The sequence below is a fragment of the Pituophis catenifer genome, unplaced genomic scaffold (genome assembly GCF_029215685.1).
Source record: "Pituophis catenifer annectens isolate HBS135680 unplaced genomic scaffold, rPitCat1.0.hap2 SCAF_1, whole genome shotgun sequence".
NCBI lineage: Eukaryota > Metazoa > Chordata > Lepidosauria > Squamata > Colubridae > Pituophis > Pituophis catenifer.
This window is the reverse complement of record NW_027256881.1, coordinates 344,282,361-344,403,643: the sequence shown is the minus strand read 5'-3', so window position 1 is coordinate 344,403,643 and position 121,283 is coordinate 344,282,361. Positions and strand designations below refer to the sequence as shown.

Sequence of the window (121,283 nt, the reverse complement as noted above, 5' to 3'; positions counted from 1 at the left end):
ACACATATTAAAACACTTCATTTTTACAGGTTAAAAACAATTAAAACAATAAAAAAGCAGTAAGAAAACCTAAAAGGAAAACAGAAATAACATTTCAAAGTTTAATGTCGAGTTTGGAGATCCAGTCAGTAGCTGGATATAGTATAGAAATATAGTATAGAATAGAATAGTATAGAATAGAATATAGAAATATAATAAATAAATAAATAATATAGCGCATATTGGAGGCGGTGACCCTTTGAGAGCTGTATATGCAACGAAATGTCATTTTAATGTATGCCGATGAGTCTATATTCAAAGTGACAATAAAGTTATTCTAAGTCTGAAAAAAAAATATTCTAAGTCCAAGCAAAAACGTAAATACAAAAATACAAAAAAGAAATTTTTTTGTGCAGAACTGTGACCTTTTACATGACATATACTCTATGCACTTCATTTCATCAAATTCTATTATATCTGAATCTATTTTATTTTTGTTTTCAATCCATTTGTACCATTTCTCCCATGATACATAATACTCCAAGTCTGTCATTCCTTTCAAATCCATTGTTAGTTTGTCCATTTCAGCGCAAAGATTTTTTTGATTATTAAATCATCGGAGGGCATCTTTGCATTCTTCCAGCATTGCGCAAAGGCCAATCTTGCCATGGTTGTTATATGTAGAATCATATGTCTTGTTTTCTTATCATAAGTTTTTTTCATTATCCCCAGAAGGAACAGTTCTGGTGTATATTCCAGTTGAGCTCCGGTTATTTCCTGCAACCAATTTTTTATTTTTTTCCAATATTTTTTTGATTCTGAACACAGCCACCAAGAGTGATAGAAGGTACCCTGCTTCTGTCCACATTTCCAACAATTTGGAGTTAAATTTGGAAATACTTTTATTTATTTATTTTATTTATTTATTAGATTTTTATACCGCCCCCTCTCCCGAAGGACTCGGGGCGGTGCACAGCCAAAGTTAAAAAACATACAATATAAACAATTAAAATACGTTTAAAACAGAATTAAATCTAAAAATGGCTCCCCAATTTAAAATGCCTTACCCATACCCCTATAAAAAGACGAATTTAAAATTTAAAAATTTAAAATTTCCACATTTAAAAAGGGGGAAGATTTAGGCCAGGCCAGCTTGATAAAATAGAAAAGTCTTAAGCGCGCGGCGGAAGGTGCGCAGATCCGGGATCCTACGTATCTCCGGGGGGAGCTCGTTCCAAATCGTAGGTGCCCCCACAGAGAAGGCTCTCCCCCTAGGGGCCGACAGCCGACATTGTTTGGCCGACGGCACCCGGAGGAGCCCCTCTCTATGGGAGCGTACTGGCCGGTGGGAGGCTATTGGTGGTAGCAGGCGGTCCCGTAAATAACCAGGTCCTAAGCCATGGAGCGCTTTAAAGGTGATAACCAGAACCTTGAAGCGCACTCGGAAGACCACCGGGAGCCAGTGCAGCTCGCGCAGGAGAGGTGTCACATGGGAACTCCACGTCGCTCCCATCACCACCCCGCGCGGCCGCACTCTGCGCCAGTTGGAGCCTCCGAGTGCACCTCAAGGGGAGCCCCATGTAGAGAGCGTTGCAGTAATCCAGACGAGAAGTAACGAGGGCATGAGTGACTGTGTGTAGGGAGTCCCGATCTAGATAGGGACGCAACTGGCGGATCAGGCGAACCTGATGAAAAATCCTCCCGGACACGGCCGTCACATGCTCTTCTAACGACAGCCGTGAATCCAGGAGGACACCCAAGTTGCGAGCCCTATCCGTGGGGGCCAATGATTCGCCCCCAATAGTCAGCGATGGTATTAGCTGACTATATCGGGACGTCGGAAACTATTTTGCAATAGTTTCTCCCTTTTGATAGTTCTCAAAGAGAAAATGTAGACATTGTAGAATTTTCTCTCCCTTTCTGATCCCAATACAAGTAGTCCTCGAATTACAACCACAACTGAGCCAAAAATTTACGTTGCAAAGCAAGACAGTTAAGTGGGTTTTTTTGCCCCATTTTATGAATCAGCCGCTTTAATGCCAGTGTCAAAAACTTTCTTTCTAATTTTACCTCTATGGCTCAGCCGCCTGAAACTTGAAAGAGCAAAACAGTGGCGCTGCTGATTGGTCAAACGTCCTCCGCTTTTCTATTGGCCAGCGCAGAGACAAGCGCTCCTGATTGGCTGGAACACGAGGTTTCTAAAATAAAGGCGGAAAGTGGAATAGAAATTCCTTTCATTTCCCGATTAATTGAATGGTCTGCAGTGGATCCTTTATGCATCTATTCAGTGACCAATGAAATTTTATTTTTAGGGCAGGGGTCTCCAAATGTGGCAATTTAATTTTAAAGACTTTGTGGACTTCAACTCCCAGAATTTCTCAGCCAGCCACGTGCCTGAGGAATTCAGGGAGTTGAAGTCCACAAAGTCTTAAAATTGCCACATTTGGTAACTTCTGTGTTAGATTAGAAGGTTGCTATAACAGCTTAAATATCTGTGAATTTCAGTCTATCTATCTATCTATCTATCTATCTATCTATCTATCTATCTATCTATGGCAAGTAATCTAACCATTCGTTTTAAACCAGGGTGTGGATAAACCAGGTTGTTTTTTTTTTAAATATCTTTATTAAATATTTACAGTAAAATTAACACATAATAATGATTGGAAAACAATATAAGAAATGAAATGTAGGAACACATAAACACAAGACTAAAACGAAACAACAAACATGACTAACCGAGAGTTAAGCTCACTCTCCAATTAATATAAGAATAAGAATAATTTTATTTCTATACTGCCCTTCTCCCGAAGGACTCAGGGTGGTGTACAGCCTATTAAAAACACAAGACAACATCAGTTAAAATAATTTAAAATTATTAAATGAATTCGGCTCAATTTAAAACCCCAGGAATTTAAAACCCAAATTAAAATTGTTATGTTGATAGCCCAGCCTGGCGGAACAACAGGGTCTTGAGTGCACAACGAAATACCCAGAGGTCGGAGATCTTACGCACTTCCGGGGGCAGTTCATTCCACAGGGCTGGAATATTAACTAATATCATCCTAACCAAACATTTCAATACAATCAAGTTCTTTTAACTATCTACAAAACAATTGGCCTGTTTTTTTCAAAATTATAAAAAATTATATAGTCTTCCCCTTCACCCAGACCTCTACTTACTCGGAATAAGACCAGACCACATTGACAACAAGGATTGGTATATATTTGTCCATGTCTCAACAGCGGTGACAATGGCATTAGCTCAACTGTGGAAAGATGCAGATACGCCCCCTGACCATCTGATAATAAATAAGATTCTTCTATGTGCTGAGATGTAGAGGTTAACGTATATTTTAAAAGATAAGAAAGACTCAATATATAATAGAAGTTGGGACAGATGCTTTGTCTGGCTTAAAAAAAGGTTAAACCTAGGAGATGGGTGATAAGATCGTCTTATTAGATTAAATAGATACTTAATAGGATAAACCAGGTTTTGAAAGCTCCTATGAAGAGAGTTAGGGTGAGTGGACTCTAGGGAGAAGTAAGTGGAGCTTAGTCTCAGGGCATCCTCCTGTTTAATGTTATCTTTGCAATTTTTGAATTAATATGGCTGAGCACCCACGGAGGAGGCAGGTGATGTCATGAGCTGAGGGTTGTATTTTATGGCCTTGATTTGGTGAAAGTCAAATAAACATCTAGAAGATAAGTCATCAATGAAGTTGCTGCCTTTTCCTGTCAATCAAAATCAGCTTCTTAAGTTGACTGCCACACTGTAGAAGCCATGTAGGCAGTTTATCCATGGATATAATAAAGATAAGGTAACCTTTCATCATCATCATCATCATTCTATCCACTGCAGGATGAAGGCCTCTTCCGCATGTTTCCAAACATACGATCCTGAGTTTTCTTTTGCCAATTGGGCCCACTGTACTTGCTGTCGTCGTCCCTCCATCTTTAGGTATTTTTCGTGGATGCTTTTTTATCATACCTGTTCTGTCCCCAACCACACACACACACACCAACAGACGTTCAAGAGTTAAAGACCAAACCAGCCAGCAAAATCCTTTTCCTTAAGATAACGGAACTTGGCAACAACCTAGTGGCTGCCTGCCAAGAGTTTATTATTTACGAAGAGGAGAGATAACTTCTCCCCACTCCGGGTACATCAAAAGAAACAGCTCAATAATTACGAAGTCAATCAAGTCCAGAGATAATCCAGCAAAGTCTATAGCAAAAGTCCGGCAATGCAGAATGGTGTGGAAGCTTAAAGCTTTGTTCGTCATAAGGTTTGACTGGCCACCACGCTCCCTTTTATATCCTGTGGGGTGTGGTCCAGTGACTCAGCCTAATCTCGGGCACGCCTTTTCTTCTGTTGCGCACGCTTATCTCTGCGACGCTGGCGTGGATCCAGCCAAGACTCATTACCCTCATCACTGTCCATCTGTGGCTGCGTGGACGTGCTTGACCCCGGCCCTATCTCTTGCCCTTCGGCAGACACCGAAGGCATTGCCAGAGAGGAGGGTCCTGGAGAGGGAGGCCTTGCCAACTCCTCTCCTTCACTCTTGGAGTCCTCTCCTGCCGATGACAGGCTCAGGTAACGGAGCCACAATAATACCATTCCATGACTGCCTTAATAGAATAACAGATTAACAGAGTCGGAAGGGACCTTGTAGGTCATCTAGTCCAACCCCTCACCCAAGCAGGAGACCCTACCCCATTTTTGACAGATGGCAGTCCAGTCTCTTTTTGAAAGCTTCCAGGGATGAAGCTCCCACAACTTCCGAAGGCAACTTCTATTCCATGGGTTGATTGTTCTCACTGTCAGAAAATTCCTCCTTATTTCTATGTTGAATCTCTCCTGGATCAGTTTCCATCCATTATTCTTTGTCCGGCCTTCAGGTGCCTTAGTCCACCTGCCATCAGTTCTTCTTGCTATGGGACCAGCCTATTTCCATTTCAATTCTTTTATTCTCTTGATGATATCTAGACTTGTAAAGTGAATCTGGCTTCCCCATTGACTTTGTCAGAAAAGGGGATCACATTTATTTTATTTTTTTATTTGTCAAGTACGTATTAGATAATAAAAAAAATATTAGAATAGTTTGTATTAGATAATATATACTGCTCAAAAAAATAAAGGGAACCCAAGCAGAAGACATCCAAGATCTGAATGAATGAAATAGCCTTATTAAATACTTTGTTCTTTACATACAGTAGTTTATACACTGCTCAAACAACTAAAGGGAACACAAAACTACTGTATGTAACGAACAAGGAGGGCCTTCTCTGTGGGGGCACCTGCTCTCTGGAATCAACTGCCCCCAGAGATACGAAGAATTCAAGACCTCGGTGCCTTCTGCCGTGCCCTGAAGACCTTCCTTTTTCAGCAAGCCAGGCTGGCTTAATGCTTTTTAAATGTTTTAAATATGTTTTGTTATTGTTTTTTTAACTTTGGGGCCAAATTTATACATATCTTTTTAAATTGCTTTTAATGTTTGTATCTATGTTTTTTACTTTGGCTGTACACCGCCCTGAGTCCTTCGGGAGAAAGGCAGTCTATAAATTTGATAATAAATAAATAATAAGGCTATTTCATTCATTCAGATCTCGGATGTCTTCTGCTTGTGTTCCCTTTATTTTTTTGAGCAGTGTATATAAGTATAAGCATGAATTGAATACATAAAATGAATACAATTATAGGGAACATTAGGACAAGGACAGTAGGCACGCTGGTGCTCTTATGCACGCCCCTTACAGACCTCTTAGGAATGGGGTGAGGTCAACAGTAGCCACTGTCCAACTTTTAAATATACCAACTTTTGATCACATGACCAGGGGGATGCTGGAAGGGTCATAAGTTTGAAAAATGGTCATAAGTCGCTTTTTTCCAGTGCCATTCTAACTTTGAACAGTCACTAAGCCAATGGTTGCAAGTCAAGGACTACCTGTATATGAGATCACTCCCAACTGGGCACTCCTCCTAGGGTTGCCAGGTCTGCTTCCAAAAAATAGCGGACAAGCGGGGGGGGGGGGCGGGTTAAGTAGTAAAAAAATATTTTAAAAAATTACAATTAAATTATATATTTTCTTACAAACATTTTAACATGTATTAAAATAATCACTTCAAAACTTTACTTAAAATTCAAAACATCAAATATATTATAATAATATGTAAAATATTAAATTACATTTTACTTTGCTGTCGTGTGTATTTTTTATTTAACTGCGCAGCTTTGATCAATTCTTTGTGTTTCAGTACAACGTTGAGAAATATTAAAAAATATGCAAAGTTCACTTCAAACTGATGGTACAAGCAGTCGGTTACGTTCGTCAGTCCACAAATTTCCCATGACGCTGAAAATTCGTTCAACGTTTGCATTTGATACCGGAATTGATGCACATGTCCTGGAACAGTTTCAGTAAACTCAGAACTGGCTCTTTCTTGAAAAAGTACGTCCACTTATCAAGGGATGAATCGCCCTGCAGATGAACATAAACTTCTTCTAAGGCAGAAATTTCATCGAAGAGAGTGTTGGGGGGAAGTTCTTCTCGCCATGGTGATAATAACCAGATGTTTGTCATTTCTTCTAAAGTTGGAGGATTATTGCGATCAATTAGATTGAAACAATTTAGCGTCTCATATACTGAATCGGTGAAATTATACCACTTTTCTAGGTACGCAATGGCTCTTTGATACACGTTAATGGCTTCTTTCTTGAACTTTTGCATGGCATTCTCAAGCAAATGTTTTTTACGTAAGGCAAATAAAACTTTCATTCCAAAAAACTGCTCATCGTATTTTTTTTTGCAAAGAATCACGCAGCTTACACATGATAATGTGAAGATCACATGCAAGAATTTTCTTGCTTTCCAGCTTCAATAGGGTGTCTTGCATTATTGACATGAAGAAGTGCGTGAAATATAAATACAATTCTGAAATTGTTGGTTCATCGTCCTTTGCGAGTTCATTTTCCTGATCCGAAATAAGGTTCCAGATAACCTTATGGCACTCATCAGATCCAAGAGAAATAAAATACGATTTTAGAGGTATCCAGTTTAAAAGAAGTCTTTCGACCGCTTTAAACAAACTTAACCAACGTGTTGGAACATGGCGCAAAACTTCATGGAATTCTGACTCGGAAAACTTAGGTACCATTTCATCATAAAGCTTTTGAATAAAAAAAAATGTCCACTATTTTGTGAAAAAAAATAGTGAACATAATGTGAAAAAAGCGGACTGTCTGCTCAAATAGTGGACACCTGGCAACCAAGATTGAACTACAGCTCCCATCATCCACGCTCAGGAATGGGCGGGCTTAGCCTTCCCCCATGGAACAGAGGTCTTCAAACTTGGCAGCTTTAAAGACTTGTGGACTTCAACTCCCAGAATAGCTGGCTGGAGAATTCTGGGAGTTGAAGTCCACAAGTCTTAAAGCGGCCAAGTTTGAAGACCTCTGTTCCATGGAAGCTGTAGTGAAACACGTGGCTGGGCGGACTTACCAGTACAAGTACCAAGCCAGCCTCGTGGGTTCAGAGGGCTAGGGGGCGCTGTGGCTCTTTCCTTAATGTTCTCTCCTGGCGCGAAGGGACGGAAATAATATATACGCGAACGCTCTAGCGTTCATTTATCTATGGTGGAAAGCGTGGAACCGGGTCTTCTTTTTTTTTTTTCCCCTCCACCCCCCCTCCCTCCTCCCGCTCTGGCGTTTTTTTAAATGGAATCCCTCCGCCGAGGGGGGGAAATAAGAGCGTGTTCGCGCAGGCGCAGTGAGCGTCGGAAATGAGCCATCGGTCCGTGTGACATCCTGAGGGGCGAGGGGAGCGAGCGGGGCTGAGCTCGGAGCTCCGCGGGAGCCGAGGGGCGTCGTTCGTCTCCCTCCTTCCCTTTTCCGCCCCCCCCCCCGTCCGTTGGTCGGTCTGCTCTGGGACTACTTTGTGTGTCTCTCCGCCCTCCCTCCTTCCCTCCTCCTCCTCCTCCTCGCTCCTGCTCTCCTCCTGCTTTTTTTTCTCCTTCCCTCTCTTCGGTTGCTCCTTCCCGGAGAATAGAAGAAGGAAAAGGGACGACTCCCTCCCTCCCTCCCACCCCTTTGCCCCAAACATCATTTTAAGCCTTTAAACCGGCTCTGGGGCAACTCTGCTTCTCCTTTAGCCTCGTTGAGGACTAGTCTCTTGAACAGCCTCCTCAAAACGCCAACCTGCTTTTGGGGGTGGGGGTGGGGGCAGTGGCTGCTTTTCTCAGCCTCTTAAAACAGCCCTCCGCAGGCGGGACAGACTCTTTTCTGTCTTTGGCAAAGCCCCATTCCTGGTTTCTCTATGAATTGGGTGCTTGTTTTTGGCTTTTAAATTGGGGTTTTTTTGGGGGGGGTGGGCTGCTTTGCCCTTATTGGCCTGGAGCAGGGAGAACTGGGTCCCTGACTCATTGGGGAAGGGGCTGCTTTAGTCTAATCCAGACCCCCAACTTCTTTTTTTGGGATTAGGGGCTCCCCAAGTCTGGAGCATCTTTTCCGGGAGGCCAGGATCTCCCTGACCCCCTTGCCTGGCTGCTGACCCCCTTCATGCTAGAACTGGGACCTTCCTGCCCCCCAATTTTGTAAACCACCCCCTGATCTCACAAAGCTGCTTCTGCTCCCCCCATCGCCTTAAACCCCCCCCATTCCCAAAGTGGGGGTCCTGAGTGGCAGCTTCCTTGAGACGGACTCGGGCAAACGTCCATCATCCTCCTCATCATGTCTGTGGCAGGGTTGAAGAAGCAATTCTACAAAGCCAGCCAGGTGAGAAAACAAAACAGCAATCCGGATTGCCAGATGTGGTGGCTCAGATTGCCAGATGTGGCGGCTCTTCCTTCCTTCCTTCAAAAAATCCCAAAACTCAACTCTTTTATTTCTTCCTCCTCCTGATTGTTGGACCGTGACTTTACTTTTTTTCCAAACTCTGGTTGCAGGGATATATGGGGGGGAAAAAAAATCCGGTCTTGGGATGGGCCGCCGGGATCCAAAGCTCTGTTGTTGTTCGGGGTTTGTTTGTTTTTTGCAAAAAGAAGATAATAGTTTGACGTGCGGGGACAGGAAGGAACAATTTGGGCAGCTGTGGGGTTTTGTGTGTGTGCGTGTGCGGTGGTCTTTTGTGTAGCTTCTGTGGGGGTGGGTGGGTGCAGGAAGGATGTGTGGTGAAAGTTATACTTGGTGTGAAATGTGTCTTGAATTCCTCCCCCCCCCCAAAAAAATTCCTGAGCTGCCTCCGTGCAGCTTTCAAACAGGTTTGTAAATACACCTGTAACCTGTTTCATCCCAGAGAATGTTGGGCGATTTGTGACACTAATAGTTTACCTGGCGGTCGAAAAATTCAAATTTTTCCATGGTTGCTGTGTAAAGATTGCCAAGGAGCTGTTTTGGCAGAGAGAAAGAGGGAGACTGGGGTTTCTTTCGTGAAGCAGCTGAATTATTATTTGGGAACATTTCCATGCACTGGAACAAGCGAAGGGAAAAACAATTACTTTTGTCGAAATGTGTGCCAAAACTAAGTGGTGAACTCTTAAATGGCTCTTTTGAGACAGGTTTTCTAAGAATTGGGGCGGTATTAGGAATAGGCCAAAGTTCCATTGCGATGGATTTATTTGTTTATAATCCCATAACTTTATTTTATAATAATAATAATAACAACTATTATTTTGACAAATAACTCAGCAAATGTCCCTAATTTAGTTTGGACTAAAAAGTCCCAACACACTTTCCTCTTGATATTTTCACCACAACTACAACTCTTTGGAGTGGGGTGGGGTGGGGTGGGCTGAGAGAGAGAGGGATTGGCTCAAACTTACCCAGCTGGTTTTCATTTCTAACTTTGCACTAGAACTCTCCGTCTCCTGGCGATAGGCCCAAAATCACCCAGCCGCCTTTCATATCTAAGGCGGGGTTAGAACTCACAATCTCTTAATGATTGGTCCAAAGTCACCCAACTGGTTTTCAAGCATTTAGTAGGACTAGAACTCCCAGATTCCTGGTGATTGATCAAAAGTTACCCAGCCGGCTTTCGTGCCTAAGACGGGACTAGAACTCCCAGTCTCCTGGTTATTGGCCCAAAGTCACCCAGCCAGTTTTCATGCATAAGGTAGAACTAGAACTCCCAGTCTTCTGGTGATTGACCGAAAATCACCCAGTCAGCTTTCGTGCCTAAGGTGGGACTAGAACTCCCAGTCTCCTGGTTATTGGCCCAAAGTCACCAAGCCAGTTTTCATGCCTAAGGCGGGACTATAACTCCCAATCTCCTGGTGATTGGCCCAAAGTCACCATTCTAGCTGCCCTAAGACAGGACGTAGAATTCATCGTCTCCTGGTGATTGGCACAGTCACCCAGCCATCTTTCATGCTTGAAACAGGACTAGAACTCCCTGTCTCCTGGTGTTTGGCCCAAAATCACCCAGCCACTTTTTATGTCTAAGGCGAAACGTGAACTCACGGTCTCCCACTTTCTAGCCTGGTGCCTTACGCACTAGAGCAAACTCTAGTTCTCATCTGGATCGTAAATGTAGCCCTTCATTATTTTGGGGAAGGATTATGGAGATGAAAACACAAATAGAAAGTCGGTGTGATGTCCGAGGCATCCATCTTTATTGTATTCGTAGCGATCACTTTGAGCTATCCAAAGTTTCTTCTGGCTTGGTAGGAAAAAACTACCAAGAGAGATATGTGTAATTTATTTTCTAGCCAATGAATATTTTGATAGTGGACCTGGCCGATAGCGAGTAGGAAAATGTTGCGTGGCAACCATTTTGTGAGTGCACCCACTACGTGCTCCTCCCCTCCCTCTGACACGAACAGATCCTTTCTTCGCACCCTGCCATTCCTGAGCAGGCTAGAAAAACTCCATTTGCTGCTTTTGGTCTTCCCAAGGATGCAAAGCCTACCATTTTGTCTGAAAAAGGGCCCGTGCAATGCAAACTTGTTTTTAATCGCGTAAGTGCCGAGTGCTGCAAAGGCCTTTGAAGCTTCTCTGCAAGACACCTTAGTAATCCTTTCGTCAGCCCTGCCAGGAAGATTGCTATAATTATTTCTACATTGAAAATTGGGAAAGAGAGAGAGAGAGTGTGAGAAAGAGAAGGAGAGAGAGGGAGAGAAAGACAAGGAGAGGGGGAGAAGGAGAAGGGAGAGAGAGGGGGATAGGAGATGGCGAGGGGGGAGAGAAAGAGAAGGAGAGAAGGAGAAGAGAGAGGGAGAGGAGGGGGGATGGTGAGAGAGAGAGGGAGAGAAAGACGGAGAGGAGATGGTGAGAGAGAGAGAGACGGAGAGAGGGAGAGGAGGAGACGGGAGAGGGAGGGAGGGAGAGGAAAGAGAGGGATAGGATATGGCGAGAGGGGGGAGAGAAATACAGGGAGAGCAGGAGCTGGAGAGAGGAAAAGAAAGACAAGGAGAGCGAGAAAGGGGGGAGAGAGAAGGAGAGAGGAAGAAGGAGAGAGGGAAAGAAAGAGGGAGAGAAGACGGGAGAGGAGGAGATGGAGAGAGAGAGGGAAAGGAGAGAAGAAGAGGGAGAAAAAGAGGAAGGAAGAGAAGGAAAGAAAGACAGGGAGAGAAGGGGAGAGGGAGAGGGAGAGGGAGAAGGAGAGAGCGAGGGAGAGGAAAAAAGACAGGGAGAGGAAGATCCGGAGAGAGAGGAAGAGAAAGACAGAAGGAGAGAGAGAAAGGGGGGAGAGAGGAGAGAGGAAGAAGAGAGGGAGAGAAAGCGGGAGAGGAGGAGATGGAGAGAGAGGGGGAATGATAGAGGGAAAGGAGAGAAGAAGAGGGGGAGAGAAAGAGAGAGGGAGAGGGAAAGAAAGACAGGGAGAGAAGGGGAGAGGGAGAGGGAGAGGGAGAAGGAGAGAGCGAGGGAGAGGAAAAAAGACAGGGAGAGGAGGATCCGGAGAGAGCGGAAGAGAAAGACAGAAGGAGAGAGAGAAAGGGGGGAGAGAGGAGAGAGGAAGAAGAGAGGGAGAGAAAGCGGGAGAGGAGGAGATGGAGAGAGAGGGGGAATGATAGAGGGAAAGGAGAGAAGAAGAGGGGGAGAGAAAGAGAGAGGGAGAGGGAAAGAAAGACAGGGAGAGGTGAGGGGAGAGAGAGAGAGAAAAGGGGGGGGGAGAGAGAGAAGGGGAAAGAGAGAAGAAGAGCGCAAAAGTGATCCAATGGAGGTTTGGGCCTGTGTTTTCAGGATGGCCGGTACAGAAAAGGGCTATTTTGAAAGAAAAAAAAAATCCCAGAAATATTCCCGCCCCTCCTGTTGTTGGTGTTTTGTGCATAGACATGTAGAAGCCTCTCTGCCACCTGCAAATATGACAATTCCACATCGCAATTGCCACAGCCATGAACTTCCGCTTTCCAGAGGAAAAATTAGCCAAGAGGTGAGCCGTCCCACCGGAGATTGCAGATGTGGGACTTACGAACGAGCATTGGGGTGTGTAGTCCTTGTTCCAGACACTCACACTTTTAAACTATTTCTTTCTGCCCTATTCTCCTCAGAAACCTCCCCCCCCTTTTTTTTTTGGCAAGTAAACCGTTTTAGCCATCTTTGCAAATCCATTTCTGCAAATATCTAAACTTCCTCAAAGTGTTGCTCAACTTTTGACAGCTTTTAAGATGGGTGACCTTCAATTCCCAGAATCCTCTAGCCAGCATTCTGGGAGTTGAAGTCCACAGATGCTGAGTGGAGAATTCTGGGAATTGACAAATGCTGGCTGGGCAATTCTGAGAGTTGAAGTCTACACATGCTGAGAGTAGAATTCTGGGAATTGAAGTCCATGAATGTGGGAATTGAAGTCCATAGGTGCTGAGTGGAGAATTCTGGGAATTGAAGTCCATGAATGTGGGAATTGAAGTCCACAGGTGCTGAGTAGAGAATTCTGGGAATTGAAGCCCATGAATTTGGGAATTGAAGTCCACAGGTGCTGAGTGGAGAATTCTGGGAATTGAAGTCCACAAATACTGGCTGGACAATTCTGAGAGTTGAAGTCCATGAATGTGGGACTTGAAGTCCACAGGTGCCAGCTGGGCAATTCTGGGACGTGAAGTCCACCCACCATAAACTTGCCAAGGTTGAAAACTATTGACTGTGGCACAACACTCTTTAAAAAATGAATCATTGGCACAAATGATGCCAAATCTTTGCGAAGGCAGCATAAAATGTTGGATTGGTTGCAGACTAGCCATGGTAGGTTGAGATTCTCTGTAGCTACAGTGGATTTGAACCCAGGGCTCACTGCTGCAAGTCTGCCATACTGCATTCTCTCTGTGGCTCCAGAGGAAGAGTCCTTTACATAGAACACGGTGCTGTAATTTTTTCTGTCGTCTTCTGCCTCCATCCTCTGTCCAAATTATTCCAAAGCGACGGAGAGGAGAGGAGAAGGAAAAGCTTATTCTGCAAGAGGCTGGACCGTGCCAAAAATGCACGCCTTGCATATACAACATGAGTCATTATTCCTAATTCTAGGAATATCACCAAAAAGCCAAAGGGATGTTTTTTCTCAATTCTTTACACAACTGCTTGCAGCAACTGTTGCTGTGCGTGCAGATCTGCCATATTTGCACCCCCAAATAGGGATGTTGAAAAAAGGTCCAGGGACAGGTCTCCTCCTCCTCCTCCTCCTCCTCCTCCTCCTCCTCCTCCTCCTCCTCCTCTCCATAAACCCCACTCCATTCTACCAATGATGATGTTACCAGGAATAGCATAGCATAGCATAGCATAGCATAGCATAGCATAGCATAGCATAGCATAGCATAGCATAGCCCAGAATAAAACAGAATAGAGCCGGAAGGGAACTAAGAGCCTTGGTAGTACAGTGGTCTAAGGCACCCTGTTATTAAGCTGGTTATTAAGACCAGCTGCCTGCAATTACTGCAGGTTCGAATCTCGCCAAGGCTCAAGGTTGACTCAGCCTTCCATCCTTTCCAAGGTAGGTAAATTGAGGACCCAGATTGTGGGGGCAATAAGCTGACTTTGTATAAAATATACAAAAGGATGAAGGCTATTGCTTAACGCATTGTAAGCCGCCCGGAGTCTCCGGAGAAGGGCGGCATATAAATCAAAATTAAAAAAAAAAAAGAGGTCATCTAGTCCAACCCCCTGCTCAAGCAGGAGAACCTATACCATTTCAGGCAAGCGACTGTCTAGTCTCTTCCTAAAAATCTCCAGTGATGGAGCATGAAACGTCTGGCGGAAAAGAACCAAGCTCACAGAGCACCAAGGACCTTACAGACCTTTTCTTCCTCCTCCTCCTCCTCCTCCTCCTCCTCCTCCTCCTCCTCCTCCACAAACCCCTTTCCCTTCCGGCACTGATGATGTTACCTAGTTGGGTCATGAAATGTCAGCAGGAAAAGAACCAAGCTCAGAGAGCACCAAGGACCTCACAGTCTTCCTCCTTCTCCTCCTCCTCCTCTTCCTCATACGGGTAGTCCTCTCAACTTACAACTATTTGTTTAACGACCGATCGAAGTTGCGACAGAACTGAAAAAAAGTGACTTGCAACCGATTCTCGCCCTTTCTTTCTTTCTTTCCTTCTTTCTTTCTTTCCTTCTTTCTTTCTTTCTTTCTTTCTTTCTTTCTTTCTTTCTTTCTTTCTTTCTTTCTTTCTTTCTTTCTTTCTTTCTTTCTTTCGACTTATATGCCGCCCTATCTCCACAGGACTCAGGGCGGCTCAGAACAATAAACAAAGCAAACAGACCGTTAAGAACAAAGTCCACGATAAAATTGACAAAAATCCAATAAAACCCCATTAAGTCCTGTTAAAAAACCCCATCAGTCTAGGGCGGCTAGATGAAATAGCCACGTTTTCTAGCCCACGGCGGAAGGAGCGAAGGTCGGGGGCCACCCGGAACTCCAGAGGGAGTTGATTCCAATGGGTGAGTGCGCCCACAGAGAAAGCTCTCTCCCTGGGGGTCGCCGGCCGACATTGTCTGGCCGACGGCACCCTGAGTAGGCCCTCCCTGTGAGAGTGCACCGGGCGATGGGAAGCTGTTGCTGGCTGCAGATGGTCCGCCAAATATCCCGGGCCTAAGCCATGTACCACTTTACCACTGTTACAGCATCTCCACGCTCAAAATTTAGGCCCTTGGCATGTACCGGCATGTATTTATGACGGTTGCGGCATCCCGGGGGTCATGTGATGGTCTCCTGCTGGTCTCCAACAAGCAAAGTCAATTGGGGGGGAGCCAGATTTATTTAATGACCCCGTGACTCGCTTTACGTCCGCAGTGATAACCCGTGGGGCAAAACGGTCGTAAAAAAACGGGCTTGACTCGCTTAACAAACTGCCTGGCTCAGCGGTGGAAATTCCGGTTCCACTTGCGCTTGTAAGTCGAGGATCTCCTGGATATAAGCGGCTCTGGGCCGAACTAAGTCGGTCAGCCTTTCTTCTGTTGCTGTCTTGTCTCTCTTAAATTCGTTTTCTTCCGCGTCTCTGGGGAAGGAGGCTCCTTCCGGCAGGCGGCTCTGTTTAGCGTCCAGATCGATAGGCTGGCTCTCCCGAGTCTTCAATTATTCAGCGGAGGGAGGGGGGGAAGTTTCCACAGGCGATGACAACAACACACACTTTCAGGTGCCAGAGGGGTGTTGATCTGTGTCTCTATTTGCAGTGGAAACCTCCATCGTTGATTCCTCCATAGTTACTACCTCCATAATAGTGTAGTAACTGTGTTCTAAATCTGCCTTTGTTCCTAGGGGTTGGCACCAAGCTCGGCAGCTAAACTGGTCTCTGGAAGAGTTCAAAAAAGGAGGGGCACCTTACACATTTATTTATTTTTGTTTAGTTATTTGTGTCTTGCCTTTGTTGTTTTTACAAATAACTCAAGGTGCCAGACATATCCAACACAATTTCCTACTCCTGTTTTCCCGGCAATAACAACAAGCCTGTGAGGTGGGTTGGGTTGAGAGAGAGTGGGACTGGCCCAAAGTTACCTAGCTGGCTTTCATGTGTAAGGTGGAACTAGAATTCACCCTCTCCTGGTGATTGGCCCAAAGTCACCCAGCTGGTTTTCCGGTCTAAAGTGGGACTAGAACTCCCAGTCTCTTGACGATTGGCCCAAAGTCACCCAGCTGGCTTTCATGTGTAAGGTGGGACTAGAATTCACCCTCTCCTGGTAATTGGCCCAAAGTCACCCAGCCAACTTTCATGGCTAGGGGAGGACTAGAACTCACCGTCTCCTGGTGATTGGCCCAAAGTCACCCAACCGCTTTCATGCATATTCGGGATTAGAACTCCCAGTCTCCTGGTGATTCACCCAAAGACACCTAACTGGCTTTCGTGCCTAAGGCAGAACTAGAACTCACTGTCCCCTGGTGATTGGCCGAAAGTCACCCTACCACTTTCATGCATATTCGGGACTAGAACTCCCAGTCTCCTGGTGATTCACCCAAAGACACCCAACCGGCTTTTGTGCCTAAGGCAGGACTAGAACTCACTGTCCCCTGGTGATTGGCCGAAAGTCACCCAACCACTTTCATGCATATTCGGGACTAGAACTCCCAGTCTCCTGGTGATTCACCCAAAGTCACCCAACCGGCTTTCGTGCCTAAGGCAGGACTGGAACTCACCCACTCCTGGTGACTGATCCAAAGGCACCTAGCTGTCTTTCATGCATAAGGTGGGACTAGAACTCCCAGTCTCCTAGTGATTGGCCCAAAGTCACCCAACTGACTTTGATGCCTAAGATGGGACTAGAATTCACCATCTCCTGATGATTGGCACAGTCACCCAGCCAGCTTTCATGCTTAAGACAGGACTAGAATTTACTTTCTCCTGGGGAATTGGCAAAAAGTCTACCCAGCTGGCTTTCATTCCTTCGGTGGTACTAGAACTCCCAGTCTCTCTGTTTTCTAGCCTGATGCCTTAACCACGATTAGACCAAATTTGCTCTCTTATACTGGAACTAAATGTCCATGCCAGCTTGCCAGCATTTTAAAGGTTGAAAGACAAATCCTGGGCAATACTTTGAAAATCCAGCACAATTTAAGCCTACATGGCTTTAGAGACCTTTTTTTGTTCCCCCTGGCTTTCCTAAATCTCCCTTTTTCCTTGAAATTGTCTGAAGAGGCTCCCCAGTGTGGATTAATGGATTAATTCCTCGCCCGATTAGCATCGCCTCTCGCTTCCTGCGAATCTGCTCCCCGCTGCGTTGTATCCTGTCCCTGGCTTTTGAATGTGTTTTAAGAAACACGCCACTTAGAAGAGGGATTTAGTTATCTGCTTAACTGCTTTTTATTATCAGCTTTTATTGTGGCTCTAGGAGTTGTTTTTGTCTCTGTGTATGTGTGTGTACTGTCAGGAGACTCCCAGCAAACAGCGACTGAATAAGTTTAATAAATTAGAAACAAGTTTGACCGTTGTGTTTTACAGCGTTTTGGTAAAACGATTGCCGCCGTCCTTTATTTTTTTAAGTATAATTCTTATTCCAAAGTTTTAAGAGCGCTAAGGAGGAACGAATGTTATTCCTGACTTTTTTTAATTGTTTCCCCCTGAATTAGAAAAAAGGAGAAAAAAGATAGAAATAGGCAGAGAAAGAAAACAGAACAAAGCACCAAAAAGAGAGAGAGAATGATATAAGGAGGTAGCTTCCAATAGTCTTCACAGCAGTTATATGTTCAGTTATATTTAATATTATAAACTTATTTTAAACACATTCGTTGTTTAATGACAGCTCTTTTTTTCTCTCTCTATTTCTCTTATTCTCTCATTCTTCCTCATTCTTTCATTCTCTTTCTCATTCTTTCATTCTCTGTCTCTCATTCTTCCTCATTCTTTCATTCTCTTTCTCTCTCATTCTTCCTCATTCTTTTATACTCTTTCTGTCTCTCATTCTCCCTTCTTCATTCTTTCTTATTTTCTCTCTTTCTCCCTCATTCTCTCCCTTTCTCTCATTCTCTTTCGTTCTCTCACTCTCTCTCATTCTCTTTCTTCCATTCTCTTTATCATTCTGTCTCTCTCTCATTCTTTCTCTCTCTCATATTCTTTCTCTCTCCCATTCTCTTTTTTATTCTTTCTCATTCTCTCTCTCATTCTTTCTCCCTCTCTTATTCTCTGACTCTCATTTTACCTCTCATTCTCTTTCTCCCCCCTCTCTTTCTCTTTCTCTTTCTCTCAATCTTTCTCTTTCTCTCAATCTTTCTCATTTCTCTCTGTCATTCTCACTCTCATTCTCTTGTTCTCTCCCTCCCTCCCTTCCTCCCTCCCTCTTTCCTCCTAATTCTTCTATTTTCTTTTTTTTGGGGGGGTGGGGTGGAAAAAATCTTTCTCTTTCTACTCTCCTAATCCTTTTCAGAGCCTAGGAGCCCACACCTCGCCCGATAACAATCTCAATTCAATCTCCAGGGGAGCACCGTCCACATCGAAGGCAGTGCCAGGGCTTCAGATAGAGTTTCCAACCCTCCGCGCGAGACCCCGCGCGCTCCCTTCCTCTGCACACAGGGCTTTCCTCCTATTTTTTTTTTCTTCTTCTTTGAAAACTTTCTGGGGGAGGCAGGGGGGTGCTCTGTCCTTCCTCTTCGGTTGCAGGTTTGTTTGATCACCGTCTGAACCAAGGCAGAAAGGGGAGTGTCCTTGTCTCTTAAAACGATATTCTTGGGCTGGAGCAAAACTTCTCGTCCACGTGGCAAGGGTAAAGTCTGCTGGCCTCTTTGCTGGTTTCTCTTCCTTTGCATACAAAAACTAGATTTTCCTATATGCTTCGATCTACGGGGAGGACTTTTACCCCATGACTGGGTGCAACGTTCCACTTTCTTGCCTTAATTCCTCGGAGTGTGTATCTCTGAATTCTTTCCACACTACCTAATGTGCCTTTGGGTTGTTGTTGGTTTTTTTTTTTTGCACAGCTAATCCTTAGCTCAGAGTTAAAGCCATGGAGACCCAGCTTGGTTTAGAAGCTAAGGCACCAAAACCAGGAGAACGGAGAGTTCTAGTCCCACTTTAGGCATGAAAACCAGCTGGGTGACTTTGGGAGATGGAGAATTCTAGCCCTACTTAGGAATGTAAACTGGCTGGGTGACTTTGTGTCAATCACCCAGAGATGGAGAGTTCTAGTCCCATCTTGGGCATGAAAGCCAGCTGGGTGACTGGGCCAATCACCAGGAGATGGAGAATTCTAGTCCCGCCTTAGGCATGAAAGTCGGCTGGGTGACTTTGGGCCAAGCACCAGGAAACTGTGAGTTCTAGTCCCGCCTTAGGCATGAAATCTGGCTGGGTGACTTTGGGCCAATCACCAGGAGACGGGGAGTTGTAGTCTCACTTTAGGCATGAAAGCCGGCTGGGTGACATTTGTACCAATGACACGGAGATGGTGAGTTCTAGTCCTGCTTAGGAATGTAAGCTGGCTGGGTGACTTTGTGTCAGTCACCTGGAGATGGTGAATTCTAGTCCTGCTTAGGCATGTAAGCCAACTGGGCAACTTTGGGCCAAGCAACAGGAGACAGTGAGTTCTAGTCCCATTTTAGGCATGAAAGCCAGCTGGGTGACTTTTTGCCAATCACCAAGAGAGGGTGAGTTCTAATCCTACCTTAGGTGTGAAAGCCAGCTGGGTGACTTTGGACCAGTCGCTCTCTCTCTCAGCCCAACCCACCTCAAAGAGTTGTTGTTATGAGGAAAATAGGAAGGAGTAGTAGATATGCTTGCCAACTTTGGTTATTTTTAAAAATAATGAAGGCGGGATAAAAATAGAAATAATAATGGTTTAGAACACGGTTGTCCAATCTTTTGGCTTGCCTGGGCCACAATGAGTGAAGTGATGTTGTCTTGGGCCGCCTATAAAATGCAGAATAAAGTTAATGTGTTTAATTAACCAACTTCATATTTTTTTATAACTTGAAGGGCTGCATTACTAGCTGTCCAGGCCTTTGCGTGGCCCATGGGTTAGACATGACCGATTTAGACACTGTATTGTTTGCAGCCCCACCGAGCGGCGGGGTGGCCTAAAGGTGAAAATGCTGGCCTCACGCTCGAGAGGTTGAGAGTTCAATCCCGGGCAGCGAGAAATGTTTCTCTCTCAGGACTCAAAAGAGAAAAATCTCTGCTGTGAACTCTGCATAGGCGTCAGGAAGGGCATCCAGCCGGTAAACGCTCAGCTCCATTCAGTCGCTCCAATTCCACCCCAATCAAAAGGGATTACAGAGTCGTAAAAAGAAAAAAAAAGGGGGGGTTGTAGCCCACCCTCGGGTCAATGCGTTCCCATTGGCCAAGGCCCCTTCTGAACAAGTGTCCTTTTGAGACAGTTCCCAAGGTGCGTTTAGTCGTGGGAAAGGAAGCGGGTCGCTTAAAATCGAAGCCTCGCAGAGCTGAGCCCAGAGGTGGCAAACGAGGGGCGAGTTTTCCATTAGAAGCTTAACAGTGGCTTATGCAGCGACGGTGCGAAGACAAACACGGCGTTGTGCGGCAGGAAAACCAGATGTGCTCTTGTGTTTGTGTCATCAGGAAATCCCAAATGACGGGGGGGGGGCGACGGGGGGAGTTCTCGGCATCAAAACAAAAATTGCATTTCATTTTAATGCCAACCCTGGAAACATTCGGGGCAGCCGTCGGATTGCTGTGGTGCCCTTAAAGGGATGACTTAATCTGGTTTAATCTCCTGAAAATCTGGGAGCTTACGCTTGTCTTAAGTGGGTGGTCTTTTCTGGTTTGACATCAGCTCTTTTCGGGATAGGTGCTAGACTTGCAATTCCTTCCCTGTTAAATTATCTCCCGCACCTTTGATAAATCTACCCAAGTTCATTCTCCTACACGTGGGGCTGAAGGTGACAATCCATCCTGCGGGTTGCCGATTGGAATTTAGCCCTCATTTCTTTGGGAAATTTATAAGCGAGAAGAGACTTCTGTTCGGGTATATAAACGAGCTCCAGAATGGTTGCGTTCCTGCTTTTTTTTTTTTTATTTGATTTATATGCCGTCCTTCTCCGGAGACTCAGGGCGGCCTACAATGCGTTAAGCAATAGCCTTCATACTTTTGTATATTTTATACAAAGTCAGCTTATTGCCCCCACAAACTGGGTCCTCATTTTACCCACCTTAGAAAGGATGGAAGGCTGAGTCAACCTTGAGCCTGGTGAGATTCGAACCTGCAGTAATTGCAGGCAGCTGGTCTTAATAACAGGGTGCTTTAGACCACTGTACTACCAAGGCTTTTTAATATATGCAGGTAGTCCTTGATTTACAACCATTCATTTAGTGACCGTTCCAAGTTACAACGGCCCTGGAAAATTGGACTTGGGTCCGTTTTTCACACTTAACGACCGTTGCCGCGTTCCCCGCAGTCACGGGGTCAAAATTCACACATTTGGCAACTGGCATGTATTTAGGACGGTTGCGTTGTCCCCCGGGATCACGTGATCCTCTTTTGCGACCTCCTGACAAGCCAGGTCAATGGGGGAAGCCAGATTCACTTAACAGCCATGGGACTTCGTAACAATCAGGGGATCCGCTTAACAATAGTGGCTAGGAAGGTCGTAAAATGGGGCAAAAAACCTCACTTCACAACTGTCTCGCAAATTAGCAAGGCAAATTTTGGGCTCCAATGTAGTCGTAAGTTGAGGACTGCCTGTAATGAGCTCCAGAATCCTTATGCTCCTACTTTTTAAACATATTTATATGAATATATATGTATTTTTTTAAAAAAGGTAAAGTTTCCCTGTCAGTTATTGGACTCTAGGTGCTCATCTAGGTTTCTTGGCCGAAGGAGCCAGTGTGGTCCAGAGACAATTGCCGTGGTCATGTGGTCAGCATGGCTATATGCTAAAGGCACACAGACAGCTGTTATCTTCCCATCAAGGTGGTACCTATTAATCTACTCGCATTTACATGCTTTTGAACTGTAGGTGGACAGGAGCTGAAGCAAGGAACGGGAACTCACCCCATTGTGCAAAGCTTGGGTCTCAAACCTCGGCTGTCAGGACAAGCTGAGCATCTTTAACCACTGAGCCATTGCACCTCCTATATCTTTCTTTCTTTCTTTATTTGATATGTATACAATATATAAAATGTATATATAAATATATACATATTATATAGTTTATTTAGATCTATCTGTCTATCTATCTATCTATCTATCTATCTATCTATCTATCTATCTATCTCATCTACAGAGTAGAATAACAGTGTTGGAAGGGAGCTTAGAGGTCTTCTAGTCCAACCCCCTGCTTAGGCAGGAAACCCTACACCACTTCTGACAAATGGTTATCCAACCTCTTCTTTGAAACTTCCAATGTTGGAACATTCACAACTTCCGGTGGCAAGCAGTTCCACTGGTTAATTGTTCTCAGGGTGGATTTGATTTAAATCGAGTTGATTTAAATCACAGTTTAAATCATGATTTAAATCACTAGTAAAAAGGCTTGATTTAAATCAACTCGATTTAAATCATAATATTTAAAGAGCAACTGTCATCTCTGCTACTCCTTTGACCCACTGTTGACTCACCGATAGTCCCAGGGTTGCAGAATATACAGCCTCATGCTACATAACTAAGCTCCATTTCATGCTGAATAAACTAAATCATTTATGTATCTTAAATAGAAAACTATCTTACGATAGATTTTTATCTATCGTAAAATAGTTACGATTTATCGTAACTATTTTACGATAGATTTAAAAAGTTTTTTTATTAAAATAAATTCGATAAAAATCAAAAAAATCTGATTTAAATCAAAAAAATCCGATTTAAATAAAAAAAATCTGATTTTTTTTATTTTTTTTTAAAAATCATTGATTTTTATCCACTCTGATTGTTCTGTCAGGAAATTTCTCCTTAGTTCTAAGTTGCTTCTCTCCTTGATTAGTTTCCACCCATTGCTTCTTGTCCTGCCCTCAGGTGCTTTGGAGAATAGCTTGACTCCCTGTTCTCTGTGGCAACCCCTGAGATATTGGAAGACTGCTATCATGTCTCCCCTAGTCCTTCTTTTCATTAAACTAGACATACCCAATTCCTGCAACCGTTCTTCGTATGTTTTAGCCTCCAGTCCCCTCATCCTCTTTGTTGCTCTTCTCTGCACTCTTTCTAGAGTCTCCACATCTTTTTTACATCGTGGTGATCAAAACTGGATGCAGGATTCCAAGTGTGGCCTTACCAAGGCATTATAAAGCGGTATTTAACACTTCCCATGATCTTATTTCTACCCGTCTTGTTTATGCAGCCTAAGGATTGTGTTGGCTTTTTTGGCTGCTGCCGCACACGGCTGGCTCATATTTTAAACGGTTGTCCACTAGGACTCCGAAATCCCTCTCACACAAACGCACATGTTTTCATTGTCGCATCTTTTGATGCCCGTCATGGCTTCCTGGTTTAATTTTGGTTATTTAGCGAAGAAGGCAAAATTAATACCACGTCAGTTCTGCCTCCCACTTTCCTCTGGATTAGCTTTGATATTATATCATTGCTCTCAACAGTTTGCCATCTGCAGTTCCTCTTTCCTGCAACTCCCAAGTCCTCAGCTATTTTCGTCTTTTGAGTCTGATTCATAACAAAGGCTATCACAACTCACCCCTATAATTTAAATTGCGCCTTAATTGCAGAGATATTATAACCCAAGCTCAACCTCTGTTTCCAACCCTGGTGGTATTATTCGGGGGGGGCGGCGTCTTACAAATGATCTTACAGGATTGTGTGTTGTATTTTTAATCTTGTTTTTAAAGGATTTTAGCTGCCCGGAGTCACGTATCTGAGATGAGCTTCCTATTCAGTTGACTAAATAAATAAATAGATTTTGTATTGGGGGAATTCAGAGTGTTTGAATAGGATTTGAATAGGAAGAGCCTTGGTGGCGCAGCAAACTAAAGTGCTGTTAAGTAGCACCGGCTGCCTGCAATTACTGCAAGTTCGAATCTCACCAGGCTCAAGGTTGACTCATCCTTCCATCCTTCCGAGGTAGGTAAAATGAGGACCCGGTTTGTGGGGGCAATAAGCTGACTTTGTATAAAAAATAGAACACCGCTTGGGGGGCCCCCGAAAGCCCTACTAAGCAGGTATATACAAAAGTATGAAGGCTATTGCTTAACGCATTGTAAGCCGTCCTGAGTCTCCGGAGAAGGGCGGCATATAAATCGAACTAATAAATGAATAAATAAATTTGGGGCATATATTATGACACTGTAGGATTGTAATAACCAAGAAAAAGTTAGTGGATTGTAATAACCAAGAAAAATTCAGGTAGTCCTCGACTTACGACCACAATGGAGCCCCAAAATTGATGTTGCTAAGTGAGAAACTTGTTAAGTGAGTTTTGCCCCATTTTACAACTTTCCTTGTCGCCTTTGTTAACGGAATCGCTGCAGTTGTTAAATTAGTCACACGGTTGTTAAGTGAATCTGGCTTCCCCATTGAGTTGGCTTCTCAGAAGCTCGCAAAAGCAGATCACGTGGCCCCCACGGACACCGCAACCGTCGTAAGTGTGAGTCAGTTGTCAAGCATCCGAATGTCGACCATGTGACCATGGGGATGTTGCAAGGGTCGTAAGTGTCGAAAACTGGCCCTAAGTCTGGTCCGTGGTAACGTCGAGCGGTCACTAAATGAACTGTCGTAAATCGAGGACTTACCCGTAGAGGGACAAATTATTTGGTTTATAACTTAGATCTCGGTACCTTTAGTTCAGAGACGTACAGGTAGTCCTCGACTTACAACAGTTCATTTAGTGACTTTCAAAGTTACAACGGCACTCCAAAAAAGTGACTTAGGATCGTTTTTCACACTTACGACCTTTGTCTGGAATGCTTGAGCAGGGGGTTGGACTAGAAGACCTCCAAGGTCCCTTCCAACACTGTTAACCTGCCCGGTGTTAATCTTGGTGTGAAGATTTATTGCCTTGATCCCTCCTTCCAGCTTGACTTTGGTGCTGTGTGAGCTCCCTGGTTTCTTGCAAATTTCAACAGTGAGGGAGACCCCCCCCACCCTCCAGACCTGGGACCCCAGACCTCAGATCAATCAATCAGAATAGAGTTAGAAAGGAACCTCAGAGATCTGCTAGTCCATCCCCCTACTCAAGCAGGAGACCCTATACCAGAGGTGAAATGTAAAATTTGTTACTACTGGTTCTGTGGGCGTGGCTTGGGGGGTGTAATGTGACTGGGTAGGCGTGGCCAACTTCTTTTTTTTTTTTAAACTTTTCAAAGCATTTTTTCTAATGCTTTGAAAAGCCTCTGCCAATCAGGCAACTCAGCTGGGATCGTCAGAGACTTTTCAAAGCATTTTTTTTACCGCCTCTTCGGCCAAGAGGTTGCAGAAAAAAATGCTTTGAAGAGCCTCTGACGATCCCAGCTGAGCTGCGCGATCATCAGAGGCTTTTTTTTTTTTAACTTTTAAAAGCATTTTTTCGTCGGAAGAGGTGGTAGAAAAATGCTTTTAAAAGTGAAAAAAAAAAAGCCTCTGATGATCGTACGGCTCAGCTGGGCATGCGCGGGGGTGTGTGTGCAGGGATTTTTGCTACCAGTTCTCCGAACCGCCCGCCTCCATCGCTACTGGATCGGGCGATCCGGTCCGTACCAGGAGCATTTCACCCCTGCCTTATACCAATGATGGCTAACCTTTTTGGCACTGAGTCCCCAAATCACGCACGCACAAATGTGTGCGCACATGTGGACACACCCATAATGCAATGAACGCATGACCCCCCCATGTGCCCCACCCCGCGCATGTGTGTGCAATCCCCCCATGTGCACCCCGCCCCCATGCCCAAATGTGCACCCCGCCCCCGCACATATCTGTGCATCTCCCGCATGCGCCCTGCTCCCTGGGCATGCACGGCAGAGACCCGAAAATGAGCTGGCCAGCGGGAGACGCGCACGCATGTGCAGCAGCTTGCGTGCCCGCAGAGAGGACTCTGCGTGCCACAGGTTCGCCATCATGGCCCTATACCAGAGGTGGGCAACTATGGCCCTTTTATGACTTGTGGACTTCAGTTCCCAGAATTCCTGAGCTAACATGGCTGGCTCAGGAATTCTGGGAGTTGAAGTCCACAAGTCATAAAAGGGCCATAGTTGCCCACCCCGGGCCTATACCATTTCAGACAAGTAGCTGTCCAGTCTCTTCTTCAAAACCTCCACTGATGAAGCACCCACAACTCCTGGTGGCAAGCTGTTCCACTGATTAATTGTCCTCCCTGTTAGGAAATTTCTCCTTAATTCCAGGTTTCTTCTCTCCTTGATGAGTTTCCATCCGTTCTTTCTTGTCCTGCCTTCAGTTGCTTTGGAGAATAGCTTGACCCTCCCCTCCTCTTCGTGGAAGATGGCCGTTGGCTTTAGGCTCCGGCCGACAGATGCTTCCCATCCGTCATCCCGTGGCCCTTCCCTGGCCCCCGTGCAGAATCTAATTTGCTAATTTTGCTTCTGCTGCCTGGATTTGATTTGATTTGAAGAGTGGGCCGCCGTTGGAGCAGATGGCTCCCAATTGTTTACTTGCCGTGCTCCTCCTCCTCCTCCTCCTCCTCCTCCTCCTCCTCCTCCTCCTTTCCATGTGAATCTCAGCTTTGCTAGGGGTGGGTGCGTGTACGCGCAAAGAAACGGATGAACGAAACCATCTGTCCTTTCTTATCTGCTGGAAACGTCTGATCACCGGTTTGGAAAACGAGGATGGTTGGAGAAGAGACCTACATTTTGGATTCCCTACCCCCTCCCTTTAACTCCGGAAAATTAAAGGGGGCTGGGTGGGGGGGAGCTACGTTCCCCAGCTTTACAAAGGGTTTGCAGATTTTTGGGGCTCAGACCGTGGAGGAAGCGGTCACCTGCTAGCCATGTCCAGCAGAGTTTTGAGACAGCGAGAAAAGGGGGTAGGTGGGGAGAGAGTCCCCTTCTTTGACTTCCCAGGGTTGGAAACAGAGGTGGTATTCAGCCGGTTCAGGCGAATCGGTAGCGGAAATCTGAAATTGCGGTGGGCCCACCTCTGCTCTATATCATCCTATTTAGGAATGTTTTTGAGGCCCGGCGCATACACGGAAGGCGTGTACCCTAGCAAAGCACATGCATGGAAGGCCGGTCATATGTGTGGAAGGCTGGCACGCGCATGTAATGAGCGTGCGCGCGCAGCGAACCAATAACAACATAATATGAACCCCACTGCTGGTTGGAAAGTTGAGGGGTAGGTGTATAGGTTGTATAATGAATGTGCAACTTTGGGCAGAAGCCCCAATGGAGAGAAATTGGCAGGGCTCCCCCCCCCCTGCCAGATCAGCAGGTGATCCTCGACGTATGACCGCAATCGAACCCAAAATTCCCATGGCTAAACAAGACACTTGTGTTAAGTGAGCTTAGCTCCGTTTGACGACCTTCGTTAAGGGAATCGATGCAGTTGTTAAGCTAGTAATACGGTTGTTAAATGAATCGGGCTTCCTTGTTGATTTTGCTTGTCCCATGACCACTCCCCTCCCCCCCGGGGACACTGTAACCATCATACATGTGAGAACCAGTTGCCGAGCATTTCAATTTTGATCACGTTACCGTGTGTGCAGGCTCGCGACGGACGTTCATGTGAAAAGTGGTTATACGTCCCTTTTTTTCCCGGTGCCATTGTATCTTCGAACGGTCACGAAATGAACGGTGTAAGTCGAGGACTAGCGGTATTTGCAGCAATGCCAGAATGTTGCATTTCGGAAATGTTGCACACTGTAGAGGAAGCAGTGGCAGAGAATCTCGTGTCGGTGTCAAGAGAGGGGTCAGCCCAGAATCCCTACGTAGCCACAAGCGAACTAAACCTAATCTCCCTTGAACTCCATTGACCCGTTTCTAATTCCTAGCGGGAGCCAATGGTGAATTGAGACAAATGTCATCAATAAATCAGTTTAATTGGAGCTTCACATGTGGACCTGAACTTTCGCTCCTGGCAACACTCGTCCAGCCGGTCAGCCTCCGAACCGATTTGTTGGTCTTCTGTTGAATTAAACCAGAGTTTCTTCTGGTTGCCAAGATTGAGGAAAATTGGCCTGGACAAGGTCTATCTCTTTAGAACCCCTTAGGTTTATCTACAATAGCTCAAATTCTTCCTGGACCAGAGGTGTCAAACTGGATTTCTTCGACGGCTGAATCATCATTGTAGTTCTCCGCGGGCCGGGGGCGACGGTGAGAAGGGGTAGGGGGTGGGGAGACAGGATGAATGCATGCAGCCCCCCATGCCCTGTTTTTTTCGCCTGGATGGCTTCCTGCAGCACACTGCCAGCCAAAAATGGGCTGTGAGGGGGCTTTGTGCAGCTCCCCCGCAGCCCATTTTCAGCCTCCACGGCCTCCTGCAGCACTCTGGTGGCGAAAATGGGCTGTGAGGGGCCTCACGCAGCTCCCCCACAGCCCATTTTCAGCCTCCACGGCCTCCTGCAGCACTCTGGTGGCGAAAATGGGCTGTGAGGGGCCTCGCGCAGCTCCCCCACAGCCCATTTTCAGCCTCCACGGCTTCCTGCAGTGCTCTGGTGGCTGAAGGGGGCCATGTGGGCCCCCCCCCCATGCCCCGTTTTGGCCAGCAGAGGCACCACAGGCTGGACCTTTGATATTTCCAGACCGGCTCCATAGGCCAAATTTAAGCACCTGTGGACTGTGTGCCTTGAGTTTGACACCCCTGTCCTAGACACTTCATTTGGTTGCACCTGGTACAGACCATCCTTAACTTTCACTGGTCACTTAGCGAACGTTCAAAGTTACGACAGAGGTACCTTGTGGCTACTTATAACTTGGGTTTGAAGTTCTCATGGTCTCACTCACACACACTTTTCTGTTACTTATGGTGGCATTTACACCCGTATGCAGCGTCCCCTGGTCACATGACCCAGTGAATCTGGCTTCCCGTTGACTTCGCTTGTGAGAAGGTCGCAAAAGGGGATCACGTGACAACCCCCCCGGGACACTACGACCGTCGTTGTAAATATGAGCCAGTTGCCAAGCGTCTTGAATTTTGATTACGTGACCCCCGGGGACGCTGCAACGGTCCTAAGTGTGAAAACGGGTCCCACATCGCTTTTTTTTCAGTGCCGTTGTAACTTCAAATGGTTGTAAGTCGAGGATTGCCTGTGCTTTATTTTGGACTTGTTGACCGAACGTAACCAATGGATCTAGGCACCAGAAAGCTTTCTGAAAGGAAAGGTGGCTGGCTCCCATTTCTGAATTTTAATCTAGCAATAAGGAAAAAAAAAACATTTCATGCACCGTCCCAAATTCCTGAGCAATTGCTTGGTTAAGCAACAATATTTTAAGTTAACAAACCGGTCGGTTAGGCTTTTGGTTCTTGCAAAGCCTTGTTAGAAAACAGGGTACCAAGTCCACGTCGAAGAGTGGATTGCAAAAAACCCCACATCCTTTTATTCAGTTGTAAAGATTAGGGCCAGCCACCTTGCTGTGTGAAATTCCAACTTCATCTCTCTCCTTTAAAGCATGCGCAGCTCTTTTTCCTTTTCCCTCCCTGCCGCCTTTCCTCTATTCACGTTGCCAGAATGAAACTAACAGGCAAAGGGATTGGCAAGAACAGGAAAGCAGATTGCTTTCAATAGGTCCAACGGTGAGGATAACTCACCCGATTTTATTTATTTATTTTATTTATTAGTTCAATTTATATGCTGCCCTTCTCCGGAGACTCAGGGTGGCTTACAATGCGTTAAGCAATAGTCTTCATACTTTTGAATATACCTGCTTAGTAGGGCTTTTGCCCCCCCCAAGCGGTGTTCTTTTTTATACAAAGTCAGTTTATTGCCCCCACAATCTGGGTCCTCATTTTACCTACCTTTGAAAGGATGGAAGTCTGAGTCAACCTTGAGCCTGGTGAGATTCAAACTTACAGTAATTGTAGGCAGCTGGTGCTATTTAACAGCACTTTAGTCTGCTGCGCCACCAAGGCTCTTTTTAACCGTATTTTAAAACGAACTGTTTGTAGGAAGAACAAAATTGGGGCGTTGTGGAAAAGAACAGCTACAAGCGGCTGTTTACAAACACCAGAAACACGAAACGGGTTTTTCTAGCTTTGTGTAACTGCAATCCGCTTGGCAGTTGTGTCTTTGCTGCAATTTTCTTACCCTTCTATATAATATTACAGGAAGTGGAAGCTTTGCATTGCTGGAGTTTGTCATAATCTTTGTTTACATCTTGGTCCAGAATTATCGTGTTTCCCCGAAAATAAGACCAGGATTTAACATTAATTGTTGCTCCAAAAGACGCATTAGGGCTTATTTTCTGGTTAGGTCTTATTTTCTGAGAAATATGGTACTAAATGCATCCGTCTGGTTGACAATCTTAACTGGGGCTTATTTTGGGGGTAGGGCTTATATTATGAGCATACTGAAAATTCATGCTAGGGCTTATTTTCCGCTTGGGTCTTATTTTTGGGAAAATACGGTAATTGTTTTTTGTGGTATCTGGAGGCAGCTGAGATGTTTAAATACTTTCGGAGAAGGTGGCTCCTTTGCTACAAAGATCTCTGATCACATTTTTTTATTTTTATTTTATTTTTGCATGGGCTTTTGCAATTGGTTTACTTTTAAAAAAAAACAGTTACGCAATGGCCCAGATTTCCGTCCCCTTCTTCCTGGAGTCTGTTTGAAGTATTGATGAAAGAGAGGATAGGGAGGGTGGGGGAGAGAGATTTCCTTATCAAATAAACCAGATCTGATTAAAAAAACAACACAGATAAGTAAGATCCCTTGCAAGAGGGGCAATGGATTGTAATGGAGTGAAGCAATTAGAACTTGGATTAAAGTTCTGAGAAAATCAGATTTCAAGGGCCAGTGGTGGGTTTAGATTTGGACTCTGCCCTAATCCCTAACTTAGTTTTGTTTTCATTTAGTGCAGCATTTCTCAATCTCAGAAACTTTGTTTACTTTTTATTTTTTATCTATTGAAAAAATTTATACTGCCGCCTACTTGCCCATGGAGACTCGAAGACGGCTTACAAAGACATAATAGAATAGAATAGAATTCTTTATTGGCCAAGTGTGATTGGACGCACAAGGAATTTGTCCTCGGTACATATGCTCTCAGTGTACATAAAAGAAAAATACATTCACCAAGAATCATAAGATACAACACTTAGTGAGGCCTGGTAGCTCAGCAGACTAAAAGCATTGTGATTAACACCAGCTGTCTGCAATTACTGGAGGTTCGAATCTCGCCAAGGCTCAAGGTTGACTCAGCCTTCCATCCTTTCTAAGGTAGGTGAAATGAGGACCCAGTTTGTGGGGGCAATAAGATGACTTTGTATAAACATACAAAAGGATGAAGGCTATTGCTTAACGCATTGTAAGCCGCCCTGAGTCTCCGGAGAAGGGCGGCATATAAATCAATTTAAAAAAAAAAAAAAAGTGATACCATGTTTCCTCGAAAATAAGACCTGGTCTTATATTTTTTTGAACCCTGAAATAAGCGCTTGGCCTTATTTTTGGGGAGGTCTTATTATTTTGGGGTTCGTGGAGCAAGACAGAGCTCCTCTTGCCGTCTTACCTGATTTCCAACTCTGTCACCCTAACCAGAGGAAATGGCGGGGACTGGCTGTGCATGTGTTTAAATATTTTCGGGGAGGGGTTATTTTCGGGAAAACACGATAATCATAGGATACTCGCTCCCACAGAGAGGGCCTTCTCAGGGTGCCGTCGGCCAGACAATGTCGGCTGGCGACCCCCAGGGGGAGAGCCTTCTCTGTGGTGGCACCAGCCCTCTGGAACAATCTACCCCCAGAGATACGAGTGATCCCCGACCTCCGGACTTTTCGTCGGGCCCTTAAAACCTACCTCTTTCAGTTAGTCAGGCTGTCCTGATTTTATGATGGGTTTTTAAAATTTGAAATTGGTTTTAAATTGAAATGTTTTAAATTATGGGCCAAATTATTTAATTATTTTAAATCTATTTTAACTTTTGTATATAAAGTGTTTTACTTGGCTGTTCACCGCCCTGAGTCCGAAAGGAGAAGGGCGGTATAGAAATTTGAAAAAGAAAATAAATAAATAAATAAGCAATCAAATCATACTAGGAAACTAAATAAAACAATATGAATCGTAAAGAAACAAGCAACAAGGTTATAGTCATAAGTGGGAGGAGATCGGTAATAGGAAGGATGAGAAGGATAATAGTAATACAGTTGTAGTAAATACTGTATTTTTCAGACTATAAGACGCACCTAAATTTAGAAGAGGAAAACAACAAAAAAAGTTTTTGGCCTCCACGTGCCCCTTTTTCAGCCCTTTTTTCAGCCCGTTTTCGAGGCTTTCTTCAGCCCGTTTTTGGGGTGTTTTTCAGCCTGCTTTGGGGACTTTTTTCAACCTGTTTTGGGGACTTTTTTCAGCCCGTTTTGAGGCTTTTTTGGCCCGATTTTGAGGCTTTTTTCAGGTCGATTTCGAGGCTTTTTTCAGCCTGTTTTGGGGACTTTTTTCAGCCCGTTTTTGAGGCTTTTTTCAGCCTGTTTTGGGGACTTTTTTCAGCCCGTTTTCGAGGCTTTTTTCAGCCTGTTTTCGGGGCATTTTTCAGCCCGTTTTGAGGACTTTGTTCAGCCTGTTTTGGGGACTTTTTTCAGCCCGTTTTGAGGCTTTTTTGGCCCATTTTCGAGGCTTTTTTCAGGCCGATTTTGAGGCTTTTTTCAGGCCAATTTCGGGGCATTTTTCAGCCCATTTTGAGGCTTTTTTGGCCCGTTTTTGAGGCTTTTTTCAGCCCGTTTCAGAATCCCCCAGCGCTGGCTGGGGGATTCTGGGAGTTGAAGTCCACCCATCTTCAAGCTTCCAAGGTTGAGAAACACTGCTTTACATGATCTTGATTCTCTCCCTCTGTTGATGCAGCCTAGAACCAGGGTGGATTTGATTTAAATCAAGTTTAAATGATTTAAATGACTAGTAAAAAGGCTTGATTTAAATCAACTCGATTTAAATCATAATTTTTAAAGAGCAACTGTCATCTCTGCTACTCCTTTGACCCACTGTTGACTCACCAATAGTCCCAGTGTTGCAGAATATACAGCCTCCTGCTACATAACTAAGCTCCATTTCATGCTGAATAAACTAAATTATTTATGTATCTTAAATAGAAAACTAGCTTATGATATATTTTTACCCCAAAAGTTTTTTATTAAAATAAATTCAATAAAAATCAAAAAAATCCAATTTAAATAAAAAAAAATCCGATTTAAATAAAAAAAAATCTGAATTTTTTGATTTTTTTTTTTTAAAAAATCATTGATTTTTATCCACCCTGCCTAGAACTGTGTAGCTTGTTAAAGAAACCAGGGTTCTGGAAGCCAGCTTTTCCGTTTGAAATGGGGTGTTGCAGACAGTCTTGAGCACCGGGGGCTGTTGTACGTACAACGGCTCCGTTACAAATCAGATATGGTTTATGGTTTGATGCTACAACTGGCTTGCCAATTCCACTTCCTTGCAGCCGTCGAGAATCGCTCCTGGCTCCTCACCAAGAAAACCCTTGTAAATATTTTCCAAGCCGTAGCTCTCTGACATTTATTAGATCCGAAATGATAGATCGGCGAGGGAAGGTGAGTGATTGAACTCTTTGTCAAAAAAAAGAAATAAAAGAACTAAAAGAAAAGCAGATTCGTTTGAGGCTGGGGAAGCAACGGAAAGCTAAGATCGCCCTGAAAGAAATCCAGTTTGTCAAGGCTGCAAAACTAACGTGGCTGCGGTTGAAAAACGATGCTGATTTAGGGCAGGGGGGTCCCCAAACTCCTTGGGCCGTGGACTGATGCCGGGCCACGGCCTGTTAAAAACTGGGCCATGCAAGCGTCGAGCAAGAGAGCAGGTATGCAGGGGTATCAAACTCGATTTAATTGAGGGCCACGTTAGGGTTGTGTTTGACCTTGGTGTGTGGGCGTGGCCAGGGGGCGTGGCCAGGGGGCGTGGCCAGGTCGACGTCACTCGTGTTGAGGGCACCTGTGGTGGGCCAAGTGCTAAGGCAAGACTTTTCTCAGACCCTCCCTCACTCTCATTATAATCTTCCTTCCTTCCTTCCTTCCGTCCGTCCGTCTTCTCCTTTCTTCTTCCTTCCCCTCTTTCCTTATTTTTCCTTCCTTGTTCTCTTCCCATCTTTGTCTTTCCTCTTTCCCCTTTCCAGTTCCTTCTTGCATGCTCCAGTGCAAAAGGGTTTCTCCATTTCTTCTTTTGTTTTTAGTTTGTTTTGCTAGCCCTCTGCCAGCAAAAATGGAGCTTGGTGTTGTGGCTCCGTTATCTGAGCCTGTGTCATTGGCAGGAGAGGACTCCGAGAGTGAAGGAGAGGAGTTGGCAAGGCCTCCCTCTCCAGGACCCTCCTCTCTGGCAATGCCTTCGGTGTCTGCCGAAGGACAAGAGATAGGGCCGGGGCCAAGCACGTCCACGCAGCCACAGATGGACAGTGATGAGGGTAATGAGTCTTGGCTGGATCCACGCCAGCGTCGCAGAGATAAGCGCATGCAACAGAAGAAAAGGCGTGCCCGAGATTAGGCTGAGTCACTGGACCACACCCCATAGGATATAAAAGGGAGCGTGGTGGCCAGTCAAACCTTGTGACGAACAAAGCTGAAAGCTTCCACGTCATTCTGCATTGCCGGACTTTTTGCTATAGACTTTGCTGGATTATCTCTGGACTTGATTAACTCCGTAATTATTGAGCTGTTTCTTTTGATGTATCAGAAGCGGGGAGAAGTTATCTCTCCTCTTCGTAAGTAATAAACTCTTGGCAGGCAGCCACTAGGTTGTTGCCAAGTTCCGTTATCATAAGGAAAAGGATTTTGCCGGCTGGTTTGGTCTTTAACTCTTGAACATCTGTTGGTGTGTGTGCGTGTGGTTGGGGACAGATCACTTGGGGAGGGGCCACCCGTACCCCATTTTTGGTCACAACAACCTCCTGCAGCCGCCAGCCAGCAAAAACGGAGTTTGGGTGGGCTGCGCGTGGCCCTCCTGAGCTCCATTTTCACCGGCAGAGGGCTGCAGGAGGCCGTTGCAGCCTAAAACGGAGCCTTGGTGGCCACACTGGCAGAAGCACACAGGCTGGTCCTTTGCTGTTTCTAGGGCGGCCCCATGGGCCAGATCTAAACACCCCGTGGGTCGAATCCGGCCCGTGGGCCTTGAGTTTGACACCCCTGATGTTCGGGATCCAGATTGCGTATGAAGTCGTTCCCTCCCTTCAGTCCACGGAAGACCATTTTTCTTCCGAAACCGATTCCTCGTGGTGCCAGAAAGTTTGGGGATCAATGATTTAGTTAATTGGTCCCCAACCTTTCCGGCTTGGTGGTCTAGGGGGAAAGGGGATAGTTCTGTGCAAGTGGCAGATGCGTGCACGAGCTCCGTCACATAAGCGGTGGTGCACACGCGCACACCCTCACACCAATGGAGCTTCGTGCATGAATCGAGTGTCCGTCACAAATGGAGGTTCACGCATGAGTGTGAGCATCGGCTTGACATGGCCCGGTTCCGAACGAGCTACAACCCGGGGTTTGGGGTACCCTTGATTTCGTGTACATAGCTAGGGGATTCTGGGAGTTGAAGTCCACATAACTTGAAATTCGCTCGATTGGGCTCTCGTTATTAGTGACAGTCAATTGTGGGGGCAATAAGCTGACTTTGTATAAATATACAAAAGGATGAAGGCTATTGCTTAACGCATTGTAAGCTGCCCTGAGTCTCCGGAGAAGGGCGGCATATAAATCAAATTAAAAAAAAAAACACCTCCTTAGAAGTTAGTTACTGCAATGTACGAATCCTCTCCTAACCGTTGATTAGGATGTTGATTATTATGTTGATCTGTGGTGGGAATAAATCCAGAGGAATCTGGTAGCCCCCTTCCTCAATTCACAGTTCGCAGCCGAACTCATTTGCGAGTTAACGTCTTTACACTCTCGTTAAATTATTATTAATTTTTGGTCCTCTTAAATGTCCCAAAGGTGTTCTTTTTTTCAAGAGGCAACTGGACTTTCTGGGTTTCCTTTGAAGACGTTTTGCTTCTCATCCAAGAAGCTTCTTCAGATCTGACTGGATGGAGGTGGGGGTGGAATGGAAGGATTTATACTCCTTGCAGACAGCTGGACATTGGCATTCGTTTAGCAAGTCATTAAGGCCACCTGGAGATTTATCTAAATAAATCCTAAAGATTTTGCTAAAAGAATGCCAATGTCTGCAAAGAGTGTAAATCCTTCCATTCCCCCACCATCCGGTCAGAACCGAAGAAGCTTCTTGGATGGAGAAGCGAAACATCTTCAAAGAAAAACCAGCTGCCTCTTGAAAAAGCACCTTTTGGGACAGCCATGACCTGGATGACTGAGAATCTCCATAAACGTTTGTCCACTTAAATGTTTTTGTTTGACTGAAAATGCCTACGGAGCAAGGTTCAAATAGGATAAGAGGCACTTCCTGGGATGAGGCCCCGTTTCCTGTTCTCAGCACTGCGTGCGAAACAAACCATGTCAAGGCCAGAACAGCCTCTTTGGCAGATGACCCCAAACGGGCTCGGCTATGGCAAAATCCACACCACAAAGCAGCAATCAGTTTTGAAACAGTCACGGCGCGTTACAGGAAGTCCTCGACTTAGGACCGTAATTGAGCATGCTGTTGTAAAGCCAGGGTGGATAAAAATCAATGATTTTTTTAAAAAAAAATCAAAAAAATCAGATTTTTTTGATTTAAATCGGATTTTTTTTTTTTAAATACTTTATTGAGTTTTTCAAAACAAAAAAGAAAATATATAATCTATCTCTCCTTTCGGAGGTGCAGTGTTTATACAATATAGTGAAACAAAAATTAAAAAAAAAATACAATATACAATATACCTATGATTCATGTGCCAGGTCAAGATTCTAGGATCATGTTTTCATCTTATTGTTCAGCCAGTGGTACCAAATACCCCATAAATAAAAAATAATAATAATAAAAAAATCCGATTTTATTAAATCGGATTTTTTTTAATTTTTATCGAATTTATTTTAATAAAAAAAACTTTTGGGGTAAAAATCTATCGTAAGATAGTTTTCTATTTAAGATACATAAATAATTGAGTTTATTCAGCATGAAATGGAGCTTAGTTATGTAGCAGGAGGCTGTATGTTCTGCAACCCTGGGACTATCGGCGAGTCAACAGTGGGTCAAAGGAGTAGCAGAGACGACAGTTGCTCTTTAAAAATTATGATTTAAATCGAGCTGATTTAAATCAAGCCTTTTTACTAGGGATTTAAATCATGATTTAAATTGTGATTTAAATCAACTCGATTTAAATCAAATCCACCCTGTGTAAAGCAGCTCATCATGTTCCCGTACTCAATTTTACGACGTTTTTTTTGCAGTGGTTGTTAAGCGAAACCACGGTCATCAAGTGGACTATCTTGCAGCAATGTCAGAAGATTGCATTTCAGAAACGTTGCACACCTGTAAAGGAAGAGTGGGAGAATCTGGGGTCAGAGTCAAGAGAGGGATAAGCCTAGAATCCCTACGTAGTCATAAGCGGACTAAATCCAACCTCCCTTGAATTCCATTGACCCGTCTCTAACTCCTAGCAGGAGCCAATGGTGAATTGAGAAGATTCTCCTTCATTTCATCAATAAATCAGTTTCGTTGAACCTTCACATGTGGACCTGAACTTCACCACGGTCATCAAGTGAACAATGGGATTTTTTTCCCCTCAGAAAATGAAAATGAACACTGGTTTCTGAGGGGAAAAAAAGGTTGTAAATTTTGGCGGGTGACCACATGAAATGCAAACGGATACAAATGCGGGTCGGTTGCCAAGTCCCCAAAATACAGCCGCGTGACTGCAGGAGAGGCAGAAGTCAGAAACTTTGAATAGGAGTCCCATTTTGGGAGTCTGTCGTGACTTCAGTTGCTAAGCGAGCGGTCGTAAGTCGAGGTCTACCTATATAGAAGTGGACTTTTTCTTTTTGCACTCGAGTCAGCCCCCCCCCCGAGACACTTCCGGGTTGAAAGGATTAGCCACAGACATCACCGTTACCCTGGGGACACCCACTTGGGGCGAGGGTCTCCTTTCATATCCTGTTCAGGAGCTGCAGCAAAGGACGGGAGCTCAAACCCGCCCCAGGGCAGCTCTCGGGTCTCGAACGCGAGCTTGGTAACCTCCTGCCGAGCATTCCAACCGTTAGAGAAACAGGCTGAAGATCAGATTTTAAGACCAAATTGTTTCAGCAGGGGAAAGAATCAAATCGACCAATAGACAGTGGGAGACGATATATGTGAAAACGATCTTGGAAGATCACTGATTGCAATCAATATGGATTCACAGCAGGAGGTCTCGCAGAAGGACAAGATCTGTCACCTCATACGTAGGACATAGAATAACAGAGTAGTTAGGGACCTTGGAGATCATCTAGCCTAACCCCCTGCTGAAGCAAGAGACCCTATCCTCTCAGACAAGTGATTGTCCAGTCTCTTCTTGAAAACCTCCAGTGATGGAGGCACCCACAACTTCTGGAGGCAAGCTGTTCCACTGGTTAATTGTCCTCACTGTTAGGAAATTTCTCCTTAGTTCCAGGTTGCTTCTCTCCTTGATTAGTTTCCACCCATTGCTTCTTGTCCTGCCTTCAGGTGTTTTGGAGAATAACTTGACTCCCTCTTCTTTGTGGCAGCCCCTCAAATATTGGAAGACTCCTATCATGTCACCCCTAGTCCTCCTTTTCATTAAACTAGACATATCCAGTTCTTCCAGAGAGCAGGATATGGAATCATGGATTGACGTTACAAGAAAACAGCAGAGTAGAGTAGAGTAGAGTAGAGTAGAGTAGAGTAGAGTAGAGTAGAGTAGAGTAGAGTAGAGTAGAGTAGAATAGAATAGAATAGAATAGAGAATAGAATAGAATAGAATAGAATAGAATAGAATAGAATAGAATAGAATAGAATAGAATAGAATCAGAGCTGGAAGGGATCTTGGAGGTCTTCTAGTCCAACCCCCTGCTTAGGCAGGAAACCCTACATCACTTCAGGTTATCCAATCAGGAAATTCCTACTTAGTTCTATGTTGCTTCTCTCCTTGATTAGTTTCCATCCATTGTTTCTTCTCCTGCCTTCAGGTGTTTTGGAGAATAGGTTGACCCCCTCTTCTTTGTGGCAGCCCCTCAAATATTGGAAGACTGCTATCATGTCTCCCCTAGTCCTTCTTTTCATTAAACTAGACATACCCAGTTCCTGCAACCTATAGTCTAACAGTAGCTTCGCTCCATCAATGGAACCAACTCTCCTTGTGTGGGGTGTGTCCTTCTCTTGCCAAGTAGTAGACCATCCCAATTCTGACTCTCGTTCTACCTTGTTAGATGCGCCTCACCCATCTTGGTGTTTCCACTTGAAGGGAGGTTTTGAAACTCGATTCACCCATTAATTGACCCGGCACCGAAACTTGTGGGGCTGAATTATGTGGGGCTGAATGAAGATGTTCATCAAAGCATCTGTGAGCTAGAGACACCTCCTGTTTCTCCTGGGAAGCCCTTGGAGATCTTTAGATGGAGCTGCCAGTAGGGATAAGAATTTGAGGCCTGATCCCCACAGAAGAAGGAGCTCTGGATTGTGATTATGGGGTCCCCTGAACTGCAGTTACAGTAGTGGCCAAAATTGTGGAAACCTTTTGGCAAAAGTGCATTTGTGAGGTTTGATGGCTAATAACACCACTTTTTTTTTTGGAGTTTCAAGATAATCCTATTCCACTGCTGGAATGGCCTGGGAATTGCCCAGACCTTGTTAACCCAATTGAAAATCTAGGGAGCTGACTAAAGAAACTTGATGGTCAGAAGCGACCCAGCAATAAAACCCAGTTAATAGAAGCCATCATTCAATCTTGGTTTCACATCATAACAGCTGCAGAACTAAAAGACTTGATTCACTCCATGGGAAGACGTTGTAAGGCCGTCATTATGGCTAAAGGTTACCCAAATAAGTAGTAACTGACATGGTGATAATTTTTGTATATCTCGTTCTTTCTATGGTGATAATTTTTGTATATCTCGTTTTTTCTACGTGTTTCACTTTTCTTCTTTACACTGTAACTGCTATTCTAATAGCAAATCCTTCATAAATGTTATTGCATTGCATTCTTTTTTTTTTTATTGAAAAAGTTTTTCAAATACAAATTTCCCCCCCTTTTTTTCCCCCTAACCCCCCTCCCCCTCCCCTCCCCCTGTGGCTTCTCCAAAATAAAACCCAAATTCATAACAGATTATGTAATACTTTACCATCCCTTTGCTCCACCCCCCATACGCTGACCCTTTCTTTCTACTATACATTTCAAAATAACATTCAACTGTAACATTATATAATAACTCCTAATTTAGCATAATAATATTATTATATCCCCCAGTTTAACAATTTCTACTCATAATCTACTCTACTATTGCATTGCATTCTTGATTAAATTATCTTTCCATTGATATATAATTTTATGGTACTACTCCAAAAAAAAAAAAAGTGGTGTTATTAGCTAGTTTTAGAAAATATGCTTTTCCCAAAAGTTTCCACAATTTTGGCCACTACTGTAATTGTGAGGAAGTTGACATTCTTATACAGGTAATCCTCGCGATGACAATTAAACCCCAAATGTCCGTTGCTAAGCAAGACCGTTGTTAAGCGAGCTTTGCCCTATTGCCGCAGTTTATTGACTGACTCACCGCAGTTGTTAAGTTGATAACATGGTTGTTAAGCGAACCTGGCTTCCGCGTTGACTTTGCTTGTCAGAAGGCGGCGAAAAGGAGGTTGCAGGTAGTCCTCGACGTACGACCACAACGGAGCCCAAAATTTCTGTGGCTAACCGAGACAGTTGCGAAGTGAGCTTTTGCCCCGTTTTACGGTCTCTCTTGCCACGGTTGTTCAGCGAATCACCGCAGTTGTAAAGTTAGAAACACGGTTGTTAAGCGAATCTGGCTTCTCCACTGACTCTGCTTGTCAGAAGGTCGCAAAAGGGGATCATGTGACACCCCGCCCCGCCCCCGGGGACACTGCCACCATCATAAATACGAGCCAGTGACTTCACTGGGGATGCTGCAACGGTCGTAAGTGTGAAACACCGCCGTATTTTCAGTGCCTTGTAACTTCAAACGGTCACTAAGCGAACTGTTGTAAGTCGAGGACTGACTACCTGTTTGGAAAAAAGAGAGAAAAACTATTATTAAAGTGGGAAGGCTGTTGTGTTTCGAGATGTCCAACCCTTTAAACAAGCTGAACCAGCTTCGCCCTCCATCACCTTGACCTCTTCAGGTGTTGTAGAGCCTGTTCGCTCTTCCTGCTGGGTGTAGCAACCAGACAAGGGCGCATAGTTGTCTGTTTCGCCATAAAGTTGGAACGGCTTGACACGTTTGGTAAGATTCCTCTGTTCTTCAGCCATCAGACTGGAAGCCAAACATTGCTTTCTCGTCAGCTGTCTCCTTCCAGATCTTGACATAATGCCCAGGCCGGAGGCAGGGAACCATGGGTCCCTTATGACTCGTGGACTTCAGCTCCCAGAATTGAAATGCTTGGCAGCTGCAGCACACAGCTGGCTCATATTTAAGTGATCGTCCATTAGGATTCCAAAATCCCTCTCACAGTTACTACTATTGAGCGAGGTTCCACCTCGCGAGGTGAACCTATGGCACGCGTGCCACAGGTGGCACGCAGACTCATATCAGTGGGCACATGAGCTCAGCTCCGCCAGTTGATTTTTGGGCCTTCTGGGCCACCTGGAAGTAGGGAAACAGGCTGTTTCCTGCCTCCAGAGGGCGTGGGGGCATGGGGAAGGCCTGTTTTTTTTGCTCTCCCCAGGCTCCAGAGCCTCTCTAAAAGCCTGGGGAGGGTGAAAACGGTCTTCCCCACCCCCTAGAGGCCCTCTGGAGGCAGGAAATGGCCCGTTTGCCAACTTCCGGAAGTCGGCAAACAGGCTGTTTCCGGACTCCAGAGGGCCTCCGGGGGGTTGGGGAAGGCCGTTTTTGCCCTCCCCAGGCTCCTAGAGAGGCTCTGGAGCCTGGGGAGATCTCATGCCAAAAGCGTGGGGCGCATAGAATTATGGGTGTGGGCATGCGCAGGCGTGACACACACCCCCCCACGCTTCCCCACGCTTTTGGCACAAGATGGCAAAAAGGTTAGCCATCACCAGGGTGGATTTGATTTAAATCATGATTTCAATCCCTAGTAAAAAGGCTTGATTTAAATCAACTCGATTTAAATCATAATTTTTAAAGAGCAACTGTCATCTCTGCTACTCCTTTGACCCACTGTTGACTCACCGATAGTCCCAGCGTTGCAGAGTATACAGCCTCGTGCTACCTAACTAAGCTCCATTTCATGCTGAATAAACTCAATTATTTATGTATCTTAAATAGAAAACTATCTTACGATAGATTTTTACCCCAAATGTTTTTTATTAAAATAAATTCGATAAAAATAAAAAAAAAATCCGATTTAAATTAAAAAAAAATCTGATTTTTTTAAATTTTTTTAAAAAAATCATTGATTTTTATCCACCCTGGCCATCACTGACCTATACTCTACCTGTGCATTTTGTTTTTCTTGCCTAAAGGTAGAATCTTAATTCTTTCACCGTTGAATTTCATTTTGTTAGCGCCCAAGGTTCAAGTCTGTCAAGATCCTTCTGTATCTTGAGCCTATCTTCGGAGTGTCGGCTATAGAACAACTAGACACAAGAATAGTTTTTTCCCAAACGCCATCACTCTGCTAAACAAATAATTCCCTCAACACTGTCAAACTATTCACTAAGTCTGCACCACTATTAATTTTCTCATCGTTCCCATCACCCATCTCCTCCCACTTACTATTTTTTTTTTCAAAAAAAGTTTTTATTTCTCATAAACGTATTTAAATGTTACAATCTTTTATCCATCATTTTCCATTCATCTTATCTTTTAACTTTCATTTTAAGCTGTTCGGGGCTGCTCTTTTACCATTTACCCTTCTTTATTTTACCACAACTTTTCTTCTTCTCCTCCCCTTCTCTTCCTTCCTCTATCTCTTCCTACTTTCTTCGTTCTTCCTCTCCTTCTCTTTCCTACTTCCCCTTCCCTTCTCCCACTCCTCTCTTCTTCCTCCCTTTCTGACCCCCTCTCTTACTCCTCTTTCCCCTTTCTTTTCTTCCTCTCCTTTTCCCTTTCTTCTATCTCTCCCTCTCCTCTCCTCTTTTCTCCCTTCCCCTCTTTCTACTCCTTTCCCCTCTCTCTTGTTGTTTCCCTTTTCAATTCAATCTAGAATGGTGTTCGAGCAGCCCTGATTTTCTATTTACATCTATTCTCATTTCAATTTCTTATTTGTTTAGTAATTACATCTATTTCATCATTTGTGTACATTTTTATAATAATCTCACTGTTTCCATTTTTACCCTTCCCCTCTTCCCCTTTTTCCCTTTACCTAGGCATCATCTGGGTTTCTATTCTTCTAATTATTATTTTTTCCATCTTTTCCCTATCTATTTTATCTCCGTACCTTTATTTATATTTCTTTTCTAACCAATCGTAAAATTTACCCCATGTCTTGAAATACATCGACTCCTCTTCATCTTTCCTCCCACTTACGACTGTATGACTGTAACCTTGTTGCTGGTATTTATATTGACTGTTTCCTCATGACTATCATTAAGTGTTGTACCTTATGATTCTTGATGAATGTATCTTTTATTTTATGTACACCGAGAGCGTATGCACCAAGACAAATTCCTTGTGTGTCCAATCACACCTGGCCAGTAAAGAATTCTCTTCTCTTCTCTTCTCTTCTCTTCTCTTCTCTTCTCTTCTCTTCTCTTCTCTTCTCTTCACTTCACTTCACTTCACTTCACTTCACTTCACTTCACTTCACTTCTATTCTATTCTATTCTATTCTATTCTATTCTATTCTATTCTATTCTATTCTATTCTATTCTATTTATTCTACTCTACTCTACTCTACTCTACTCTATTTTATTCCTGCTAGCTTGGTGTCGTCTGCAAATTTGATGAGTTCCCCATCTATCCCCTCATCCAAATCATAAATACGAGCCAGTGGTGTGCGGTAGCAGCCAAAAAATCCAGTAACAATCCTAGGTTGTATCAACAGAGGGATTCTTCCAGTATTTGAGGGGCTTCCACGGAGAAGTCGACTTATTCTCCAAAGCATCTGAAGGCAGGACAAGAAACAACGGATGGAAACTCGGTTTAAAAAACTTGCATATATATATTTCTAAATGGCTTTTCAGCAAACTGGCAAACAGGCAGATCTTTTTACTGAGTCTGCAAAACTGCATCCTGAATCTTTCCCAGATTTAAAACTGTCCGGCTTCTTTCCAGCGTCAGGGCCGGGCCAGGGGGAAAAAAAAATTGCTGAAATCAGTAAAATGTGGTTAAGAAACCTCAGGGTGGGGGTTATTTATTTGCTTGAGTTACATCCTGCCTTACGTTCGAGAGCTCTAAGAAGCCTACGCATAATGTTCCCTCCTTTCGTTTCTGGCAATACCGCAACGTCCCTGTGAGGTAGGGTTGAGAGGGACACTGGCAACCGTCGTAAGTAGGAGTCGGTTGCCAAGCGGCCGAATTTTGATCACGTGTCCGTGGGGAGGCTGCAATGGTGCCAAGTGTGAAAAAAGGGTCCTGACCTAGGTCACTTCCCCCCCCCCCCCGTGTGCTGTTGTAACTTCGATTGGTCACTAAATGAACGGTTGTAAGTTGAGGACTCTCTGCAGTGAATCCACAGCCTTGTCCAGCAAGGCTGCGGATGGATGATAGGAAGGAAGGAAGGAAGGAAAGGAGGGTGGAAGGAAGGATGGATGGATGGAAGGAAGGACAGAAGGAGAAAGAAGGATGGTAGGGAAGGAGGGTGGAAGGGAGGGGAGGATGGGAGGAAGGAAGGAAGGAAGGATGGATGGATGGATGGATGGATGGAAGGAGAAGGAAGGAAGGACAGAAGGAGAAGGAAGGATGGTAGGGAAGGAGGGTGGAAGGGAAGGGAAGGGAGAAAGGAAGGAAGGAAGGGAAGGAGGGTGGAAGGTAGGATGGATGGATGGATAGAAGGAAGGCAGGAAGGAAGAAGGAAGGATGGTAGGGAAGGAGGGTGGAAGGGAAGTAAGTAAGAAAGGGGAGGATGGGAGGAAGGAAGGAAGGAAGGAAGGAAAGAATGGATGGATGGGAGGGAGGGAGGGAGGGAGGGAGACAGGAAGTAAGAAAGGAGAGGATAGGAAGGAAGGAAAGGAAAGTATGGGAGGGAGGGAGGCAGGAAGGAAAGGATGGGAAGGAGGAAGGAAGGAAGAAAGAAAGGGGAGGATGGGAAGGAGGAAGGAAGGAAAGGATGGGAGGGCGGGAGGCAAGCAGGAAGGAAGGAAGAGGGGAGGATCGGAGGAAGGAAGGAAAGGAAAGTAAGGAAGGAATGGGATGGAGGGAAGGGGGAAGGGAAGGAAGGAAGGAAGGAAGAAAGAGAAAGAAAAGAAAGAAAGAGACATTGGCTAAAACTGTTTCACTCAAAGCCAGGATCCAAACTCAGAAAGTGCAACTGATCATTACAAAAATCCCTTTTTTTCCCCCCTTTCTTGCGAGCCTATCCAGAAGCCCCTTTTTCTGGATTCTGTCGGTCTCTCTTTAGGATCTCGCTGTAGAACTCAACCTCCAGCAACCTTTCCTGAAACGCTAAGCAGCTACAGATTGCTCACAGTCCCGGATCCCTTGTAGAAAAGACGCAAAGGTTTTTCGAACTGGAAAACACCCCGGAAAAGATTTGCAAATGTCCCAGGTTGCTTGCAAAATAAATCAAATCGTTTGGTTTTGTGCCCGGGCCGCAAAAAGTTCCTTTTGGCTGTCCCAGTGAGGTCATTGCAACACTCGAGGAAATGCTGCGTGAAGCAGGAACCGGCTGTTTGGCCACGACAACATTTTGCAGATTTGCAAAATTCTAGCTCTGATCGGGTTCCTTCTGGGTGCCTTGGGTTTACGCTCCGGCCTTTTAAAAGAAATTGGTTAAGTCTGGTGACGTGGCAGGGAATATTTTCCAGAGCGCTCAGTTCCCAGAAAATGCCTCATTCCTGCTTTTTCCGTGAAAAAAAAAAATATTCTGCTTTTGAGAGAGAGAAGCAGAATATTTTTTTACAGAATTTATCTAGTATATTGGTCAATGGGGAAACCAGGTTTGCCCAACATGGGCGAGACGTGGATCAGCTTATCTGTTGAACGAGTCACGCTTGGCTAAGTTGATGTTGTTGTGTAGACATCGGCTGTGTGTCCACATACACCGCGCCTCGGTCTGTCGACCGCAACTACCTGTTGTGTAGGTACATCTGCTCTTGTTTGACTCAGTTACCGATCTAGGGCGATTGCTTTCCTAAGCCGCGTATGTTGCCTCCAAGGCAGCAAGGAGATCGTGGCTTCTGTTCACAATGGTGGCTTGATTGGAGTTACATTCCCTGTGAAGAGGGCAGGAGGATGGCATCTCTACCTGTTACTGTCTGTCTGTCTGTCTGTCTGTCTGTCTGTCTGTCTGTATCTATCTATCTATCTATCTATCTATCTATCTATCTATTCTCTATCTATCTATCTATCTATCTATCTATCTATCTATCTATCTATCTATCTTCTATCAATCTGCCAGCCATCTTGTGTCAAACATTGCATTTCTACCTTTCTTTCTTTCCTTCCTTCCTTCCTTCCTTTCTCTCTGTCTTTCTCTCCCTCTCTCTCTTTCTCTTTTCCCTCCCTCCTTTCTTGCTCCCTCCTTCCTTCTTTCTTCCCTTCCTCCCTCCTTTTTTTCTCCCTCCTTCCTTCCTTTCCTTCTTTCTTTCTTTTTTTCTTTCCGTCCTCCCTCTTTCTTTCTTTCCTTCCTTCCTTTCTTTCTCTCCCTCTCTCTTTCACTCCTTCATTCCTTCCTTTCCTTCTTTCTCTTTCCTCTCCCTCCCTCCTTTCTTGCTCCCTCCTTCCTCCCTTCCTTTCTTCCCTCCCTCCCTCCTTTCTTTCTTTCTTTCTTTCTTTCTTTCTTTCTTTCTTTCTTTCTTTCTTTCTTTCTTTCTTTCTTTCTTCCCTCCCTCCCTCCCTCCCTCTTTCTCTTTCTTTCTGTCTGTCTATCTGTCTTCTTTCTTTCTTTCTTTCTTTCTTTCTTTCTTTCTTTCTTTCTTTCTTTCTTTCTTTCTTTCTTTCTTTCTTTCTTCTTTATGCCTCTCAGGTTCACCATATGTGAGTTGGGCAGCCATGTAAATCCGTTTAATCAATAATTAAAAAGAGAAGGGTTCAAATCTCCTTCTTGATCATTTTCATTGTATACACACGCCTAAAAAAACAGGTACTCAAAAGTCCTTCCTCCCTCCCTCCCTCCTCTCCCCTCCCTCCATCTTTATTTATTTAGAGATTTATTTGCCACCCATCTCAGGTGAAATGACTCACTTCCTTCCTCCCAACCAGCCTTTCCAAACCAATCCACTGTAAAATGGCAAAAATACAAATAGCCCTCGACTTATGACGGGCTGCTAACTGTTCAAAGTTACAACGACCCTCTCCAAGGCTAGTCACGGCTGGATTCGGTGTTACAATGGCCTGCCGCCCACCCCCACCCCTTTATCCTTCAGTCTCCCGGCCACATTTTTGGATCTCGACAACCGGTCTGCGTGTACAGCCATTTGCATTGGCTTGCAGTCATATGACCTTGATTTATGACCAAACCCCTCCCCCACCAGAAACCAGTATTTACCATAATTCCAATTTCACCCCCCCCACACACACACGGACACACAAATGTCCCTTGAGTTCGCTTAATGACTGTGGCCTTCACTTTATAACCACTGTGCTTGCTTAAGGACTGTTTCAAAACAGGTGGGGAAAATTAGTCACGATCACAGAGCGGGCCCTATAATGGCTGGCTCAGGAATTCTGGGAGTTGTAGTCCACAGGTCGTGAAGGGGCCATCTTTGCCTCCCTGTGCCGTAGAGGTTGTTCCTGCGAAATTTGGAAATGAGGGCATCGGAGTTGTGAGTCACTTGTGGTTCCTCGCCACGAAAGCCACGCCAGTATTTGCACAACCGGATGACCTCAGCTGTTTGGATTTGATCCAAGTTAATCCAAACCTGGATTAGTTCATACCTTAAACTAACCACATCGACTGAGGTTTCATAACACAATAATCAAGATTTAGTTTAACCTTTGTGAATTCAACCTGGACCTTCCCCCCCCTCCCACTCCCCATCTTCAGAAGGGCAGGCAGTCGTTGACCTATGACTCCAATTAAGCCCACAATTTCCTGTTGCTAAGCGAGACAGTTGTTCAGTGAGTTTTGCCTCATTTTATGACCTTGTCGCATTGGTTAAGTGAATCTCCAGTGCAGTTGGCACTGGCACTGGCACTTAGACTTATATACCGCTTCACAGGGCTTTCCAACCCTGTTTACAGAGTCAGCCTCTTGCCCCCAACAATCTGGGTCCTCGTTTTACCGACTACAGAAGGACAGAAGGCTGAGTCAACTTTGAGCCTGGTGAGATTCGAACTGCCAAATTGCAGGCAGCCGGCAGGAAGCAGGTAGCCTGCAGTACTGCACTCTAACCACTGCGCCACCACATAGAGATAGATAGATAGATAGATAGATAGATAGATAGATAGATAGATAGATAGATAGACAGTAGGTAGGTAGGTAGGTAGATATAGATAATAGATGATAGATAGATAAATAATAGGTAGGTAGGTTAGGTAGGTAGGTAGGTAGGTAGGTAGATAGATAGATAGATAGATAGATAGATAGATAGATAGATAGATAGATGATAGCAATAGCACTTATATACCGCTTCATAGTGCTTTTACAGTGCTCTCTAAGCAGTTTACAGAGTCAGCCTCTTGCCCCCAACAATCTGGGTCCTCATTTTACCAACCATGGAACGATGGAAGGCTGAGTCAACCTTGAGCCTGGTGAGATTCGAACTGCCAAATTGCAGGCAGCAGAATTAGCCTGCAGTTCTAACTACTGCACCACCACAGCTCTTGTTTGGGACTAGAACTCACCTTCTCCTGGTGATTGGACCCAGCGGGCTTTCATGCCTAACACGGCACTAGAACTCCCAAACTCCTTGATGATTGGCCCAAAGTCACCCAGCCAGCTTTCATGCCTAAGGCAGGACTAGAACTCCCAGTCTCCTGCTGCTTGGACTAAAGTCACCCAGCCAGGTTTCATGTCTAAGGCGGGACTAGAATTCACCATCTCCTGGTGATTGGCCCAAAGTCACCCAGCTGGCTTTCATGCCTAATGTGGCACTAGAACTCACCATCATAAATGCATGCCAATTTCCAAGTATCTGAATTTTGATCACATGATTTGCTGGGCCTACTGCTATGTTGAAAGTATGAGAACCGATCATCATGTTACTTCTTCCGGTGCCGTTCTAACTTCAAGCGGTCACTAAACGAATGGTCGTAAGTCGAGGACTACCGATAAATTGCCTAGCTCTACAAGTGGCATTAAAAGCTGCTTTAAAAAGGCAGAATGACTCCTTCACTTTTCTTCCTAGAAACCGAGCCCGACGTCATGCTCTTCATTTTCACACGGCCTGTTTTTGATAAGAGACATCGTCTCCTCACCCAGTTTCCTTCTGCATGTGCCATCAAATCACAAACTCATCACTTTTTGAAATTGTCTCTTGTTGACAGGAAGGAGGGAAGGAAATAGAAAGGATGTGAGCTGTGGGGAAGAGATTTGGCCTTTAATCCCTAAAACCTCAGAGCCGAAGGCTCAGCTGTTCTGGCTTGCTGGGAATCCCATCTGAAAATTGCAATTTATTTTCAATTTCAATTGAAATAAATAGCAATAGCACTTACTTATATACCGCTTCACAGTGCTTTCCAGCCCTCTCTAAGAGGTTTACAGAATCAGCTGATTGAACCCCAACAATCTGGGTCCACATTTTAGCCACCTCAGAAGGCTGAGTCAAACTTGAGCCGGTGAGACTCAAACTGCTGGCAGTGGGCAGAATTAGTCTGCAATACTGCATTCCAACTGCATCGTGGCTCTTGAGTGAGACAGAGAGAGATGATAGATAATGTAGATAGGAGAGAGAGACAAAGATTGTAGATAGAAGTAAAAGAGAAATTGTAGATAGATAGATAGATAGATAGATAGATAGATAGATAGATAGATAGATAGATAGATGATAAAGATGGATGGATGGATGGATGGATAGATAGATAGATAGATAGATAGATAGATAGATAGATAGATAGATAGATAGATAGATAGAAGGAAGAGATGGATAGATAGATAGATAGATAGATAGATAGATAGATAGATAGATAGATAGATAGATAGATAGATAGATAGATAGATAAATAGAAGGGATGGATGGATGGATGGATAGATGATAGAAGGGATAGATAGATAGATAGATAGATAGATAGATAGATAGATAGATAGATAGATGGATGATAGAAGGAAGAGATGGATGGATGGATAGATAGATAGATAGATGATAGATAGATGATAGAAGGAAAAGATTGATGGATAGATGATAGAAGAAGAGATAGGTAGGTAGATAAGTAGATAGATGTAAGGTAGGTAGGTAGGTAGGTAGGTAGGTAGGTAGGTAGATAGATAGATAGATAGATAGATAGATAGATAGATAGATAGATAGATGATAGAAGGAAAAGATGGATGGATGGATAGATGATAGAAGAAGAGATAGGTAGGTAGATAAGTAGATAGATGTAAGTAGGTAGGTAGGTAGATAGATAGATAGATAGATAGATGATAGAAGGAAGAGATGGATGGATGGATGGATAGATGTTAGATAGATAGATGATAGAAGGAAAAGATGGATGGATGGATGGATGGATGGATAGATGATAGAAGAAGAGATAGGTAGGTAGGTAGATAGAAGGAAGATAGATAAATAGATGATACATAGGTAGATGGTAGATAGATTGAAGCGAGAGAGAGAGAGATGATGGGAGATAGATAGATAGGAGAGAGAGAGAGAGAGAGAGAGAGAGAAACAGCAGACTTATATACCGCTTCACAGTGCTTAACAGCCCTCTCTAAGCAGTTTACAGAGTCAGCCTATTGACCCCCATCCCCAAAGGATGGAAGGCTGAGTCAACCTTGAGCCTAGTGAGATTCGAACTGCAGGCAGCCGGCAGTCAGCAGAAGTAAAATAAGTAAAATACAATCCCAGTTTGAACTCATGTTGAGTAATACAGGCTCTAACCCTAACCCATAACCTCTGCTTGTCAGAAGGTCGTAAAAGGGGATCCCGTGACCTCCGGAACACTGCAGCCGTCATAAATACGAGTCAGTTGGCCAAGTGTCTGAATTTTGATCATGTGACCAAGGGGTCGTAGGTGTGGGAAAACAGGTCATAAATCAACATACTTCCGTGTCGTTGTGCCTTCGAACGGTCACTAAACGAACGATTGTAAGTCGAGGACTACCTCTCACCATTGTGGGCCTCTCTCAGGTGCTTTTCGCCCAAGAGCTGAGTTTACAGGTAGTTCTCGATTTACAACGCTTCATTTAGTGACCATTCCAAATTACAACATCACTGGAAAAAAATGACCTGGAACCATTTTTCCGACTTACGACCGTTGCAGCCTCCCTGTGGTCACGTGATCGAAATTCAGACAGTTGGCCACCGACTCATATTTATGACGGTTTCACTATCCCCGGGGGCGGGGTTATCACATGATTTCCCCTTTGACAACCTTTGACAAGCAAAAAATTAAGGGGGAAACCAGATTCACTTCAACCATCGTGTTAACTAACTTCAACAACTGCGGTGCAAAAAACCTCACCTACCAAATGTCTCACTTAGTAAGCAGAAATTTTGGGCTCCATTGTCGTCGTACGTCGAGGACTCCCTGCACCGTATATTTGGCCAGGGAGTTGTGGCTTTTATGACCTCTGCATAGAAAACGGTGGACAAACAAACGAAATTTCCCGTTGGCATAGCAAAGGTTACTGTCGCCGCCTCGGTCCAAACCGGCCGCTGAGTTTCGCACACCAAAATCTTAATTCCCCCCAACGAAGTCCTTTTTTTGCAGTTGCTAAGGGTATTAAATAGCCCCTTCACCTTGGCTCGTTGCCAAGAAGCACAACACAAAATGGACCTGTGGAAAAAAAATCCTCCCGGGTTGCTGGGATGTTGCTAGGAAACACGTTTTCTTGAGGGTTTTTTTTTGGTTGGGGGGGTTGGGTTGTTTTTTTTTTGTTTTTTTTTTTTTTTTTGTGGTGGCTGTGTGGGTCTGCGCCATTGTGTGATCTTCTCAACTTTTTCTGATCAACCCCTGGAGAAAAAAAAATCTATTCTTTATACCCTCTCCCCTTTGTGTTGCTGGGTTCTTGTCAGTTGAGGGAGGGAAAAAAATGGGTGCCTTCTTCCAAATTGGAGGAACGAGGGGGGGGGGGGGAAATGGGGCAAAGGGGAGGCATTAACCCACATTCCAAACAAACTTGGTTCATTCCCTCCCTCCCTCCCATCTTCCTGCCTCCTTGCCTTCCTCCTGTCCTTTCCTTCCTTCCTCCCCTTCCTTCCTTCCTTCCCACCCTCCTTCCCTACCATTCATCCTTCTTCCTTCCTTTGTTCCTTCCTTCCCTCCCACCCTCCTTCCCTACCATTCTTCCTTCTTCCTTCTTCCTTCCCTCCCACCCTCCTCTCCCATTCTTCCTTCCTTCTTCCTTCCTTCCTTCCTTCCTTCCCTACCAATCTTCCTTCTTTCTTCCTTCCTTCCTTCCCTCCCACCCTCCCTTCCCTACCATTCTTCCTTCCTTCCTTCCTTCCTTCCCTCCCACCCTCCTTCCCTACCATTCTTCCTTCCTTCCTTCCTTCCTTCCCTCCCACCCTCCTTCCCTACCATTCTTCCTTCCTTCCTTCCTTCCCTCCCACCCTCCTTCCCTACCATTCTTCCTTCCTTCTTCCTTCCTTTGTTCCTTCCCTCCCACCTTCCTTCCCTACCATTCTTCCTTCTTCTTTCTTTCTTCCTTCTTTGTTCCTTCGTTCCTTCCCTCGCACCCTCCTTCCTTACCAATCTTCCTTCTTCCTTCCTTCTTCCTTCCTTCCTTCCCTCCCACCCTCCTTCCCTACCAATCTTCCTTCCTTCTTCCTTCCCTCCCACCCTCCTTCCCTACTAATCTTCCTTCCTTCCTTCCTTCCTTCCTTCCTTCCCTCCCACCCTCCTTCCCTACCGTTCTTTCTTCTTCCTTCCTTCCTTCCTTCCTTTCTTCCTTCCTTCCTTCCTTCCTATCATCCATCCATCCATCTTGTTCTCCTTTTCCACCTGCTGGACAAGGCTGCTGTTTCACTGCAGAGAGTCCTCAACTTACAACCGTTCATTTAGTGACCTTTTGAAGTTACAACAGCACACAGGAAAAAAAGTGACTTAGGATCGTTTTTTTTTACACTTGGGAAAGGGGTGGGGTCTGTCTTGAAATAATCGGGATGAACTCATTGGGTCAGTTGTAAAGTTACAACTTTGCACTATACAGCTAGTCTTCCACGTGCGACCATTCATTTAGCCACCGCTCGAAGTTAAGACAGCACAACCGACTTGTGGCCGGTTTTCACACTTAGCGACCGTTGAAGCATCTCTATGGTCGCGTGATCAAAATTCAGACACTGGCAGGTATTTAAGACCGTTTCACTGTCCTGGGGCCGCGTGATCTTCATTTAAGACAGTGTTTCTCAACCTTGGAAGCTTGAAGATGGGTGGACTTCAACTCCCAGAATCCCCTAGCCAGCGCTGCTGGCTGGGGGATTCTGGGAGTTGAAGTCCACCCATCTTCAAGCTACCAAGATTGAGAAACACTGATTTAAGACCTTCCCAGCTGGCCAATCACCAGGAGACGATGAGTTCTAGTCCCGCCTTAGCCATGAAAAATAGCTGGGAAACTTTGGGCCGATCACCAGGAGACGGTGAGTTCTAGTCCCGCCTTAGCCATGAAAAATAGCTGGGAAACTTTGGGCCGATCACCAGGAGACGGTGAGTTCTAGTCCCGCCTTAGCCATGAAAAATAGCTGGGAAACTTTGGGCCGATCACCAGGAGACGGTGAGTTCTAGTCCCGCCTTAGCCATGAAAAATAGCTGGGAAACTGGGCCGATCACCAGGAGACGGTGAGTTCTAGTCCCGCCTTAGCCATGAAAAATAGCTGGGAAACTTTGGGCCGATCACCAGGAGACGGTGAGTTCTAGTCCCGCCTTAGCCATGAAAAATAGCTGGGAAACTTTGGGCCGATCACCAGGAGACGGTGAGTTCTAGTCCCGCCTTAGCCATGAAAAATAGCTGGGAAACTTTGGGCCGATCACCAGGCGACGGTGAGTTCTAGTCCCGCCTTAGCCATGAAAAATAGCTGGGAAACTTTGGGCCAATCACCAGGAGATGGTGAGTTCTAGTCCTGCCTTAGCCATGAAAGCCAGTTGGGTGACTTTGGGCCAAACACCAGGAGACGGTGAGTTCTAGTCCTGCCTTAGGCATGAAAATCGGCCAATCCCTCTCTGTCAGCCCAACCCACCTTGCAGGATTGTCGTCGGGTGGAAAAGAGAAGGAGTCAAGGCGTTATTAGGTATGTTCGCCCCTTGGAGTCCCTTCTAAAGTAACGAAGGCGGAATAAAAACTTAATAAATAAATAAAGATGGTAGCTTCTGCCGGATGCTATAGCCATTATAACCAAAACACATTTTTGCCCCCTATGAGTAGAATCCGGAGCAAGTATCGGCAGCAAGAGTTTGCTAAAATGATGGGGTGCTAATCTCAACCCTGTTTTTTCCTGCTTTGCTCTCTGAGACGTAAAGAAATGGAGTAAGCGCCCCCACAGCCTCCTTTTCCAGATGTGCTAGTAGTCCAACCCTTGGCCTCTCTCCAAGCGGTAGCTCATTTCCCCGAGATCCTGGATGAAGCGGAATCCTCCCTTCAGCCTGGTCCCTTCTTAGGATCTCCGCTGATCCACGGCCACCTTCTCGGTTTCCTGAGCTCTCAAGAGAACCTGCCAGCCAAGGCTTGTGCGAGCGCAAACGGCCGCAGAGAGCAGCCCGAATCCTCCTTGGCAAAGGCGGCTGGCAGGCCGGCAGAAGTGGCTGGAATGCATGGGGCGGGGGGTGGGGGAGGGGGCTGTAGGCGTTCCCCCTTGACACACTTGGACCCGTCCCCAGCTTGAGGAGCCGGGGAGAATGTGCAAAAAAATGTTTCCAGAAAGGAAAGCCACAAAAGATGAGGGGGAGCTGAGATTTACTTTGGGTTGCATTGCGTTGCAACCAATTGTGTTGCATTACGTTGCAGCCAATTGTGTTGCATTGCGTTGCAACCAATTGTGTTCCACTGTGTTGCATTGCGTTGCAACCAATTGTGTTGCGTTGCATTGCATTGCAGCCAATTGGGTGGCATTGCATTGCAGCCAATTGGGTGGCATTGCGTTGCAACCCCGTTGCGTTGCATTGCAACCAATTGCATTGTGTTGCATTGCAACCAATTGCATTGTGTTGCATTGCAACCAATTGCATTGTGTTGCATTGCAACCAATTACGTTGCGCTGCATTGTGTTGCAGCCAATTGTGTTGCATTGCATTGTGTTGCAGCCAATTGTGTTGCCTTGCAACCAATTGTGTTGCCTTGCAACCAATTGTGTTGCATTGCCTTGCAACCAATTGTGTTGCATTGCCTTGCAACCAATTGTGTTGCATTGTTTTGCAGCCAATTGTGTTGCAACCAATTGCGTTGCATTGCATTGCAACCAATTGTGTTGCATTGCATTGCAACCAATTGCGTTGCATTGCATTGCAACCAATTGTGTGGCGTTGCGTTGCACCCCGTTGCGTTGCGTTGCACCCCATTGCGTTGCATTACGTTGCGACCAATTGTGTTCCATTGGGTTGCAACCAGTTGTTTTGCGCTGCATTGCGTTGCAACCAATTACATTGAAACTAGTTGTGTTGTGTTGCATGGCACGGCACGGCAACTGTAAATACTGCATCCATTTAATTCTCTCTTCCCCCCTCTCCCCCGTTATCATTTACAGTTGAGATCCCAAATTGCTGCGTCTTCTCCTTGAGACGTGGAGGCCCTTGTGGTTAAGCCGGGTGGGAACTGGTGGCGCCTCGGCCTCAATTCATGTCATGTTCACTTCAAGGATCCCACGGCCATGGGTTGCGTAGTCCGGGGGTTCAGAAGCTTTGTCTGTCTCTCCTCTCTCCGGCATCCACTCTCCTCGTGTTTGTGGTTTTGGTTCTTTCCACTCTGCAACTCAAGTCAACATTGTTGCAAGAAGGAAGAAGGAAAGGCAGATTAACAGAGTCGGAAGGGACCTTGTAGGTCATCTAGTCCGACCCCCTACCCAAGCAGGAGACCCTACACCATTTCTGACAGATGGCAGTCCACTCTCTTCTTGAAAGCCTCCAGTGATGAAGCTCCCTCAACTTCCGAAGGCAACTTCTGTTCCATGGGTTGATTGTTCTCACTGTCAGAAAATTCTTCCTTATTTCCAGGTTTAATCTCTCCTGGATCAGTTTCCATCCATGGTTCCTTGTCTGGCCTTCGGGTTATTTGGAAAATAGCTTGACCCCCCTCCTTAATAACAGTAACAGAGTGGGAAGGGACCTTGGAGATCATCTAGTCCAACCCCCTGCTCACATAGGAGACCCGTACTAGGGATCCTCTCTGTGGCAGCCCCTCAAATATTGGAACAGAGCCAAGGAAGTTTATTGAGCGATCTAGAATATTTTGGTCTCTCTTTCTCTCCTCCTTTAGCCTCACCTACAGGCAGCCCTCAACTGACCAAAGTTCATTTAGTGACCGTTTTTAGGGAGGTTTGCCCCCACTTTACGACTTTCCTTGTCACGCTTTCCTTGTTCCGTTGAAGCGTTGCATTCGGTCGGTAAGTGAATCCCGATTCCCCATTGACTTTGCTTGTCCGAAGGTCGCCCAAGGGGGGGATCACGTGACCCCGAGGACCCTACGACCGTCATAAATACGAACCACTTGCCAGGCATCTTGATTTTGCGATCACGGGGACCACGGGGATGCTGCAACGGTCCTAAGTCGCTTTTTTTCCCCCTTCAGGGCCGTCGTAAGTTTGAACGGCCCCGTTGTAAGTCGGGGACTAAGCTGTAGGTGTCTTCATCCGGTTCGCTTCTTTTTCTTATGCTGAGTTATTTAGCTCAAGGCTAAAAAAAAAAAATCCGTGCTGAGCCAGCTGAGCTCAGAGGAGGTTGGCTTTTATTTGCCGTATCCTTCACCCTGCGTGCACAAACGGTTCATTTATTAAACCATCGATACAAACGTCCTTTTGTGATAACGTTGGGGTTGTGTACTGTACAGCGTGTGTTTTAGAGGAGGCACGTGGAGCCAGGCTTCTTGGGTGTGACGGTAAAGCGAGGGAAAAACATTTGATAAATTTGTCAGCTTGATGGTTGAGAGCCAGCCATCTTTGTTGAGAGTCGGTTAGCCTTGCAAGTTTAATAACTTACAATAATTAACTTGTCGAAAGTTGTGGGTCCTCCCAACACTGGAGGTTTTTAATTTATTTATTTATTTATTTATTTATTATTCAAATTTCTATACCGCCCTTCTCCTTTCGGACTCAGGGCGGTGAACAGCCAAATATGTACACAAAAGTTAAAATCGATTAAAAATAATTAAATAAAGTTTGGCCCATAATTTAGAACATTTCAATTAAAATCAATATCAAAATTTTTAAAAACCAACCATAAAATCAGGACAGCCCAGCTAACTGAAAAAAGTAGGTTTTTAAGGGCCCGACGAAAAATCCGGAGGTCTGGGATCACTCGTATCTCTGGGGGTAGATTGTTCCATAGGGTAGGTGCCACCACAGAGAAGGCTCTCCTCCTGGGGGGTCGCCCGCCGGCATTGTCTGGCCGACGGCACCCTGAGGAGGCCCTCTCTGTGGGAGCGAACCGGCCGGTGGGAGGCTATTGGTGGCAGAAGGCGGTCCCGTAAGTACCCTGGCCCTAAGCCATGGAGCACTTTAAAGGTGATCACCAACACCTTGAAGCGCACCCGGAAGACCACTAATGAAGAGATTGGACAACTGCTTGACTGAAACGGTATAGGGCAGGGGTGTGTCAAACTTGCATCGTCACATGACGTATCGCAACTTTTTTCCCCCCCTTCTCTAAACCGGGTGTAGGCAGCGTGTGACGCATCCGGCCCGTCGGCCATGAGTTTGACAGCCCTGGTATGGGGTCTCCTGCTTACGCGTGGGGAGGGGGCTGGACTATAAGACCTCCAAGGTCCCTTCCAAGCTCTATTCTGAACAAAGTCCCTCCCAACTCTGTTATTCTGTTAAAAACATAGAAAATTGACCCGGTGGTCCATCGAGTATCATTTTGAGTTTTTGGTTTGCTTTAGTTTTCTTTTTCTTTATAATTTTTAATTATTTAGTTTTTAAAATTTTCGTCGGGTGGTAGACTTTAGTGTTTAAACTAATCCTTATTACTGCTTATTAGTAGGCCGCCTTATTAATCCCCTTATAACTAAATCCTTCTTTATGGTTCTTTGCCCAGTCAGCCAGATGTTTAGAGTGGATTTGGACTACTCAGTCTTTCCCGAGGACCTGCGATAGGCAGATGTTGTTATTTGATGGTGTTAAAGGTTGCCAGCTATTTTGAGTCAAGCTGCCTTTTGCAATTGACCGAGGGTGAATCTGTCAATGCCGATGATGTTTTAAATGGTGCTGCAGATGTTTTGGGATTGCACCCAAGGGGCCTATCGCTATATTAGTGCTATCTTCGCTTTCTTTTGCCACAGTCGTTCTATTTCTATTTTCAGATTTTTGCATTTTGTGGATTTTTCTTCTTTTCTGCCTCTCAAGGTACTTTCCTATATGTTATCCGGATTATTATTATTATTTTTTGGTCTTTCTTATCGAAAATTGTTAAGTGTGGGATGTTATGTGGCAGGTGCCTCTCAGTTTGGAGTCCCAAAGCATTTGTTATTGTAATTAGAGGTAGTCCTCGACTTACAACGGTTTGTTTAGTGACCGTTCCAATTTACAACAGCACTGGAAAATGTGACTTACGACCGTTTTTCACACTTACGACCATTGCAGCGTCCCCACGGTCACGTGATCAAAATTCGGACGCTTGGCAATTGGTTCATATTTATGACAGTCGCTGTGTCACTAAATCATGTGATCCGCTTTTGCGACCTTCTGATGAGCAGAATCAGTGGGGAATCGAGATTCACTTAACAAGCACAATGATTCATTTGACTTAACAAATTATTGGGTATTTTAAATTCGTCTCAGCCAAATTATTTAATTCGTTTTTATTCTATTTTAAATTTTTGTATTTATGTGTTTTATTCTGTGGCTGTTCACCGCCCTGAGTCCTTCGGGAGTAGGGCAGTATAGAAATCCAATTAAAAAAAAAAAAAAAATGCAATGATTCACTCAACCAGAAAAATGGCAAGGAAAATCGTAAAGCGAGGCAAATGCACTTAACAAATGTTTCACTTAGCAACATAAGTTTTGGGCTCAGTTGTCAGTGCCATTGTAACTTTGAATAGTCGCTAAATGAACTGTTATAAGTCGAGGACTAGCTGTATATGAGAATGAAGATTTACAATTCTGTGTTTTGATTAGGTATTTAGGCTAAAGGATTGGCGTCTTTTTGACTGGGAGATCATTGAAATTTAAATGTATTCCTAACACTAAGAATAAAAGATAAAGAGGAATCGGTGTATTTCAAGACATGGGAAAGACAGCCAAAATAAAAATGGATATGCTGTGTAATGGTCAAAAAACAAAAATGAGTATGCTGTATTTAACAGCCAAAAATAAAATGGTTATGTTGTGTTTAACAGCCAGGAAATAAAAATGATTGGTTTAACAACAAAGATGAAGATAAAGATGTTGGGTTTTATAGCAAAATAAAATGAGGTGGGATAGCCAAATAAGGAGGAGTATGTTGAGATTAATAGTTAAAATGAAATGAATAAGTTAAGTTTAATAACAGAAATAAAGACTATAAATGTTGAGTTCATTAGTAAAAATAAAATGATTATGTTGGAATTAATTACTTTATGAATGTTTATAATTATTGTGATGATTTATATTGTTAAAATATATCTATCTAAGCAAATGAAAGAGAAAAATGGAATTATAATTGATTAGGATTTAAGATTTAAGTAACGGGTTTTTGGGGATAATGGCATAGTTAAATAGATAAAACTGAGGGAAATAACTGAGTAAAATATTAAGTTGTGTTAATTGAAAATTAAGATTTGTTAGTGATTTGTATTAATTTGTGACCGGATCAAAAACTTTGTTTTGGAAAAAATGTGTTTTATGTTTATGTTTTAAAAAAATAATAATAAACTTTAAAAAAAAAGACATGGGAAAGATTCTATGTATGGATAGAAAAGAAATATGAATAAAAGTTGATAGATAAATGATATAGATAATAGAAAGTTAAATGACAAAAAAGACAAAAAAGAAATAGAAACTCAGATGACATCAGAGTAAATAGAAAAAGGGGGATGGGGGGGAAAGAAAGAAGATTATAAACATAAATGTACAACTATGAAATGATAGATTGGATAAAATGGGAAAGAAATTGAAAAGAAAGCATATATTATTAGAAAATTGGAGTTGCTCGGATACCAAATAAGGGAAATATTGCGGAACAAAGGAGAAAGAAAGGAGAGAGGAGGAGAGGGAGAGAGAGGAATGGAAGAAAGGGGAAGGAGAGGAAGAAAGGATAGGGGACAAGAGCAGGAGAGAAGGCGAGAAGGGGAAAAGGGGAGGAGTGGGGGAGAGGAAGGGGAAGTAGGGGAGGAGAGGAGAGGAGGAAGAAAGTAGAAGAGGAGAGGAGGGAGGGAGGGGAAAGAAAGAAGAAGGAGAAGAAGGTTTGTTGGGAAAAGAGAGGGTAGAAGAGCAACCCCAAATGTGCTTAAAATGTCTTATTTTTATGCTTTCGTTAGAAAAAATATGTATATATATGATCAATCATGGATAAGAGAATGTACATTTACAATAGGTGTATAAGAAATAAAAATAAAAAACTTTTTTCAAAAAAAAATAAATTTAAATGTATTATTGCGGTTTGTAACATTTGTCGTAAGCCACCAGGTGCGGTATTGAATTGGGCAGTCTCAAAGTAGCTGTAAAAAATACATACCTCGTAGAGGCCATCTTCATTTAGCAGCCACAATTGGGATCAGTCGTTAAGCGGAGCAGTCACTAAGTGAAACTGCTCTGCACGGTCTTCACTCAGCTGTTGTTTGCTTTGCCAGCCCGCGAAAGTTGCAAATCGGAGGATCGGTCGTAAAGTGTTTTTTTTTTTTTCATCCCTGTCGTAACCGCGAATGGTCAGGCAGTCGCTAAAGGAGGACTAATTGCAATATATAAATGCTCCTCTTTTTTTTTTTAAAAAAAAAAAATAACCTTTGTGTTTTGGTTCACAGCTGGTCAGCGAGAAAGTTGGCGGGGCTGAAGGAACCAAGCTGGATGAGGACTTCAAAGAAATGGAGAAGGTGTGTAAGGATAACCAACTAATAATGCATGGAAGACATGGCGCTGTGTGGTATGGACAAGATCTACATCAGGGGTCTCCAAATTTGGCAACTTTTAAGACTTGTGGACTTCAATTCCCAGAATTCCCTGGTCTTTCTCCTGCCTGGGGAATCCTGGGAGTTGAAGTCCACAAGTTTGAAAGTCCACAAATTTGGAAACTCATGCTCTAAATGCACGTGATCTCTTTGGTACCTTCTAGCACCGTGATAGCGAACCTATGGCATGCGTGCCACAGGTGGCACGCGGAGCCATATTAGTGGGCATGCCAGCTCAGCTCTGGGGCGCATGCGCGTGGCGGCCAGCTGATTTTCGGGCCTTCTGGGCCCCCCAGAAGTAGGGAAACAGGCTGTTTCCTGCCTCTGGAGGGCCGGGGGGGGGAAAGGCCCGTTTTTCTTTCTTACCTGATTCCAAATCCTCTCTGTGTATCTGGGAAGGGCGAAAACAGCCTTTCCCACTCCCTTGGAGGCCCTACGGAGGCTGAAAGGGCCCATTTCCCCACTCCCGGTGGGACAGGAAGTGATGTTTTTTTTGCTGTCCCCAGCCTCCAGAGACTCCTAGAGAGGCTCCTAGAGAGGTTCTGAAGGCTGGGGACAGCAAAAAACATCACTTCCTGTCCCACCGGGAGTGGGGAAATGGGCCCTTTCAGCCTCCGTAGGGCCTCCAAGGGAGTGGGAAAGGCTGTTTTCGCCGTTCCCAGATACACAGAGAGGATCTGGAACCAGGTAAGAAAGAAAAATGGGCCTACCAGGCCATCATGTGCCAGGAGCGGATGGGGGAGGGGGTTGCACACACATGCGCGTGGGCATGTCGCGCGTGACCCTCCCTCGCCCCCCCCCTCTTGGCACGCGATGGCAAAAAGGTTAGCCATCACTGTTCTAGCATAGTGATGGCGAACCTTTTCGGCACTAAGTGCCCAAACAGGAATGCGCGTGCACCAGAGCACCGGAAACCCAAAGACCAGCTGGCCGGCACGCGCATGCCTGGTTTTTGGCCGTTTTTCAGGCCTTTTTCAGGCCGTTTTTACGGCTTTTTTTCTTGAAAACCACTACTCTAAACCAGAAACTTATAAAAAAGAAAACCTGGCATTTATACAGGTGGTCCTCGATTTACGACCACAATTAAGCCCAACATTTCCGTTGCTAAGCGAGATGGGTGGTTAAGTGAGTTTTGCCCCATTTTATGACCTTGCTTGCCACAGTTGTTAAGTGAATCACCGCAGTTGTGAAGTTGATAACCCAGTTGTTGAGTGAATCGCCAAAGTTGTAAAAGTGAGTCACACGGTTGTTAAGTGAATTCGGCTCCCCCATTGACTTTGCTGGTCAGAAGGTCGCAAAAGGGGATCACGTGAGCCCAGGACGTTGTGACCGTCATAAATATGAAACAGTTGCCAAGCGTCTGGATTTTGATCACGTGACCATGGGGAGGCTGCAACGGTCGTAAGTGTAAAAAACGGTCGCGAGTCTCTTTTTTTTTCAGTGCCGTTGTAACTTCAAACAGTCACTAAATGCACAAGTTGTAAGTCGAGGACTACCTGTATATAAATACCCACCCAAGCTTGTAATAGTTTTCAGGAAAAATTAAATCAAATTCCCGTTCTTTGCACATAAAAAGTTAACATATTGAAAATAAGAAATATGAGTAAAATGGAATGGAATAGAATAAAGTAGAATAAAATAGAATATTGGAATGAAGAATAGAACAGAACAGAACAGAATAGAATATTGGAATGAAGAATAGAGTAAAATAGAATAGAATAAAATAGAATATTGGAATATAGAACAGAACAGAACAGAACAAAATAGAATATTGGAATGAAGAATAGAGTAGAACAGAATTAGAATAGAATAGAATAGAAAATATTGGAATGAAGAGTAGAATAGAATAGAATAAAATAGAATATTGGAATGAAGAACAGAACAGAACAGAACAGAACAGAACAGAATAGAATAGAATAGAATAGAATAGAATAGAAAATATTGGAATGAAGAGTAGAGTAGAATAGAATAGAATAAAATAGAATATTGGAATGAAGAACAGAACAGAACAGAACAGAATAGAATAGAATAGAATAGAATAGAAAATATTGGAATGAAGAGTAGAATAGAATAGAATAGAATAAAATAGAATATTGGAATGAAGAATAGAACAGAACAGAATAGAATAGAATAGAAAATATTGGAATGAAGAGTAGAGTAGAATAGAGTAGAATAGAATAGAATATTGGAATGAAGAATAGAACAGAACAGAACAGAACAGAATAGAAAATATTGGAATGAAGAGTAGAGTAGAATAGAATAGAATAGAATAGAATAGAATAGAATAGAATAGAATAGAATAGAATAGAATAGAATAGAATAGAATAGAATATTGGAATATAGAACAGAACAGAACAGAACAGAACAGAATAGAATAGAATAGAATAGAATAGAATATTGGAATGAAGAGTAGAGTAGAATAGAATAGAATAAAATAGAATATTGGAATATAGAATCGAACAGAACAGAACAGAACAGAATAGAATAGAATAGAATATTGGAATGAAGAATAGAATAGAATACAATAGAATACAATGCAATGCAATACAATACAATATGTTAAATTAGGATTGAATCGAATCGAATCGAATTGAATTCTTGATTGGCGAAGTGTGATAGGCCATTTGTCCTCAGTGCATAAGCTCTCAGTGTACAAAAACAATATAAGTGATAAATTGTGATCATAGTCATAAAAATACATTCATCATGAATCATAAGATCCAACACTTTAGTGATAATCATAGGATACTTAAATAAGCAATCAACAACATATAAATCATGCTAGGAAACTAAAGAAAACAATATAAATCATAAAGATAACAACCAACAGAGTTATAGTCATACGTAGAAAAGGAGATAGGCAATAGGGAGGATGATGATGATGATGATGATGATGATGATGATGATGATGATGATAATAATAATAATAATAATAATAATAATACAGTTTCAGTAAATAGTTTGACAATGTTGTGGGAATGAGTTGTTTAGCAGAGTGATGACACTGGGGGGGGGGGAGGGGGGAATTGTCATTGTGTCTAGTTGTTCTGGTGTGCAGTGCCTTATAGTAGGAGTCTCCAACCTTGGCAACTTTTAAGACCCGTGGAGTTGAATTCCTAGCATTGCTGGCTGAGGAATTCTGGGAGTTGAAGTCCACCGGTCTTAAAGTTGCCAAGGTTGGAGATCCTTGCCCTATAGCGTCATTTTGAGATAGATTGTTGTTTAAGTTTGAGATAGATAGAATAAGCAGAATAGGCAGAATAAAAACATCTTTGGCCTGGCAAATATAATACAATTATATCTAATATTGTTCCAATAACGAAGGCATTCCGGAGCCGGGTGTGACCACTAATATAATTATTTGCTCTTCAGATAGGCAACCTGCCTATTTCACCTTCGCAATGCACCTGGCGCCATGCTCAAAAAAACACAACAGGTCCCCAGCCTTCTTATCTTTTCATATTCATATTTCATATTTTTCATATTCATATTTCATAATTGAGTTTGCTGAAGAACCAGAGAATCTCTTTGGAATAACGCCATCATACATGTATTTCTTTCTTTCTTGTTTCTTGTTAGTTTAGAATATAAAATTGCAAAAACACAAAGGAAAATAGCAAGGAAAATAGAGGAGAGAGAAGGAAAAAGGGAAGGAAGGGAAAAGTGTAGAAAAAAAAGGGGGGGGGAAAGAAAAAGCATTGTCTTCCAGCTCCGTTTGGTGCACCAGAATAAGATAATGCCTATATATGTCCAAACTAGACTGTGTTGCTTCTCTGGATCATATAATAGATGTGGGCACATGCATAATTTTGTATTTATTTATTTAGTTGTGTTTATGTACTGTATATTGGAGGTGGCGACCCTTTGAGAGCTGTATGCCACGAAATTTCATTTTTAATGCAGGCCGATTAGTGTACATTCAAAGTGACAGTAAAGTTATTTTAAGTCCTAAATCTAAGGTTACTAAGCAAACTGCTGTAAGCTGAGGACAATCTGAACCTCCAAATGCAGCCCCCTCCCCCTTATTTTCCCCTTTGTCAACTCGTGACTTCTGTTTCTACAGAAAGTGGACCTTACCAGCAAGGCAGTTACGGAAATCTTGGCCAGAACGACGGAATACCTGCAACCGAACCCCGGTAAGAGTTATGCCGTCGTGATCACCTGCCACGTTTGTTCCCTCTGTTGTGATTTTGTTGAGAAAAACCTTCATGGGCCATGTGCCCCATGGAAACTATAAAAACATATCTCACCACCTCTCGAGGGGAAAAATCCTTTCCTTTCCTTTCCTTTCCTTTCCTTTCCTTTCCTTTCCTTTCCTTTCCTTTCCTTTCCTTTCCTTTCCTTTCCTTTCCTTTCCTTTCCTTTCCTTTCCTTTCCTTTCCTTTCCTTTCCTTTCTCCTCTCCTCTCCTCTCCTCTCCTCTCCTCTCCTCTCCTCTCCTCTCCTCTCCTCTCCCCTCCCCTCCCCTCCCCTCCCCTCCCCTCCCCTCCTCTCCCCTCCCCTCCTTCCTTTCCTTTCTTCTCTCCTTCCCTCCTCTCCTCTCCCCTTCCTTTCCCTTTCCTCCCCTCCTTCCCTCCCCTCCTTCCTTTCCTTTCCTTTCCTTTCTTCTCTCCCTCCCCTCCCCTTCTTCCTTTCCTTTCTTCTGTCCTTCCTTCCTCTTCCCTTCCCTTCCCTTTCCTCCCCTCCTTCCCTTCCCTTCCCTCATTTCCTTTTCCTCGCCCTTCCCTTCCTTTCTTCCTTTCCTTTCCTTCCCTCCTTTCTTCTTTTCCTTTCCCTCCCCCTTCCCTTCTTCTTTTCTTTCTTCCTTTCCTTTCCTCTCCTCCTCCTTCTCCTTCCCATCTTTTTCTCTTTCCCCTTTCCTTTCCTTCTATCCTCCCTTCCTTTCCCTCCCTCTCTGCCCATCTGCTCCTTTCCTTGCTTGCTTGCTTCCGTCTTTCCTTCCTCTCCCCTCCCCCTCCCTCCTTTCCCCTCCTTCCCTTCCCTTTCCCTTCCATCTTTCCTCCCCTCCCTCTCCTTCCTTCCTTCTTCTCTTCCTTCCTTTCCACCCTGTCACTCCTTCCTTCCCTCTCTCCCCTCCCTCCCTCGCATCCTCCTTCTCTTTCTTCCATTCTTTTCCTTCCTTCCTTCCTTCCTTCTTTCCTGGATTATGGTCCTAAATCAAGAACTCCCCGTAGTTCATTTGAGCGTAGAGAAAGCTGATCCCTGCTCAGTGGGCTATCCCAGGCATCGGTAATCATGGAAACGGACCCTCTGCAAACAGAGGGGAGTAGGTAGAGGGGTCTTCCCCGGGGGATTTCCCCCTTGCGGTCCAAAAGGCCTGGGCGGATCCAGCCAGCGGGGCAGATGCTTATAACCTGCGGTCACTTCTTGGATCGAAGCCCTGCATTTCTGCAGGCTTTGCAGCCCCATTCGTGAAGTAATTCCCACCAGGGATTCATTACAACTCGGCCACAAGGCTTCAGAAATTTCTCCACCCTCTCCTCTCCTTCCTTTGGAAAGAAAGAAAGAAAGAAAGAAAGAGAGAGAGAGAGAGAGAGAGAGAGAGAGAGAGAGAGAGAGAGAGAGAGAAAGAAAGAAAGAGAAAGAAAGAAAGAAAGAAAGAAAGAAAGAAAGAAAGAAAGAAAGAAAGAAGAATTGGCAAGCTTTACACCCAGCTATTTTCTGCTCCCTACCTTGGAAAGCAGCTTCTCTTTCCAGATGCTGTGATATTTCAGGATAATGATTTTTTTTTTCTCCGCCAGCAAGGCAGTCTGTGATTTCTTTTTGAAATAGGAAGATCAGGCGACTGTGGGGTCATCCTTGGTGCTCTCTGAGCTGGGTCGTTTTCTTGCAGACGTTTCATGACCCAACTAGGTAACATCATCAGTGCCAGAAGGGAGTGGGATTTCTGGAGAGGAGAAGGACTATGGGGTCCTTGGTTTAGTTTAGTTTATTTGATTTGTATACCGCCCTACTCCCGAAGGACTCAGGGCGGTGAACAGCCACAAGATAAAAACACATAAATACAAAATTTAAAAACAGAATAAAACCGAATTAAACAATTTGGCCGAAGACAGATTTAAAAATACCCCAATAAATTAAAACAAATTAAGATTTGTATTTTAAAAGGGAAAAATTAGGCCAGGCCAGCCTGATGGAATAAAAAGGTTTTAAGAACGCGGTGGAAGGTGCGTAGATCCAGGATCCTCCATATTTCCGGAGGGAGCTCATTCCAGATAGTAGGTGCCCCCACAGAGAAGGCTCTCCCCCTGGGGGCTGCCAGTCGACATTGTTTGGCCGACGGCACCAGAGGAGTCCCACTCTATGGGAGCGTACCGGCCGGTGGGAGGCTACTGATGGCAGCAGGCGGTCCCGTAGATAACCAGGTCCTAAATCATGGAGCGCTCTAAAGATGGTAACCAAGACCTTGAAGCGCACACGGAAGACCACCGGGAGCCAGTGCAGCTCGCGCAGGAGAGGTGTTACATGGGAATGCCATGTCGTTCCTATAACCATCCACGCGGCCACACTCTGCGCCAGTTGGAGCCTCCGGGTGCTCCTCAAGGGGAGCCCCATGTAGAGAGCGTTGCAGTAGTCCAGGCGGGAAGTGACGAGTGCCTGAGTGACTGTGCGTAAGGAGTCCCGATCCAGAAAGGGACGCAACTGGCGAATCAGGCGAACCTGATGAAAAATCCTCCCGGTCACGGCCATCAAGTGCTCTTCTAAAGACAGCCGTGAATCCAGGAGGACACCCAAGTTGCGAGCCCTCTCCGTGGGGGCCAATGATTCGCCCCCATTAGTCAGTGATCGCACCAACTGACTATATCGGGACGTCGGAAACCACAGCCACTCGGTCTTGGATGGGTTGAGCCTGAGCCTGTTTCTCCCCATCCAGATCCGCACGGCCTCCAGGCACCGGGACATCACTTCAAGGGCATCGTTGGGGTGGTCCGGGGTGGTGCTCTCTGAGCTTGCTGATTTTCTTCCAGATGTTTCATTACCCATCTGTGCATCATCAGTGCTAGAAGGGAGTAAGGGTTTGCTCTTATTTTTATATACTTGTGGCTCCCTTCTAAGACTGATGACGTTATCGAGTTGGGTCATGAAACATCTGCAAGATAACAAGTTCAGAAAGTACCAAGGACTCCATAGTTCAACCCTGAGCACTGATGATGTTACCTAGTTGGGTAATGAAATAAGAGCCTTGGTGACGCAGCAGACTAAAGCACTGTTAAGTAGCACCAGCTGTTTGCAATTACTGCAAGTTCGAATTTCACCAGGCTCAAGGTTGACTCAGCCTTCCATCCTTTCGAGGTAGGTAAAATGAGGACCCAGTTTGTGGGGGCAATAAGCTGACTTTGTATTAAAAAAAGAAAACCGCTTAGGGGGCCCCCCGAAAGCCCTACTAAGCAGGTATATACAAAAGTATGAAGGCTATTGCTTAACGCATTGTAAGCCGCCCTGAGTCTCCGGAAAAGGGCGGCATATAAATCGAACCAATAAATAAATGTCTGCAAGAGAACCACCAAGCTCAGAGAGCATCAGGGACCCTGCAGTCCTCTCCTCCTGCTCCTCCTCCTCCTCCACCACCACCACCTTCTTCTCCTGCTCCTTCCCCTCTCTACAAATCCCACTCCTTTCTAGCTCTGATGATGTTACTTAATTGGGTCATGAAACGTCTGTATGAAAACAACCAAGCTCAGAGATCACCAAGGACCTCACTGTTTTCTCCTCCTCCTCCTCCTCCCTCCCCTGCAAATTCCACTCCCTTCTAGCACTGATGACGTTACCTACTTGGGTCATGAAACATCTGCAAGTTAGGAGTCAAGCTCAGAGAGAGGGACCCCACAGTTCTCCTCCTCCTCCTCCACTACCACCATCACCTTCTGCTCCTGCTCCTCCACCCATTTCCTGCTTCCTCCCTCTCCCCCTCTGCTCCTCAAGGCCCGCTCCCTTCTAGCACTGATGACGTTAACTAGTATGGTACTGAAACGTCTCTAAGAAAACCACAAAACTCAGAGCGCACCAAGGACTCCTCATGTCAACACTGAGTTCCAGAGGTGGGTTTCAGCAGGTTCTGACCAGTTCTGGAGAACCGGTAGCAGAAATTTTGAGTAGTTCGGAGAACCGGCAAATACCACCTCTGGCTGGCCCCGCCCCCATCTATTCTCTGCCTTGTGAGTCCCAGCTGATTGGGAGGAAATGGGGATTTTGCAGTAACCTTCCCCTGGAGTGGGGTGGGAATGAAGATTTTACAGTATCCTTCCCCTGCCACGCCCATCAAGCCACGCCCACCAAGCCACACCCAGAGAATTGGCAGTAAAAAAATTTTGAAACCCACCACTGCTGAGCTCCAGATATTGTATTTTTGGGGGGCAAGAGCTGCGGAATGGGAATTCAACCATGGCTGTTTCCTCCTTATTCTTTGTTCCAGCATCCCGGGCGAAACTGACCATGCTGAACACGGTTTCCAAGATCCGAGGGCAAGTGAAGAATCCAGGGTACCCACAGTCTGAAGGCCTCCTAGGCGAGTCCATGATGCGATACGGCAAGGAGCTGGGCGACGATTCCAACTTCGGTAAGCATCGGTCTCTCCGCGAAAGGAATACTTGGCAGAAAATTACATCCTGCTTCCAGGTTAAAAAATAGATAGATAGAATGAATAGATAGATAGATAGATAGATAGATAGATAGATAGATAGATAGATAAAATAGATAGATAAAATGGATAGATAAAATAGATAGATAGAATGAATAGAATGAATAGAATGAGCCTGGATAGCTCAACAGACTAAGCACTGTAATTTAACACCAGCTGTCTGCAATTAAAGTAAGATCGAATCTCGCCAGGCTCAAGGTTGACTCAGCCTTCCATCCTTTCTAAGGTAGGTAAATTGAGGACCCAGTTTGTGGGGGCAATAAGCTGACTTTGTATAAATATACAAAAAGTATGAAGGCTATTGCTTAACGCACTCAGGGCGGCTTACGCACTGTAAGCTGCCCTGAGTCTCCAGAGAAGGGCGGCATATAAATCAAATAAAAAATAAATTTTAAAAATAAATTTTAAAAAAATAGATAGATAGATAGATAGATAGATAGATAGATAGATAGATAGATAGAATGAATAGATAGATAGATAGATAGATAGATAGATAGATAGATAGAATGAATAGATAGAATGAATAGATAGAATAGATAGATAGATAGATAGATAGATAGATAGATAGATAGATAGATAGAATAGATAGAATGAATAGATAGAATAGCTTTATTGTCACTTCGAATGTACGCTAATCGGCATACATTAAAGTGAAATTTCATTGCATACAGCTCTCAAAGGGTCACCACCTCCAATATACTGTACATTACATAAATACCCCCAAAATACATAAACCTCCACCGTTGCTATGTCCACACAATACAGTATGTTAGAAGGAACGCAATGTTGTCCAGAGTGGAGTGCCCTTCTCCACTCTGTTCCTTCCTTGCTCCCTTCTCCCTTCCTCCCTTCTCACCTCCCTTTGTTCCTACCTCTTCTTTCTTCCTTCTTTTCTCTGCCTTCACTCTCTTCCTCTCTGCTTCCTCCCTTCTCTCTCTCCTCCCTTTATTTCTTCCTTTCTTCCTTCTTTTTCTTCCATTTATTCCCTTATTCTTTTTTCTTCCTTCGTCTGTTTTTCACTCTCTTCCCCCCTCCCTTCCTTCCTTGCTCCCTTACTCACTTCTCTCTCTCCTTCTTCCTTCCTTCCTTCCTTCTTTCCTTCCTTTCTTCCTTCCCTCCCACCCTTCCCTCCTTCCTCTATTTTCCCTTCCTTCCTTCCATGCTTGAGAAATGCCTTCCAACTGTACTTAAAACTGACTCCTGGTGTCAGTTTAAGATACACACTGTGAATCCTGGCCTGTAACACTTGGATACCTTCTGCAAAATAGCCGAGACATTACAGCCTGTATTGTTGGCTCCCACAGGGCTTGATGGTGCCAGCTGATGTCCTCCAGATGTGGTGGACTTTCAGAAGCGTATCGAATTTTGGAACGATGTGCTAAGGACTACATTCCCAAAAAATAGGCCCAGGATAATCCAGGCTGGGGACGGACAAAAATGGCATTGGATTGAATTTAAAACAATGAATGAAATTTACATTAAATTGTCATTGAACTGCAGTTGGTATGATGATTCCTTAAGTGATTAAAAATTTACAATTTCGTGGCCACTTCAGAGGGCTTCAAAAGTTCCAGCAAAAGGCATATTTCTGGAACTACGATTGTCTGGGTCTGTTTTAAATCATGATTTTTAATTCATTTATAATGAGCAGCTGGAGAACCGGGAGAAGAGAAAACCAGAGTCAGCTGTTGTGCACAAAAAGGAGAAGAGAGGTTATTATATATAGGCCCATTCTTCTTCCCTTGAGTTCTCCTTGTACAGAATTCCATATTTATCTAGGTCTAGCAAACTTGTTCACAGCCTGACTTCCCATCTAGAGAAATTAATAATATGTGGGAAAAAATTAATCAAGGTCAAAGAATCGTAGAATGTAAGGATTTGCAAAGGATTTTTGAGATCATCTAATCCAGTGCTTCTAACAGTATCTCTTCTTTAGACCTTCTCTCATTCCTGATCCTTTTGACCAGGTTCTCTTTTCAGCTCCTTCAATCGCTCCGATAGATCCTTCCTGATCCTTCTGACCAGAGGGATCCAGGATTAATCCTTCCCCGATCCCTGATTATCTGCTTCTCAGCAATGCTCCTCATAGATCGTAGGCCGAGTCAGAAATCTCTGAGGCGTGAACATTGCTCATAAAGATCAGTTGATCCCCTTCTCCTCCCAATTTACAACGGATCTGCTTTTTTCTCCTGATGGATAAAGGCGACGCCCTGCTGGATGCCGGCGAATCTATGAAGCGCCTGGCCGAAGTGAAGGATTCTCTGGACATCGAGGTCAAGCAGAACTTCATCGATCCCCTTCAGAATTTGTGCGACAAGGACTTGAAAGAGATCCAGGTAATCTCCTGAGGGGGGGGGGGGTTTGGGAAGAAGAGAGAGCGTTGGATGGGATCGTGTCCTTGAAGGGATCAAGAGATCTTGTGGGTCCCACCGTGATAGTGCAACCGTAGCCCTTTTAAGACGGGTGGACTTCAACTCCCAGAATACTCCAACCAGCAGTGCTGGCTGGGGTATTCTGGGAGTTGAAGTCCACCCTTCTTAAAAGGGCTACGGTTGACCTACAGGAAGGCCTTAAAAACTGGCTTTGGTTTAAGGGATCCCTGCTGGATGTCGTTCTACCTCTATCCTGAATTTGATGAGTCAGAGGCATTAAATCTAGTTGATTTAATTTTATATTACATTATCATCTTATCTTGATATTGTCACATCAGCACCTAAATATAAATAAATAAGGAGGAAACTACACACATCCCTTGCCTTATGACCACAATGGAGCCCAATATTCCTGTGGCTAAGCGAGACAGTTGTTAAGCCATGAATTAACTTAAGTGTTAAGTTGTTAAGTGAATTGACTTAAAACACAGTTGTTAAGTGAATCGGGACATCCCATTGACTATGCTCGTCAGAAAAGGAGGGGGTCATATTTCCCTGGGACTCTGCAACCCTCATGCGAGTTTCCAAGCGTCCAAATTTTGATCATGCGACCATGCGGAGGCTGCCATGGTCATAAGTATGAAAAACAGTCATCAATTTCTTTTTTTTTTCAGTGTCGTTGTAACTGGTAACTGTCAAGAGTTTGACAATCCCGATAGTTGTGGCGTACAGCAACACCACAAATAATTTGTGTTAAATATATGGCTTCTCCTTTGGCCTTTATTTCATGACACCATTGTTCAATGGAGAGCATTGGCGGTACAGGTGGTCCTTGACTTACAACGGTTCATTTAGTGACCGTTTAAAGTTACGACGGCATTGAAAAAAGGAGACTTATGGCCGTTTTTCACACTGACGACCATTGCTGCATCCCCATGGTCACGCGATCAAAATTAAGACCCTTGGGCGCTGACTCGTATTTATGACGGTGGCAGTGTCACTTGATCCCCTTTTGAGACCTTCTGAGAAGAAAAGTCAAAGGGATATCCTGATTCACTTAACAACCGTGTTTCTAATTTAACAACTCAGGTGATTCACTTAACAGCTGTGGCAAGAATGGGCATAAAATGGAGCAAAATTCACTTAACAAGTGTCTCATTTAGCAAAAATTTTGGCTCAGTTGTGGTTGTAAGTCATGGCCTGCCTGTATTTATACAATATTATGTAAATTATGTCTCACATAATATTATGCAGATGTAATTAATTGGACAAAATGTCCTCATTTGCAGTGTGATTTTATTACACAACCGATCCAGCTCCCTGCAGGCGAATATTCTCCAGTATTACCAGTGCTTGTTAATAACCATTTAATTGGGGGAAAGAATTTGCGTTTGAAAGTAGTTTAACTTGAAAAAGCCGAGCATACCCCATCTCTACTATTTACTATTTTTTTTTTCCTCCTCCTTCCTCCCCCCCAAAAAGCACCACCTGAAAAAGTTAGAAGGGCGACGTTTGGATTTTGACTACAAAAAGAAACGCCAAGGGAAAATTCCGGATGAAGAACTGCGACAAGCTTTGGAAAAGTTTGAGGAGTCGAAGGAAGTGGCGGAGACGAGTATGCACAATCTTCTCGAGACCGACGTAAGTGTGTGCATTGCGGCCAAGAACGGAAAGAATTAGAAGCTTTAGGTTGTCCCATGTCAAAATCCTATACTATAGGCCAGACTTCTGGACTTCAACTTGAACTCCTGATCCCCCATTTTTCTCATCTGGTGTCTTAACCACTAGACCCGTGATGGCGAACCTATGGCACACGTGCCACAGGTGGCACGCGGAGCCATATTAGTGGGCACGCCAGCTCAGCTCTGGGGCGCATGCGCACGCCGGCCAGCTGATTTTCGGGCCTTCTGGGCCCACTAGAAGTAGGGAAACAGGCTGTTTCCTGCCTCTGGAGGGCCTGGGGGTGGGGTGGGGAAGGCCCGTTTTTCTTTCTTACCTGGCTCCAGATCCCCTCTGTGAGGGCGAAAACAGCCTTTCCCACTCCCTTGGAGGTCCTACGGAGGCTGAAAGGGCCCATTTCCCCACTCCCGGTGGGACAGGAAGTGACGTTTTTTCGTGTCCGCAGCCTCCAGAGACTCCTAGAGAGGCTCGTAGAGACTCCTAGAGAGGTTCTGGAGGCTGGGGACAGCAAAAAATGTCACTTCCTGTCCCACCGGGAGTTGGGAAATGGGCCCTTTCAGCCTCCGTAGGGCCTCCAAGGGAGTGGGAAAGGCTGTTTTCGCCATTCCCAGATACACAGAGAGGATTTGGAACCAGGTAAGAAAGAAAAACAGGCCTACCAGGCCATCATGTGCCAGGAGCGGGGGGAGAGGGGGGAGGGGGTTGCACACACATGCGCGTGGGCACGTGCACGCGCGACCCTCGCCCGCCCCCCCCCCCTCCTGGCACGCGATGGCAAAAAGGTTAGCCATCACTGCACTAGACCAAACTGTTTCCCTTAGCAAATTAGTGAATCAGTGGGCTAGGTTCGCACATTAGATTAAGCCCCAAACAAATCACATCCTAGTTTAATTCCAGCCAAGTTCACGATGACAACATGAGTTATAGCACTGGCTTCTAAGGTAATACCTGAGGTAACAAAGAGTCAATCAGAATAGAGGTGGAAGGGACCTTGGAGGTCTTCTGTTCCAACCTCCTACTCAAGCAGAAGACCCTGTACCATTTCAGACAAGTAGCTGTCCAGTCTCTTCTTAAAAATCTCCAGTGTTGGAGCATTCACAACTTCTGGTGGCAAGCTGTTCCACTGATTAATTGTTCTGACTGTCCTTAATTCCAGTTTGCTTCTCTCCTTTTCTTTATTTTTTTATTAAAGAGTTTTACAAAAAATTTTACAAATATTTCCCCCTCCCCCCCTCCCTTCCTTACCCTCCCGCTCCCCACCCCTGAACTTCCCGGAACAAAATACAGGGTATAACAATTAAGAATCATATACTAAGCTAAGCTAGCTATCTATGGACTCCTATCCCCTCCTTCACACTTTAACTCCCCTTTTACTTAACTAAATATGAATACTCTTAATTTTTCTATTCCTTCATAAGCTATTTGATACTTTTTAGTCCGATATTTGTTTTGAATATAATCAATCCATCTTCTCCATTCCGATATATATCTTTCTTGTGAATGGTCTTTCAAATATGCTGAAATTTTTGCCATTTCTGCTAAATTCGCTACTTTTAATGTCCAATCTTCAATAGTAGGCAAATCTTCCTTCTTCCAATATTGCGCCACCAGAAGTCTAGCTGCAGTTATTAAATTCAAAATCAATTTAGTCTCTCTAACAGTACAATCTGTAATTATACCCAACAAAAACAACTGTGGAGTAAACCTTATCTTCTTTTTAAGAATATTTTGAATAATCCACCATATTTTTATCCAAAATGCTTTAACTTTTTTACAAGTCCACCATATATGATAATAGGTGGCATCATCACAATCACATCTCCAACACTTAGATTGCAAATTCGGATACATACAGGCTAGCTTTTTAGGGTCTAAATGCCATCCGTAAAACATTTTATAAAAATTTTCTCTTAAATTTTGCGCTTGCGTAAATTTCACATTTCTAACCCATATTTTTTCCCAAGTTTCCAACATTATTGGTTCCTGAATATTTTATGCCAGTTTGCTTCTCTCCTTGATGTGTTTCCACCCATTCTTTCTTGTCCTGCCTTCAGGTGCTTTGGAGAATAGGTTGACCCCCTCTTCTTTGAGGCAGCCCCCTTAGAATTCCCCAGGCAGCATGGCTGACTGGGGGATTCTGGGAGTTGAAGTCCACAAGTCCTAGAGTTGCCAGGATTGGACACCCCCTGCTCTAGAGTCAGGCCTAAACGAGGGGGAAAAAAGCTCTTAAATTAGGATATTCCTATTCTGGTATCTACAGGGATGTGGTGGCTCAGTGGCTAAGATGCTGAGCTTGTTGATCAAAAGGTCGGCAGTTCAGCGGTTCGAATCCCTAGTGCCGCGTAATGGGGTGAGTTCCCATTACTTGTCCCAGCTTCTGCCAACCTAGCAGTTCGAAAGCAGGTAAAAAATGCAGGTAGAGAAATAGGGACCACCTTTGGTGGGAAGGTAACAGCGTTCCGTGCGCCTTTGGCGTTGAGTCATGCCGGTCACATGACCACAGAGACGTCTTCGGACAGCGCTGGCTCTTCGGCTTTGAAATGGAGATGAGCACCACCCCCTAGAGTCGGGAACGACTAGCACACATGTGCGAGGGGAACCTTTACCTTTACTATTCTGGTATCTGTGAAAATGCTCCTGTCCCAGTGGTGAAATCTAACATTTGTTACTACCGGTTCTGTGGGCGTGGCTTGGTGGTGATGGGGTAATGTGACTGGGTGGGCGTGGCCATTTTTTTTTTTTACTTTTAAAACCATTTTTTCTACAGCCTCTTCCGCGAAGAGGTTGTAAAAAAAATGCTTTCAAAAGGCTCTGACGATCCCAGCTGAGATCGTCAGAGGCTTTTTTTCTTTTAAATGCCTCTGACGATCAGGCAACTCAGCTTGGATCATCAGAGGCATTTAAAAGGAAAAAAACCCTTTCTTTCTTTTAAAAGCCTTTGTCGATCCCAGCTGAGCTGCATGATCATCGGAGGCTTTTTTTTTACTTTTAAAAGCATTTTTTCGGCCGAAGAGGTTGTAGAAAAAATGCTTTTCAAAACTAAAAAAAAAAGCCTCTGATGATTGTGCGGCTCATCTGGGCATGGGGGAGGGGGCAGGGATTTTTGCTACCGGTTCTCCGAACCACCCTCCATCGCTACCGGATCGGGTGATCCGGTCCGAACCGGGAGCATTTCACCCCTGTCCTGTCCCATTTGGAAAGGGTTAAGGATGATGCAGGAAACGTGGAAAGATGATTGTGGCTGGTTCAACAAACCGTGGTTGGAATTGTCCTTTGTCTTTGCTACAGATCGAGCAAGTCAGTCAGCTTTCCGCTCTGGTGGACGCGCAACTCGACTACCACAAACAAGCCGTGCAGATTCTGGACGAGTTAGCGGAGAAGCTGAAACGCAGGTCAGCTGGGGACGAGGGGGGGGGCAGGGCTCTCTCAAAGTTCGTTCCTCGACTTACGACCATTTGCTTAGCAACCGTGGGAAGTTAACCGCGGCGCTGTAAAAGTGTACGACCAGTCCTTGCGCTTGGGGACCGGGATTTCTGTTGCTTAGCAAAGCGGTTGTTAAGCGAAACACACTCAATTTTTACGGCCCCTTTTTGCCACTGTCGTTCGGCAAGTCACTGCAGTTGTGAACTAAATCATGTGGTCGTTAAACGAATCCAGCTTCCCCCCCGTTGGCTTTGCTTGTCGGAAGCCAGCCAGGAAGGCCACAAAAATGGCGATCATGCGATCCCAATTGTTGGAAATACATAGTGGTTGCACTCATTTTGATCACGTGACTGGGGGGATGCTGCGTCCGTTGTACGTGCGAGGACTGAACACTGGCAACCGCCATCCGATACAGATAGTCCTCGACTTACGACCACAATGGAGCCCAACATTCCTGTCGCTAAGTGAGACAGCTGTTAAGTGAGGTTTGCTCCCGTTTTACGACCTTTCTTGCCATCGTCATTAAGGGGATTGGTGCAGTTGTTAAGTTAGTAACAAAGTTGTTAAGTGAATCCGGCTTCCCCATTAATTTTGCTGGTCAGAAGGGGATCACATGACCCCGAGATGTTAACCGTCATAAATATGAGACCGTTGCCAAGTGTGTGAATTCTGATCACGTGGCCTCGGGGATGCTACAATGGTCGTAAGTGGGAAAAACGGTCATAAGTTGCTTTTTTCAGTGCTGTTGTAACTTCTGTCACTGTTGTAAGTTGAGGACTACCTATGGATAACAAGGTCTAACCAGAGGTGGGTTTCAGCAGGTTCTGACCAGTTCTGGCGAACCGGTAGCGGAAATTTTGAGTAGCTCGGAGAACCGGTAGTAAAAATTCTGACTGGTCCTGCCCCCATCTATTCTCTGCCTCCCAAGTCCCAGCTGATCGGGAGGAAATGGAGATTTTGCAGTAACCTTTCCCTGGAGTGGGGTGGGAATGGAGATTTTGCAGTAACTTTCCACTGGAATGGGGTGGGAATGGAGATTTTACAGCATCCTTCCCCTGCCACACCCACAAGCCACGCCCACCAAGCCATGCCACGCCCACCAACCCACATCCACAGAACCAGTAGTAAAAAAATCTCTCTCTGGCTGTCTGTGGGAATGTCCTTGGTTTCCAAAAGAAAGTATTTTGTTTTGGCTACAAAACCCCAGTTATCTCTATTCCCCTCTTCCTACCATCCCTTAAAACCCACTTTTTCCAGCAAGCCGGGCTGGCTTAGGAAGAAATTTTTTTAAAAATTTTTAAATGTTTAATTGGTTTGTGGTTTTTTAAATTTTGGGCCAAATTTATATAGATTTTAGTTGTTTTTAATATTTGTATTTCATGTTTTTAATTTTGGCTGTGCACCGCCCTGAGTCCTCAGGGAGAAGGGCGGTATATAAATTGAAAAATAAAATAAAATAAATAAAATAAATCCCCCGGAGACCATTTAAGCTCACGCCGACTGCTTCAGCGACTCCATCCAGCCACCCCGTTCTCTGCCGTCCCCTTCTTCTTTTGCCCTCCGTCGTTCCCAGCGTTAGGCTCTTCTCCAGGGAGTCCTTCCTTCTCATTAGGTGGCCAAAGTATTTGAGTTTCCTCTTCAGGATCTGGCCTTCTAAAGAGCAGTCAGGGTTGATCTCCTCTACGACTGACCGGTTGGATCGCCTTGCAGTCCAAGGGACTCGCAGGAGTCTTCTCCAGCACCAGAGTTCAAAGGCCTCCATTCTTTGGCGCTCAGCTTTCCTTATGGTCCAACTTTCACAGCCATCCATTGCAACTGGGAAAACCATCGCCTTAACTATACGCACTTTTGTTGGCAGGGTGATGTCTCTGCTTTTTAGGATGCTGTCTAGATTTGCCATGGCTTTCCTCCCCAGGAGTAAGCGTCTTTTAATTCCTTGGCTGCAGTCCCTATCTGCAGTGATCTTGGAGCCCAGGAAAATAAAATCTGTCACTGCCTCCATTTCTTCTCCATCTATTTGCCAGGAATTGAGAGGGCCGGGTGCCATGATCTTATTTTTTTTAATGTTGAGTTTCAAGCTAACTTTTGCATTCTCCTCCTTCACCCTCATCAAAAGGCTCTTTAGTTCCTCTTCGCTTTAGTCCATTAAGAGTGGTATCATCTGCATATCTGAGGTTGTTGATATTTCTCCCGGCATTCTTAATTCCGACTTGACTTATACAAACCCTGTTTCCCTGAAAATAAGACATCCCCTGATAATAAGCCCAATCGGGCTTTTGAGCGCATGCGCTAAAATAAGCCTCCCCCTGAAAATAAGCCCTCCTCGAAAATATTCAAACGCAGAGCTGGAAATCTGGTAAGGCGGCAAGAGGAGCCCCATCTTGCTTTACACGCCCCAAAATAATAAGACCTCCCCGAAAATAAGGCCAAGCGCTTATTTCGGGGTTCAAAAAAATATAAGACAGGATCTTATTTTTGGGGAAACACGGTAGTATCAATAATAATAACAATATTTACTTGTACATAGTGGTATTCTTCCAGCTTCTAATTTCTATCTTTATTGTCTAACCCAGAGGTTTTCAAACTTGGCAGCTTAAGACTTGTGGACTTCAACTTCCAGAATTCTGCCGCCAGCATAGGTATGCTAGCTGGAGAATTCTGGGAGTTGAAGTCCACAAGTCTTAAAGCTGCCTAGTTTGAAGACTTCTGGTCTAACCATTTGTAAAAAAAAAATCCCGTGTTAAAAAGTATTCTGTTATTCCGACTGACAGTCTGTTGTGGGTTTTTTTTCCTCCCGGTTTCCAGAGTACGAGACACTTCTTCACGCCCCAAACGAGAATATAAACCGAAGCCCAGGGAACCCTACGAATTCGGAGAGCCCGCAGATCAGTCCAACGGCGGATTTTCCTGCAACCCAGCGCCCAAAGTCTCCGGTAAGAGCCAGTCGGATACGGACCGAAAGCTCTATGCAGTGACCTGAAATGAATGTTAAAAGAGAGTGGTTTTATCCCAGTTTGCGAATTGCCTTCCAAGCTTAGCGGGAAACCATTTTTTTTATCTATCTATCTATCTATCTATCTATCTATCTATCTATCTATCTATCTATCTATCTATCTATCAAATTTCTATACCGCCCTACTCCCGGAGGACTCAGGGCGGTGAACAGCCGAGGTAAAATACAGATAATACAAACATTAAAAGTCCCTTAAAATTATTAAATATTTTGGCCGAAAATTTTGAATTTTGAATGATTGCAGCTGCTGATCCGGTTTCTTTGAAAGCCTGGGGTTTGAGGAGCCCCCCCTGCACTTCTGGAGGTGTGCCTTGCGCTCAGAAAAACAAACTCTTGTTTACTGCTGCTCCTCCAAGAGCTTCGGGATCATTAGGGGGCTGAATGTAGAAGTTCTGAGCTAGGTCCCCTGAGTCAGTAAAACACACGGGTAGTCCCAAAAACCTGTTTTATTTTAACAGCTGTGAATTCTGTTCATTCAAGATGAGTCCCAAATAGTTGTCAAGAGTCCTTCGGGATAAGGCTGATAATCACCCACCTTTATCTCCCTTGACACGCTGCCAAAGACCTAATTGGCAAAGCCACACGGAGTCCAGAATCAAACAGAGCTTCAGGCTTTAAACTGAACAGAATTAACAACGTTGCTTCCTGCAAAGGCTCACGTGCTTTTTCTCCTCTTTTAAGTCTTACGGGAAGGGCCAATCATCTCCAAGCCTTACTCCCGAGTCGTCCCTTCTGTTTTAACTGTTCTTGCCACCTGGCAGCTCTGCGCATGCGCGCACTGGGGACAGGCTCCCCCTGTTCCTCTGCCTCACTGAGGTCCGACTCTGGAGGCTCCGGAGGCAGCACGTACCTCCCAGATGGCCCTTTCTCTGCCTCCGACGCAGAGCCCTCGTCCGAGCCTTCCCCAGACTCCAGGACTGGCCCATGGTCCTCCCCAGCCTCCTCACTGTCCAACTCTGCTGCTAGCTCCGCAGGCTGCCCACAACAGTAGAGTCAATGTTCAGTTTTAACCACAGGAGCATTTGAGCTAGATTGGTCGTGTGGGAAAGGCACTGGATTAGAAACCAGGAGATGGTGAGTTCTAGCCCCACCCTAGGAATGAAAGCCAGCTGGGTGGCTTTGGGCCAATCACCGGGAGACAGTGAGTTCTAGTCCGGCTTTAGGCATGAAAGCTGGCTGGGTGACTTTGGGCCAATCATTGGGAGATGAGGAATTTAGTCCCGCCTTAGGCATGAAAGCCAGTTGGTTGACTTTGGTCAATCACCAGGAGATGATGAGTTCTAATCCCGCCTTAGGCATGAAAGCCAGCTGAGTGATTTTAGGCCAATCACCAGGGGACTGGAAGTTCTAGTTCTGCCTCAGCCAATTTAGGCATAAAAGCCAATTAGTGACCTTGGGCCAATCACAGGAGACTGTGAGTTCTAGTCCTGCCTTAATCATGAAAGCCAATTTGGTGAGTTTGGGCCAATCACCAGGAGATGGTGAATTCTAGTCCTGCCTTAGGCATGAAAGCCAGCTGGGCGATTGCTGGCCAATGACCAGGAAGTCGTGAATTCTAGTCCCACCTTAAGCATGAGAGCCAACTGGGTGACTTTGGGCCGGCCAGTCTCTCTCAGCCCAATCCGCCTCGCAGGGTTGTTGTGCAATGGAGCATTCAATATGTTCGTTACCTTGGATTACTTTTTAAAGGCAGGATAAACATTAAATGAATAAAACCTCCTGGCCAGGAGGCCTTTTCTTAAAAGACCTAAAGAATCTCTGCCTCTGAACTCCCTTTTTCTTGAGCAAGAGGTAGGACTAGATAGTCTCCAGCTGCCCCTCTAGGTTATCCTCCAATCACTGAAGGAGGGGGGAACAAAGGATCTCACCATCTCAACCCACCCCAAGCAGAATTTATCTTTTTTCCATTTTCAGCAGCCCATTTCACAGCTGAAATATTTTGCCTTTCTTTTGGGCAGGAAAAAAATAATTGTACAGGGAGTCCTTGATTTATGACCGTATCCCCAATCCTTGCCAAAATTTCCCAGGTTACTGGAATCTTCCTGTTTTGGGGGTGGAGGGGAAAGAACGAGGGGCTCCCTAGCCTCGCCCAGCCCAGCCCCCCCTGGACTCCATTGCTGTTGCTGCTTCTTTGTGTCGTCCCGCGGAGCGTTCCTCCCCTCCCCTAGGCAGGTAGTCCTCGACTTACAACCACAAGCCCCCCCACTCCAAAACCTCCATTGCTAAGCAAGACAGTTATAAAGCAACTTCCCTCCCCCCCCATTTTACAACCTTTCTTGACGCCGTCCTTAAGCGAGTAACACGGCGGTTCAGTGAACCCGGCTTCCCCATTGACTTTGCTCGTCACAAGGTCGACCTCCAGGGACCGTCGCCCAGTGTCCCCCCTCCCTCCTTTTGATCAGTCACGTGATCAAAACTGGGGGAGGGGGGAATGCCGCAACGGTTGTAAGTGTGAAAGGCGGTTCCTAAGTGGCTTTTTTTCAGTGCTGTTATCGCTCTGAACAGTCGCTAAACGAACGGTTGTAAGTCGAGGACCACACCTCGTGTGTTTCGAGTTGTCGCCTGCAGAGATCTTTTGTGTCGGAATGGCTGCTTGTGAGCCAGCGAAGTGAGCGAGCATGTCGGTTTTTATTTTATTTTATTTTATTTTATTATTATTCCATGTTTGTTTGTTTGTTTCCTTTTTGCAAGCAGCTTCCTCTTCCTTCCGATCCGAAAAGCCATCCCGGACTCCCAGCAGGATATTTTGTGAGTGCTTCCGCGCCCTCCCCGCTTTCAAACTTCCTGCCTTCCCCTCTTCTTCCCTCCCTTCCCTCTTTCCTGCATGGATGCATGAGAAAACTCCCCCCCCTCGCTTTCCCCTTCCTCTGTCCCGTTCCCTGCTGCATGAAACCGGAGCTGGGGCTTTCTGTGTGCTGTAGTTGTGTGTCCATGGATCTTGGCCAATGCTCGGGGCCTATGAAAGGACTCGGGTTTCTAGTCCTTATGGCCGCAACGGAGGCAGTTCCAAGAGAACCGTAGCAACAGGGTGGAGCAGTTAGGTTCCTCTCTGAACTTGGTTTCTTTTCCTGCGAATGATCCATTACTTAGGAGCATTTTAGGGTGGCCTAGATTATGGGGGAGCTGGGGAATTGTTCCTCTTTGGTTCAGGGGCGTGGCCTGCCAGCGGAATCGAGTTAGGCATTTTTCATTCATTCATTCATTCATTCATCCATTCATCCATTCAAATATATTTCAAATTTCTTCAATTACCCATCATACATTTATTTATTTATTCATACACATACATTCATCCAAGCCTGTTTCAAATTTCTTAAATCACCCATCATTCATTCATTCATTCATTCATTCATTCATTCATTCATTCATTCATACATACATACATACATACCTACCTACATACATACATACATATATACATTCAAGTATGTTTCAAATTTCTTAAATCACTCATCATTTATTTATTCATACATTCATTCATTCATTCATTCATTCAATTATATTTCATACTTCTTAAATCACCATTCATTCATTCATTCATTCATTCATTCATATTTCATACTTCTTAAATCACCCCTCTCTCCCAGATACTGCAAGGTGCTGTATGACTTATGACATATTGGCCAGCACTGATCTTAGATCAGGGGTCCCCAAACTTCGGCAACTTTAAAACTTGTGGACTTCAACTCCCAGAATTCCTCAACCAGCCATGGGAGTTGAATTCTGGGAGTGGAAGTCCACAAGTTGCCAAGTTTAGAGACTCTGTTCTAGACCATGTCTGCCCAAAGGGAGGAGTTGAATGGTGCTGCTTCCATTCGTTGGACTACAAGTCCCAGCATTCTATGCATGTTGATAGACAAAAGGCCCCATGTCTCCACTCTGGTGAGCCAGTCAAGGGAAGTTGACTGGCGCTATTTCCATTTGTTGGACTACAAGTCCCAGCATGCCTTGACCGTTTGAGAGCCAGAGGCCATGTGCCTTCTATACTTTTGAGCCAGTCAAGGGTGGTTGAGTAGTACTATTCTCATTTGCTGGACTACAAGTCCCAGCGTTCCATGTGCTTTGACAGCCACTTTTCCACCCTTGACAGCAAGTCAAGGGCGGTTGAGTGGTGCTGTCCCTGTTCGTTGGACTACAAGTCCCAGCATGCCTTGATCTTTGAGAGCCAAAAGCCATGCGGCTTCCACCCTTTCGAGGCAGTCGACGGTAGTTGAATAGTGCTACTCCCGTTTGTTGGACTACAAGTTCCAGCATCCCATGTTCTTTGACAGTCAAAGGCCACATATCTCCAGTCGAGGGAAGTTGAGTGGATCTCCTTCAGCTCATTGAACTACAAGGCCCAGCATGCCTTGTGCTTGGGGATTCAATGGCCATGTGTCTTCCACCCTTGCCAGGCAGTGGCACCTCTCCCGTTCATTGAACTCCAAATCCCAGCATTCCATGTGCTTTGACGGCTAAAGGCTTCAACCCTTGTGAGCTAGTCCAGTGCTATTCTCATTTCTTGAACTACGATTCCCAGCATTCTGTGCACTTTGAAAGCCAAAGGCCAAACCACCTTCGTGAGCCAGTCAAGGACATTCATTCATTCATTGAACTCCATTATTTCCCTATTGAACTCCAAGTCCCAGCATTCCATGGGCTTTGACAGCTAAAAGGCTTCCACCCTCATGAGCCTGTCCAGTGCAGTTGAATGGGGCTATTCTCAATTTTCGAACTACAATTCCCAGCATTCCCTCCACTTCCACTTCGAAAGCCAAAGGCCCCATGGCTTCCACACTTGTGAGCCAGTCAAGGGCATCCTTCTTGTTCATTCATTGAACTACAAGTCTATTACCCTATTGGACTACAATTCCCAGCATTCCATGCACTTTGAAAGCCCCAAAGACCACATGTCTTTGTGAGCCAGTCCAAGATGGCTGAATGGGGCTATTCTCATTTCTTGAACTACAATTCCCAGCATTCCATGCACCTTTGTCAGCCAATGGCTTGTCACTCGGATGGGGATGTCAATTGAGGCTGGTGGATTGAAGGGCACCTGTCGGCTAATCTCTCCTCCTCTCCTCCCCCCCCCACCCCAGCCTCACACCTGGACCAGCCCTGCTGCAAGGCGCTGTACGACTTCGAGCCGGAGAACGAGGGCGAGCTGGGCTTCAAAGAAGGCGACATCATCACGCTGACCAACCAAATCGACGAGAACTGGTACGAGGGCATGATCCACGGCCAGTCGGGCTTCTTCCCTCTCAACTACGTGGAAGTCCTCGTCCCGCTACCTCAGTGAAACGGCTGGCGGCCTTCTCCGTGGCTCTTCCGTCCTCCTTTCTCCTCCTCCTCCTCCTCCTTCTCCACTTCCTCTTCCTCTTCCTCCCTTCCCAGCTGACCGACGCAACAGCCGGGGATGGAGATGATCCTTCCTTACATTCCAGGGATGAAAGGGTCTATCCGACACTAATTTCCCCTTTCGGGGTTGGGTGGGAAGCTTTTTGGAAAAGGTGCCAAGGGCCGGTCCCGGAGGCTGTAGTCAAGCCGGGCGGCTAAGACCCCACTTTGGGGTGTGGTGAGGTTAGGGTCTAAGAAGCACAAAGAGGCCATAACTGCTTCCGTTGGGTGTAAGGAGCTCTCTTCTCCATGTTGGTTCATCCAGGTCCTCCTTGTGGCTTTCCGAACATCTCCAGGACCAACAAGGTGGCTTGTTTAGAGAATAGAGGTCTATGGGGATTGTGTGGTGTGTGTGTGTATGTGTGTGTGTGCGTGCTTGCTCCAGGCATTGCGTGGAGCAGCAGTCACCGTCTGCCTTTCCACAGATGGGTTCTTCTTCCACCATCAGGGCCCTTCTTCCTTGTCCATGTTCTCCTTGAGCTTCTGCTAAAGCAGGCTGACCACCAATGAATGGCCTTTCCAGATAGGTCTGGCCACCATTCCCAGAAATCCCTAAGCCAGCATCGCCAATCGATTTCCAGGAATTGTCATTCAATATCCAAAGGTTTTAAGTCATGGGTGATTGGTAAGGACTTGGTTCCGAAGTTTTTCAGTGTTTTGATTCTTGGTGGCCCAACGTGGACCATGCCCTTTTGTAGAACGCCAACCTTGACGGTCCTGGGGTGGGAAGATCCACCTTTCAACCACAGGAGCAGAGACTTATGGGATGCCTGTATCCATAATTCGTCCCACAAGATGCAAACTTAACGGCCCACATTTCCTTGGCCCAAGTAGAGGAAGCCATCTTGGGTGCCCTTCAAACCTTTCCGCCATCCGTCGTCATCTTGAAGGCACCGCATTAGATCCTCAGTGAGTGCATCCAGTCTCGGCTTCCTGCCTTTCGAGCTCCTCAGGTTAACTCCGACGAATCTGCCTACACTACAGACAAACCAGGAAGCACTTTTGGGGCCTGTCCCGGCTTCTGCCAAAGAAACTGGGGACTTGTGGGTAACGGAGGGGCTAAACCCCACGGCAAAACTGGCTTGCATCCGTGGCTTGAAGAGAAAGCTGGGGCTGACGGGGGGGGCCTTGAATTAGTGTTTCTCAACAGTGGCCCCTTTAAGAGGGGTGGACTTCAATTCCCAGAATTCCCCAGCCAGCTGGCTGGGGAATTCTGGGAGTTGTAGTCCACCTTTCTTAAAGGGACCACTGTTGAGAAACACTGCCTTAAAAATTCAGGATTGAACTGGGAGAGGATTCCTTTTCTCCCTGGGACCTACATCCTGCCGGATATCTGGGGGGGGGAATATTCCAACTTTTTCGCTTTCCTGGCAATTTAAACGTGGTCTTTTTGCTTTCTCGCTGCAGGCAGCTGGGCTAAATTCCACATACGCTAGTGGTTGGATTTTTTTTTTTCCCTATTTCCCTTCCAGGAGTTGTGTGTGTGTTTGGGGGCGCCGGGGGGGGGGCAGAAATAGAGTGGATTGTAAAACCTGTGCTACCCACCACCCACCCACCAACAACCCAGTGGCTCCCCGCAATTTTTTCTAAGGCACTTATTTTTGCGGGGAGGGAGTGGAAGTCATCCTCCCCGTCCTTTTCATCAATTTTTTGGAAAGGGTTGGTGGGCTCGCAGCTTTGAGGGACATAACATCTTATGGGAAGTGGGGGTGGGGGCTTGTATTTGAATTTCTAATTTACCGATTCGCTCCCCCGCCTCTCTTTCCCCAAAAAGGGCTTTATCCTTTGTCGAAATTTGAACCCAGAGCCCTTGACAGCTTACTAAGGATGGGCCAGTGCTGGCACCAGCTTTGGGAAGGAGGAATTAATGGGAGGCTGTGGGGGGGAGGTTGCAGAGAAAAATCAATAAAATCCGTACTTTATATGGGATAATTCTTCCTGGCTTCCCGATGATTATCAATTCCAGCTATATTTCTTCAGCCTTCACCCCCCTTGACCAGTTATGTGACCTGCCGTACAGTCCTGGACGTGTAAATGGATTTGTTTTGTTTTAAAATTAGCCTCTCCTCCGTACTCAAATGTGTCCAGCAGAGCGAATGGTCTTGTTCAAGGGGTCTCCAAACATGGACATTTTAAAGACTACTGGACTTCAACTCCCAGAAGGACTTCAACTCCCAGAATTCCCCAGCCGGTATGGAGAGCATGGTCCATAAGTGGAACCAGCCTCTACAGTCCTGGGGTGCGAAGATCCATCTTCCAGTCACAGGAGCTGACACTTGTGGGGTGCCTGGACCCATAATTCATCCTACAGCAGGGGTCTCCAACCTTGTCAACTTTAAGACTTGTGGACTTCAACTCCCAGAATTCCTCAGCCAGCAAAGCTGGCTGAGGAATTCTGGGAGTTGAAGTCCACAAGTCTTAAAGTTGACAAGGTTGGAGATCTATCCTACAGGATGCAAACCATAGAGAGGGATCTTTGTAGTCTACCTCCTTGGCCCAAGCCGAGGAAGCCATCTTGTTGTCCTTCAAACCTAACAAACATGGCTGCCTGAGGGATTCTGGGAGTTGAAGTCCACAAGCCTTAAAATGGCCCCATGTTTGGAGAACTCTTGGTCTTGTTTAACCGTTTCCTTAAAAAAAAAAAATTGCTTCTATATTTTTTTATTCCCCCCCCCCCCTCCCGTCTTCACTCGGTATAATCTTCGTACGACTGCCTCCTCACGCTGTTTTATTTTTATTTTTTCTCTCTCTCTTTTTTAAACCAGTCTCGTAAATTCCTCTCCTCCCATTATTCTCTGCCTTCGGTATCTCTCTGCCCATCTTCCACTCCCTATCAGGACCGCTTGAAGAAAGGGGGAAAAAAATAAAACAAAAACTAACATCGAACTGGGAGTGGGGGAAGCATTTTGTAAATATCTAATCCGTTGAACGTCGTGGCTGCGTGCTGGCATCTCTGCCTTCAGATGGAGTGAAAACTGTCCCTTCGTATTTTCTTAGTCTGGACAATTTTATTGGGGGATTGTGGGGGGGGGGGCAAACAAACAAAGAAACAAACGACCCCTTTTCTTGTTTATGCATTTATTTTTGTTCTGGAATTAAAAGAAAATAAAACTTGTATCCTTGAAAATAAAAACGAAAAGTATTAAATGGTTGAAAGCGGCGTTCTGACTTATTTGAGGCCTACAGCGCCTCTCTCTAGTCCTTTTGCCCTAGAAAATCTTCTGGGGGAGACCCCCCCCCTTCTCCATAAATTGCATTCATCAATAACTTATCAATTGTGGGGGCCTTGGGGCCCTCTGAGCTTGGTGGTTTTCTTCAAGATGTTTCATGACCGAACTAGGTAACATCAGTGCTACAAGGGAGTGGAGTTTGCAGAGAAGAGGAGAAGGAGGACTACAACAAGCTATTTGAGCTTGTTTTCTTGCAGACGTTTCACTACCCACCTAGGTAACATCATCAGTGCCAGAGGGGAGTGGGGTTTTCAGAGGAGGAGGAGGACTGTGAGGAACTTGGTGCTGTCTCTGAGCTTGGTGGTTTTCTTGTAGGCATTTCAGTACCCAACTAGGTAACATCATCAGTGCTAGAAGGAGGTGGGGTTTGTTTATATAGGAGTGGCTTGTGCCATTGGTGGAGGTGTTATTTGTTCTGTAGTTGCTTGATTAGGCTGCTGTTTGTTGTTTGCTTGTTCAAGTTGGCAGCGGCAACTCCCTTCTAGCACTGACGACATTACCTAGTAAGGTAATGAAATGTCTTTTTTAAAAAAACTAAGTATAGAGAGCATCAAAGACCCCAAAGTCCTCCTTTCTCCACTCCACAAATCCCTTCTAGCACTGATGCCATTATCTAGTAGGGTAATGAAATGTCTTCAAAAAAAAAAAACTAAGTATAGAGAGCATCAAAGACCCCAAAGTCCTCCTTTCTCCACTCCACGAATCCCTTCTAGCACTGATGATGTTACCTAGTAGGGTAATGAAAGGTCTGCAAAAAAAGCTACCAAGCTCAGAGAGCACCAAGGATCCCAAAGTCCTTCCTCCACTCCACAAATCCCTTCTAGCACTGATGATGTTACCTAGTTGGGTAATGAAAGGTCTGCAAAAAAAAAAAAGCACCAAGGACCCCACACTCCTCCTCCTTCCCCCCCAACACCTCCTCCACAAACCCCACTCCCTTCTAGCACTGATGATGTTATCTAGCTGGGTCATGAAACGTCTGCAAGAAAACGAGCAAGCTCAGAGAGCACCAAGGACCCCACCGTTGAAACCCTGAGATGCAAGTCTTCCGTTGGCCGATCAACTTGACATTTTATATTTCAAGGCAGTATAAATCCAGGTGAGCAAAGACCCTTTTTAGAGCCGAGCTCACTTCCGCAGGTTGACAATTTGTAATCTCCCCAATCTTGGCCACCACCGAAGTTCTCCCATCGTATCGTTAGTGTTTCGGGGTCTACGAAGGGCTTCCTTCCACAATCTCACTTTTGGGAGAAAAAGCTTAAAAGGGGTGGGGGTGGGTGGGGGGAATTCTCCAACCCAGCATCTCTGCTTCTTCCTTCAGTCAAGCCAGATGACAAACTCGGGTACCAATATATTTTGTTTTCTTAAGAATGGGATTTCGAACATATTTTTAATGTTCTTCCATGATCCTAAAAGGATCTTGGTAGCCTCTGTTGCTTCCCCAGCCTGTCCTATTTCAGATTATTATTATTATTTTATTTATTTATTAAATTTATCAGCCATCCATCTTGCCACAGGGTAACTCTTGGGCCATTTGCTCAAAATATATCACATATATTTTCCTGGCCAACACAACATTTGGGCAAGGCGAGCTACATCACTGCTTACGTCGTGGAAAACGTAAGTTCCTAATGGTGCTATGGGCAAACTAAATCTCTTGGGATGCCCGCCCCCCTCTCCAAATTACGTTACTGAAGTTCTCGACTTGCCTATCTGTAAAATGGGCGCACTGACCTACTTGCTAACACATCCGGGGGTTATTTTCTGTCACTTTCCCAGCCAAAGACTGAGCCAAAAACACGGATGATTTCAATCATTAAAAAGGGATCCACGTCGACCCCCGTCCTTTTCCTTTCCCCCGATGCACGTCGGGGCTTGCAAGTTCTGGATTCAAATCCTGCCTCGATCCAGGTTTGTGACCTCTGCCTGAGTCCCGGGACCCCTTCGAAGGGCTGCTTCGTCAGCTGCTGTGTTGGAGGGCAGTGTAGACTTGTTCCAGGATATGTCCGAAACCTTGATCCTTGGGTGTCCTAGACGCCAAGGAGCCCTGAAGAAAAGATAGAAGATAGAAATTATTTGGAATGGAATGGAATGGAATAGGATAGGATAGGATAGGATAGGATAGGATAGGATAGAATAGAATAGAATAGAATAGAATATGGAATGGGATAGGATAGAATATGGAATGGGATAGGATAGGATAGAATAGAATAGAATAGAATAGAATAAGAATAGAATAGAATAGAATAGAATAGAATAGAATAGAATAGAATAGAATATGGAATGGAATAGAATAGAATAGAATAGAATATGGAATGGAATGGAATAGAATAGAATAGAATAGAATAGAATAGAATAGAATAGAATAGAATAGAATAGAATAGAATAGAGAATATGGAATAGAATAGAATAGAAATATAGAATAGAATAGAAAAGAAAAAACATGGAATGGAATAGAATAGAAGGAATGGAATGGAATAGAATAGAAAAAAACATGGAATGGAATGGAATGGAATAGTAGAGTAGAGTAGAATAGAATATTGGAATGAAGAATAGAATAGAAATATGGAATAGAAGAGAATAGATGAGTGGGAAGGGACCTTGGAGGTCTTCTAGTCCAACCCCCCTCAGACAGGAACACCTATACCATTTCAGACAAACGGTTGTCCAATCTCTTCTTAAAACCTCCAGTGTTGGAGCATTCACAACTTCTGGAGGCAAGTCGTTCCACTGATTAATTGTCCTCAATGTCAGGAAATGTCTCCTTAGTTCTAGGTAGCTTCTCTCCTTGATGAGCTTCCGCCCATTGCTATTTGTCCTGCCTTCAGGTGCTTTGGAGAATAGCTTGACCACCTCTTCTTTGTGGCAGCACCTCAGATATTGGAAGACTGCTATAACGTCACCCCTGATCCGTTTCATTAAACTAGACATACCTACTGGAAAAGAGCCTAATGCTGGGAACTATTGAGGGCAAAAGAAGAAGGGGACAACAGAGAACGAGGTGGCTGGATGGAGTCACTGAAGCAGTCGGCGTGAGCTTAAATGGATTCCAGAGGATGGTAGAGGACAGGAAGGCCTGGAGGAACGTCGTCCATGGGGTCGTGATGGGTCAGACACGGGTGAAATCCAGCAGGTTCTGGAGAACCGGTAGCGGAAATTTTGAGTAGTTCGGAGAATCGGCAAATATCACCTCTGGCTTGCCCCAAAGTGGAGTGGGAATGGAGATTTTGCAGTATCCTTCCCCTGCCACACCCACCAAGCCACACCATGCCCACAGAACCGGTAGTAAAAAAATTTGGATTTCACCACTGGTCAGACACAATTTCGCAACTAACAACAACAACAAGACATACTCAGTTCCTGCAACCAATCTTCATATGTTTCAGCCTCCAGTCCCCTTTAGCTGCCATGCCCTTTCGCCAGTTTCACATCCCCGCTGGCCAGAGGTGGGTTTCAGCCGGTTCTGACCAGTTCTGGAGAACCGGTAGCAGAAAGTTTGAGTAGTTTGGAGAGTCCTTGAGGAGCACCCGGAGGCTCCAGCTGGTCCAGAATGCGGCCCGCGCGAGTGGTTATGGAAGCGACGTGGCGCTCCCATGTGACTCCCCTCCTGCGCGAGCTGCACTGGCTCCCGGTGGTCTTCCGGGTGCGCTTCAAGGTTTTGGTTACCACCTTTAGAGCGCTCCATGGCATCGGACCGGGGTATTTACGAGACCGCCTTCTGCTACCAATAGCCTCTCACCGACCAGTACGCTCCCATAGAGAGGGGTTCCTCAGGGTGCCGTCAGCCAAACAGTGTCGACTGGCGGCCCCCAGGGGGAGAGCCTTCTCTGTGGGGGCACCTACCATCTGGAACGAGCTCCCCCCAGAGATACGGAGGATCCCGGACCTGCGCACGTTTCGCCGTGCTCTCAAAACTTTTCTATCTCAGCAGGCTGGGCTGGCCTAACTCTCCTCTTTTAAATTTTTAATTCGTGATTTTATAAATTGGGTGTTTTAATCTGTGTTTCGGCCAAAATATTTAATAATTTTAAGGGATTTTTTAATATTTGTATTATCTGTATTTTATCTTGGCTGTTCACCGCCCTGAGTCCTTCGGGAGTAGGGCGGTATAGAAATTTGATTAATAAATAAATAATAATAATAAATAAACCAGTAGTAAAAATTCTGACTGGCCCCGCCCCCATCTATTCTCTGCCTCCCAAGTCGGGAGGGAATGGAGATTTTACAGTACTCTTCCGCTGGAGCGGGGTGGGAATGGAGATTTTACAGTATCCTTCCCCTGCCACGCCCACCAAGCCACGCCCACAGAACCGGTAGTAAAAAATTATGAAACCCACCACTGCCCCTGGCTTATGGCAACTCAAGGGCAGGCCAGGGATGCTTTGCGACAGTCGTAAGTCGAGGACTCCCTGTATTATTTATCAAATTTATTTGCCGCAGTTCCCTTTATCCAGGTGAGTCTTACCTTGAGTTTATCCAGGTAAGTCTGTTCTTGACTCCATGCATCCTGGAACTTCACCATGTCAGGTGCCCCTTTGTAAAACTCCACCAGCAGCATCTGAAAGCAGATTAGAAAACAATTAATGGATGGCAAAGACACAACGACCTGCCCTCGTTAGCGAGTTTCAGGCAATCCTCAATTTACGACCGTTCTGACTTCCGACGGACCTCCCCGTGGCTACTTATAACCTGGTTCTGAAGTTCTGACAGCCAACACCACCCCAACTGTGGTGATGTGATCGATGTTTGGGCCCGTGGCAACCAGCCCACGTTGAGGAGAAATTTGCCGTGTCTGACAGTCACGTGACTTGCAATTTATGACTTTTTTCTTTCGCTGGAAACCAACATTTACTTCCAATTTCCAATGAAAAAAACACTCATTGGGTAAAAGAGGTTCATTTAGCAACTGCTACAAAAATGGGTGTGAAATCAGGCATGATTTCACGTATAAGGACCGGCATAACTTATGTTGGCTGGGGAATTCTGGGAGTTGAAGTCCACAGCTCTTAAAAATGGCCGAGCTTGAAAGATAATATTCTAGAGTTAAATTCTCCGGGGCTGGTAGTTTTCTTGTGAGACGTCACCACTCCTGAAAAATTCATTTCTGTGACCCCCGCATAAGCTTTTTTACATCAGAATAGTGGTGTGCTTGGGTCACGGGGCCACCAAATGACCCTGTGCAAAAGAATGGAGAGAAAGAAGGATACCATTTCGTGGAGAATGTCGTTCGTTAAAAAACCATCCTGGATGTAGGTAACTTCAACCTCCATGGGGATGCCGTAGTCATAAGGTCTTTGCTGGGGGAGGAAAAGGAAAAAGGGAAGGGAAGAGGAGGGTGGGAGAATGGATGGAAGGAAGAAGAGGAAAGGAAGGAAAAGAAAAAGAAAGGAAGGAAAGAAAAAAAATGTAGGAAGGAGAGAGGAAGGGAAAGAAGGAAGAGGAAGGAAGGAAAGAAAGAAAAAGGAGGGAAGGAAAGGAAGAAAAAAAGAAAGACAAGAAAAGAAAAAAGGAAAGAAAAAGACAAAAATGTAGGAAGGAGAGAGGAAGGGAAGGAAGGAAGAGGAAGGAAGGTAAGAAAAAAAGGAGGGAAGGAAAGGAAGAAAAGGAATAAGAAAGAAAGACAAGAAAAGAAAAAAGGAAGGAAAGAGAAAGAAGAAAGTAATGTAGGAAGGAGAGAGGAAGGGAAGGAAGGAAAGAAAGAAAAAAGGGAAGGAAAAGAAAAAGGAATAAGAAAGACAAGAAAAGAAAAAATGAAGGAAAGAAAGAAAGAAAAAAAAACGTAGGAAGGAGAGAGGAAGGGGAGGGAGGAAGGTAAGAGAAAGAAAAAAAGGGAAGGAAAGGAAGAAAAAGGAATAAGAGACAAGAAAGACAAGAAAAGAAAAAGAAGGAAAAAAAAAGAAAAATGTAGAAAGGAGAGAGGGAGGGAGGAAGGATATTTTGAGTCCTTGTCTTTTTGAATAAAACTTCACTGGTTTTTTGGCATATGCATACAATGGAAATTATCTGGAAGAAGATTTGAGCACTGCTTGTGCACAACCCTTGTCTGCTTTTCTTCATTCATTCATTCATTCATTCATTCATTTATTAAATAGATGTCTATGGCTGCCCAACTCACACACACGGTGAACCTGAGAGGCGTATAGAATTAAAAATAAACAATATAAAATGTCCAGGAATCTCTGCCCTCTTACAGGTAGCCCTCAACTTAAAACCACAATGGGGACCAGAGCTTCACTTATTTGTGCTTGTTAAATGAGTCACACCCTATTTTATGACCATTTTGCCACAATCTTAAGCAAATTCTGGCATCCCGGTCTTCCTTTGAAATGAACTCTAGCAGAAGTGCTGATCACACAATGCCACAAAGTAGATCGACACTAGAATCATAGCCATAGAATCACAGAATCAGTCATAGAATCATAGATTCAGAGCCATAGAATCATAGAGTCTAGAATCATAGATTCATAGAATCCTAGCCATAGAATCACAGAATCAGAGTCTAGAATCATAGAATCATAGCCATAGAATCACAGACTCAGTCATAGAATCATAGATTCAGAGCCATAGAATGATAGTCATAGAATCATAGTTGGATAATAGAATCATATTCATAAAATCATAGTGTGAAGTTTCTGAAAGATGCCCTAATTAATTAAGTTGACACATAGTCATAAAATCACAGAATCAGAGTCTAGAATCATAATCATAGAGACATAGAGACATAGACTCAGCCATAGAATCACAGAATCATAGTTATCGAATCATAGCCATAGAATCACAGAATCCTAGTCAGAGTCATTGAATCATAGCCATAGAATCACAGAATCAGTCATAGAATCATAGAGTTCTAGAATCATAGTCATAGAACCATAGATTCATAAAATCATAGAATCATAGAATCAGAGTCAGAATCACAGAGTCATAGCATCATAGAGTCTAGAATCAGGGTCATAGAACCATAGATTAATAGAATCAGAGTCATAGAATCATAGAGTCACAGATCATAGAGTCTAGAATCAGTCATAGAACCATAGAGTCATAGAATCAGCCATAGAATCACAGAATCATAGTCATCGAATCATAGCCATAGAATCACAGACTCATAGAATCATAGTTCTAGAATCATAGTCATAGAACCATAGATTCATAGAATCATAGAGTCATAGAATCAGGGTCATAGAACCATAGATTAATGGAATCAGAGTCATAGAACCATAGAGTCATAGAATCAGCCATAGAATCACAGAATCATAGTCATCGAATCATAGCCATAGAATCACAGAATCATAGTCAGAGTCATTGAATCATAGCCATAGAATCACAGAATCATAGTCATAGAATCATAGAGTTCTAGAATCATAGTCATAGAACCATAAATTCATAGAATCACAAAATCATAGAGTCATAGAATCAGAGTCATAGAACCATAGATTCATTGACTCAGTGTCATAGAATCATAGAGTCATAGAATCATAGGGCTGGAAGGGACTTGGATGTCTTCTAATCCAACCCCCTGCCCAAGACTGGAGACCTTATCTTATTGCATCCCGGACAAATGGTTTTTCTTTATTTTATTTTTTTTCCCAAGACCTTGAAGCCTTCCCTGCAATTCCCGAACTGCCTACTGCTCTTCTGAGTCAGTTAAACATCCACACACTGTATTTAAAGCAGAAAGAGGCTGAATCAGCTTGTCGATCCTCCCAGTTAAAATCCTTCAAGGCTACCAGCACTGCACACAATCCAGCCAATTCTTAGTGGCTGGCTTGTTCCTACTTACCTCCGGAGGTGGCATAACCCAGAAGGGGGAGATCTTGGACTCTACACCTTGATTGCCATGGTAGTAAGGACCTGGATTAGGGAAGAAAGAAATGCTTGGATGAGCAGGCAGAAGTTTCATGCCTCATTTGGGACAGCAGACACTGCCCTCTTCCTTATTCCCGTGCGTGACAAAAGAAGCCCAGATGGTTCTCGACTTACAACTATTGTCGGAATCTAGGCGTTTGGTACCTGATATGTATTGGGTCATGGGATCCCCCTTTTGAGACTTTCAGACAAGCAAAGAAAATGTCATAAAAGCGTGCCAAACTCACTTGACAACGGTCTCCCTTAGCAACAGAAATTTTGGCCTCAGTTGTGGACATAAGTTGAGGAGTACCTGTGAGTTCAAGTTTTGCTTTAGCCATGAAAGCTAGCTGAATGACTTTGGGCCAATCAGCAGGAGACAGTGAGTTTTAGTCCCGCCTTAGACATGAAAGCCAGCTGGGTGACTTTGGGCCAATCACCAGGAGACTGTGAATTCTAGTCTTCCTTAGGCATGAAAACCAGCTGGGTGACTTTGGGCCAATCACCAGGAGACAGTGAGTTCTAGACCCATCTTAGCCATTAAAGCCAGCTGACTGGGTGATTTTGGGCCAATCACCAGGAGACGGTGAGTTCTAGACCCATCTTAGCCATTAAAGCCAGCTGACTGGGTGATTTTGGGCCAATCACCAGGAGACGGTGAGTTCTAGACCCATCTTAGCCATTAAAGCCAGCTGACTGGGTGATTTTGGGCCAATCACCAGGAGACGGTGAGTTCTAGACCCATCTTAGCCATTAAAGCCAGCTGACTGGGTGATTTTGGGCCAATCACCAGGAGACGGTGAGTTCTAGTCCCACCTTAGACATAAAAGCAGACTGGGTGACTTTGTGCCAATCACCAGGAGACAGTGAGTTCTAGACCCATCTTAGACATAAAAGCCAGCTGAATGGGTGACTTTGGGCCAATCACCAGGAGATTGTGAGTTCTAGACCCATCTTAGACATAAAAGCAGACTGGATGACTTTGTGCCAATCACCAGGAGACGGTGAATTCTAGTCCCGCCTTAGCCATTAAATCCAGCTGGGAGATCTTGGGCCAGTCCTTCTAGCTCAGCCCAGCCCACCTCGCAGGGTTTATTGTGGGTAAACTTGGAGGAACAAGATATATTAGATACGTCTGCAGCCTTAAGCTGTTTCAAAACATAATAAAGGCCAGATACAAATAAATAAATACATTCAGTTTAGCTTCTTCTTATGGGAGACAAATAATACACTCTTTGCTTTGCTTTATAAGCTTCCCCAGGCTTACAATGACCCCAGATCCCCCTGTTTTCTGCCTTCAGAGCTCCCCAAAGCTGGCAGATTTTTTTTAGAGATCCCAACTGCAGCAGGAACAAGGAACAGTGCCAGCCTGGGCAGACACCCCGTTTTGCAACCTACCACAAATGAGCGCCAAGCACGGCTGGAAGCTGTTACTGGTTCCTTGGAGCTTCAGCTGGTAATCCATCTGCATGTCGATGTCTTGCAAGGAGGGCAGGGGGTGGCTAAATGGGTGGCTGTGATACCAGCCCACCAGGGACAAGCCTCGCAGGAAGAGATTTTGGCAGATCTGGAACGAACAAGAGCATTCTGGGTACCCCGTTAATTTTAAATCTTCATTGGACTTTCAGGGTTCAATCAGCTTCTATAAATCGTCTCATTCCATTGGTCTTCAAGCAGTGTTATTATTAAAATAATCTCAAAGATTATTAAATTAAATTAACATTAAATTAAATATTAAATTAAACTAGACTGATCTAAACTAAGAATAGAATAGAATAGAATAGAATAGAATAGAATAGAATAGAATAGAATAGAATAGAATAGAATAGAATAGAATAGAAAATATGGAATGGAATGGAATGGAATAGAATAGAAGAATAGAATAGAATAGAATAGAATAGAATAGAATAGAATGGAATGGAATGGAATGGAATAGAATAGAATAGAATAGAATAGAATAGAATAGAATAGAATAGAATAGAATAGAATAGAATAGAATAGAATAGAAAATATGGAATGGAATGGAATGGAATGGAATGGAATGGAATGGAATGGAATGGAATGGAATAGAATAGAATAGAATAGAATAGAATAGAATAGAATAGAATAGAATAACAGAGTTGGAAGGGACCTTGGAGGTCTTCTAGTCCAACCCCCTGCTTAGGAAGGAAACCGTACACCACTTCAGACAAATGGTTATCCAACATCTTCTTTAAAACTTCCAGTGTTGGAGCATTCACAACTTCTGGAGGCAAGTTGTTCCACTGATTCATGAATAAGTTAAACTAAACCTAATCTAATCTAAACTGAACTGAACTAAATTGAGAACCAGTTTGGTCTAATCTAGTGGCTAAGACTAGAAAGCTGGCGATTGACCGTGAGTTCTAGTCCCGCCTTAGGTACGAAAGCCAGTGAGGTGAATTTGAGCCAAACACCAGGAGACGGTGAGTTCTAGTCCCACCTTAGCTGTGAAAGTTGGCTGGGTGACTTTGGGCCAATCGCTAGGAGGTAATGAGTTCCTGCCTTAAAACATGAAAGCCAGCTGGGTGACTCTGGGCTAATCACCAGGAGATGGTGAGTTCTAGTCCCACTTTATTTATTTATTTATTTATTTATTTATTTATTTATTTATTTATTTATTTATTTATTATATTTCTATATCACCTTTCTCCCGTAGGACTCAACGCGGTGTACAGTCAAGAAAAATATAGATACACAAACATCATAAAATTGCTAATTAAAATTATTATTATAACATAGTTTGGCCCAATTAAATAGAACCTAAAATTAGAAACTTTAGGAAACAAAGTCGGCTGGGTGACTTTGGGCCAATCACCAGGAGACGGTGAGTTCTAGTCCGACCTTAGGCATGAAAGCCAGCTGGGTGACTTTGGGCCAATCACCAGGAGACGGTGAGTTCTAGTCCCGCCTTAGGCATGAAATCTGGCAAGGTGACTTTTGTGCCAATCACCAGGAGACGGTGAGTTCTAGTCTCACCTTAGGCATGAAAGCCAGCTGGGTGACTTTGGGCCAATCACCAGGAGATTGTGAGTTCTAGTCCTGCCTTAGGCATGAAAGCCAGCTGGGTGACTTTGGGCCAATCCCCCTCTCTCAGCCCAACGAGCTCACAGGGATGTTGTAGTGGGGAAAATAGGAAGAGTTAAGTGTATTGGATAAATTCGCCACCTTGAGTCATTTTTAAAAATTATAATAAAGGCAGGTTACAAATATATAAATAAATTTAAATTAGCTTCTGTTTATGGGGGAACAGATAATACAGGATCTCCTTTAGTTTGTAACTTGACTTTGTTTTATAAACCCCTCCAGGCCTAAAATGCCCCTTTATCCTCCTCTTTTCTGCCTCCGAAGCTTCACCCAGCTGCCTATTTCATCTTTCTGGTATTATCCCTTTCAATTAAACTAAACTGTAGCTGCATCCACATCATATGTTTAGCCCAGTTAGTCCATTAACCCATTTTTCTTGACCCATAAAAATAATCCAGACGCCTGAGACCGATTGACTTATTAAACCACAAAATCATTAATCAAGCTTCTACCCTGAATCCATTGTGTTTTAATTGAGCGGATTACTTCTGTTGTGTGAGCACAGCCACAATTCAATAAAATTGAAAAAGTTAATTGACACAGGACTGGCAAAACAAAAAACACAAAAAACCCTCACAACAATCTGACATGAATGAAATGTCCGAGTTTGCAATGTTATCCCCTTTCTGTGACCTTCAAAATCAACGGCAGTTCACTAAATGAACTTACAACAGTTCATTTAGTGACCCTTCAAAGTTATAACGGCGTTGAACAAAGCCACCATTTTTTTAGAATTATATACGTTATTATAGATAAATATGAACGTGAATTGTATAGATAGGTATATGTAGATATAGATACGTATAATTGTATAGGAATAAGGTATAAATTACTATTATTATACTATGTTTAAATAACGTATAAGGTGTAAGGAATATATTATTATATTATCATTAGTATATTATGTATTAGTTTAAAGTGTTGGAAGACGCTTGGGAACCAGTGTGTTGTGACCCCGGCCCCGGAGGCTGATTTATCTTCGCATGCTGATTCGGAGGATGATATGGAGGAGGAGGAAGCTGGCACGAGCTATGTGCCGGAGGGGCCGTCTTCACTGGTGAATCAGCAAGAACTGACAATTGCTGACGTGCCTATGGACCCCAGCCAAATTGAGGAGGAAACAGAGGCCGGTAACGACGAGGGGGAGTCCCTCCTGGATGCAAGAGAGAGACGTAGGAGACATTGTAGAGAACAGCTATTGCCACGTCCTAAGAGGTGTGGTCAGGAGACGTAGGGCCACACCCTACAAAGTATAAAAGGGGTGTGACTGAGCTGGAAAGGCGTGGTGAACAATTTGTTGGCGTTTTGGATGCAGTCGAGTTACAACTGTTAGTTTGGCGTTTTTTGACAAGAGTCTGCATTCCTGCATTAGCCTGCTGGCTGTCTGCCAAGACCTTTGGAACATTGCCCGGTAACTATTGGACTGATATACGCTTTGGAAGAGAACTATTTATTAAAGGGCCAGCTTCAGTCTCTCTAGCCTGCGTTTGTTACTGCCGGGCTATTTGAGCCTCTGCAAGGCCCCTCGTGGGAGGAGACAGAACACAGTGATGTCATATCTATGTCCAACGTTTTTAATTTTGAATCATTTTTTACCAACCATTCGAAGTTACAATGGTACTAAAAAAGTACGACTGATCCTCATACTTACAACTGCTGCAGCGTTTCCCTATTCACATGATCGCAATCTGGCTGCTTAGCTCACATTTAGAATAGAATAGAATAGAATTCATTGTGACTGCAGAATCTCGACATTATACGAACTCTAACTGTGACAGTGGCGGTGTTCAGCGGTTCAGACCGGTTCAGGCAAAACTGGTAGTGGCGACCTGAGGGTGGGGTGGCCCAGTTCTGTCCACCGGCCCCAGCGCTATGCCGTCCTATTTAGCCACGTTTCTAAGCTGCGCACATGTGTGCAAGCTGCGTACGCAAGCCGAGCACATACGCGGAAGGCCGAGCGCATGCGCGGATGGCGCACGCACTCACATTTTTGGTGCGCGGCGAACCGGTAGTAAAATTATGTGGAGCCCACCTCTGAACTATGACTTTCCCAGCCATCTTTCGGCAAGTGGGAAGACCATATATTGTGATCGCATGATGCCTCATTGAACAACCCACGTCACTTTAACAACGAATGTTCAGGACTCCATTGCGGTTGTGAGTCGAGGACTACCTGTACGCTGTTTCGAATGACACTTTACGACAAGGATAACTGGAAACTGCTTGAGCGGTACTTCAAAAACCGGAAGTGATTTTTCCGGGTGAACTTTTTTGAGATCTCCAAGGAGATCCCTTCTCATTTCCGTCCATCGCCTCACCTCTTCTTCCACAATGGCTGCCAATTCGCCGTCTCCAAGTCGCGACCGGCAAGGGAACGCCCGCAGCACTGTCAGCACTGGAACACAACGCAGCATAACACAACGAGGTTATGGTTAAACAAGGATTTTCCCCCCACATCACCACCATTTTGTTAATTTGCAACATTATTTATTTATTTATTTATTGGTTCAATTTATATGTCTTCTCCGGAGACTCAGGGTGGCTTACAATGCGTTAAGCAATAGCCTTCATACTTATGTATATACCTGCTTAGTAGGGCTTTCGGCTCCCCCAAGCGGTGTTCTTTTTTATACAAAGTCATCTTATTGCCCCCACAATCCGGGTCCTCATTTTACCTACCTCGGAGTCAACCTTAAGCCTGGTGAGATTTGAACTCACAGTAATTGCAGGCAGCTGGTAGCTAAGTACTACTTAACAGCACTTTAGTCCGCTGCACCACCAAGGCTATATACATCAATCAGGGTCAAATTTAAGAGATGTATAGAGCAGGGGTTTCCAAACTTGGCAACTTTAAGAATTCTGGGAGTTGAAGTCCACAAGGGAATTCTGGGAGTTGAAGTCCACAAGTCTTCAGCTTACAACCACAATTAGGGCCAGAATTTCCATTGCTGAGCAAGATGGTGGTTCAGTGATTCATAGCTGTTTTATGACTTTTTTTTTGCCATGGTTGCTAAGCGAATCACTGCAGTTGTTAAGTAAATTCAGGAGAACTCTATGTCCCTTCCTAAGCTTATTATAAGTTAATGTTTCTCAACCTACACCACTTTTAAGATGGATGGACTTCAACTCCCAGAATTCCCCATCCAACCATGCTGGCTGAAGAATTCTGGGAGTTGAAGTCCACCCATCTTAAAGTATGTCAGTTGGGAAATTCTAGGAGTTGAATTCCATCTATCTTGAAGCATTCTGGCTGTGGAATTATGGGAGTTGAAGTCCACCCATACTTATCATTGTATGTTCTCCTCATGTTCTTTATAACATGCTATTCTGTGCTGGGATACCAGGAAGAAAATTACCGCTTCATGACTAACTAATATGATTTAGAAATAATTTAAGTAATTCACTGCCTTGCAGATACCAGCCCAAATATAAATAAAATGGCTTTTTATATTGCTGTTAAAACAAGAATCCCATCACTGCTGATGTAACTGCACTGATTGTGTTCCCACACAGTAATTTTATTTATTCCAAGGACAATGGACCAATTGTGGGGTTTATTTTATTTACCAATCAGCCAAAGGCCATAATAAAAACTCATTCATTCATTCATTCTTTTCTTTAAACCACAAATTTAGTTGTGCTTTGTGGCTGGCAGAATACTCCAGCCTTTTCTTATAAATATGAAAAATTGAAACTGTACTGAGTGTGCTAAGTTATATTTATTTCGTGGACAATAGTTCGGTTGTGGGATTTACTCCATTCACTGATTGGCCAAAAATCATTTTTAAAAAAGTTAATTCATTTCTTCTTTCAAGAAATGTCTTTCAACCAGAAATAAAGTTGTATTTTGTGGCTGCCGGAAAAGTTCAGCCTTTCCTTAATCGAGGCCAAAAATTAAATCTGGAAGATTTCTGTGCCAAATAAAATCAAAAGAGTTGGAAACACCTCAAAGGTTTTTTCTACTCCACATTCATGCTGGGTGCAGGAAATGCTCATAATCACTTGAATTATGCTTTTGTAGAGCTTTCTTACCCTGCTTTAGTAATATTTCTTTATCTATCTTTAAATTTGGAGGTCAAGCAATATTCAAAATATAAAAATATGCTTTCTGCTGGTTCCTCCAGTGTGAAATACAGATAGTCCTCGCCTTACGGCCACAACTGAACCCAAACTTTCTGTTGCTAAGCAGGATAAGTGAGTTAAGTGAGTTTTGCCCTGTTTTACAAACTTTCCTGCCACGGTTGTTAAGTGAATCACTGCAGTTGTTAAGTGAGTCACACGGTTGTTAAGTGAATCTGGCTTCCCCACTGACTTTCCTTGTCAGAAGATCACAAAAGGGGGATCGCATGACACCCAGGACATGGTGATCGTCATAAATATGAGTCAGTTGCCAAGAATCTGGTGGCTCAGCGGACTGATAGCATTGTGATTAACACCAGCTGCCTGCAATTACTGTAAGTTCGAATCTCACCAGGCACAAGGTTGACTCAGCCTTCCATCCTTTCTAAGGTAGGTAAATTGAGGACCCAGTTTGTGGGGGCAATAAGCTGACTTTGTATAAATATACAAAAGGATGAAGGTTATTGCTTAACGCATTGTAAGCCGCCCTGAGTCTCCAGAGAAGGGCGGCATATAAATCAATTTTTTTTTTTAAAAAATGTGAATTTGGATCACATGACCATGGGGATGCTTGCAATGTTCGTAAGTGTGAAAAATGGTTCTAAGTGGTTCTAAAATGCTTCACTTTTTTCAGTGCCGTTCTAACTTTGAACGGTCACTAAATGAACTATTTATAAGTCGAGGACTACCTATTTAGAAAGAACCAGTCGTAATTCACTTTTTTTCGGTGCCGTTGTAACTTTGGAAGGTCACTGAACAAATGGTTGTAAGTCCAGGACTACCTGTACAAGATTCGCCAATGGATGACCAGGCTTATGTTTGCCTCCCAAGATTTGGGTGAAAAAACTGAGAGAAAAATGTTCTTTCTTTTGCGCCCAAGCAGATGTATCGCAGTGATGGGATTCAAATAATTTAACAACCGGTTCTCTGCCCTAATGACCGGCTGGGCGGGCGTGGCCATGGTGGGTGTGGCCAGGGGGTGTGACAGACAGCACTCGGCCTCCTGCACCCCCCCCGGGAGCAAAAACGGGCCGCGGGGGGGAATGCCCCCCCCTGTGCTCCGATTTGGGCCTAGTAGGCCCCCCTGCAGCCTCCTGGGAGCGAAAATGGGCCGCAGAGGGGGCGCGCTGCACCCTCCCGCGCCCCATTTTGGGCCTAGGAGGCCTCCCTTCACTTATCTGAGAGCCAAAATAGGGCGCGTGGGAACTCCTGGAAGGGGCGGGGCGTGGAGGGGTGGGGTGGGGCCAGCCAGCAATTTCACTACCGATTCGCCCGAACCGGCTGAATCCCACCCCTGAATGCATGAATTATGAAGGAGTAGAAAAATTATCCCATCAAATTCCCAAACATCCAACCTTTTGAGCTCACCTCAGGATAACCCCGACGGGACTTACATTGGCTGTTGATGTTCCACTGGCCTGCTAAGTAACCCACCACTTCGCTTTTTGTTAAGTGACTGTGGAAATCCTAGAGAGACGGCGACAAAGGAGACGGATGAGCGTGACAAGCAATAGAGGAGAATATTTGTAGCTCAGGGTTGAACTGTGGGGTCCTTGGTAGTCTTTGAGCTGGGTGGTTTTTCTTGGACGCTTCATGACCCAACTAGGTAATATCATCAATGCTAGAAGGGAGTAGGGTATGTAGAGGAGGAGGAGGAGGAGGAGGAGGAGGAGGATAATGACTGTGGGGGTCCTTACAGTTTGGGGAATTCTGGGAGTTGAAGTCCAGCTAACTTAAAGCATACTAGCTGGATAATTCTGGGAGTTGAAGTCCACCCATCTTAAAGCATTGCTGGCTGGGGAATTCTGGGAGTTGAAATCCACCCATCTTAAAGCATTGCTGGCTGGATAATTCTGGGAGTTGAAGTCCACCCATCTTAAAGCATATTAGCTGGATAATTCTGGGAGTTGAAGTCCAACTATCTTAAAGCATTGCTGGCTGGGGAATTCTGGGAGTTGAAGTCCACCCATCTTAAAGCATATTAGCTGGATAATTCTGGGAGTTGAAGTCCAACTATCTTAAAGCATGCTGACTAAGGAATTCTGGGAGTTGATGTCCGGTTAACTTAAAGCATACTAGCTGGATAATTCTGGGAGTTGAAGTTCATCCATCTTAAAGCATGCTGACTGAGGAATTCTGGGAGTTGAAGTCCACCCATCTTAAAGCATACTAGCTGGATAATTCTGGGAGTTGAAGTTCATCCATCTTAAAGCATGCTGACTGAGGAATTCTGGGAGTTGAAGTCCACCCATCTTAAAGCATATTAGCTGGATAATTCTGGGAGTTGAAGTCCAACTATCTTAAAGCATGCTGACTAAGGAATTCTGGGAGTTGATGTCCAGTTAACTTAAAGCATACTAGCTGGATAATTCTGGGAGTTGAAGTCCACCCATCTTAAAGCATTGCTGGTTGGATAATTCTGGGAGTTGAAGTCCACCCATCTTAAAGCATTGCTGGCTGGATAATTCTGGGAGTTGAAGTCCACCCATCTTAAAGCATATTAGCTGGATAATTCTGGGAGTTGAAGTCCAACTATCTTAAAGCATGCTGACTAAGGAATTCTGGGAGTTGATGTCCAGTTAACTTAAAGCAGTGTTTCCCAAACTTGGCTATTTTAAGATGCATGGACTTCAATTCCCAGAATTCCCCAACCAGTATGCCTGGTTGAGGAATTCTGGGAGTTGAAGTCCATACATCTTCAAAGGGTCAAGTTTGGGAAACACTGACTTAAAGCATACTGGCTGGATAATTCTGGGAGTTGAAGTCCACCCATCTTAAAGCATTGCTGGCTGGGGAATTCTGGGAGTTGAACTCCACCCATCTTAAAGCATGCTGACTGAGGAATTCTGGGTGTTGACATCACAGATCTTGAAGCCTGCTGGTTAGGGAATTCTGGGAATGGAGGAGATTGATCTACATGTATACAAGGGGATGTGAACCCTCTCAGCAATGGCCCCCTGACAACCCTAATTGCCATTTGTCTCAGTATTCCCCTATATAGATGGTCCTTGACTTACAACCACAACTGAGCCCAAAATGTCTGTTGCTAAGCTAAGCCAGACAGTTGTTAAATGAGTTTTATCCCCATTTTACAACCTTCCTTGCCACTGTTGTTAACTGAGTCACTGCAGTCGTTAAGTTAGACACACAGCTGTTAAGTGAATCCGGCTTCCCCGTTGACGTCAGAAGGTCGCAAAAATTAATCACGTGACCCCAGGACACGTGTCAATAAATGCACGCCAGTTATTAAGCGTCTGGAATCTTGGTCACGTGACCCAGGGGATGCTGCAACGGTCGTTAAGTGTGAAAACTGGTCAAATGTCTTCGAACGGTCACTAAATGAACTGTCGTAAGTGGAGGACTCCTTGCATTTGCCTTGGGTGGATTCATTTGCTTTGATGTCCTTTCCCATTGGCTGAAGTCTTCTCAACTCACCAGGCGTTATGCAAACACTTGCAATAAACCAAACACAGTAAAAATGTTCCCTGAATCAGCCTTCTGCAACCCCCTGGCCCTCCGAACACGCTGAATCCAGAAATCCCAGAATTCCCCAGCCAGCCCTGGACTGGCATTCGGAGAAGGGGTACCTACCACGAGCAGGAGAACGTTGCTAGAGATGGCCACGTTAAAAGGCTGGAATTTGTTGAGGGCTGCGAATGATGTCACCTCCACCAAGGTGTGCGGGTTCCTAAGGGCAAGCAAGAAAAGCCCAAATCTTGTGGTGATCATGAGGACTAGAAGCTTCCTTTGGGGAAGGAAGGACCCATGTGACACCACCACTCTATGGCTCCAAGGAAGGAAACTGGGCCTGGTCTGGTGCCCTCGGTGGATCCTGGAAAGTGTCACGGCATCTGCCTTAAGGAACAGTTGACTATCTATCATAAGGTCTCCTCAACATTTTTTCTCCAGGCTGAATGCATTCAGATCCCAGAATCTCAAGAGTTGGAAGGAGTCTCTAAGAATATTCCTTTCCTTCTTTCCTTCTTACCTTCTTTCCTTTCCTTTCCTTTCCTTTCCTTTCCTTTCCTTTCCTTTCCTTTCCTTTCCCTCTTTCTCTTTCCTTTCCTTTTTTCCTTCCTTCCCTTCTTTCTTTCCTTTCCTTTCCTTACCTTCCCTTCTTTTCCTTTCCTTTCCTTCCCATTCTCTTTCTTATCTATTTACTTCCTTTCTTCTCTCCTTCCTTCCTTCCATTTTCCTTCCTTCCTTCTTTCCTCCCCTCCCCTCAATCCATTCCATCCATCCCGCCCTTCTTTCCCTTTCTTCTATCCATCCATCCATTTATCCTTCCCTCCATTCCTCTCTCCCATCCATTATTTTTCTTTCCTTCCTTCCTTCCTTCCTTCCTTCCTTCCTTCCTTCCTTCCTTCCTTCCTTCCTTCCTTCCTTCCTCCCTCCCTCCCTCCCTCCCTCCCTCCCTTCTTTACTTAGACAGACAGGAGACCCTACCCCATTTCTGACAAATGGCAGTCCAACCTCTTCTTGAGTTCTTGAGACTTACTTAGATTTATATATGAACTCAAGATCTAGCACCCAATTATTCTCCCCAACAAGAACCCTTGAGAGGGATTAGAACCCAGGTCTCCCAGCTCCAGTCCAGCCCCTTCCCCCTTATCGCTGATTGGCTCTTGGGCTGAGAGGGAGGGACTCTCCTAGAGTCAACCAATGACCTTCTGTGGACGAGGAGAGATTAGAACTCAGGTCTCCCCACTTGTGCCTCAGCTCCTTCCCTCTATACCTAACTGACTCTTCAGCTGAGAGGGAGGAATCGACCAACGCAGAATATAAAAATAAAGAAATAACTTCTCACCATTTGGAAAATAGATGCGTTTTAAAGCAGTAACTCTCTATTTCCCCAGGGATCTGGTCTCTGAATCCTTTTTTGTTGTTATTTCATTTCATTTATTTATTTTGGCTACCCTTAAAGCCAGGAGTGAAATGCTACCGGTTCGGGCCGGTTCGCCCCGAACCGGTAGTAAAAAAAAATGCTTTAAAAAAAGTAAAAAAACAAAAAAGGTTCCAACGATTGTGGGCATAGCTGATTGTCACAGCTGATCCTCGGAACTTTTTAAAACTTTTTTTAGTTAAAAAAATGCTTTAAAAAGTAAGGAAAAAAAGAGTTGGCCACGCCCACCCAGTCACATGATACCCCCCCAAGCCACGCCCACAGAACCGGTAGGGAAAATTTTTGAATTTCACCACTGCTTAAAGCGGACACGCCGTTCATTGGATTAATGTACCTGACAGAATCCCGACTCCCCAGATTGCAATAGCGGACAGGAACTCGATTCCGGCAATCCAGCCTCTTGCTATGATCTGGGGGAAACAAGAAAAAAAAATAATAACCTGCCAATCAACTGCTTCAGAATAAAAATCTGGCAGATGCGAAGACGGCCATAAGAGTCTCACGCTGGGTCCTTCTTCGATTCGGAAGGGTTGTGTGTCCTTTTCTGTAGTTTGTTTGTTTTTTTTCTTGTTTCAGAATTAAATGAGAACGAAAAGGACTCCCTAGAGCCGTGTTTATCAAGTTCAGCAACCTTAAGACAGGTGGACTTCGACTCCCAGAATTCCCCCGGCTCACACATCTTAAAGAAAGCCTGTTGGCTGGAGAATTCTGGGAGAATAACAGTGATTCTAATAGGAAAAAAAATATGACTAGGTAATGAAGAATTGGGATATTCAAACACAGGAACATCCTTCAGTTAAGGCTAGTCCTGCCTGCCAATTTTCACTTTGGGAAGCAAGTAAAAATTGCTTCCCAAAGAAAACTCCTCTTTTTCTTTTTTTCCTTTCTCATTTCCTTTTTTCTTCCTTCCTCTCTCCTTCCCTTCCCCCTCTTTTTTCCTCCTTTTTTCCTTCCTTCCTCCACGCCTTCCTCCCTCCCTTCCTTTCTCTTTCTCCCTTCCTTCCCTTCTTCTCCTCCCTTCCTTTCTCCCTTCCTTCCTCACTCCCTCTCTTCCCCCACTTTTTCTTTCTTCCTTTTTCCTTCCTTTCTTCCTCCATCCCTTCCTTCCTTTCCTCCTCTCTCTCTCCCTCCCTTCCCCCTCTTTTTTCTCCTTTGTTCCTTCCTTCCTCCATGCCTTCCTTCCTCCCTTCTTTTCTCTCTCCCTCCCTTCCCTTCTTCTCCTCCCTTCCTTTCTCCCTTCCTTCCTCTCTCCCTCTCTTCCCCCACTTTTTCTTTCTTCCTTTTTCCTTCCTTCCTTCCTCCATCCCTTCCTTCCTTTCCTCCTCTCTCTCTCTCTCCATCCCTCCCTTCGCCCTATTTTTTCCTTCTTTCCTTTCCTTTCTTTCTCCTTCCCTTCCCTTTTTCTCCTCCCTCCCTTCCTTTCTCTCTCCCTCTCTTCCCCCACTTTTTCTTTCTTCCTTTCTTCCTTTTTCCTTCCTTCCTCCATCCCTTCCTTCCTTTCCTCCTCTCTCTCTCTCTCCCTCCCTCCCTTCCCCCTATTTTTTCCTTCCTTCCTTTCCTTTCTCTCTTCCCTCCCTTCCCTTTTTTCCTCCCTTCCTTCCTTTCTCCCTCCCTTCCTCTCTCCCTCTCTTCCCCCACTTTTTTCCCTTCCTTTGTTCCTTTTTGCTTCCTCCATCCCTTCCTTTCTTTCCTCCTTTCTCTCTCTCCCTTCCTTCCCTTTTTCTCCTCCCTCCCTTCCTTTCTCTCTCCCTCTCTTCCCCCACTTTTTCTTTCTTCCTTTCTTCCTTTTTCCTTCCTTCCTCCATCCCTTCCTTCCTTTCCTCCTCTCTCTCTCTCCCTCCCTCCCTTCCCCCTATTTTTTCCTTCCTTCCTTTCCTTTCTCTCTTCCCTCCCTTCCCTTTTTTTCCTCCCTTCCTTCCTTTCTCCCTCCCTTCCTCTCTCCCTCTCTTCCCCCACTTTTTTCCCTTCCTTTGTTCCTTTTTGCTTCCTCCATCCCTTCCTTTCTTTCCTCCTTTCTCTCTCTCCCTTCCTTCCCTTTTTCTCCTCCCTTCCTTCCTCGCTTTCTTCTTTCCTTCCTCTCTACCTCTCTTCCCCCCTCTTCTTCTTTCCTCCTTTGTTCCTTCCTTTTTCCTCCCTCCCTTTCTCTTTTTCTCCTTCTTTCCTTCTCTCTCTTTTTCTGCAGGGCATGCTAAAACAGTCAGGATGGCGGCCACAAAGCCTTGGTCACACCATCCCGTGCCCACCATCTTGCCTTTTTTTGACCTGCGGAGAGCAGCGGCACCCCTCCCTGTACCACAGTGAGAAATTCAGCCGGCTGCCACCCAATACTCCCCCCCCCGCCTCCCCATCCAATGGCCTTTTCACGGGCCTGGCCCTCTTACCTGCGCTGTGCAATTCTGCCAGGCAGCTTTTCACTGACAGCTTCCGGCTTTTGTCGTCCATCTTCTTGGCCAGCAAGGACTCAGCCAAGGCTGCCTTCGTCCCTTTGACATCCTCCTCCTCCTCGTCACCCAGATCTTCTTCCTCTCCTTCACTGATCAGACTCTGGGGGGGGGGAGGACGACGAGGGGGAGGGAAGGAAAGAGCACCAAGTGGATAAAGCAGATTTCTTTTTTGTGGGACTCAGTGGAGCATTGATTTAGCTTAGGGGTCTTCAACCTTGTCAACTTTAAGACTTGTGGACTTCAACTCCCAGAATTCCTCAGCCAGCTGGGAGTTGAAGTCCACAAGTCTTAAAGTTGACAAGGTTGGAGACCCCTAATTTACCTAATCCACTATATGCCTGCAGTACCATGAAGTCCCAATAGGGGGCATCACCTGGGTGGCTTGGACTGACTTCCAAAGTCTCAGCCGGGCCAGAAACACAGTCAGTCCTCGACATATGACCATAGCAGCGCCCGTTCCCTTACCGTCAGATGTCAGAAAGTTTGTAATAATGCAACCGACGCAATTTTTACACCCACTTTTGTGTCGGTCGTTAAGTGAACCAATGGTTCAACTGGGAAACTGTAGTTCAATTGTTGCGAGAACGGTCGTGAAACGGGGCACACCTCACTTAACAACCGTTTCGCTTAGCCATGGACATTTTGGGCTTACTTGCGGGATATCAAAAAGCTTGTAAAAATGCGACCGGCTGGATTTTACACCCATTTTTGTGTCGGTCGTTAAGTGAACCAATGGTTCAACTGGGAAACTGTAATTCAACTGTGGCGAGAACGGTCGTAAAACGGGACACACCTCACTTAACAACCGTCTCGTTTAGCCATGGAAATTTTGGGCTTACTTGCGGGATATCAAAAAGCTTGTAAAAATGCGACCGGCTGGATTTTACACCCATTTTTGTGTCGGTCGTTAAGTGAACCAATGGTTCAACTTTCAAACTGTAGTTCAATTGTGGTGAGAATGGTCGTAAAACGGGACACACCTCACTTAACAACCGTCTCACTTAGCCATGGAAATTTTGGGCTTAACTTGTGGTCTTTAAGTCAAGGGTAAAGTTAAAGGTTCCCCTCGCACATATGTGCTAGTCGTTCCTGACTCTAGGGGGCGGTGCTCATCTCCATTTCAAAGCCGAAGAACCAGCGCTGTCTGAAGAGGTCTCTGTGGTCATGTGGCAGGCATGACTCAACGCCAAAAGCGCACGGAACGCTGTTCCCTTCCCACCAAAGGTGGTCCCTATTTTTTCTACTTGCATTTTTTACGTGCTTTCGAACTGCTAGGTTGGCAGAAGCTGGGACAAGTCGTGGGAGCTCACCCCGTTACACGGCACTAGGGATTCGAACCGCTGAACTGCCAACCTTCCGATCGACAAGCTCAGCGTCTTAGCCCTTGAGCCACCGCGTCCCTTCAGTCAAGGGTAACAAATCTAATAAATAAACAGAGCTGTCTATGAGTTTGCTACAGACTTTGGAAACAGCAGAGGGTTAGAGTTAGACTTAGGCCACGAATTGACCTCCTGTGGACTAGAAACTTGAAAAAAAAACTTGGAAAAAAACCCCCCAATTCCGGAAGAAGGTTTTGAAGCAGAGCAGAAGGGTTTACCTCCTCTGCAGGGGGAACGTTGGGCTGATGTTTCTTCAGCCAGACTGCCTTGTATTGGTCCAGCTTCTGACCCTTGTACTTGACCGATGCCCAACCGCAACCGGACTTCTTGGCAGGGTTGACCAGTTTCTTACAATAGGTGGCCCAGGCGCTGGGGGAATTAAAGATCTGTCCGGTCTGTTGCCAAGCGATCTTCCCATCGGTAAGCAGGTCGCCCCAAAATTTCTTCCCCTGAGACGGACAAGAAGAATCGGGAGCATGAATCACCCTAGACAAGTAGTCCTCAACGTACGAGAGTTCATTTAGTGACCTTTCAAAGATATGACATTTGCACTGACGAGATTTTCCTATTGGGGGCAAAACCTTTGAATGTTAAATCAGATATATGGTTCTTGTTGATTCACATTATCACTGCAGCAAGACTAGCGTATGCGCAGGAGTGGAAAAATCAATACTTACCGATAGATTTGAAAATAATATATAAAATTAATGAGTGTGCGGAATCAGCTAGATTAACTCGATTGATCAATGGTAAAAACGATTCAGAATTTTATAACAGTTGGAAAGTATGGTACGATTGGGTCCAGAAAAGGTGGGATAGAATAGATATATGATGTATATATATATGATGGCAAATATGTATGTATAAAGGAATGACTTTATATTTATGGACAATGTAATCACATTATACCATGGTGGCAGGATTGTTTATTTTATTTGTGTATTGGTGTATAGAATATATTAATAATTTTTTTTTTTTAAAAAAGAAAAATTAGTTAGTAGTAGGAAAACTTCATATATGCAAAAAAAAAAAAAAAAAAAAAAAGACACACACACAAATGTGATTTCGAAGAAAACTCTTTGAAGAAAAACCAGAAAGGGCCGTTGTCTCTTGAAAAAGCACTTTTGGGACAACCAGGACCTGGATGACTGAGAATCTCCATAGACATCAAGCGAGCTCAGAGAGCACCAAGCACCCCATAGGCCTCCCCCCCCGCTCCTCCTCTCCACAAACTCCACTCCCTTCTAGCACTGATGATGTTACCTAGTTGGGTCATGAAACGTCTGAGCACCAAGGACTGATTTGTTGTTGGAAGATGCTTGGGAACCAGTGTGTTGTGACCCCGGCCCCGGAGGCTGATTTATCTTCGCATGCTGATTCGGAGGATGATATGGAGGAGGAGGAAGCTGTCACGAGCTATGTGCCGGAGGGGCCGTCTTCACTGGTGAGTCAGCAAGAACTGACAGTTGCTGACGTGCCTATGGACCCCAGCCAAATTGAGGAGGAAACAAAGGCCGGTAACGATGAGGGGGAGTCCCTCCTGGATGCAAGAGAGAAATGTAGGAGACGTCGTAGAGAACAGCTATTGCCACGTCCTAAGAGGCGTGGTCAGGAGACGTAGGGCCACACCCTTAAAAGTATAAAAGGGGTGTGACTGAGCTGGAAAGGCGTGGTGAACAATTTGTTGGCGTTTTGGATGCAGTGGAGTTACAACTGTTAGTTTGGAATTTTTTGACAAGAGTCTGCATTCCTGCATTAGCCTGCTGGCTGTCTGCCAAGACCTTTGGAACATTGCCCAGTAACTATTGGACTGATATACGCTTTGGAAGAGAACTATTTATTAAAGGGCCAGCTTCAGTCTCTCTAGCCTGCGTTTGTTACTGCCGGGCTATTTGAGCCTCTGCAAGGCCCCTCGTGGGAGGGGACAGAACAGAAGGTCCCACAGGGCCCCACAGTCGTCGTCGTCCTCCTCCTCCTCCTCCTCTTCTCCTTCTCCTCCTCCTCCTCCTCTCCACAAACCCCTTCCATCCTTTCTAAGGTGAGTAAAATGAGGACCCGGTTTGTGGGGGCAATAAGCTGACTTTGTATAAAATATACAAAAGTATGAAGGCTATTGCTTAACGCATTGTAAGCCGCCCTGAGTCTCCGGAGAAGGGCGGCATATAAATAAATATATAAATATATAAATAAATAAATAAATAAATAAATAAATAAATAAATAAATAAATAAAAAACCCTACTCCCTTCTAGCAGTGATGATGTTACCTAGATGGGTCATGAAAAGTCTGCAAGAAAACAAGGACTCCACAGTTCTCCTCCTCCTCCAATGATGGCAAGAAAGGTCATAAAATGGGGCAAAACTCACTTGACAACTCATCTCGCTTAGCAACGGAAATTTCAGGCTCAGTTGTGGTTGTAAGTCGAGGACTAGCTGTACCCATAACAAATACTGTAAATGTCTATGGAGATTTTCAGCCATCCAGGTCACGGTTCTCTCAAAGGTGTTTTTTTTTTTTTTCAAAAGGCAACTGGACTTTCTGTTTTTTTTTCTTTGAAGACGTTTTGCTTCTCATCCAAGAAGCTTCTTCCGCTCTGACTGGACGGTGGGGAAATGGAATCCAGTCAGAGCGGAAGAAGCTTCTTGGATGAGAAGCGAAACCTCTTTTAAAGAAAAAGCAGAAAGTCCAGCTGCCTCTTGGAAAAAAAGAGCACCTTTGGGAAATCCTGTAACCTTTTTCCTCACACTTGCCCGGCGGCCATCTTGATTTTTTTGACCGGGTTGCCCTGAGAGAGGCGGGCGGAAGAGAAGCTCTCTTACCAGATAGTAAATAGAGAGGACTCCTTCCCCGGGTTCGATCAGCCCGTCTTTGAGAAGAACCCGTAGTGTGATTCCTCGGCGGGTCAGGAGGCCACAGCTGCGTCCACCTGGCACCGTTTTCCCCACCGTGTCCTGCTCGGGATCTTCCAAGCTAGTCTCCAGCTCCTCCTCATCTTCTTCCAGACACTCATCCCCAGCCAAGGATTCCGCGTCCATCCCTGGAACGGATGCGGGAAGCGAATCAGAGATGGAGTAGATAGATAGATCTCACCGTGTCTTCGTTTCATCCTTCTTCTTCTTCTTCTTCTTCTTCTTCTTCTTCTGATGATGATGATGATGATGATGATCAGGAAAACATGGGATGGCTTGTCAAAATCACCCTCTCTCCTCCCACCGACTCCAACTGCGATACGGCATCTCTGGTGCCCTGCCCTGCCATTTGGCTTGAGTTCCTTTCTGGGGAAAAAAAACCCGCTCAGGATTCTAGTCCTCATGAAGGCTACGGTTCGTTTAGGGAGCTAGGGCTAGGGCCTGAAGCCACGATTCTGGGGCTTTGGGATGGTTTGTCCCTCCTCCCCTCCTTTTCCATTAAGAGAGCCAGTCTGGTGAAAGCACCAGGCTAGAAACCGGGAGACGGAGAGTTCTAGTTCCACCTTAGGTATGAAAAATCGGCGGAGTGAACTTTGGGCCAATCCCCAGGAGACGGGCAGTTCTAGTCCTGTCTTCGGCATGGAACCTGGCTGGGAGTCTTCAGGGGCTGTCACTCTCTCTCAGAGCAACCCACCTCACAGAGTTGATGTGGGGAAAATGGGAGGAATGAGGAGTATTATGGATACCAGTCGTGAAATCCATATTTTTTTACTACCAGTTCTGTGGGCATGGCTTGGTGGGCATGGCAGGGGAAGGATACTGCAAAATCTCCATTCCCACCCCACTCCAGGAGAAGGATACTGCAAAATCCCCATTCCCACCCGACTCTGGGGCCAGCCAGAGGCGGCATTTGCCGGTTCTCCAAACTGCTCAAAATTTCCGCTACCGATTCTCCAGAACCTGTCAGAACCTGCTGGATTTCACACCTGATGTTCACCATCTTGAGTTATTTATAACTCAAATTGGGGTATTTTAAATTTCGGGGATTTTAATTGGAGCCTAATTATTTAATGATTTTAAATTTTAACTGTTGTTTTGTTTCTGTGTTTTTAAATAGGCTGTACACCGCCCTGAGTCCTTCGGGAGAAGGGCGGTATAGAAATAAAATTATTATTATTATTATTATTATTATTTATAAAAGTAATAAAGGTGGGATAGGATAGGGGAAGGGAGGGGAGGGGAGATAATAGTTAGCTAATTAGATGATAGGTAGGTAGGTAGGTAGATTAGATAGATAGATTAGATAGATAGATAGATAGATAGATAGATAGATAGATAGATAGATAGATGATAGAGAGATATTGATTGATAAACATGATAGATGATAGATAGATAGATAGATAGTTTGATAGATAGATAGAGATAGATGATAGATAGATAGATATAGATATAGATAGATAGATTGATGATAGATTGAGAGATAGATGATAGATAGAGATAGATGATAGATAGATAGATAGATGATATAGATAGATAGATAGATAGATGATAGATAGTTTGATAGATAGATAGATAGAGATAGATGATAGATAGATAGATAGATAGATAGATAGATTGATTGATGATAGATAGATAGATGACAGATAGATAGATAGATAGATAGATGATAGATAGATAGATAGATAGATAGATAGATGATAGAGAGATATTGATTGATAAAGATGATAGATGATAGATAGATAGATAGATATAGATATAGATAGATAGATTGATGATAGATAGAGAGATAGATGATAGATAGAGAGATAGATGATGGATAGATGATATAGATAGATGATAGATAGATAGATGATATAGATAGATAGATGATAGATAGATAGATAGATAGATAGATAGATAGATAGATAGATAGATAGATACAGACAGACAGACAGACAGACAGACAAACAGACAAATAGATACCCTGTTTCCCGTAAAATAAGACATCCCCTGATAATAAGCCCAATCGGGCTTTTGAGCGCATGGCAATAAGGCCAAGCTCTTATTTCAGGGTTCAAAAAAATATAAATCAGGGTTTTATTTTTGGGGAAACATGGTAGGTAGATAGGTAGGTAGATAGATAGAATTGATAAATAGATGATAGATGATAGAGAGATTGATTGATAAAGATGATAGATAGATGATAGATAGATAGTTTGATAGATAGATAGATATAGATATAGATAGATTGATTGATGATAGATAGAGAGATAGATGATAGATAGATGATAGATAGATAGATGATATAGATAGATAGATGAGAGAAAGATGATAGATATAGATAGATAGATGATAGATAGATGATAGATATAGATAGATGATAGATAGATAGTTTGATAGATAGATAGATATAGATATAGATAGATTTTGATGATAGATAGAGAGATAGATGATAGATAGATGATAGATAGATAGATAGATAGATAGATAGATAGATACAGACAGACAGACAGACAAACAGACAGATACATACCCTGTTTTCCCCAAAATAAGACATCTCCTGATAATAAGCCCAATCGGGCTTTTGAGCGCATGGCAATAAGGCCAAGCACTTATTTCAGGGTTCAAAAAAATATAAATCAGGGTTTTATTTTCGGGGAAACATGGTAGGTAGATAGGTAGGTCGATAGATAGAATTGATAAATAGATGATAGATGATAGAGAGATTGATTGATAAAAATGATAGATAGATGATAGACAGATAGATAGACAGACAGACAGACAGACAAGAGAGGGAGATTAGATGGTTGGTAGGTAGCTGTGGTGGGTTGATCCCGGTTCTATCCGGTTCTATAGAACCCATAGTAAAATCGGTGGGAGGCTCCGCCCACTCCCCCAGACGTCATAAATGATGATCTGCGCATGCGTAGAAGCGCACGCGGCCTCATTGTGAACCGGTAGTAAAGGTAAGTAGAACCCACCCCTGGTAGGTAGGTAGGTAGGTAGGTAGGTAGGTAGGTAGGTAGATAGTTAGATAGATAGATAGATAGATAGATAGATAGATAGATAGATAGATAGATAGATAGTAGGTAGGTAGATACAGTAGGTAGGTAGATACAGTAGGTAGGTAGGTAGGTAGGTAGGTAGGTAGGTAGGTAGGTAGATAGATAGATAGATGGATGATAGGTAGATGGTAGATAGGTAGATAGATAGATAGATAGATAGATAGATAGAATTGATAAATAGATTATAGATGATGGAGATTGATTGATAAAGATGATAGATAGATAGATAGATAGATAGATAGATAGAGAGATAGATGGCATTGATAAATAGATGATCGATGATAGAAAGAGAGACGATAGATAGACAGACAGGCAGACGAAGATGGATGATAGAAAGAGGAGAGCGAGAGAATAAAAAAGAGAAAAAGAAAAAGAGAGATTAGAGAGAGAATAAAGAGAGAGAGATGACCTTGGTGGAGGGCCCCTTTAAATCTTCATTATCGATATGAGTTGAACAAAACTTAAGAGCTGGAGAATAACATCTGGATGATCCCAAAGAGACCCCCACCCCTCTTCCCCATCCTCCCTCCGTGAGAGGACAGGTTGGGAAAAAGGCATCTCCAGAACGAGCCATCCTCACCCTATCAAGATGGGTGGACTTCAACTCCCAGAAGTCCCCAGCCCGCATATGCTGGCTGGAGAATTCTGGGAGTTGAAGTCCACTCCGGTTGAGAAGCGCTGATCTGCGGTCCTTCCTAAAAGCTTCGCCTCCTTTTCTTACCGGTTCAAGGTTTCTCCGCCCTCCCGCAGCTTTTCCCGTTGCCGCCCTCTGCCCATGCCCAGAAACCCCTTTCCCAACGCCGGCAAGTGGGGGGGGGGGGGGGAACGAAGTCCCCGAGGATCTCGGAGGGGTTCCAGGAAGGCTCCCCGCCGCCGCCCCCGCCCGCCCGCCCGCCCTCTGTACGTGCTCAGAGGCACCCTTGCCCCGGCGGACCGCCGGCGAGAGAGCAGCGCTCGCTGCATGCGGGGCCGGGATGGGCGCCGGAGCCTTCGCACCTCGCCCGCCGTACCTGCAGCAGCCGCCGCAGCCGCAGCCGCAGCCATGGCCCGGGCGCTGCTCCTGCTGCTGCTTCAGGCCGGCAGCATCCTCGCCTGGCCGGCCGCGGGAGACGGAAACAAAGGGAGGCGGAGAAAAGGCAGGAGCCCGGCAGGAGGAGGAGGAGAAAGGCGGGGGGGGGGAGCGAAGGTGGGAAGAAGGGAGGTGGAGGAAGGAGGACAGGAGGGAGGGAGGGAGGGAGGGAGAGAGGGAGGGAGGAAGGAAGGAAAAATAAGGAGGGAGGGAGGGAGGAAGGAAGGAAAAATAAGGAGGGAGGGAGGGAGGAAGAAAGGAAAAAGAACAAGGAGGGAAGGGAGGATGGAGGGAGGAGAAAAGGAAGGAAGAAAAGGGGAGGAATGAAGGAAAAAGTAAGGGAGGGAGGGAGAAACAAAAAAAAGGAAAGGGAGGGAGGGAGGAAGAGACAAAAAAGAAGGTGGAAGGAAGGAAAAATAGGGAGGGAGGGAGGAAGAAAGGAAAAATAGGGAGGGAGGGAGGAAGAAAGGAAAAAGAACAAGGAGGGAAGGGAGGATGGAGGAAAGAGAAAAGGAAGGAAGGAAAGGGGAGGAATGGAGGAAAAAGTAAGGAGGGAGGGAGAGGCAAAAAAAGGAAAGGGAGGGAGAGAGGAAGAGACAAAAAAGAGGGCAGAAGGAAGGAAGGAAGGAAAAATAAGGAGGGAGGGAGGGAGGAAGAAAGGAAAAAGAACAAGGAGGGAAGGGAGGATGAAGGGAGGGAGGAGAAAAGGAAGGAAGGAAAGTGGAGGAATGAAGGAAAAAGTAAGGGAGGGAGGGAGAGACAAAAGGAGGAAGGAAGGAAGGAAAAATGAGGGAAGTAGGAAGAAAGGAAAAGGAACAAGTAAGGACGGAGGGAAGGAGGGAGGGAGGAAAGAAAGAAGTAAGAAGGGAAGGAAAGGAGGGAGGGAGGGAGGAAGAGACAAAAAAGAGGGTGGAAGGAAGGAAGGAAGGAAAAATAGGGAGGGAGGGAGGAAGAAAGGAAAAAGAACAAGGAGGGAAGGGAGGATGGAGGAAGGAGAAAAGGAAGGAAGGAAAGGGGAGGAATGAAGGAAAAAGTCAGGGAGGGAGGGAGAGACAAAAAAAGGAAAGGGAGGGAGGGAGGAAGAGACAAAAAAGAGGGCGGAAGGAAGGAAGGAAGGAAGGAAGGAAGGAAGGAAGGAAGGAAAAATGAGGGAGGGAGGGAGGAAGAAAGGAAAAGAACAAGGAGGGAGGGTAAGATGGAGGGAGGAGAAAAGGAAGGAAGGAAAGAGGAGGAATGAAGGAAAAAGTAAGGGAGGGAGGGAGAGACAAAAAGGGAGGAAGGAAGGAAGGAAGGAAAAATGAGGGAAGTAGGAAGAAAGGAAAAGGAACAAGTAAAGACGGAGGGAAGAACGGAGGGAGGAAAGAAAGAAGAAAGAAGTAAGAAGGGAAGGAAAGTGGAGGGAGGGAGG

The 121,283-nt window shown here is 44.7% G+C and overlaps 2 protein-coding genes across 3 annotated transcripts; one reads left to right on the top strand and one right to left on the bottom strand.

Annotated features, from left to right (window-relative positions):
• The first annotated feature begins 7,779 nt into the window (after positions 1 to 7,779).
• Positions 7,780 to 88,988, top strand: SH3GL1 (SH3 domain containing GRB2 like 1, endophilin A2). Of its 2 annotated transcripts, XM_070944608.1 has the most exons (10): positions 7,780 to 8,753; positions 61,188 to 61,256; positions 65,395 to 65,467; positions 69,744 to 69,887; positions 72,171 to 72,304; positions 73,823 to 73,981; positions 77,309 to 77,412; positions 80,249 to 80,376; positions 83,151 to 83,204; positions 85,535 to 88,988. In XM_070944608.1, the coding sequence occupies exons 1-10, from the start codon at positions 8,709 to 8,711 to the stop codon at positions 85,732 to 85,734; spliced, it is 1,110 nt and encodes a 369-aa protein (XP_070800709.1). In that variant the 5' UTR covers positions 7,780 to 8,708; the 3' UTR covers positions 85,735 to 88,988. The 2 variants fall into 2 exon arrangements, with proteins under 2 accessions (XP_070800709.1, XP_070800716.1); XM_070944615.1 differs by lacking the exon at positions 83,151 to 83,204.
• A 1,816-nt stretch (positions 88,989 to 90,804) lies between these two features.
• MPND (MPN domain containing) lies at positions 90,805 to 115,888 on the bottom strand. The gene is made up of 12 exons (XM_070944598.1): positions 115,673 to 115,888; positions 113,073 to 113,303; positions 111,413 to 111,575; positions 109,366 to 109,441; positions 107,720 to 107,816; positions 105,523 to 105,595; positions 102,328 to 102,404; positions 98,303 to 98,471; positions 96,840 to 96,910; positions 94,270 to 94,359; positions 93,528 to 93,620; positions 90,805 to 91,109 (listed from the first exon to the last, which is right to left on the bottom strand). Exons 1-12 carry the CDS (start codon positions 115,886 to 115,888, stop codon positions 91,023 to 91,025), a joined length of 1,443 nt encoding a protein of 480 aa, XP_070800699.1. The 3' UTR covers positions 90,805 to 91,022.
• Between the last annotated feature and the right edge of the window lie 5,395 nt (positions 115,889 to 121,283).

What these genes read in the sequence shown, in the direction of transcription:
- MPND (XM_070944598.1), bottom strand. Translation starts at nt 115,888, where the DNA reads ATGGACGCGGAATCCTTGGCTGGGGATGAGTGTCTGGAAGAAGATGAG. An exon ending in GGCAGAATTGCACAGCGCAG is followed by an intron (nt 109,442 to 111,412) that starts GTAAGAGGGCCA and finishes TGTTTCCCCCAG; the next exon opens with ATCATAGCAAGAGGCTGGAT. An exon ending in ACGACATTCTCCACGAAATG is followed by an intron (nt 93,621 to 94,269) that starts GTATCCTTCTTT and finishes ATCTGCTTTCAG; the next exon opens with ATGCTGCTGGTGGAGTTTTA.
- SH3GL1 (XM_070944608.1), top strand. Translation starts at nt 8,709, where the DNA reads ATGTCTGTGGCAGGGTTGAAGAAGCAATTCTACAAAGCCAGCCAG. An exon ending in ACTTCAAAGAAATGGAGAAG is followed by an intron (nt 61,257 to 65,394) that starts GTGTGTAAGGAT and finishes CTGTTTCTACAG; the next exon opens with AAAGTGGACCTTACCAGCAA. An exon ending in ATACCTGCAACCGAACCCCG is followed by an intron (nt 65,468 to 69,743) that starts GTAAGAGTTATG and finishes TCTTTGTTCCAG; the next exon opens with CATCCCGGGCGAAACTGACC.